Genomic DNA, 105,391 nt, shown 5'->3' on the forward strand with positions numbered 1-105,391 from the left:
TGTGACAACGCAGACACTCCCGGTCCTGCGCTAAGGAGTTCTACCCGGGTTTATTTTGAACGAGGGCAGCTGGAGCGAACGGCTTTGAGTAAAACGGGCGTGGATCAGAAAGAACAGCGGATAATTCGGCAGAGAGCTGGCAAATTATTCAGATCGCCTTAACATTCTCCCGGCGCTGCAAACCCATCCGCAGAGCACGAGGTTTATGTGACCCACACCCACAGCACACTCACTACACCAATCCCAAACCTCACACGAGTGTGTGCAGTTCTTGTGGGATTCCAGATTCCAGCATCTGTAGTCTCTTGTGTTTGCACTCCACCAGCTCAGTGAAAGGCAGGCAGTAAAGAGAACATTGTTGAGAACAATCAACTTTTAGAAACAAACCAATAAAAAATATAGTTCTGATGGAAGGTGAATAACTCTTGTCTCTCTCTCCATAGATACTGCCTGATTTGCTGAGTGTTTCCTGTTTTTATTCTCAGATTTCGGGCATCTGTACGTTTTATGCCTCCATTTTATTGTTTTTGTAACAAGCGGAAGCTGACTGCGATGAAGCAACTAACGCAGATGAAAGTAAATGCCCCCGCATCTCCTCCCCGATTTTTCCCACAGTCTCGGAAAGCAGCAGTGGTGAAAGGGTTAAAATAAAAGATCGGCTCCAAAGCCGCCTCCTCTCCTGAGCACTGCCTCTTGCTGCTATTTGTGAATGCATCGGAGGAGAGAGGGAGAGGGCGGAGTAATCCCTTTTGTAGATTTCACTCAGTGAGACGGTTCCGTATCTGGTTAATTTCAACCTACCTCTGGTCAATTTCACCCACGCTGCATCTCTCAGGCGATGGCAAGCTGCAGGAATGGCTAAAACCTATCAGTTCTATGTGGTCTTTTTGCTCCTGAACATCAGGACCGGAGCGGGTGAGTACTACGGGAGTTCACCTGCTGTTAGAAGCAGGGCCGGTCGGTTTTTTTTACATGTTTAAGCGACTAAAATGTTTATTTACATCACTACCCTCGCAACATGGCGCCCAGAGTTGGATACAATGTTGTCACAAGACTGATTGTTTCACTGGCAATATCTCGTGATCCAAACCTAAATAAGAACAAAAAACAGTTTGTAGCTGAGATTTCAATGTATTCATTCCAAGCCTGCGACTCGTGCATTGGTTGACGGCTTTCAACGCTCTTATTTAGATATTTTAAAATAATTTCGCTTTTTTGTGTGTATTTCATTGCCCTCGTTTTGGCCTTCAGATCGTTTTCTGTTGTATGTATCGATTATTGGTGACATTGGGCATTGAGTTTATTGATCCGACTCTATTTCTACTCACCACCCCCTTCTCTCTCTCCTCCGCTCCCTTTCACATGTTTAACAAAAAGCGACAGGTACTTGAACGAGTGGCTTTGGCCGCCTAGTTCGGTCCCGATCGCAGTGAGCGTCTCATCAACCCTTGATCGCTCACCATTTCTGCGTAAAATCTGCCCACAGCACTTTCCCAGATGATCGGAAAACAGGTTGCTGATGTTTAAGATATAGTTTCTGGATTTAACGAGTTAAGGAGATGCCCGATGGACTTGACTCGGAAGAGAGGGGACGAGACTATTACACCACTGTCTTTACTGGAAACCTCGCTTCAGTGCATGCGTCTCTCTCTCGCCCTCTCTCCGCCACCCCTCACTCTCCCCCCGCCCCTGATCTTGAATTTGTAGTGAGTGTCCTGGTCTGACCCCGGACACTTGTACTTGGAGGAGTGAATTTGTAGTGATTTTGAATTTAAACTCCCTCCTCTTGTCTATCTCGCTTCCTGATTATAAGCGAGTGACGTTGGCCCCTGTTCATAAACAAAAGAACGGCAGCCAGACCTCCAGGATTATCTTGTTTCAGGGTGGGATGGCGTTGTGCAGGATCTGATGGTCTCGCAGCCAGGAACCCAGGGCTTGTGGGTTTTTTGTTGTCGTTTATTAATAAAGATAAAGCGGTCTCGGCCTGGACGTGGAATGAAAAGGTCAGTTGGACGGTCCCGGCTGAAACAGTAACCCAACGGAGACCAGGGTGGGGAGCTGTACGTCACGCAGGCCCACTGCGGGGGAAGCAGCTCCGGTTTTTTACCATTGGTTGTAGCGGGAGCACCCGTTTAATATTGTCAGGTTGGGGAGGGGAGAAGGTAGGTTGATGAGAGGAGGTGTGTTTTGTCCATTGCCTTGGGCTTGTGGTTGGAAGTGGAAGGAGAGGAAACCGCTCCTCCACAGTGTTCAGGAATTGTAACTTTCCACGGGGAACCTCACCGCCCAGTTCTCGAAGGTGAACAGAATCCCTTTCTCTGACGTGCAGTTTCCGTGTATGGGTGGGTGCTGGTCTTTGTCTGATGCCTTTACCTCCTGCCGCTTGCACCGATCGTTGTAAGTCGAGTCTCCTCTGTGTTTGCCTTCTTTGCGTGGAGTCAATTGATAATGGAAGACTTGCAATAAAATCGAGCCTTGTATCTCACTGAATCACAAGTCCATCACAAACCTGAAGAACGCCGGCTGTGAATAAAAGGGGCCCGAGTACTTGCATTTATATAGCACCTCTATCATCCCCAGCACTTCACAGGAGAGCAGTCGTGCACCGCTTGATGATGAGCTATATGGGGGTCGCTATATTAGGACAAATGACCAAAAGCAGACGCGGAAAAGGAGGCACTCGGGTGAGGTAGTGTAAGTGGAGAAACGGTTAACCGTTCAGGTCAATGATGAAAGGGGTCGCGAGCAGAAACGTCGACTGCCCATTTCCCTCTACAGATGCTGCCCGACTCGCTGAGTTCCCTCCAGCGTCTTGTGTGTTGCTCCAGATTCCAGCATCTGCAGTCTCCTGTGTCTCCAATGTTTCAGGTCAATGCCTTTGTGTCATGCAAGAGCAGGGAAGCCATGTTACAACTTTACAAACCATTGGTCAGACCACAGCTGGAGCACTGTGTACAGTTCTGGTCACCACACTACAGGAAGGGTGTGACTGCACTGGAGAGGGTGCAGAGGGGATTTCCCACGGTGTTGCCTGGGACGGAGTGTTTCGGTTATGGGGAGAGACCGGGTAGGCTGGGTCTGTTCTCCCTGGAGCGGACAAGACTGAAGGGGGAACCTGACAGAGGTGTGCAAAATCGGTGGGGGGGGGGCATAGGTCAGTTAGAGAGTGAGAAACTTCTCCCTATGGCTAAGACCAGAGCAGGAGTAAGAGATTTAGAGGGGACTTCAGAAACAATTTTTTGCCCCCAGAGGGTGGTTGGAATCTGGAACACACTGCCTGCGGTAGAGGTCGGTACTCTTTAAGAAGTACTTGATGAGTACAGGGGGTCCCCTGGTTATGATGACCTGACTTATGGAAATCTGACTTTATGCAAATTCTATGCATTTTCAGCCAGTAATATAATAAAATGTTCCACAGTGGTCATTAATAATGGTATGCAGTATATATTCCATTAGTCTAATTATGGGTAGGTGTTAGGGTGATTATTCAATGAAATGAAAGGTTGATAGCAAGTGTATGTAGAGCGATATGATACAGAAAAACAGATGCTCCTCACTTCCGGAGAATGGCTTTATGGACAGTTCTCAGGAACGGAACCCTTGTGTACCCAGGGACTGCCTGCACTTAATACACCAAGGCATAGAAGGCTATGGGCTGAGTGCGGAAAAACGGGATTAGTATCGATAGGAACACGGCGCTCTGTGACTCTGATCTTCATTATTGCCAAACGTGTGTTGGAAAAAGTTGGTGTTCAGAACCACCTTGATGCTGAAGGTTAGGAAAAGGGTCCTGAAGCTTGGAGACCAGGCAGCTACCTGCACAGCCACCAGAGAACTGAGGGTGGTTACAGAAATAGAGGCGGACATAGTACCTGATGGGTGTGGGGTGCAGCTGAGAGCTTTATCCTGTAAGAGCGCCAGTCACCCCTGTGCGATTCTTCCTTGTGGAGTTCCTGCCGGATATCTGTTCGCGATCCTCCTCCTCCTCCGAACTTTGTGTTCTGTCCCCTGCTTTCTTTTTCGCTTGGGCGCTGCTTGCTTTCTTCCACCATCCCCACCAACCCCAACCCCCTACCCATCCCCAAACACTCCACATTAACTGCAGACTGTTTCTCTGAAGGCAGTGCCACCACTGTGTAGAATCTGTCAGTGGAGGAGAAAGCAGCTCAGGCCACCAGAGCAATGAAGAGTGCTGCACGACCCAGTTCGTCAGCTCTTTGTCACACTCCAATTTTCTATCCAGTTCCCTTTGGAGTGTGAGAATATGAATCCCCTCCAGCACCCTTTTCAGTCAAGCAGTCTATTTTACATTAATCTTTGTGTGTGTGGTGTGTGTGGTTTTTACTATTAGTACAGTCTCCTCCTCTTCCCCTCCGATCATTATATAACAGGAAAAGTCTTGCTTTCAATTGTACACTCCACTATTATTACACGTGAATTCATCCCCTCAACTTTTCTACTATTGTCGCCGCTGCCTGGACCAACCAGTGCGTCTTCCCTAGTGTAATCTTTCCTGATGCTATTCTGAGAAACAGCCCAAGGTTGGAAGGATGCAATCTGCTAATGTTCTGTCAGATGTTCTTGAGCAGCTTAAACAGACGCAGTGTAAACATTTGATCTGCCTACCATTATCCTTTCCTGAAATCCTAGTGTCACCCAAGTGACAAGATTGCTTGTTGCAAGTGTCAAGATAACCAAGCCCTGCAATTAATTACACCAGGAGACTCTCTCTGTATACTCTGTGCTCATCTAAAATTTCCCTCCACTGTGTAATGGGAGGCTTTAGCTCCTTTTCTTTTAAACCAGTTGGCACCTTCTCAAAAGAGGGGAACTGGCAAGCAAGCCGGTGAATTTAATTGCTGGCACGTAACAATGTTGCTTTAGAAATCAACAAAAGTTGCCTGCTCTTCATTAATTAGTACCTTCCCTGTTAAGGCATTTGTTTTTTTCTGTTTGTACAGAGTTGGGAAAAATTAATACATCCTATCCCTTCATCAGTAGTACCTAGCTATTCCTGGTTCACTGACCTGTAACAAGGTCTTGCCAGTGGTTTGCATCTTGTCCTGAATTTGATTTGAAATGCTTCTGGTCACCAAAATATTGCCATAAATTGAGGTTTCCAAACTCCTGATGCTTGGAAGCAAAAGAGCTTTGTTTACTATTGAGGTCCAGGGGTTTTAACCTTTCTTGAAGCTGAAGGCAGTGCCACCACTGTGTAGAATCTGTCAGTGGAGGAGAAAGCAGCTCAGGCCACCAGAGCAATGAAGAGTGCTGCACGACCCAGTTCGTCCAGCTCTTTGTCACACTCCAATCCCTTTGCCCCTCCAATTTTCTATCCAGTTCCCTTTTGAGACCTGAAGCTGGAGAAGAGAAAGGTTCCCCATTGTTTTTGAGACTGTGTGGGGTGTAATTTATCTTGCAACTTTTCAAAATCTTCCAAAGCAAGATGCAGCCAATCTGTACACAGCAAGCTCCCACAAACAGTGATGTGATAATGATCAGATCATGCGTGGTTCAGTAGCATTGGCTGAGGGTTAAAACATTGACCGAGACACTTCCCTGCTGTCCTTTGGGATGGTGTCAATGGATTATTATATCCGCCTATCCGAGAGGGTGCAGGCAGCCCCAGTGTAATGTCTCCTCTGGAAGACGGGACCTCTGATGCTCCCTTATCCTTGCATTGCAGTGCCAACTTAGTCTCTGCATTACGGTTGGAGCACATGACTTGGAGACCACTTGGGTCTAGCAACTGAGCAGAGAAATTAGGCGATATTGGGTGGGAGGAGTCAATGAGGGGATGGGTGAGTGAGTGCACCTTGGGTGTAGCACAAAGCGTCAATGTTTTAAAAGTGACTCCCAAGTAGAGCAGCATTTGTGAATCCATTTGGACGTTGTATTTGCAAAAGCTCTGAATTTAATCTGATGGAATTGCTACCGTTCAGTTTAAAGTAATCCTGTGCATTGGGTATAAAATCGCTGAGGACGTTGGAGTCACTTGCCCGCAAGAATGCAGCCTTCCAGCTGCTGCAGGGCGGTTGAACTGCTGATGGTGAGATGGGTCAGCAATCCGATACTAGGATTCCATACAGCACACGATGCCTTGTGGTTGGAACCGGTGCTCACTTAAGTAATAGAACCGTCCTTGGTTATTTAATTGCATCCAAAATGAAGACTTTGGAAATGTGACAATTCTGTCGGAATGACTCCCTTAACCCCAGCACTGGCTAGTGTTTACACTTCAACTGACGTCACCAAAAACAAATCATTACTTTTTGAAAGAAAATAGAGCTATTTCTCGTTTGGCTAGCCCTCTGGGACATCCTGAGCTTGGACTGTGTTGTAGAAATGCAAGGCTTTACCTTGCAGCAGGATAAAGAGTGACAAAGCACAAAATGCCCACCTGTGTCCCTCCTGTTGTGTATGCCCATGCAGGGGGGTAATTATCAGCAGGAACCCTGATAGCTTCCTTGCCCTGTTGGGGGGCACTGATGCCATCTACTCGCACCCTGCGGGTATGATAACTTGCTTGCCACCATCCTACCTTCCCTATGGGAGTGGGGAGCGGTACCTGGGTCCTGCTCGTTGGTGCCTTAGTTGGGTGAGGGTTGGCCAATATGGGCATTGCATTCCTCCATGGAAGCACCAAGGCAGTCCATTCCCACTCTGAAAGCTCACTGCTTTTGTTTGGTAGGGACAGAGTAGTTTTTTTCATTGTATTCTTTTTGCTTGTGATCATCACCTTTCCTTCCCTAACTGCCTCTAAGAAAGTGGTGGCGATTCACTGCCTCGAGCCACTGCAGTCCTTCTGGCACAACCCTGTGGCCTACCAGGAAGCAGTGCTCCCTGCCCTTCTCTATACTTCTGAGACCTGGGCCACCTACAGTAGGCATCAAAGATACCACTAATCTGTACAGCTACCTCACTAGATTCCATGCCCCACCTTCGTCTCCCGTCAGATCCCGCCATCTGCAGCCCTCTGTCACCTCCACCTCTCACCTCCCAGCCTCTGTCACTGTCTCCACTCCCCCCTCCTCCGTCTGCCCATCCCCCCTCCTCACCTGGATCCACCCATCACCTCCCAGCTCTTAGAGTTGTAGAGCAATACAGCAGGGATACAGGCGCTTTGGCCCAACCAGTCCATGCCACCATGGTGCCCACACAACTGGTCCCAATTTCCTGCATTCGGGCCCATATCCGTCTAAGCCCCGCCCCTCCATGTACCGACCCAAGTGTTGTTTAAAATGTTTCATGTACCTGCCTCAACCACTTCCTCTGGCACCTCGTTCCATATACTCACCACACTCTGTGTGAAGAAGTTGCCCCACCCCTTCCCCTCGCCGCTTTATACTGACTGTCTCCCCTCTGTCTTTCAGTCCAGATGAGGGTCTTGACCTGAAATGCCAACTGTCCATTTTCCTCCACAGATGATGCCTGACCTGCTGAGTTCTTCCAGTGTTTTGCTTTAGCTATATCGGGCTGCCCATTTGTTCACATACCAGAGACCAGACTCCCGAAACAGACCCTCTATTTTGAGTTCTTGTCGTGGAAAGAGAAAGGCAGAGGAGAAGATTTGGGGATGCGCTTGAAGCCTCCTCGAAGAATTGCAACATCCCCACTGACCTCTGGCCCATGACAGATCAAAGTGGAGAAGGAGTGTTTCTGGATGGGACTTGACCCTCTAAGCAGTGCATCTCTGCATAACTTGCAGAACGAGTGGACTGTCTTGCAAATTACCTACTCACTTGCCCATCCCATTAGGCCCCTCCTGACTCGTCTAGGTCCCACGCCGGACACTTCAGTCACCTCAATTAGAGTTGAAGATGGTCATCTGTGATCCTGAGAATCTGCTTAAGAGTAACATTGGCTATTTAGCCCACCTCTTCCCTGTCTGATTTATGCTGAACACAAGCCTACATCTCACCCTGTCATTGTGTCTTGCTCATGGTTTAAGGGGAAGCAAGATATTACCCTCAATAACTCCTTGTGGTCAGGGGAGTTTAATAAAAATTCTCCCAAATTCTTCATTAAAAATTCCATTCTGATATTTATGAGGCCTGGTCTTGGATTACTCCCACAGATGGAGCTTCTCTACGCTGTGGGACGTTCATTATCATGAAAACTCCTATTGGGCTGCCCCCTCAGTTTTTAAGAGCAAAGATCCCCAGTCTGTTCGGCTGTTCTGATTAGATATCACGCTTGGTTCTGCTGTCATCCTTGTAACTCTTCCCTTGTAATGTTTTTGCATGCATTGTGGACATTGGGCTGGACACAGTCTTGAGGTACTTGTAGAGTGATTGTGACTGACTGCTGACTGCCCTTGCACCCCCCCCTCCCCTCTTTCTTCCCCCCCCCCCCCCCCCCCCCCCCATAGTCCACCTCATGTGCTTCCCTGTCGGGTACTGGCCTAGAAGTAGAACTAGTCACTGAGCTGTCCGCAACTAATGAAGGACTGGGTCCTCTGTGGTCAGGGCTGAGAATGTGTTGGTATCTCTAAAGTATAGAGCAAGTGAGGTGGATTGACAGGAAAGTTGTCTCATGCTTTGCCTCATCTGCCCTCTGAGTTTGGAGATGAATTTGTAATCTTGTTTAGAGGCTTCAGGTTTCTTTCTACTCCTCCCTCCCCATTGATGGACTAGATTTGACTTGTAGATGAGCAATATTCTCACTGCTGACACAACCTAATAAACCATTAGGCTAACCTAACATCACTGGGGAATTGATGGTTCTCCAGGTCTGTTTTGTTTGGGCCGGCAGCAACGACTGTGTCAGCAACCTGTGTTTTCCTGGGCCCAGTGATGAGCTGTTGTTTTCTGGGCTTTCTGTACCTGCACTCCACAAAGTGGTTCCATTGCAGGTAACGTCACGCCACTGTTCTAATGCTCCCTTGGCCTGACTCTCTCCTTGCACTCCGTATAAGCTGAGCACGTCCAAAATATTGTACTGCTTTTCACCAATGCACCCAGCCACGATTGTTCATGCCAACCTACACTTGTTCTAGTGTAACAACCTGGATTCTAACTCTGTTCAAGTCTCTCCTTGCCCTTGCCTCTCCCTCTGTCTGTAAATGTCTGCCCTCTCGAGTCTGGTATTGTTGCAAATCTGGCAGAATCCCTGACGGTGAGTGGGTCACTCGAACTTGCTCCACCGTTCAATAAGGTCACGGCTGATCCCATTGTAACCTCCGCTCCGAATTTCTGTCCAGCCCCAGTAACGTTTCACTTCATCGTTTATCGAGAATCGATCTACCTCGGCCTTAAAAGAAAATGTTAAAAATATCGCCGCTCTTCCCCTGCTGCTGATCACACCGCACCTCCACCCACCTCTGGTCTCGTATCCCATCCTCAACCCCTCTCCCTCTCTTGTTTCCCTCCTCTCCTCTTCTGATCTCGCTCCTGACCACCACCCCCCCACCCCCCCCCCCCCAGCTCCAATCCCTGTCATGTCTTCACCAATGTCCCCCTCTCTGATGTCGAGTGGTCAGTCCTCAGCAGAGGCCTCACCTTTGTACCCCTGCGGCCACACCTCAATGAGCTCCGAGCCCGTCACGATGTCGAAGACTTCCTCTGTCACCTCCGCCCCTGTGTCTATTTCTTTGGCAAGGAGTCCTCGCCCCCATCTCCAACACACCTCTTCCTCGTGGGCACTCCTTTCTAGCCTTCTCCTCTCTCTTAACCTTTTCATTTCTAATTGTCGACCCGACATCAACTGTCTTGAACTCTCCACTCCCCTCGCCTTCTCCATCCTCACCCCCTCCGAACACTCAGCTCTCCGCTCACTCTACACCAATCCCAACCTCGTCACCCTGATTCTGCCTGACCCCCTGAGTTCCTCCAGCACCTCGTTTTTTTTAGCTCTAGATTCCAGCATCTTGTTTCTCCAAACCCACCCTGTCAAGACTCATTTGTTTCAATCAAGTCCCCTCTCACTTTTCTAAACTCCCAACAGGTACAAGCCCAGCCTTTCTTCATAAGACAACCCCCTCATTCCAGGTATCATTCTGGTAAACCTTCACTAAGCTGCTTCCAACACACTTACAACCTTCCTTAAAAGAGGAGACCATGACCATACGCTGTACTCCAGGAGTGGTCTCGCTGATGTCTTTTCATAACCTCCCGACTCGTGGACTCGATTTCCCCTTGCGATGTAAGAAACGGGAGCAGGAGTTGGCCAATTTTCCCCTGAAGCCTCCTCCACCATTCAATAACAACACAGATGATCCAAACTTGGACTCAATACCACATTCCTGCTCTGTCCCCATGTCCCTCGACTTCTTTGCAGTTTAAATATTTGAATGTATTCAAGGGAGAGATTAACGACGACTCCACCTCCGCACTCTCTGAGGAAGAGAATTCCAGAGATTCGCCACCCTCTGAGAGAAGGAATTCCTCCTCCCCTCCATCGCAAATGGATGTCCTCTTATTCTGAAACTCTGCCCCCTAGTTCTAGATAGCCCCATTGGGGGGGAACATGAGCTCCCACCCTGTCAATCCTCCTCAGAACCTTGCATGTTTCAATAAGATTGCTTCTTATTCTTCCAAACTCCAATGCAAGTACAGGCACACCCTCTCTTCGTACATCAACCCCTCCATCCCAGGAACTGAACCTTCCCTGCACGGCCTCCAATGCAAGTACACCTGTCCCTAACTATGGAGAGCAGAACTGTACACCGCACTCCAGATACGGTCTCACCAGCTCCCCGTAACATTGCATCAAAACATCCCTACCTCTATACTCCACGTCCTTTGCAGTAACGGCTAACGTTCCATTAGCCTTGCTCTACCTGCATGCAAAGTTTGTGTTTCATGTACCAGGACCCCCAGATCCCTTTGTACCACAACATTTTGTAGTCTCATTTGGTTTTAAATAATTTGCTTTTTTTCTTGTTCTTCCTTCCAAACTAGATAACCTCCCACGTTATCTTCCCACATTTTACCCCCATCTGCCAACTACTTTCTGACTTGCTTAACCTACTTCTATCCCTTTGCAGGCTCCTTGTGTCCTCCTCACAACTTGCTAAGGCACCTCTGCGTCATCAGCAAAGTTAGCTACATTAGAATTGGCCCCTTCATCCGCGTCATTAATACAGACTGTAAATAGTTGAGGCCTGGGGCAGGTCGGCTATGATTGTGTTAAGTGGCAGGGCAGGTTTGAGGGGCTGAATGGCCTGCTGTTTTCTTGTGTTCTTCCGTTCCCCACGTTGCATGCTTTTGTGTTTTCTACAGGATCTTTCTTAACTGTGTGTTAAGATGACGGACACACTGACTGTGTTAGGATGATGGACTGTGAAATGAAAAGGTGGCTGGGCAGCATCTGTGGAGAGCAGTAACGATTTGGATCGATGCCCCTTCATCAGAATTGGGAAACGTTGGAGAGAAATGGGTTTTGAGATGCTGGGTAGGAGGTGAAGAGAACGCAAAGAACAGTGATAGGGCAGGAGAGGTGAGACTGTCTCACAGCAAGGATAATGGCGCAAAGAAAAGAGATAAAAGATGAGTCGAGAGGAGATGTAAATGTCCGTAGAAATTGTCGGAACTCCCAGAAGGCTGAAATGTGCCTTGTTGAAACATGAGGAGCTGTTCCTTGAGCTTTTTGCTTGGCTCATCATCGCTCTTTTTGGCTGAAATGCTTGCTGCAGGAGCTGCCTGGCTGGGGTTATTTCTCTGATATTTTGTTTAATGCACTGTGGAGAGTTCAGCAATCCCACTCCCTTCGTACTTGACACCCTGCACCCCATCACCTCCCCACCAATATCCCCCAGGAATATGAACAAATGGAGCCCACAACGTAGTCACGGTTTTGCTTTGAGCACAGTGTAGGTGCTTTATAACTTTTCTGGACAAATATATTTGCCGTATTGCATGGCTGTACAAAATGGTGTAATATTGGATGTGCAATTTTACCCCCACCCTCTCGTTTGAAGTGCATTGTGCCTGGAAGGGATAAGTGGGGGTGAGGGAAAGACTTAATGTTTGGCTGCTGGTTGATGAAGTGCTTATTTGTTCTGTCTATGCGAATTCTCCAGACTGGTGTTGGAAGTTCTCACTTGGATTAGTGTGTGGTGGGTGTGGTCTGGCAACTGATTGCAAATGAAGTGCTGATTGTTCTCTGCGTGACCTCTGCAGACTGGTGCTTGTCACTGTGGCTTTGTCGGAGTCTGGGATGCATAAACAGAATTAAATAAGAGCTGGGGCGACCGAAAATCTCTCCGTGCCAAAAAAACAATCCTGTTTCAGATGGGTCTATGTAGGCATCAATCCCAAGAGTCTCTTGCACGTTTTATGGGATAAAAGGTTCTCGCCTAATCTAGGATCAGTGTAGAATGAGGGAAAGAGGGCTTGCATCAGCAATAAACACTTTGTGTGGGGTGCAATCTAAGCAGGAAGCTTGTCAATGATGGTCTGTTCTTCAAGTGTGTTCGCTCAAACCCAGTAAATGGTGATTTTTAAAAAAATGTTCACCCTTGTTTTGGTATTGGTTTATTATTGTCACTTGTACCGAGGTACAGTGAAAAACTTGTCTTGCATACCGATCGTACAGGTCAATTCATTACACAGTGCAGTTACATTGAGTTAGTACAGAGTGCATTGAAGTAGTACAGGTAAAAACAATAACAGTACAGAGTAAAGTGTCACAGCTACAGAGAAAGTGCAGTGCAATAAGGTGCAAGGTCACAACAAGGTAGATCGTGAAATCATAGTCCATCTCATCGTATAAGGGAACCGTTCAATAGTCTTATCACAGTGGGGTAGAAGCTGTCCTTAAGTCTGGTGGTACGTGCCCTCAGGCTCCTGTATCTTCTACCGGATGGAAGAGGAGAGAAGAGAGAATGACTCGGGTGGGTGGGGACTTTGATTATGCTGGCTGCTTCACCCAGGCAGGGAGAGGTAAAGACCGAGTCCAAGGAGGGGAGGCTGGTGTCCGTGATGTGCTGGGCTGTGTCCACAACTCTCTGTAGTTTCTTGTGGTTCTGGACAGAGCAGTTGGCGTACCAAGCCGTGATGCATCCAGATAGGATGCCTTCTATGGTGCATCGGTAAAAGTTGGTGAGAGTCAAAGGGGACAAACCGAATTCCTTTAGCCTCCTGAGGAAGTAGAGGCACTGGTGAGCTTCCTTGTCTGTGGCATCTCTGTGATTTGACCAGGACAGGCTGTTGGTGATATTCACACCCAGGAACTTGAAGCTCTCAACCCTCTCGACCTCAGTACCATTGATGTAGACAGGTGCATGTACACCGCCCCCTTTCCTAGTCAATGACCAAGTCTCTTCAGGTGATTGACAGCTGTCCCACCACCCCAGAAACTCTTCCAGTTCCTACCCCCAGATTTCTCTGCTCCTTCAGTTCTGGCTGTGTCCTAGATTGGCCTTCAGCCGCTACAACCAGAAACTCTCTGGAAACCTTTCCAGCTTTCTCGATGTCTTTCCTCCTTTTAATATCATTGTACCCTTCTTGCATTGGGCCACCGTTTTAATACCTCCTCATGTTACAGTACAAATTTCTGTCTGATCGTGTTCCTATGAAGTGCCATGGGAAATATTCAGTCCGCTGAAGGAGGAAGTTGTTTCGGCATTGACAGGTAGCTCGGTTGATTCACCTGGTGGGGACGTTGCCTGTATAGAAAGGAAGATCTTAAAATTGGTCTGGGGTGGTATCAGTGTGATACTGGTGGTTAGTGATGTGTTGGATTAGCTGGAGTCCCTACTTCTGGTGGCCCACTGCTAGAAACAGAGTTATAGAGTTAAATATCAAGGAAATGGCCCATTCAGCCCATCGTATCCATCACCACCCATTCATACTAATTCCATTGCACCAACTTCATTTCATTCTCCCCACACTCCCATCAACTCCCCCCAGATCCCACCCCCCACCCACACACTGGGGACAATTTACAGCGGCCAATTAACCCACCGACCCGCGCGTCGTTGGGATGTGGGAGGAAACCGGAGCACCCCGGGGGGAAGCCCACACAGTCACAGGGAGAACATGCAAACTCCACACACACACACACACACAGCGCCGGAGGTCGGGATCGAACCCGCATCCCTGGAGCTGTGAGGCAGTAGCTCTTACCCCCTGAGCCACTGTGTCACCCTGACTTCTAAATTGAACACAAAGGGAATGGAAGGATAGGGGCAGGATTTGGATAGGCTGCGCTGCTTTGATTTCATCAAAGAACCTGCCAGCTTTCATTGTTGGCAAGAAGCTAACGTCTTTAATGGGGAAGTGGAATGAATGGATGATGAGAGGATTTTGTCTCGAGGATAAAATAGACTGCCATTTTACCAGTTATAGTTCTTCTGTGCATTTTGCAGCTTTAGGCAAATGCGGCAGCAGCTTTTGTGTACAGTGTAATCACACAAGGTAGCTCACTGGTCAATGGGTTTTGTTTGGGTCTTGTGTTGGGTGGTCAGTACACTGAATATGGTCTTGCAGTTGTTCAAATGGCACTGTGGGAAATCTTTGACATTCATCAAACTGGGGCTCTGCAATGCCTTGTCGACGGAAGGCCAGGCATGGTTCTGTGCAGTGTTGGGGCACTCAGCGCATCTGTGGGTCAGATCGTATGGGATCTGGCTCACTCACTCGCCTGATATGGAGGGACCTTCGGAGTGACTCTCCAGGCCTGTCGCCAGGCTGCGAGTGGCAATGAGACCTCGGGTAGTGGATCTGGAGGCTCTGCCCTCAGACTGTATTGACAGCTTGCTGCTCTCGAAGGCCTTTCATCAGTTGTTCAATGGTATATTGGTACCAATGGTGAGAACTGGTAAAAATAGTCTTGATTAAATTATTGGGGGAAAAGTAAGTTGCCTCCAAGCCTTAGAAATTAATTAAAAATTTTAAGATAAAGTAAAATAAGCAAGTAAATGGGGTCTGCTGCTTGGCATAAAACTGAGGGTCAGAAAATGACATACTTCAGTCATAGAGTCACAGAGCACTACAGCATAGAAACAGGCCCTTCGGCCCATCTCATCCATGCCGACCTGATCTTCTGCTAGTCCCATCTACCTGCACCCGGACCATATCCCTCCAAACCCCTCCCATCCATGCACCTATCCAAACCTCTCTTAAATGTTACAATTGAACCCACATTTACCACTTCTGCTGGCAGCTCGTTCCACACTCGCACCACCCTCTGAGTGAAGTAGTTCCCCTTATAGATTTCACCTTTCACCCTAAACCTATGACCTCTAGTTCTAGTCTCACCCAACCTGAGGGGAAAAAGCCTGCATGCATTCACCCTATCTATACCCCTCATAATTTTGTATACCTCTTTAAGATCTCCCCTCATTCTCCTGCGCTCCAGGGAATAAAGTCCTAACCTATTCAACCTTTCCATATGACTCAAGTCCTCAATTTCCGGCAACATCCTTGTAAATATTCTCTGCACTCTTTCAAGCTTATGGATATCTTTCCTGCAGGTAGGTAACAAGAACTGCACACAATACTCTAAATTTGGCCTCACCAACATCTTGTAGAACTTCAACATCCTAACTCCTGTATTCAATGCCCTGATTAAAAGGCCAAAGTGCAAAAAGCTCCCTTTACGACCCTATCTACCTGTGACGCCACTTCCAAGGAACTACTGATCTGTATTCCCAGGTTCCTCTGTTCGACCGCACACCTCAGAGCCCTACTGTTCACTGTGTAAGTCCTACCCTGGTTTGTCCTCCCAAAGTGCTTCACCTTGCACTTGTCTGCATTAAGTCCCTGTATGCTCCACTCCTGGACTCGGTGGTGAGTTCCGGGGACGTGTGGGGATCCAGCACGTTTTAATTGGGGGAGTGGAAATTGGAGCTGAGTGAGCTCGTAAGGAGCAAAGAGTCCAATCCCGCCTGAGGAGCTTCACCTTCACTTAAAAACAAAAAAAAACTTTCATTCCTTTTGTACCTCTCATATCCTGTCAGGAAGTTCAAAAGCATTTTACAGCTAATAAATGACGTGTGCAGCCAATTGACAGCAAGTACCTGATAACAATCAGATAAATTAATATCTTTAAGGTCAGTGAATGATTTAAATATTGGCCAAGACACGGGTGAGTTCTATTATCGCTGCTTTTACACCCATTTGAGAGAGCAGACAGGGCTTTAGTTTAACATTTCACTCAAAAGACAGCACTTCCAACAGTACAGTACTCCAACACTATCTGACTCCGAGGCGAGATTGCTAACCATGGAGCCACAGCTGATGCATCCAGTCAATAAGTGCACTTCTGCAACACTCCAAGGCGGTCAATATTTGCAATAATTCCACTAAATCTGTTTAAATGTGCAATCATGGATCGAAGCAAGACCTGGCTTGCTGCCTTTTATCATTTCACCAATGATCCCTCCTGTACACTTCTAAGACACGGATTACCTAGTTTATAAATGAGAGGCATAGATAGGGTAGGTTGTCTGAGCCCTTTTTCCCAGGGTGGAAATGTTCATTACTGGAGGGCAGAGGTTTGAGAGGGGGGAGTTTTTAAAGGAGATGTGCGGGGCAAGTTTATCTTTACACAGAGAGTGGCAGGTGCCTGGAATGCACTGCTGGGGAGTGGTGGAAGCAGATACGATAGAGACATTTACGAGGTATTTAGACGGGCACGGGAACAGGCAGGGAATGGAGGGATATGGACCACGTGCAGGCAGGTGGGATTAGTTTAAATTGGTGTCATGGTCGGCACAGACGTGGGCCGAAGGGCCTGTTCCTGTGCTGTAGCAGCAAACAATCTGCGGGAGGAACTCAACGGTTCGAGCAGCATCTTGTGGGAGGAAAGGAATTGTCGACGTTTTGAGCCGAAATCCTGCATTGAGCCCTGATGCAGGGTTTCGAACTGAAACGTCGAAAATTCCTTTCCTCCCACAAGATGCTGCTCGACCTGTTGAGTTCCTCCCGCAGATTGTTTGCTGCTCCAGATTCCAGTGTCTGCCGTCTCTGGTGTTCCTGTGCTGTACTCTTCCATGTACAGTGGGAACAGCAAACCAGTCTCCACAGAATCCTCCAAATCCACTAGAAGGATAAGTGAACTAGTATCTGCCTCCTCTCCCAGGCCAGCGTTCTCCGGCACTGAGGCTACGCTTGCGTTTGGTCAGATCTACTGTGCAGGCACGTCATTTGCATGTTGAACACCAGCAGACACAACTCTGTCTCAACGAGGGGTTACCAGGGGGACAGGGAACGATTCAAGGATCTTCTCAATCCTCTTCGGGAAGAGTGTAACACCCAAGGGGGAATCCCTGACCCTTTGATCTGCTCAAATTGGAGGGAGAGCATTTGGGGTGGCATTGAATACCTTGTACTTGTGCGCTCTGAGTCCTGTGGAAGGAGTGCCCCACCTCACAAACTACCCACCAACCCCATCACACACACCCCCTGCTCTGTCTGTGGCAGTCTGTGGTTCCCACATTGGTCTCATCAGTCACTTGAAGGCAAGCCATCCTTCATTCCAAGGAGCACGTCCCCTTTGACATTCACCAACGTTTACCTGTGCACCATAGAAAGCATCCTATCCAGATGCATCGCGGCTTGGTACGGCAACTGCTCTGCCCGGGACCACAAGAAACTGCAGAGAGTTGTGGACACAGCCAAGAACATCGCGGACACCAGTCTCCCCTCCACAGACTCTGTCTACACTTCCCGCTGCCTCGGTAAAGCAGCCAACATAATCAAAGACCCCTCCCACCCCAGTCATTCTCTCTTCTCCCTTCTCTTGTCGGGCAGAAGATACAAAAGCCTGAAAGCACGTATCACCAGGCTCAAGGACAGCTTCTATCCCGCTGTTGTATGACTATTGAACGGTTCCCTAGTACGATAAGGTGGCCTCTTGACCTCAAAATCTACATCGCTGTGGCCCTTGCACCTTATTGTCTACCTGCACTGCACTTTCTCTGTAACTGCAACACTTTACTCTGCATTCTGTTATTGTTTTACCTTGTACTACCTCAGTGCACTGTGTAATGAATTGATCTGTATGAATGGTATGCAAGACAAGTTTTTCACTGTACCTCGGTACATGTGACAATAATAAACCAATTCCAATTCCCCTTATTTAAGGAAGGATGTAAGTGCATTGAAAGCAGTTCAGAGAAGGTTTACCAGACAGATGCCTGGAACGGGTGGGTCGTTTTATGAGGAACTGTTGGAGGGGCTCGGCTTGTATCTGCGGGAGTCTAGAAGAGCGAAAGAAGATTTGACTGAACCGTATAAGACCCTTGTACTACCTCAATGTACTGATGTAATGGAATGATCTGTCTGGATGGCAGGCAAAGCAAAGTTTTTCACTGTACCTCAGGACATGTGACAATACTAAACCTATTTACCAGAGAAGCAGACTACCACTGTGCTGTGCGCTGCTTTTCACTTTTACACGGACCACTTCCTCTTAATTGTTTGGCACCTCTGACTCTCTCTGTTCATGCCTCCTTGCCCAAAGGTGCTTAGAGTACGGTTACGTGGGCACTACTGGCCATCTGGTGCATCCAAATTGGCCGTGTGTCTGACCAGATGGTTGAGCCTTGTCACGTGCTGCTCAGGGATCCTGTCCTACTCTTGCTTCACACGCACAGATCTTTTTCCAGTAATGAAAGTGGCGATGAGAGCTGATGTTTCCGATACCCAGACCCTGCAATCATCAAGGTCTCGGGTGTTTAAATCTCCACCCGGTGTAGTGTGAACTTGCACCCATTCTATCCTTCACCAGAGGCACTTCTTCATATATGGAGTGTTTGAGTTTAACCGTTAATGTCATCGTGCCCCATAGGATATTAGGTGTAAGGGACTATTCTGGTTCCTGTGATCAGTTCCAATTTTGGAAGCAGTTCTGAAGAATGTGAAGCAGCCTCGGTACAGGTGAGTGATGGCTCTACTCCAACCTCTCTTGGATTGGCCGAGTGCTTCCAGGAATAAAGGTTTAACCCCATGAATCCCCCTGGAAGGTGTCCAATCAGGGATGGTAACTCTCAGGAATCTGGCTGGATAGAGTATCGGGAGGAGACTCTGATCCCTCCCTGCGTTCGAACTTGTACCGTTCCTTGCACCACCAATCATGCTCTGTTTTTGCCAGCTACACTGGCTCCCAGTGAAGTTCTGACTTCTTTTTTTGTCTTTTAAACTCGCCTTGAATTTTCAAAAATTGTTACGTGTTCTCGTTCTTCCCCATCTACGTAACTTGTTATGGCCTTCCAAATTCTCGGCCTTCAATTCTGAACCTCAGGCCATCCTTGAATTTGATCACACCACTGCTGGCAGCCATGCCTTCAGCTGCTATGGCCTCAAATTTTGGATTCGTACCCCCCCCCCCCCGCCATTCCCCTCCCAAAAATAAACTCTTCTGCATGCCTCCTTAAAACAGCTTTTAGTCATCTGTCCTAATTTCCTGATTTGACTTGGTGTCAAATATTCTATAACACTCCTATGAAGCACCTTGGGGCAATTTTCTACATTTAAGGGGCACTGTATAAAACATTGTCATTACTTTGTAGAATAGCATGAACCTACTGGGCCTTTGTTATAAATGCCAAAAAGAAATTTACAGTCCAACAGCAGAGTGTCACTTAAAGCATAGGAGGAGAAATCCATTAATGTTAAAAAAAACAGCTTTTGATTCCAAACTTAACTGTGAACCTTGCTAACTGCCTGGAGCCAATGTGCTAGTGGAATTTCCAAACTCTGCTTTGGAGGAGTCTAATCCTTTTAAAACCCAGACTAGGTTAATGCGCAAAGGAAAGAAGTGTTTATTGTTGTGTAATCCTCTTGATATTCCTGACTAGCCTAATTTTTTTTTAAAAAAGTAGTCATATCCAGGAATTGGTGTCTGGGAGTAGACCAGCTGCTATAGCAACCAATGCTGCTGATGTGTCAGCTGCTAAAAGTGTGGGAGATGCCAGAGTTTTCAATTGGATGTTTACATATTGCATGCACTTGGGTAGTGTGATGTATGTATTGTGTTCACTATTTCCTGTTCTGCTCCAAGTGATGCCAACTCTTGCCCAGTCGTTACATTGCCAGGCTAGATATTTGTGTTTCGTGCCTTGGCAGCTGCAAAACTGCCAAAGGGGCTCCAGCTGCACCTATTAGTTGACCCCAGTCTTAACTCTTAACTTAAACCTCTTAACCTGCATCAGAGAAATATCTGATTCTTCTAGTCATTATGTGGGTGGGATCTTTCTGTGTATAAATTGGGTGTCTCGTTACCTGCATCACAGCAGTGGGACATCCTGAGGTTGTGAACTGTGTTATTTAAATGCAAATCTGTCTCTTTTTTTACCCTCTGAAAGGAAATCTTGGTGAATCTTTACTCCATGCTGGTGCCTTTTGTTAAACTGAATACACTTGAGCGACTTGTAGAGAGGAGGTCACTGCTGCTGGCTGTTTAATTGGGCAGAAATTTTAATTTGTAAAGTGCAGTGTTTTTCTTAAGCACTCAGATGCTGTGGCTGTATTCGAAGAGGAAGGGGTTACTTTCCCCAACACTTCCATCTTTTGTAGCCGCTTTGCAGAGGTGATTTACGACTTACCTGACATGAACACCTACAGCACTCAACACTGGAATTTTTACCAAGCGTGACTTCAAAGTCTTCAACAGCTCCTATCTTGCTGGCACGCGCACTCTACAGCAGTCTGGCACTCCCTTCGCCTCTTCAAAAAGTTCTCACCCACTTGTTTGAATTAATCTTCTACTTCTAGTATTGAGTGATCGGCCTCTGCCTAGATCGCAAGTTGTAGAATGCCACCAGTTTACAGTGGAAACACAAGAGACGGCAGATGCAGGAATCTGAAGCAACGAACAATCTGCTGGAGGAACTGAGCGGGTCAAGCAGCATCTGTGGAGGGGGAAGGAATTGTCGACGTTCCGTCTGCAAACACTCCAGATGCAGGGTTTTGACCTGAAACGTCGACAATTCCTTTCCTCCCACAGATGCTGCTCGACCTGCTGAGTTCCTCCTGCAGATTGTGTGTTGCTCCAGTTTACAGTGCCTGACCTGTTTTTTTTATATTTCCTGAAATAATACTTTTGGATATTGCACACTCTATCTGCACAGCCACTGGTTGAAGTGACCTTGAGATAAATTCCAGTTTCCTTGCATATCTGGTGTTCTTGGAATTTGGATTAGGTTTGGAGAGTAGACGTGGATTTTGTTCACCTGTTCTTGCATTCTGGAATTGGCTTTAGCAGAAATGGACGTAGGGGGAGGAAAGAGAGGGCAAAGGTGTCGAGACCAAACACTAGAGCTTGATTGAAGCCAGTGAGAGGGCACACCAGCTGTGCTGTCCTTTGACTAGAAATGTTTAACATTTATCGGTGTTTATCAGTGGGGCAGTGGTTGTGATGAGTGGGGGAGGGGAGGGGAGGGAGGAAGCAAGCAGATGGGAGATCTAAAGCATCTCCTCATTTGCTGTCTTGACAGCTTTTCAGTTTGGAGCTGACTGTTGATCCAACCGGTTTGTGAACTGGTGAATCCAAGCTGTTGTTCCCCCCCCCCCCCCCCCCCCCCCATATTTCCGACACTTAACCCAACTGACTGAGCGAGTAACGGAAAGATGCTTGCGCTTCTACAGCGCCTTTTACGACCAATGTCTCAGATCGCTTCACAGTCATCATCATATGGTGCTCAGGTTCAAAGTAATAAAGCACAAACACCAGTGTAATATTGACCAGATAATGGGATTTTTATCTTAGTGATGTTGATCGAAGGATCTGTGCTTTCAGAAGGGAAAACAACCGGATTTAACACAACTAATTGCTGTTTGATGAATAGTTTGGAGAATATTGGTGGAGAGGTCTCAATGTGAAGGGCAGCACTGATTTAACAGTAAATCTGGAGTGAGATTGAGAGGATAGAATGCTACTGTTCTTGTGTATTGGGTTCGGGGATTAGACTTCCTTTGTCTAATCTGACCCGGGTGTATTGACACACCTGCCTTTAGTGACCACTCAGTTACCCCAGGGACATTTGGGTGTCCACCACGTGGTAAAGGCCAGGGAAGGGTGGGCCATGTGGCTGGGGTGGTGGTGGTGGTTGTTGGGCATCGAGAGAGGTCAAGGTCGAGTTCAAGTTTATTGTCAAGTTCAAGACAAGGTGGCTGCTTCTTATGATTGCCTTGCAGCCAGCAGCCCCTCCAATCATATTTATTCACCTTACAACTTGTGATGGGATTTGAGCTTGTTGAATCACATGAGGAATGGCCTTGTTCCCCTGAGGTGATAGTCATTGTTGAAGGTTTCGACTACAATTAGTATTGGTTTATTATTGTCACTTGTACCAAGTACAGTGAAAAACTTGTCTTGCATACCGATCGTACAGGTCAATTCATTACACAGTGCAGTTACATTGAGTTAGTACAGAGTGCATTGATGTAGTACAGGTAAGAACAGTAACAGTACAGAGTAAATTGTCACAGCTACAGAGAAAGTGCAGTGCAATAAGGTGCAAGGTCACAACAAGGTAGATCGTGAAGTCAGAGCCAATCTCATCGTATAAGGGAACCATTCAATAGTCTTATCACAGTGGGGTAGAAGCTGTCCTTGAGTCTGGTGGTACGTGCCCTCAGGCTCCTGTATCTTCTACCCGACGGAAGAGGAGAAAAGAGAGAATGTCCCGGGTGGGTGGGGTCTTTGATTATGCTGGCTGCTACACCAAGACAACGCGAGGTAAAGACAGAGTCTGAGGAGGGGAGGCTGGTGTCTGTGATGTGCTGGGCTGTGTCCACAACTCTCTGCAGCTTCCTTGTCCATGGCGTCTACGTGATTTCACCAGGACGGGCTGCCGGTGACGTTCACTCCCAGGAACTTGAAGCTCTCAACCCTCTCGACCTCAGCATCATTGATGTAGACAGGTGCGTGTACACCGCCCCCTTTCCTGAAGTCAATGACCAGCTCTTTAGTTTTGTTGACATTGAGGGAAAGGTTGTTGTCGTGACACCATTGCACTAAGCTCTCTATCTCCTTCCTGTACTCCGACTCATCGCTGTTTGAGATACAGCCGACAAGGCAGGCACTTCACATCCAATCTTGAGCTTTGCCTCCGCTTGATACTCCTGTAGCAAATATCACTGGGAAGACGAATTCCTAATTTCTCCTTAGTTCTTGAACGTGATGAAATGTGCCTCATTCCAGCATATGATTGAAAGTCTATGACCCTCCTGCTTCAATATTCCTTCTCATGGAAAACACAGGAGATGCAACATTCCCTCTTTTTTACCTTTTTCCCTTCCCAATGTCCGATAATCCAAGCAATCTCTCCAAGCAAAGCAGCGATTTACTTGCGCTGCTGCTAATTTGGTGTACTGCACCTGGGTCTCACTCCATGGCCTCTGCATTGTGGAACCTGAGTTGTAGATAGGGTGACTGCCTTTGCCGAACAACTCTGTTCTCTTGCAACACACAAAAATTGCTGGAGGAACTCAGCGGGTCAGGCAGCATCCATGGAGGGAAATGGACAGTCGATGTTTCAGGTCGAGACCCTTCACCTGGATCGGTGTCTCTTTCCCCTTGTACTGGGGCAGAGGAGTCAGACTTCCTTTATCTAATTTGACATTACTCCCCTAACTCTGGCTTCACGAACACCCCCTCCATTTACTGGCCTTCAGCTGCCTCAGCCCCCTGGGATCTAACCTTTGGAGTTCTCCCTGCAAACATTCTGCTACCCCAACCCCACCCCCCCCCCTTTACAATCTATTTATTAGGCCAAGGATTTTGGTCAATTGTCTCTAAGTGCCTCCTGAAGTGGTTCAAGTGTCATTTACTCTCGATGTTCCTGTGAAACACTCTGGGCTGTTTCCTCCCCCTGTTAAATGCAATAAATCAAATCGAGTTGTTAGTGAGATCTTGCTTTGAATTGCACTCGCAGTAGGCAAATCCTTGACCTTTGACCCAAAGTGATGTTGACAGGGCAAGTAAAGGTACAAGTGCAGTTAATTGGGTTTAAAGGTCATTAGTTTGGCAAGCTACTTGCAGACCTCTTTTTATTTATGGGTGGTGCGGCTGCCTTTTTAGTGGGGGTCTGGCAATGTCGTGGCCCCGATCTTGTAACTACTTGTCTGTCGTTTAGCTGCAGAGATGGGTGCTTTTCAATCGCCTGGCCTCCTGCCATTCCAATTAAAGCCCAGTAGTTCTGGGCTTTGCTCTTCCTTGGCTAACACCAAAGTACTTTGTACAGGGTGTACCGTGTGTGATGAGCATTCCTGCAGAGTGAATCTCAGATTTCACTACTCTGGGGCAGGAGAGTCTCTGTGTTTTGGGGTTGTTGTGAGGGTTTCAGGTTAAGTGCAGCAGAGGGTGTGTGGGAGTCTTTCTACATTGGTCTGTCCTGTGAACCGGTCTGCTTTAATTATTTTTTTTGTTAATTGTAGCTTCATAGTGGGTGTGGGGCAAAAAAAAATACTTTGAATGATTTGATCTATGAAGGAAGATGAGGCTGGTATAATTAGACTGCCCTTCCAAGTCTTGGTGCTTTGGAGAAAACTTAATTGCCATTGGGGTCATTGAGTGCAAGCATGTTGGGAGATCCCACACTTGGCCTCTTGATGCTGAGCACTGTTCATCTCTCTATGTGGGGAGAGAGTGTTTTTGCACCTTTGCCATTATCCCCAGTTTCTGAAACTGATGATAAGAGCTTCAAGGTGGTGCTAATTGGAGTAGGATGAGGAGACTGGATTCTAAGGGGGGGAAAAAAGAAGGTAGATAGACATGTCTCTATTGAAGCCAAGACCAGACCAGGAGCCATTTGATAAATCTGGTAGAAAACCAAGGAGAATCCACTTTACCCAGAGAGTGAGAACGTGAGATTCTTGTCCACAGGGAGCGGTTGAGACTATCAGACAAATTGAAGCGCAGGCTGAAAAAGGAAATGAAAGAGAAAGGTGGGTTGTGCTGATGGGGTGAGATGTAGGAGGCATGAATTGGTGGAGCCAAACAACCTATTTCTGGGATGTCTGGCTCCGGGATACATCGGCTAGGATGCCTGCTTCTCGCCACTTAGCAATCCAGAGGCTGGCAATGCATGCCTGGCTTGTTGTCATCTCCGCAGGATTGCTCTGGAGTCTTGAGGAAATGGAATATGAATCTCCAGAATAAACATTGCCAGCAAAACCTGGGAGAAAGTACATCGGGGTATATATATTTCAAAACTGCCTTTATTTTAAAAAAAAGTTATTGACCATAAGGATTGGGGTAGGAGTAGGCAAAGTGGTGTGACTAACTGGTCAAGACTTTCCAATTGTGTTTGAAAGATTGTATGGCAAGGATGGATATATTCAACAACTAATGGCTGGAGGTGGAAGGAGCCTTGGGGAGTATGAATTTGTGGCACAAAAGCACCCCTTAGTGGACAACCTATTAAGAAGAGAAGGACTTGAACTTGCTGGTAATGGCCTCTTTTTTTTAATTATACAAACGTTCATTTGCTAAAAGCACTACAAAAGGACATCCGGTGCCAAAATTACTACATAATTCAGAAAGTAGAAGAAAAACCATGCAAACTACAGAACTACAGCAATAGTGCCAACTAACAACCGCTAAACGCACCCGCAAAACCTCAGACGAGAATCGCATTCGTACCGTCCACGACACACGCGATCCCCTGAGGGGGCCCACCGATCGCGGAACTCAACCAGGGTGCCCGCGGATACCGCGTGCTCCCTCTCCAAGGACACCTGCGTGCGGACGTGAGCCCGGAAGGCGGGCGGGCAATGGCCCCTGTGATCACACCGCACCATTGCAAATGTGGAGTGCAAAGTGGAGGATTGATGCCCCCTGCAGCCCTTAAACCCTCACCCTGAAAGAGATGTGGGGTAAATCTGAGAGGGGTGTATTGTTTTCCTCCCTCCCCCCTCCCCCCCCCAGTGAAACTGATTCCAAGGAGTTCTACCCCCTCTTTTTGCAGCAGGATATCAGCTGTTTCTGTCTGACTAGGCAGAGCCAACACTGTTGTTATGGCAACTGCTTAGTAGGCTGTTCTCAGCTGTTGCCATAATTGTGCTTTTTAGCCCAGCCCTTTTCAGTGAGAACGCAGCAATGCTTCAACAGCCCTTTGCAAACCCATGCTTGCTCTGAAATGGAACTTTTCAGAAGGGCATTTATTTTGTTTTTTTAATTTCTGGTCAAAACTGAATAAAGGAAGACTTTGTCTGCTCGTTGAGTGGGTGGTTTTCATTTTGTGCTGTGTTGTCTGCAGGTGATCCCACAATAGCTTCTCGGCCGAGGGTGCAGTTTTATGCCACTCGGTGCAGCCTCTGCAGTGTGGCCCCGCAGCGGCGATGGGAGCTGGCCAGGGCTGAGGGCTGCACAGGAGGTCCCACTTGGTCTCTCGCACTTGTTCTGGCCTCGTATTGCGCTAGATTTGGTGCATGCATTCCCAACCATAGCAGTACCAAGCAATGCCCATTCCCAAAAAGAGGAGTTGAAGCCATCTAGCTTTGATCAATCAGTGGCATTACCATTGCTGAGACCCCCACCCTCAACATCCCAGGGGTCATATAAGCACCGTGGCTACAAGAACAGGTCAGAGGCTGGGGATCCTTTCCACCATCTACAAAGTACAAGTCAGGAGTGTGATGGGACACTCCAGCAACTCGAGCAGCACGACACCATTCAGGACAAAGCAGCCACTCGATCGGCACCCCATCCACCCCCCCCACCAAACACTCCCTCCCTCCACCACCGGCACACAGTGGCTGCAGTGTGTACAACCTACAAAATGCACTGCAGTTACTCACCCAGGCTACTCCGACAGCACCTCCCAAACCTGTGACCCCTGCCACCAAGAAGGACACGGGCAGCAGGTGCAGGGGAACACCACCGCCGGCAGGTTCCCCTCCCGGTCACACACCGTCCTGACTTGGAAACACATCTTCGTTCCTTCATCGTCACTGAGTCTAAACCCTGGAACTCCCTCCCCAACAGCACCGTGGGAGCACCTTCACCAGAAGGACCGCAGTGGTTCAAGATGGCTGCTCACCCCCACCTTCTCAAGGACAATGGGATTTACATGGGAAAATATATATTTAAAAAAAACTCACTCCTGTGGGATGGGAGTGAGTTCCATAGTCTCCCTGCTCTGTGTGCAGAGAAGTTTCCCTGAATTCCCCATTGGATTTCTCACTGACAGTCCTGTATAGACACCCTCTGGTTCTGCTCGTCCCCACCAGTGGAAACTATCCACTTGCTTTAAAGACTCCTGTTAGGTCACCCACCCCCTTGCCCCTTTTTGGGATGGTTAGTCAACGCTGGCCTTGCCAATGATGCCCAAATGAATTTAATAAGAGAGCCAAAATCAGTTCATGGTGAGTACTTTGAGTGGGTGTGGTCAACTGTTGAGCCAGCGCAAGGTCTTGAGTAGAACTTGGATGATGTGCAATGAAACTTCAAAGGAAAAACACTTGCATTCCTGTTCTTATGTTTTTTTGGCCTGTTGCAATGTTCTCGTTTTCTGGGTGTGCCTCCTGCCACTCCAGGTCACCTGCAAGCTTCCTGTTCACTTCCTGGCCCAGGGTTCCCCTACCTTATCGATGCCCCTCATGATTTTATAAACCTCCATAAGGTCACCACTCAGCCTCCTTTGGTATTGGTTTATTATTGTCACTTGTACTGAGGTACAGTGAAAAACTTGTCTTGCATACCGATCGTACAGGTCAATTCATTACACAGTGCAGTTACATTGGGTTAGTGCAGAGTGCATTGAGGTAGTACAGGCAAAAACAATAACAGTACAGAGTAAAGTGTCAGGGAACACTGTCCCAGTTTAATAACTCAAGCCTTCCAGTCCTGGTAACATCCCTGGTATCTGAACAGGCACTTGAATCACCAAGGCAGAGAAGGCTACGGATCTGGTAAATGGGATTAGTGGAGATGGGTACCTGAGGGTCAGCATGGATGTGGTGGGCCGAATAGCCTGTTTCTGTGCTGTATTGCTCTATAATTGGAGGCAGGTACATTGGTCAAATTCAAGAGATTGCTAGATAAGCATATGGAGGAATTTAAAATAGAGGGATATGTGGGGGGAAGGGGTTAGATGGTCTTAGGTGAGGTTTAAAGGTCGGCACAACATTGTGGGTCGAAGGGCCTGTATTGTGCTGTACTTTCTATGACTCTATAATTCCTTCTGTGGCCATGACCAGTTGATTAGCCGAGGCTTACTTCTGCACAGTGTGAGAGCTCGCCGGTGCTTGCAGCTCTTGGTGTAGGTGGGTTTGGGCCACAGAGTGTGGAAGCAGCTCATGAATTCAAGGCCAGAACTGTTGCCTCCAAGTGCAGGGCCTCACAGAGGGGTGGGGTTGGTGAGAGCTGGAAGTGAAATGGAGTCTGGAAAGAGAAAAGGTTAATGCTTCAGATGGAAGCCCCTCTTTAAGATGAGATTTCTTTATTAGTCACATGTACATCGAAACACACAGTGAAATGCATCTTTTGCATAGTGTTCTGGGGGCAGCCCGCAAGTGTCGCCACGCTTCCGGCACCAACATAGCACGCCCACAACTTCCTAACCCGTACGTCTTTGGAATGTGGGAGGAAACTCACGCAGACACACAGGTAGAACGTACAGACTCCTTACAGACAACGGCCGGAATTGAACCCGGGTCGCTGGCGCTGTAATAGCATCACGCTAACTGCTACACTACCGTGTTTAGACCACTCTGATGCTATCTCCAACTGCTCGGCCATCCTTCTCCCTCGCGCTGTGCGTTCCCAGTGTTGGGGCCTACACCCTAACTTGAACCAAGTCCTGCTCACTCCTCACTCCTGTGCCCCCTGACCAATGATCCTGGGCCACCTATTCCACGGGTAGAGAATTCCCCTATCCAAATTCTTTTGTGATATCATCACTTCCAACCTCTGGAGCCTCCCTCAGGGCAGAGGGTGTCCTGAAATTTGTGTTCCACCCACGGCACCCTTCGCTGTCTTCAGTATGTGTCTGGGCCCAGATCTCTGGATTTCCCTCACGAAGGTCTCCACTCTGCTTAAAGGCAGCTCTTTGACCGAGCATTTAATCAATACCCTCAGCATTAACTTCTCTGATTTTGTTTCTCTGTAATGCCTTGGGACATGCTAGTTGGTCTTGAATTTTGATCTGTTACCTTGCGCTAATGCAGAGAGTACTTTTCAACACAGCAAGCATTAAATAAAGCCATTGCAATCCAGATGTTCACAAGTCTCATTTTGTTCCAGATTTAATAAATTGTGCAAAAGCTGGCTGTTCTAATCTGTTCTTAACCAGAATTCCGTCCCCATATTACTTCTGCTTTTGCACAAGTGTGTGACTCTGGGACACCCTCCCTTTCTCGTGTGTGTGTGTGTGTGTGACACTGTGAACAGAAGCCCCAGTATAGCCTATTGTATTCTGGTGTGGCTGGGGAATGTGCTCCGATCAAGGAGAGGCAGTTAATGTCTCGAGTAAAGAGAGACAAACTGGAGGGAGGAACTTGCAAGAGGTCAAATTTAATTTCAAAACATTTGTCAGTGTGGGATCTTGAGTGTGTAAATGATTGAGATCAGTGAGGTTGCATTAGAGAGGGAGAAGGTGGGTGTGGTGGGGTCCTCGGTGTGAAACAGGAACTCGGCATGAAACATTGGTCCCAGAAACAAACGTGGTAGAAGCAGGCTCGTTGAACAGTTCTGATCTTAGAGTCGTACAGCACGGAAGCAGGCCCTTTGGCCAACTGGTCCACGCTGACCAAGAGTCCTATCTAAGCTGGTCCCATATCCCTCTAAACCTTTCCTATCCATGTACCTGTCCAAGTGTCTCTTAAATGTTGTTACTGTACCTGCCTCAACCACTTCCTCTGGCAGCTCGTTCCATATACTGACTACCCTCTGGGTGAAAAAGTTGCCCCTCAGGTTCCTATTAAATCTCTCCCCTCTCACCTTAAACCTCTGCCCTCTAGTTCTTGACTCCCCAACCCTGGGGAAAAGACTGCGTGCATTCACCCGATCGATGCCCCTCATGATTTTGTACACCTCTGTAAGGTCACCCCTCAGTCTCCTATGCTCCAGTCTCATTCTCTGCCCAGGGAAGCAGTAGAGGTGACCTCATTAAATATATTTAAGACACAGATAGATTTTTGCATTGTAGGGCAATTAAGGGTTATGGGGAAAAGGCAGGTCAGTGGATCTGAGTCCACGGCCAGATCAGCCATGATCTTATTGAATGGTGGAGCAGGCTCGACGGGCCAGATGGCCTCCTCCTGCTCCTATTTCTTTTGTTCCAATTGAATAAAGCCCCAACCTGCTCAACCTCTCTCCAAAACTCAGTCCCTCGAGTCCCGGCAACATCCTCGTAAATCTCCCTCTGCACTCTTTCCAACTGTGTGTCATCTTTTCCTGTAGCAAGGTGACCAAAACTGAACACGATATTCCAAATGCGGCCTTACCAACGTCCTGTACAACTGCAACGTAACTCAGTGCCCTGACTGATAAAGTCCGACATGACAATAGGCTTCTTCACCACCCTGTCTACCTGCGTCGCCACTTTCAGGGAACCATGTACCTGTACTCCTAGGCCCCTCTGTTCTATGACACTCCGCAGGGCCCTACCGTTCACTGTGAAAGCCCTACCCTGATTTGGGGGAAAGGACCATGCTCAATCTTCCACCCTGCCCCCAAATATCCACCTACTCATCTGAAGTCTATTGTGTCTCAACTTTGTTATGTAGTCACTGGCTGGGCCCAAGGTACGAGAAAGCAAATTCTAATGGAGCTAAATATCAGCGAAGCGTTTTGACTGCTAGGAGAGGTTTAGGGTTACCATACCAGGCACACTTACACTAGCTGACTGTTGCAGTCCCCTCCTGATAATGGGCCGGATTGACTTCAGCGGACCCGAGGTTCGGAACTGGTTGGTTAGGTGAGAGGGAAATGCAGCAGACATTTGATGCCAGAGAGCATTTAGCACCAGTGAACAAAGATCTATTTCTACTCCCTTGATGTTCTTTGTGAGTGACTGGGGAGTTAGCGATCACTGCAGTGTATTAGTGCTGAAGATAAATTACACCCTTTAATGTAGAGCAGTGTGCTAATGAGTGGTTGTGAAGATGTCCGTTTACATAGTGCCTTTAGCCTTGAAGCATGTCACGTGCATTTAATTAACTCTCGAGTTGCAAAACTTTGAGGCAGGATTTTGCAAAGAGAAGGGGGATGGAGGAGTGGTTAATTGGTGATGGAAGGAACCATGTTGCCATGGCGTTGGACAACATGTGGAGCCTTAAGCTGCACCCTGCCCCCTCCCCAGTCCTCCTGTAGGAAGCGTGTGGAGGGGCAGCTGTCCTACGGTATCACCCAGGAGCATGGCTTGGGTTACATTGCAGAGAGAAGTTCAAAGGCACAAACCTTTTGGAATGAGCATGTCCCTCGTGAATGATGGCTGACACCGTTTGCAGATTGTTCACCATCCCTTTGCATAGGTCTGTTTTATTTGGTCCCTTGGAGCAACTACCATGGAGTGTCAGTGTGGCATTCTTCACACAATGTGGGACCTCTAATTATAAATCTCTTAACTGTAAGCTGTATCCTACCACGTGCTGCACTCCTAAATACATAAATAGTGTATCGCTTATGGATTTTTGTGAATGTTTGGTCAGGCAATGGAATATTTTCAAAAGCGTTGCTGTTTGTACTGAGTACTTAGCCAATCGGCTGTGCAATGTGAGAAGCACTACTCTGATATTGCAATGTATTGTGACCTCAAATGCTGAAAGATTATGTTCACTTATTTTCCCTTCCACTGCCAACTCTGCCTTTTTTTTTAAAAGGCATCTGATACCCTGGTGCACTGGACTAGTACCAAGATCATTCTCTCACCACTGGTATAATCAGTGTACGTGAGAGCCAACAAGCCCCTGGGTGACGATCACGTCAGTACAAGTTGCGTAACTGCCCCGATCAATTCATGCAGAGTCTGTGTGAAATGAGAAAAGCTGAATTCTTTGCTGATTTGCAAGTAGTTTTAAGCTCTGAATCTGTCCCACCGAGACTGTGTCTGACCTAATTTCTGCCAAAGGACATGGAGCTTTGAGTGAGATGTCATCCAATCCGGCTGGCTGGCCTTGGTGAAAGAGAAACTGGTGCAAACCTGCTCCAAGCACAAGGCCTGCAACTCGCAGGTTAATGGGATCTTTGAGACTCCACCAACTAGGCCCCCAGTGTTTTTGCTCTTGCGTCAAATTTCCATGGGTGATGGCAGACTCGCAGACCTTGGTGAATGGATAGAAGCTGGGTTAGCATGCTTTCTTCCAAGTCAGAAGGTCGTGAGTTCAAGTTCAAGTCCCACTCCAGAGACTAGCAGGTTACCTCTGTCTGTGCTCCCAGTGCAGGGCTGAGGGAGTTGAAGGTTGTGTGTTACAGATGAGCTGTTTTGAGGTTCTGTTTGGCTCCTTGGGTGATGTACGTGATCCCGTAGCACTTCAGAGAAGAGTAGGGAGTTAACCCTGGCCCATTATTTATCCAACAGCCATCACTTTAATAGATCTTCTGGTCATTTTGTCCACTTGTCAGAGCATGTTTTTCACAAAATGGCAAATGTCAAAAAGAATTAAATGATGAACAAATACATTGGCACATCCTGAGTTTGTGAAAAGTGCTCTGTATACGGCTTCCTTTACCAGGAGCTGCCGAATGGTCGCTGGAGCCCAAAGTCCAATGTAAAAGGAAGTATGCAGTGACCTTGTAGATTTGAAATGATTTTTAAAGTCAGCTTTTATTTTTCCTCGCTCGTTCTGCATGAGAGAGAGAGTGCATGCGCCCCTCCTCTCGCATGCACACAACTCACTCTTGCTTGCTTACTGATTTCCTTCCACAGGATGCTGGCAACTGTCCAAAGCCTCTCCCAATTCTTGTTTTCTTGGGTGAGTGTCAGTACACTTGTCAAGTTGATCGGGAATGGGTGTGGGGTGTTGTTACCGTCAGAGTTCGAGTGTAATGTAGGGTGTGTGTGTGTGACTCCGGACTCTTCTGTTGTTTGGGTCGAGGGATTAAATTTAATTGTTCCCATTATCACCACCTTTACTTATCAGAGTCCAACACTGATAACCTTTGTGGTCCTGCTCTCCAGCTGCTGTCTCCAACCCTCCAACCTTCACACGCCTCTCCCCCACGCCCCCCCCCCCCTCCCCCACACCTCGCTCTATCTGCCTCTCATTTATTTCCTCCTTGTCTACCTCCAGCTCACGATATGCTGGAGGAACTCAGCAGGTCGGGCAGCGTCTATGGAGGGAAATAAACAGTCGACGTTTCAGGCCGAGACCCTTCGTCAGGACTGGGAAGGAAGAGGGCAGAAGCCAGAATAAAAGGGTCGGTGGGGGGAGGGGCGGGGAAGGTAGGTGGGTGGGGGAGGGCAGATGAAAGGGAGTGATGTGAGAAGCTGAGAGGTGATAGGTAGAAGAGGCTGAGGGCTAAAGGAGGACGAGTCCAGTGGGAGAGGGCAGTGGGCCATGGAATAAAGGGAAGGAGGTGGGGAATAGACGGGCCGGTCACGAGGGCGGGGGGGAAGGGAAAGAGAAGGGGGGAGCGGGCTGCAGGAATGAGGGAAAACGAAAAGGGGAGGGGAAGGGGCAGAGGGGAGGCGTTACCAGAAGTTAGAGAACCCCCCCGCCCCCCCCCACTTTTGCCTTCCCTTATTCCTGCCACCCCCTCACCCCTTCTCTTTGTCCTCCCCCACCCTCGTGACCGGCCCGTCTATTCCCCACCTCCTTCCCTTTATTCCATGGTCCACTGTCCTCTCCCACTGGACTCCCTCCTTCAGCCCTTTGCCTCTTCCACCCATCTCCTCCCAGTTTCTCCCATCACTCCCTTTCACCCCCACCTCCCCCACCCACCTACCTTCCCCCTCTCACCTGCACTCACCTATCATCTGCCTGCGTGTTCTCCTCCCCCTCCCCCCACCTTCTTATTCTGGCTTCTGCCCTCTTCCTTTCCAGTCCCGATGAAGGGTCTCGACCTGAAATGTCGACTGTTTATTTCCCTCCGTGGGCGCTGCCCGACCTGCTGAGCTCCTCCATTTTGTGCGTGTGTTGCTCCAGATTCCGGCATCTGCAGAATCTCTTGTACCTCCATCTATCATTCACCTGCCACCGTCTCCCAACTTCACCCCTCCCTCCCCTACCTAGCGCAAACTGCCTGTCACCTTGCACCCCCCCCCAACCCCAGTCCACCGGTCACCTTGGGCTCCTGTCTCACCACTCCCCCTCTCTTTTATACCGGCTGTCTTCCCCCCTCCGCTCTCAGTGCCAGGATCTCGACCCGAAACGTCGACAGTTCCTTTCCTCCCACCGACATTGCTCGACCCGCTGAGTTCCTCCAGCAGTGTTTGTTTGGACTAAATTTTTGGTTGGCCTCAGAGCCGTACTGTTGAGCAGAAGAGATTCCTGACTGGTGTGATTGGTGTGCCCAGGGGATATATGACCAGGGTGCCCTGGATTTGCTGTGCAAAGTTTGGTCCATTTTGGACATGTCATTGTGCACCGTTAGGAGTTACCCAGTGAGCAAGGAGACACCATCTCTGAAGTCATTGCAACAATGTCTGCCTCATTCAAGCTTCCTGTTCCCTGAAGCTGATTTCCATTGATGGGTTTTGCATGAGATTTGTACTCTTGAGTTGGAGTCCCCTGGGGTCAGAATGGGGCTGATCTACATCATGATTATTCTTTGTCTGCCTCACTACACTAACCATTAGCGCCCTTGCCTTATAACTGTCTGTCACTCTTGGGTATGGAGTGTTCAATTTCCTTTCCAGCATCCCAAGGTTTTTCTGGCGAGGGGCGGTGAGTGCCGATGGATGCCAGATTCCCACCACTTGTTGCGTAAGGGATTCCCGGCATTGGTCCTGACCTAGGGGGAGAGCTCGGCTTTGGTTGGGAGGTTGTACCTCTCGTGATTGCCGACTCCCGATCCTTTCACTGACGAAACGTGACTTTGGTAATCCCAGATTGTTTCGGAGCTTGCATTGTTCCGCCTGTTGTCTCTGTGATCAGGGAGCAAAGGACAATTTTATTGTTAATACGTAAAGGAATGTGAGAGTACTCTAATACCTGTTTATAAAACTCTTCTCCTTGGGACACAATTTCCTCCTCTGCCGCACTTATTTACTGATTGCAGAAGAGAAAGAAGTGAGGCCTTCAGTCTGCTCAGCCATTTGCTGTTCCCTTGTCCACCTCCCACTCTCTGGCCTCCACTGTATGGTGTACAGGCACAACATGTGACTTGTTGACTCCAGCTAGCAAAAAATCTCACTTGAATTAGCTGTTGATTCATGGACGTTTTGTAGACTGTTGTGAATCCGGAACAGTGCCAGTTTCAGAAGAGAGAGCTTGCATTTCCGTTGCATCTTTTTGCGGTCCGAACACAGAACAGCACAGGAACAGGCCCTTCGGCCCACCATGTCTACGACAAACACAACGCCAAATTAAACCAAATCTCTTCTGCCTGCACATGATCCATATCCCTCCATTCCCTATCTAAAAGCCTCTGAAACACCACCACCCCTGGCAGCCCATTCCAGGCACCCACCACTCTCTGGATTTTTAAAAAAAATTTGCCCCGCACATCTCCTTCCCCTCTGACCTTAAATGCATGCCCTCTAGTGTTTGACATTTCTCCTCTGGGAGAAAGATACTGGCTGTCTATCTATGCCTCTCATGATCATATAAACTTCTATCAGGTCTCCCCTCAGCCTCTGCCGCTCCAGAGAAAAGGCAGAATACGAGGTTAGTGGCAGGACTCTCAGCACATGGAGGAACAGAGGGATCTTGGGGTCCACGTCCGTAGATCCCTCAAGGTTGCCGTGCAGCTTGAGAGGGTTGTTAAGAAGGCGTATGGTGCGTTGGCCTTCATTAGCCAGGGTACTGAGTTCAAGAGCCGCGAGGTGATGTTGCAGCTCTATAGAACTCTGGTTAGGCCACACTTGGAGTATTGTGTTCAGTTCTGGTCGCCTCATTATAGGAAGGATGTGGAAGCTTTAGACAGGGTGCAGAGGAGATTTACCAGGATGCTGCCTGGATTGGAGACCATGTCTTATGAGGATAGGTTGAGTGAGCTAGGGCTTTTCTCTTTGGAGAGATGGAGGATGAGAGGTGACTTGATAGAGGTGTACAAGATGATAAGATGCATAGATCGAGTGGACAGTCAGAGACTTTTTCCCAGGGCGACAATGGCTAACACGAGGGGACATAATTTTAAGGTGATTGGAGGAAGATATAGGGGGGATGTCAGGGGTAAGTTTTGTCTTACACAGAGTAGTGGGTGCGTGGAACGCACTGCCAGCAGAGGCTGTGGGGGCAGATACATTAGGGACATTTAAGAGACTCTTAGATAGACACATGAATGATAGAGAAATGGGGGGCTGTGTGGGAGGGAAGGGCTAGATAGATCTTAGAGCAGGATAAAATGTCGGCACAACATCGTGGGCTGAAGGGGCTGTACTGTGCTGTAGTGTTCTATGTTCTAAAACAACCCTAGTTTGTCCAACCTCTTCATCCATCTTGTTGAATGGATGTTGGAATCTGGAATGTGGTGCAGCCTCTCCCACTCTTGGAGTCATACAGCACAGAAACAGGCCCTTCGGCCCAACTTGTCCAAACTGACCAAGATTTCCATCTAAGCCAGTCCCATTTGCCCACGTTTGGCCCATATCCCTGTAAACCGTTCCTATCCATGTACCTGTCCAAGTACTCTTTAAATGTTGTTAATGTACCTGCCTCAACCATTTCCTTTGGCAGCTCGTTCCATATACTGACCACCCTCTGGGTGAAAAACTTGCCCCTCAGGTCCCTTTTGAATCTTTCCCCTCTCACCTTAAGCCTATGCCCTCTAGTTTTTGGTTCCCTTTTCCTAGGAAAAAGACTGTGTGTGTGTGTGTGTGTGTGTGTGTGTGTGTTCATCCTATCTCTCCCCTTCATGATTTTATACACCTCTATAAGGTCACCCCTCAATCTCCAATGCTCCAAGGAATAAAGTCCTAGCCTGCCCAACCTCTCCCTATAACTCAGGCCTTTGAGTCCTGGCAACATCCTTGTAAATCTTGGCACTCTTTCCAACTTCATGCCATCTTTCCTATAACATGGTGACCGAACCTGTACACAATCCTCTAAGCACGGCCTCACCAATGCCTTGTACAACTGCAATGTAACTCCTCTATTCAGTGCCCTGACTGAAGTCCAGCATGCCAAACACCACCTTCACCACCATGTCTACTTGTGACGCCACTTTCAGGGAACCATGTACTTACACTCCTAGGTCCCTCTGTTCTACAACATTCCCCAGGGCCCTACTGTTCACTGTGAAAGCCCTACCCAGGTTTGGCTTTGTAAAATGCAACACCATGTACTTGTCTGAATTGAAAGCCATTTGCCATTCCTCGACCCACTTACCCAGCTGATCAAGATCCCCCTGTAATTTTTGATAACCTTCTTCGTTATCTACGATATCTCCTATATTTATTTTGCCCCTGTTTGGCTTCAAGAACCAACCGGAGTTGGGCAGAGGTGGGGGCTGAGAGTGGAAGGGGCAGCTGGGGAATGTATCAGCTCGGACGTCTGTTGTTCAACACCGTGTCGAGCGCAAAAGCTGTACTGCTCCAGGGAAAACTGGTCTGACGAGCTGTCAGCCTTTTTTCTGTCGTGTCCAGCTTCGGATGCAGCAAGTCTCAACCAAGCAGCCTTCAACCTGATGTGTGTTGCAGAAACCCCCGTGCTAATGTCAACAGCCCGGGTGTGTAATCAGTTTGCTTTTATTTTAAGCCAAGAAGGAGCTTGCATTGCCAAATAGCAGCCACTATCCTTCCACACAAAAAAAAAGTTGCAGGGAGCGTCAGCAGTGAGGACTCCCAAGGAGCCAATGCGATGATTCATTAGTTGATTATTTTTGTCACAATTCAGGGGAGAGTGGTGTAGGATCTCTTTAACTCTCTCTCCTCAGGAGGGCCTCTGATCTCCTCCAACAGTCAGTGAGTTTGTAGCCGTTCCAGACCTCGACTCTTTATCCTTTGCTGAGGACATAAGAAGTAGAAGCTGGCGTCATTCGACAGTACCACCACCCTAAGGTGCTGGCTTGCATTCAGTGAGCACCAGCAGGGAAGGGTGCACAGTTACCCAAGGGGCGGGGAAGGGAGTGGAAGGCAGAAGAAGTGGGGGGGGGGGGGTGCAAAAGACAAGAATGTATGAGTTGGCCTGGATGGGCCCCTCTTTGAGGGGCTTCAGGTTCTCAGAGTCATCCAGCACAGGAACAGGCCCTTCAGCCCACTGAGTCTGTGTTGACCATCAAGTACAAGTTTGCACCAATCCTACGCTAATCCCATTTTATTCTTCACATGTTGCCAACAACTCTTTATTCCACACACCCCCCCCCCCACCCCCACCAAGATCCACACGCAATTTACAGCGGCTAATGAACCCACCAAACCTCATGTCGTTGGGATGTGGGAGGAAACCGGAGCACCCAGAGGAAACCCATACAGTCACAGGGAGAACGTGCAAACTCCACACAGACAGCGCTGGAGGTTGGGATCAAACCAGGTTCTCTGGAGCTGGGAGGCAGCGGCTCTACCCACTGCGTTGCCGTAAATTCAATCTCATTTGTGGTTGTTGCAGTTCCAAATCTCCCAGCGCTTGTGATCGGAGAGACTGCGTCAAGGGGTGATGCAGCCTTGAATGGTGTTTGGGACGGGATGGAACGGAATTTCTTCCTTGGACTGCGGCAGCCTCTCATGTGTCAGCCTTGTGCTTCAGCGCTAAAGCGGATTCTGCCTCCCGCGTTGCAATCGCGCAATCTCAGCGTATGCATGCTGCGGCGTGGGAGGGGCAAGCGTGGGGCTCTGCACCGTCTGGGTGAATGCAAACGGCCGGACTGCGCATCTCTCTCTGGGGAGTTGCAGCTGCAGCCATGTTTCCAAGGTCATTGCAGAGAGTTCCAACAACTGGTGATGGTGTTGGGGCAGCCCCAGAGAGTATTTGCCCTTGGAGACACAAGAGACTGCAGATGCTGGAATCTGGAGCAACACACAAAGGCCAGAATTTTGGGTCCTGACGAAGGGCCTCGACCTGAAACATCGACTGTTCATTTCCCTCCATAGAGGCTGCCTGACCCACTGAGTCCCTCCAGCTTTTTGTGTGTCACTCGAGTACTTGCCCTTGCTCCCCGTCAGCTGTACCTGTTCATCTTAACAGTGTTGTCATTGGCTAAAAGTTCCCGTGTGTCAGGGCTCGGGGACTTCACTTTGGTGTAAGGATGCCTAGTTGTATTTTCCACCTTTTAAAATGGCGTTTGGTCCAAAACGGTGTCTCTGGCCTTTGTGTGATGTGGTTGGGGTTGGAGTCCATTTGGCAAAGATAGGGTAGGCAGCCAGAGTCAGTTTTCCATGGTAAGGGTATCTAAAACCAGAGGGCACAGGTTTAAGTTGAGAGGGAAGAGGTTTAAAGGAGATCTTGAGGGGTAAATTGTTCACACACACAGTAGTTGGTGTCTGGAATGAGCTGCCAGAGGGGTTGGTGGAGGCAGGAACAGGAACAACATTTAAGAGGCACCAGGACAGGTACTTGAATGAGCAGGGCACAGAGGGAGATGGAATTAATGCAGGCAGGTGGGATCAGTATAGATAGGCATGATGGTCAGCATAGACATGGTGGGCCGAAGGGCCTGTTTCTATGCTGTACAACTCTATGACTCTGTGATTTACTCAGGACAAGTCTAAAAGCTTCTTTTCTCTTCTTTTAAGCGTTGAAGTGCTTTTGTAAGAATTGTGAGAAGGAAAACCAAACTTGTGAGACAGATGGGGCATGCCTGGCTTCCCGCTCCAGAATTGGGGGTGTTGAGCATGAGATCAGACTGTGTGTGTCCCAACAAGACTTGGTCGCACCTATCTACTGCCGGAGCGACAAAGAGTATGTGACTACCATCTGCTGTTTCAAGGACTTCTGCAACAACCGGGAGATACCTCCTCCAGAAGGTGGGTACCAGGGTGGCTACTGCTAATTTCTTCCCAGTCCGCCCCGCCCTCGCCCTCTTTCGCCCCTCCCTGCCACCCCCCCCACTCCTCCCCTCCCCAGGTTTGACTTGCAGTGAGCTCTGGCTTGCACCAGGGTCCCTGGACTGGCAGCTTCCTCTTCCCTGCACTAATGTAGCTGCGTCAGCCACACAGAGGGCTGAATGTGTGGTGGTGGGGTGATAGAGAGGGGATGTGGGTGTTATCAGTTGTCACGGCAGTCTGCCAGCTTGGCTTTCAAGTGCCCACTGGGAAGGTCCTGGTTGGCTGGACCTGTGTAGTTCCCAAGACACCAGGGCTAATCGGATACTTCCTTCGGCCCAACTTACGAGGTGACAGGTTTAACACGCTGGCGGTGCGCCGTCTTGCTTCTTGTCCCAGGCAAACTTGATCTTTGCGTGAAAATAGCCAACTCGAGTGAGTGGGAGCCTCGGGCACCTGTTTGCTGGAACCTTGCTGTGCGCTAAATGGCTGCTGAGCTTTGCACAACTACAGCAAATGCGCTACAAAGCAATGCGTTGAGCATGAAACACTCTGGGAATCCCTGGAGATGCAAGGCGCTAAATAAAGGCACTCTCCCTTCTTTTCTTTGCCCTTTCCTGAGCTGTATTTTAAAAGTAACTATTTGCATTGGTGTAGAAGGGACAGAACTTTTTCCCCCTCCCAAAGCAAACAGGCTATAACAGCAATAATTAATCTCCAGACGTGGCGCAAAGTATGATGCTTGTTCTCTCTCCAAGATCCTTAAAAGCAGGCAAGTTGAATGGATTTTTCTCGGGGCATTGACAAGGTTGGGGGTTCAGTTGGACATTTTTGGAGGGTTGCTATTATGGAGCTGGGGTGGACATGACCTGCTTTAAGATTCTCTCATTATTGTTAATTTTCTGGTTTGATGTCAACATGTTGTGCCATTTCTGATATGGACCTATCCGGCAATGAGTCATCTCTCAGACCATTGGGACCATCCCGTTGGAGATTCCGAATTCGGTCAGATATTTCTCTGGCTGCTTTTGTGCTGCCCAGAGCACGTAAACAGCAAGCCACCTGCATCGAGGGAACGCTTAAAACTGTGCCGCTGCGATGTTTTGCAATCGCAGCCCCCACACATCATTCTCCAGTGTGTCAAGCTCGTCCACTTTAAGCCGGAGGGTGCTGTGTGCACGCCTTTCTGTCTCCTCTGTTGAGCCACTCCCTGTGAATGAGGCACTTCTGTAGCTCAGCAAGGAGCACCTGCAGGCATCTGCTGCAGCTCCTGAACACTTCTCGTCTGCCAAAGTCCACCTCATCTCCCCACCCTCTGCTGCTGCCTTTAATTGGTGAATCTTGATATGCAGCAAGGCTAGTTGACTGTAATTTCTTCATGGCCAAGCCCTGATATCTTTTCAATGGAGAGCAGTCTGATTTTTTTTTTCTTTCCAAACTCATTCTTCCAGTTGTGTGAGCATACTTAGAACATACAACAGAACAGTACAGCACAGGAACAGACCCCTCAGCCCCCCATGTCTGTGCCAAACATGATGCCAAACTAAACTAAATCTCTTCTGCCTGCCTGTGATCCGTATCCCTCCATTCCCTGCACATTCACGTGCCTACCTAAAAGCCTCTCAAACCCCTCTATCAGATCTGCTTCCACCACCACCTCTGGCAGTTTGTTCCAGGCACCCTATCACTCTGTGTGCAAAGAAAAATAATCCCCCCCCTTTAAATGCACGTCCTCTCGTATTTGAGATTTCCGTCCTGGGGTAAAAGATTCTGACTCTCTACCCTATCTATGCCACTCAATTTTATAAGCTACCAGGTCTCCCCTCAGCCTCCGACCCTCCAGAGAAAACAACCCAAGTTTGTCCAAGCTCTCCTTATAGCTCACACCCTCTAATCCAGGCAACATCCTGGTAAACTTCCTGTGTTATTATGTAGTTGTAATAAAGAACTACAGTTCCCAGTAGGCAATGCAAGGGGTCACATGGGAGAACAGGAAGTGGCTGTAAAAAGAGAGGGAAAGCGAGCCAGGCTGGTGTTGGTTAATAAAAATGTTCAGATGTTAAACCCACGCAAAGTTTGTCTCTTGATGAAGAACAAACAAAACAGCTCCTCTGCACCCTCTCCAAAGCCTCCACCTCCTTCCCATAATGGGGCTGACCAGAACAGCGCACAATGCTGCAGGTGTGGCCTAACCAAAGTTTTATACAGCTGCAACGTGACTTTGTTACTCTTATACTCAGTGCCCTAACCAATGAAGGCAAGCATGCCGTACGCCGCCTTGAACATCCTATCCACTTGTGTGGCCACTTTCAGGGAGAAAAGTTGGCAAGTTAACTTTTGGTATTGCTATTGGCTGAATGAGATGTGGGTTGGAGCACGGGGCAACAGATAAACTGCCATACCTTTCCAAGCCCTTCTTATTCCAGTGGGCACAGAAACCTGCTTTTACCTGGAGCCTCCCAGTCCGCTGCTGATAGCGGGACCTCTTCACGTCTATGGAGATCTTGGGGGGTGTTAGCAGGAGCAGCTTTTCAATGCAAATGAAGGAGAGGTGACACGGTGAGAGTTTGGCTTTGCGTGTTGAACCTTGAAATAATGGAATTGGGTTACTTTTTGGTTTCCGACTTGCCTTGGCCAAGGTTGGGGAGGGAGATGGCCAATTACAAAACAAAAAGTTTTTTTTTGAAATATGGAAACATTGTATTGAGCTGATGGGTTTCCTGTCTTTCTCCGCCAGGTCTGAAAGGTGATGCTTTTGACGGCTGGGGCCCAGTGGAGCTGGCCGCTGTGATCGCTGGCCCAGTCTTCCTCCTGTGTGTGGTGCTGATGGTGACCGTGTTCCTGTGTCACTACCACCACCAGCGAGCCTACCACGACCGCAACCAGCTGGACATGGAGGAGCCGTCCTGTGACCACATGTACATCTCCGAGGGGAAGTCCTTGAAGGACCTCATGTTTGATATGACTACCTCTGGATCCGGATCTGGTAGGGGTCCTGAGGGGGCTGTGGAGGAGGAGGGGGCTGTGCAGAGTGGGCCCAGAGGAAGGCCGGACATGCCAGCGAGGGTGAGGGGCTGTCTTGGGCTTTCTATAGCCCTGCTACAGGCTGCTTTTCTAGAGTGGTAAATAAATAGTTCACCTACCCAGCTATCGATTTCTCTCGAGAGACTGCAGACGTTGGATTCTGGAGCAAAAAAAAACGATCTGCAAGAGGAAAATGGGTCGAGCAGCATCTGTGGGGGGGGGGTTGGGGGGTGGGGGAAGAATCGTTGATGTTTTGGGTCAAAGCCTTTCATCAGGACTTCTTTCCCCTCCCACAGGTGCTGCTCGACCCACTGAGGTCCTCCTGCGGATTGTGTGTTGCTCTCAATTTCTCTGTGGGTGGGGCTTCTTGTGGCCTCACCCACTTAGTTCAACACTGTGGGAGAGGCACTATTTGGGAAAAAGATCAATGGGTGTATATTTTATAAAAAGCATACCGGCTAGAATTGGGAGTAGGCCGCATGGCCCTTCATCCTGCTCCACCATTCAACAAGACAGTGGCTGATCCAACTGTAGACTCAACTTCACTTCCCCATCTACCCCTGCCGACCTTTCACTTCCCCTCTTACTCATGAAGAACCTACCTACCTCTGCCTTAAAGTTATTCGAAGACTCTGCTTCTACTGACCTTTGAGGAAGAGGGATCCAAAGACACTCAGTGCTTGGAGAAAAAAAATCACTTTTGTCTCTGTATTAAGTGGATGACTTTTTTTAAACTAGTTACCCCTGGATCTAGCTCTTCCCACAAGAGGAAACATTCTTCCCACACCCACCCTGCCCAGACCCCTCAGGATCTTGTGTTTCAATCAAGACCCTTCTCTCTCTTGTGAACTCTTGATACACAAGATCAGATATATTTATTAGTCACATGTACATCGAAACACACAGTGAAATGCATCTTTTGCGTAGAGTGTTCTGGGGGGCAGCCCGCAAGTGTCGCCATGCTTCCGGCGCCAAAATTGCATGCCCACAACTTCCTAACCTGTACGTCTTTGGAATGTGGGAGGAAACCGGAGCACCCGGAGGACCATAGAACATAGAAAACTACAGCACATTACAGGCCCTTCGGCCCACGATGTTGTGCCGACATTTTATCCTGCTCTAAGACCTATCTAACCCTTCCCTCCCACATAGCCCTCCATTTTTCTATCATTCGTGTGTCTGTCTCAGTCTCTAAAATGTCCCTAATGTATCTACCCCAACAACCTCTGCAGGCATTGCGTTCCACGCACCCATCAGTCTCTGTGTAATAAATAAATAAATAGATCAACTTACCCCTGACATCCCCCTTATACCTTCCTCCAATCACCTTATAATATGCCCCCTTGTGTTAGCCATTGTCGCCCTGGGAAAAAGTCTCTGACTGTCCACTCGATCTATGCCTCTTATCATCTTGCACACCTCTATCAAGTCACCTCTCATCCTCCTCCTCTCCAAAGAGAAAAGCCCCAGCTCCCTCAACCTATCCCAGGAAACCCACACAGATGCGGGGAGAACGTACGAGCTCCTTACAGACAGCAGCTGGAATTGAACCTGGGTCGCTGGCACTGTAGAGCATTACGCTAACCGCTACTGCCTGTCCAAACTTTCCCCATGACAACCTGCCCTTCAGGGGTCAAGTCGAGTTAACCTTCTTGGAACTGCTTCCGGCAAGTATTTTACATTGTACATTTAATGGTGATTTAAAATTAAACATCCAGATTGTCTTTTGTTCGTCTACCGATCCCACCCCCAATGTTCCCACCCCCAATTGTTCCTATCAATCGATTTTCCCCCCCACCTGCCACAGAGCCCCCTTTAACAATGAACGTTCCTGCTTTGGAATGGGCTCAGATAGCTTGGGACCTAGAAAGGACAGGCTGTTGGTGCTGACACTATCCATGAGACTGTGTGCAACCTCCCCTACCACCCCTTTTGCTGCCCTCCCTCTTTAGGGTGGCACAGCTAAACTTGTGATCAGCTGCTCCAAGCAAGTTCCCCTTTTTCATTTTTTTGAGTAAAAATGCTCCTGTCCAGCCCAGTTGGAGGCCTATCCTCGGCTGGGAGGTGTGGGTCACACTCTTCCCTCGGAGTTGGTGGATCCAGATCCCGCCCCCACCCCCCCCACCAGAACTACCGAAGGAGGGATGTCCTGTCAGAGGTAATGCCTTTCAAGTAAGGCCCATCGTGGTGGGTGATGCCATGCACGGACTGACATTCTCTCTGGTGTTCTGGCCAACATTAATCCCTCAGTATCACCACAAAGATGATCTGGTCATTATTCTCTTCCTATTGTGGGATCTTGCTGTGTGAAAATTGGCTGCTAGGTTTCCTATGTTACAACAGTGACCATACCCCAAACACTTTGTTGACTGTAAAGGGATTTTGATGTTTGAAACACCCCCTTTTTTTTAAGAGAAGGGGATGTGAAAGGCACTATTGAAATGCTTGTTGAGACCTTGCCCAGTGCTCAGTAAAAAGGCAGCCCACGCTACATTGCCTGATTTTGTGTTGCTGCCCAGGGCGAGTGTCTGCTTCCCCATTTCTGGGGTTGTAGTAGATGGGTGACCTTCCCCAAGACCAATTCCTCCCTCAAACTGTTTCCCAGGGTTCGAGGCATCTCCTGTCGCTCTATGATCGGATCCATCCCAGTTATGAAAGATGCCTCTGTACACCCTGCCTCTAGCGTGTGGCTCCCATTGGCACCAATTCTTGAACTCTTTTCCCCCTTTAACTCCCACAATGTTCCCAGCTTCCCTGGCTCTGCTGATATTTGCTGTTGGCCGTGCAGTAGCCCTCGTCCAATCTTTTGCATGCATAATTGGATGGTGAAAGGCGGTTGGTTATTTGACCATGGGGTGATGTCACCGTTGTCAAAGTCAAAATCAAAGTCAAGTTTATTGCACAGGTACATGTGTGCACGGGTGCAACGAAAAACTTACTTGCGGCAGCATCACAGGCACAGAGCATCAGATAAGCAGCATTCACAAAGAAAACATAAATTATACACAATTTTTTTACAAGAAAGAACACAAAAAAACAAAGTCCATTTTAGTGCAAAGTGATCAAAGTGGTTGTAGTGTTGCTCAACTGTAGTGATTAGGGTTGTGCCGGTTGGTTCAAGAACCGAATGGTTGAAGGGAAGTAGCTGTTCCTGAACCTGGTGGTGTGGGACTTCTGTACCTCCTGCCCGATGGTAGCTGTGAGAAGATGGCACGGCCCGGATGGTGGGGATCTTTGATGATGGACGTTGCCGCCTTGAGGCAGCGCCTCCTGTAGATGCTGTCAGTGGTGGGGAGGGCTGTGCCTGTGATGTATTGGGCAGATTCCACTAATCTCTGGTGAGTCGCTGTGTGTGGGTGCTTGTCTCTGTATGCGCAATGACCCGTAAGCGCATTTTGACTAATTGTTGGCGGCGTCTCCTGTTCGTTCTCCCTGCAGGCTTGCCTTTGTTTGTGCAGCGTACCATTGCGAGGACCATAGTCCTTCAGGAAATAATTGGCAAAGGACGCTTTGGGGAAGTGTGGCGTGGGAAATGGAGAGGCGGCGATGTGGCCGTCAAAATATTCTCCTCCCGAGAAGAACGCTCCTGGTTCAGGGAAGCTGAGATCTACCAGACGGTCATGTTGCGTCACGAGAACATTTTGGGTTTCATCGCAGCAGACAATAAAGGTATGGCAGCTTATTCTCCCATTAACTTTGTGTTGGCCAATGGTTTAGTCTGAGTGGTGTGTGTGTGTGTGTGTGCTGAGTCTGTGCTGCCACGACCCTTGGTTCAGATCCTTGTGTAAGGTGGGGTTGTGGGCAAGGTGGATTGAACGGTGCAGAAAGAAGGCCATGAATTTCACTGGTTTTTGGGATGTTAGTTCAGTGAAACAGTCCATTTGTTCAATGGATTCCACTGATTTTGCAATGTCTGGCAGTATTGTCCAGCGCAACTTGATTCCAAGTTATGTAGCTGTTAGGACAGGTGAGCCGGAGATTGGTTTGAAGAGTCTTAGCGGGGAGGAAGGGAGAGGGACGGGGGAAGGGAGAGGGACGGGGGAAGGAGCCGATTTAGAGCCCACAATCCAGAGTCTGGGATTCAGGCTTGGCCAACAATAGTGGAGCAATCGGAAACTGTAGAGTCGTGCCTGTCTTTGTGTCGTCAGCAAGTTTAGCAACCGTACCTTTGGTGCCTTCATCCAGGTCATTGATATAAACTGTAAAAAGTTGAGGCCCCAGCACTGATCCCTGTGGCGCACCACTCGTTACATTGCCAGTGAGGCAACTAACTTCACCTCTGTGCCAGTGCCTTGCTTTTTATTTCTTGTTGTTGTCCTCCTTTCAATTTAACCTTCTCCATCCCACAGATAATGGCACGTGGACGCAGTTATGGCTTGTGTCGGACTATCATGAGCATGGCTCTCTCTTTGATTACCTGAACAAGTATACGGTCACTGTCGAAGGGCTCATCAAGCTGGCTCTCTCAGCGGTCAGTGGGTTGGCACATTTGCACATGGAAATCGTGGGCACCCAGGGTAAGGATTCGACCTGGTTTTAGTGTTGATTTGACCTCTGTGAATCAGCTCTGGATGTTTACGTACTTTAATCTGATATTGTTTTATTAGTGGCAGAGCTGTTGACTCGACGGCCAAATGAAACCTTGGAATGGGTGTGACCCTGTGAATGCGCCATTAAACTAAGGGTGCGGCAAAAATATCCCAACCTGCTTTGTAGGGGAATATTCAGACCAATATTGGAATCCTATAGAAACAAAATTCTAATGGGACTGGACAGATTAAATGCAGGAAGGATGTTTCCGATGGTGGGTGGGGGGGGGAGTTCAGGACCAGGGGTCACAGTGTAAGGATAAGGGGCAAGTCCGTTAGGACTGAGATGAGGAGAAATTTCTTCTCCCAGGGAACTCTCCACCACAGAAGGCAGTTGAAGACAAACCATTAAATATAGTCAGGAAGGAGTTAGATGTTGTTCTTGGGGCTGGAGGGACCAAGGGATACAGGGAGAAAGGTGGAACAGGGGACTGGATGTGGAGACAGAAGAGGCGCCAGATGCTGGAATCTAGATCAAAGAAACAAACTGCTAGAGGGACTCAGTGGGTCAAACGGCATCCGCGGAGGCAGAGGGATGGTCGATGTTTCGGGTTGAGACCCTGCCTCAGGACTGAGAGGGGAGATGGCCAGTACAGAGAGATGAGAGGGAGGGGCTGGCAGGTGATAAGTGGATCCGGGTGAGGAGGGAGCTGATGGGCAGATGGGACTGGGATGGGAGGGGTGGAGATGGGAGACAGTGGGTGGTCGGTAGAGACAGATGAGGAGGAGGTGGGGGGGGGGGAAACGGAAAGGAGGCAAATGGATCCAGGTGGGGGGGAGGGGAGGTGGAGGTAGAGACAGGCTGGAAGGTGATAAGTGGAAACACAAGAGGCTGTAGATGTTGGAATGTAATAAGTAAGGAAGGTAAGGAGTGGAACCAGATAAAGGGAGGGGTGAGGGGGAAAATGGAGCTAGTGGGGGAGGGGATAAAACTGAGTAAGGGGGCTGGGAGTGTTTGGGGGAAAATGTGGAGGGAGGAGGGGTGAGAGGACCTGGGGGAACCAGAAGGAGAGAGAGAGGATGTGGGTTACCTGGAATTGGGAAGTTCAATGTTCATGCCATTGGGCTGTAGACTACCCAGGCGGAGTACGAGGTGTTGTTCTGGTTGGTGAGGCAGTGGGGAAGGCTGAGGACTGGCAGGCCAGTGTGGGAAGGGGAGATGAAATGGCGTGTAACCAGGAGATCAGGACGCAGGTGTTCCACAAAGCGGTTGCCCAGTCTACACTTGGTCTCACCAACGTAGGGGAGACCAAGTTGAGAGCACCAAATGGAGGAGGTGCATGTGAATGTGAATCTTTGCTTCACCTGGAAGGGTTCTCTCACCTACCCACCCCCCTGCCCAGTTTTGTTCCCCTCCTCCACCTAATTCCTGCCTCACTCCTCCCCCTCCCCTCTTTATACTGGTCATCCCCCCCCCCAACACTTTTTTCAGTCCTGATGCAGGGTCTCGACCCGAAATGTCTGCCTCTACAGATGCTGCTCGACCCACCGAGGTCCTCCAGCAGTTTGTTTTTTGCGACTGAATTTGGACGATCAGCTGTGACCATATTGAATGGTGGAGCAGGCGCGATGGCTGAATCACCCCCTCCTCCTCCTAATCCCTATGTTGATAGCTGTTACCGTAAGGGCAGCACAGTGGCGCAGTGGGTAGAGCCGCTGCCTCCCAGCTCCAGAGACCCGGGTTCGATCCCGACCTCCGGCGTTGTCTGTGTGGAGTTCGCACGTTCTCCCTGTGACCGCGTGGGTTTCCCCCCGGGGTGCTCCGGTTTCCTCCCACATCCTAAAGACGAAGCCCGCTGTAAATTGCCCCTCGTGTGGGTGAGGGGTAGAATCTGGGGGGAGTTGATGGGAATGTGGGGAGAATAAAATGGGATCAGTGTAAATGGGTGGTTGATGGTCGGCACGGACTCGGCGGGCCGAAGGGCCTGTTTCCGTGCTGAGTGACTCTCTGTGACTCGAGCAAAAGTACGTTGGAGGAGGTGACCAAGAGGTCGCTCCTAGAGGTGGGATCTAAGCAAAGGGGTTGGGATGGTAGGGAGGGAATTCCAGATCGGAGCCCAGGCAGCCGTGGGTATGAATGAGCTTTCAGCAGCAAATGGTCAGGAACAATGAGATGGAGTCTCGAGCGAGGGAACTGTGTTCGGAGTGGGGGCCAGAGGGGATTGGAGATGGTGTAAGCAGGGTGGGTAGGTGTCATCAGTCACCCTCCGGTTGCTGTGGAATAGCTTGAAACCGGATCCAGTCATATGTTTATCCCACCAGCCAGAGGAAGAGGAAGATGCAGTGGTCACTGTGTCGAAGGCTTCAGACTAGCCCAAACAAAAAGAGTAGAGAGTTTTATCATTGTCACCCCTGTGGGATGACATCAGTGACTTGGATACAAGAAGTTTCGGTGATTTTTTTTCTTGTAGAGTTGGCAGGGGGGCAGACAGGGGTGTGGGGAATTGGTGGAAACCTGAAGCAAAGAATTTGGGGCGGGCGGTGGGGGTGGTAAAAGTCATAAATTTGTCAAGATAGGGAGGCAGGAGATCAGTGCCCATTGCAAGGACAGAGTGGCCAAGGGATTGTTGTTAAGGGAGTAATCCCAGCTGTTTTCTCACAGGAACTTGCTCACGGCCTCAACGTAGCACAGCTTTCCCCAAAACATCTGACGCAACGTCGAGTGCAAAAAACAGAGGATGTTGTACAAGTGGAGTTGGCAGCTTTTCACGTCAGCTGTCAGCTTGCACTAGTCACTCGCTCCTTCCCTCTGATTCTGGGGCCATTTCTGAAGCAAAGCTCAGCTGATGGTACTGAGGGCTCCCTGTACAATTGCTGGTCCCAGATGAGGCATCAAACAGAGGCCCTGTCTGTATCCTTGGGTGGTGGAGTCAATATTTATCCCTCAACCGGTATTAGTAGTCATACAGCATGGAAACAAGGCCCTTCGGCGCACCACGTCTATGCTGTCCATCAATCACCCATTTGCACTGATCCCATTTTATTCTCCCCACATTCCCATCAACTCCCCCCAGATTCTACCCCTCATCAATTAATCCACAGACCTGCACGTCTTTGGGATGTGGGAGGAAACCAGAGCACCCGGGGGAAACTCATGCGGTCACAGGGAGAACGTGCAAACTCCACACAGACAGCGCCGGAGATCGGGATCGAACCCGGGTCTCTGGAGCTGTGAGATAGCAGGTCTACCAACTGCGCCACTCTGCAATGGAACAGATATCTGGTTGTTATCTCTGTTCTGTCTGTCGTGCACACATTAGCTCTCGTGTTTTTCTTCTCTCAACTAGACTCCACATTGAAGGTAGCTCCTTGGTTGTAAAACACTTTGGGACAGAGGCTGTGAAAGGTGACTTCTAGCATAGTGTTTCTCTGGGTGGTATGATGCCAAAGCAAACTGCCTGGAGTTAAACCCACTCACTGAATTGAATAAATGACCCCACTGATCATGGATAGAGTCAGGAGCAGGTTCCTAAACCATCACTACCAGCAGCTTAGTACAAGCAGGGTCAGCGTCATGTCAACAGTTGAGCATGTCCTGGTTGGACGGCCCCTGAGTCCTGCCCCATCATTCTGCCTCGCATCCACTTTGATGCCTGATCCCCATGTCCCTTGGTGTCCAAAAATCTAATCCATCCGAGCTGTGTATGTAATCCATGACTGAGCGTGCACAGCCCTTTTGAAGTGGCAACTTTTGTGTAAAGAACTTTCCCCTGATCTTTGTTCTAAACGGCCAGCACCTTATCCTGACGTGGTGCTCCCGGTTCTAGAGTTCCCTGCTGGAAAAACGGGCGTTAACCCTGTCAATCCCTGGTACGTATCCTAGAGATCACCTCTCATTCTTCTAAATGGGACTTCAGGCCAAACTTACATGGTCTCTCTTCGTAAGACAGCCACTCATCCCAGACTTGCATCAATTCCAAGGCAAGTATGATCCTTATCTAGGAATGAATTCCAGAGCTGTGCACGGTGCTCCAAAAGTGGTCTCGGAGCCCTGTACGATCTGAGCGAGTTTGCCTCGCTCTGGTGATCCACAACCCTTGGCTGCGGCCAATGTATCTTCCTGCTCTACACCACTTCTCTTTCAAAGGCATCGCTATTGTCCATCACTGGGGGCCAAAGTTGTGAGCTCTGGAATTCCATTCCTAGATCCCCCCTCTCTGTCTTCCTAAAATATTTTTAAAACCTTCCTATTTGACTCGAACCTAACATCACCTGCTGGCTCCTGACTTCATCATGATGCTGTGTAAAAATTTTATTGAATAATACTACCTTGAAGCACTTTGGGACCTTTTTACTCAGTTGAAAGGTGCCATAGAAATACTAATTCTTTGGTTGCTATAGTACCAGTGGCAGTGTTTCTAGATTCAAAATTTGAGAGGTAAGCAGTGACTATGGCAACAGTCTTGCAACCAGCTTTTGCAACAGGGTAAAAGTCCTTTTTAGCATGCTCCATAGTCTACAGGCAGGTGGGACTTCACAACATTACTACAGCACAACTGTTTTAGCAAGCTGTGGTATAATGCACCTCCACAGCCAAGTTGTGCTAAGGGCAGTGTCCTTCCTTCCATCAGGAGGTCAGAAGTGGGGATGTTCACTGATGATGCACCGTGTTCAGTTCCATTCACAGCTCCTCAGCAGATGAAGCAGCCCATGGTCTGCACGTAGCAAGACCTGGACAACATTCAGGCATGGGCTGATATGTGGCAAGTAACGTTGCCTGGCAATTTTGTGGCACACATGACCATCTCCAACCAAGAGTCAAATCACCTGCCCTTGACTTTCAATGACCTTGTCATTGCCGGGTCACACCATCAAGGTAATCAGAGAGCATGGAAACAGGCCCTTCAGCCCCCTGAGTCCATGCTGGCCCTCAACTACCCATCTACACTCACCGACATTCCTCCATGTAGGAGAATTTCCTGGGACCTTTCACAGGGGTGTTATCAGACAAAATTGGACACAGCCACGTTACGGCAAATACTTTGTCCTTGGCAGCAGAAAGCATGGTTGCCAGTGGTGGAATGGTGTGAATCGAGGATGTGCACAGGGCCAGACTTTGAGGAAGGCAGAAAGCTCAGGCTTGTAGGCTGCAGGACAGAGAAGGGAAAGTGAGATCCCATGGACCATGCTCCAGAGGATGAGAATTTTATACAGGGCAGAGGTGGATTGTGAGGTTGGACTCGGATTCCAGAGGTGAATAGGGACTGGTGAGAGTCGGGATACCAGGACTGATCATTGGGTTTGTGGAGGATGCAAGGTTTCTGCATGTGCAGCGTGAGGACATCTGTAGTAGATGGCTGTCACGTGACAGTAACAACACTGACCCCTCTGGTCGGAGGACAGCATTGCTCCTCGGATCAACATGGTGGGCCGAAGGGCCTATATTGTGTTTTATTATTCTATGGATCGGAAGTGACACCACTGTCAATCAAGGTGTGGCTCCACCCCACCCATCAGGTGTGGGCATAGGGATTGGCCTAGGAGAGCACCTTTGTTCCTGAACCTGTCTGACCATTGTCCTTGGCAGGCACCTTTGTCCTTGACCTCCAAACCATTGGCCTGTCTAAATCACCTGGCCAGGCTCCACCCAGCCTCCCAGCACTATAAAGAGTGTTGCAATCCCTTGGCCCGCCCTCTTTCGACTGCCCCAGGAGTAGTGAGACAACGCTGCAGAGACCACTGGTAAGAGTGTGCATCACCACGTGGTTTAGGAGCGTCTTAGTCAGATTCCAGGGAGTGTTGGGGCCAATGCTTGTTTGGGTCAAGGTGTTCAGGCATTGAAGTGTTTATCCCTTGATAAGCTGTACCTGGTTTGTTGTGTTTGTGTGTGTGTGTGTGTATCTCATCCTCGTTACAATCCCCCCTCACGTTCGCGGTCTCCTGCGTGCGTGTGTGTGAGTGTGCATCTGTTCCCATTCATTCTGTCCCCGCATTTGCCTTTGTGATTAAACTACTTTTAAAATCCAAAGCCTGTGTCCAGACCCCTCCATCTTTAAGATTCCAAAAGAACCTTTTCACACAACAACATCTGTGTGGGGCATACAGATTCACAGGCCAGTCAGCCCAACTGTTCCATGCTGGCATCTCAGCTCCATCCCAACCACCTCCGACATTACTTCATATTCACCTCATCACCATATCCTTTTTATTACTTTCTTCCTCAGCTGTTTGTGCAAGTTCCCTCAAACTCTTCTCTTGATTATGTAACTCGAGGTAGACTCTCACATACTTGGCACCTTTCAGAACTTTCAAGTTCTCTCTGCTTCACAGCCAATGAAATTCCTTTTGAAGTATAGTAACATTGGGAGCACGGCTGCCATTTTACACCCAGTAAGCTCACACAAACAGCAATGCCATGATAAGTAGATGATCTGTTTAGATTGAGGGTGAATAGTCCAGAACCAATGCAGGGCACGTCCAGGGATGGGGAGCAGTGGCGGGGAAGACTCCTACTCGTTTTTTTCTCCCTCTTTCTTCCTCAGTTGCTAAGTCCGAGGATTTTAGTTTTTGCACGCACGGCCATTTCAGAACTCGCTTTGTCTTTGCAGGCAAACCTGGGATTGCCCATCGTGACCTGAAGTCCAAGAATATCCTGGTGAAGAAGAACGGCATGTGTGCGATAGCTGACCTAGGCCTGGCTGTCAGGCACGACTCGCTGACTGACACCATTGACATCGCCCCCAATCAGAGAGTGGGCACAAAACGGTACCTGGCGTTTTCACTTCCTGCTCCCCATTCACCACACAAAATTTCAGTACTTCGATTTAAGTCGGCATGGAAAAAAAAACTTTACCGATGTTGTAAACTCAAAGCAGGTTGCTATGGGAACATGCACGCATGCCAAACCCACAGGCCAAACACCAGTGGTGGCTGGCAGGGCAAGTCATGCTATGTGGTTTGTGTGCGAACTTGATGTGCAATGTAGCCCACGTTATGGTCGCTCGGGTAACGGAAGTCCGTCCTCAGAATTCACAAATCACTACCAAAACATTTGATATACAGAAGAAAAATCCGCTCTTATGGAATTTAGGTGAGAAAAATAACTAAGTAAACACAAACTGCCAAGGAACCAACAACTGTCAAGGGTTTGTGTTAAGGAAAATCGCAATACAGACGGTTTCCATAGAATGCAACTCCTCTGTAACGCAGGGGTGTACTACTTGTTAGTGTTGTCAAATGCCAGTGGTGTTGCACACACTGTCCTCTGGGATTACTTTATGTGGGAAGGGGTTGGTGGGGTCCTTGTCACTCAACTTCCAATGCCTGACATCTGCGCATAGTCAGGGGATTGCTAAAGAGAAGTCCCATCCCGTAACGGTTGTGGATCCCCAAGGTGAGGTTTGCCTCGGTGGGCCCACGCCTATGAAACTCCAGCCCAGGGTAAAGGCAGGGCAGTTACTAACGTACTTGTCTGCAAGGGCCCCTGAGTGAATTTAACCTCGTCAGCTGATTCCATCCTGCCTTTTGGGTGCGGGAGTTTGTTCTGGTTGAAGTTCTTTAGAATAAGCGGAGTCTTTTTCCACCTTTCCGCGGAAATGGAAAGTGGAGGATCAGGTCCAATCGAGACCTGAAAATAATGAAAGACAATGTGGAGACAATGATACTTTATTACAAAGGAAAGGTTCCATTTGGCCAACTTGGATCCATGCCCAGCTGCCAACAGCATAGTCATTCAGCACAGAAACAGGCCCTTCGAACCAATTGGTCCAATCCCATCAGTCCCATTTCCTCTCCTTTCCCTACAGCCTACTCTCTCTCTCACAGGCCCACCAACCCCTCTTTTTTTGATTCTTTTTTTTTGCCATTTGACCAATGCACTCGGGCCACATTTAACCCCTCACCCACACACTGGGGGCAATTTACAGCGGCGAGTTAACACACACACACACACACACACACACACACACACACACACACACACACACACACACGTTTTGGGATGTGGGAGGAAACCAGAGCACCCCCGGGGGGGATCCCACTCAGTCACACGGAGAATGTGCAAACTCCACACCGACTGCACCCAAGGTCGGGATCGAACCTGGGTCTCTGGAGCTGTGAGCCAGCAGCACCACCATTGCAGCCCAGAGAGAGGTTGAGGCAGCCAGATGCATTGGGGGGAAGCTGGATATCAGCTAAAGGAACAAAGATATATTGATTGGGTGGGAGGAGCCTTGCATCTGACGTAAACGCCCAGCGCTGACCAGTTGAGTTGTTTGTTCCTACACTATGAATCTGACGCAGCGTTAACATGAGTTGCTCTGTGAGCTTTCAGTTACTGATTCCTCAGTGTAATGCATTCGTACTTGATTTGGCCTTGCCCCTGCCCATTATCACAGGAGATCAAGATCAACAATGGTCAGCTGGGGAGAGCTGAGCAGTGTCTGCTCTCCAATAGACTATTGAAGTGGCCATTCCCAATGCTCTCAAGGGACCCATCCTTGCCCAAAATAGGGCGGCACTCCCTCGGTATGGCACGAGGTGATTCGAACCAGTGACCTTCCGATTTAAGGCAGTCCGGCAGCAGCTCCTACCGTTGCCGCTTGTTTCTTGCGGTCTTGCTCTGCCCAGGACCGCAAGAAACTGCAGAGAGCTGTGGACACAACCCAGCGCATCACGGACACCAGCCTCCCCTCCTTAGACTCTGTCTATACCTCTCGCTGTCTTGGTGAAGCAGCCAGCATAATCAAAGACCCCACCCACCCGGGTCATTCTCTCTTCTCCCCCTCTCCCATCAGGCAGAAGATACAGGAGCCTGAGAGCATGTACCAGCAGGCTCAAGGACAGCTTCTACCCCAGTGATAAGACTATTCAACGGTTCCCTTATACGATGAGATGGACTCTGACCTCACGATCTACCTTGTTGTGACCTTGCACCTTATTGCACTGCACTTTCTCTGTAGCTGTGACACTTTACTCTGTACTCTTATTGTTTTTACCTGTACTACATCAATGCAGTCTGTACTAGCTCAATGTAACTGCACTGTGTAATGAATTGACCTGTACGATCTGTATGCAAGACAAGTTTTTCACTGTACCTCGGTACAAGTGACAATAATAAACCATTACTAATGCAGGTTGCATTCCCTGCCCTTTGAGCGCCGTTATACCCTCTGAAGATTGAGGCAGCCTGCTTTGCTCCTTTTAAGTGCACTGTCTCATCGTCATTATTTTGTGGTTCTACCGTTTCATTATCCACTTGCCTGTGTTTCCTCTGAAGGTACATGGCTCCAGAAGTACTGGATGAGACGATCAACATGCAACACTTCGATTCCTTCAAATGTGCTGACATTTATGCCCTGGGGCTGGTGTACTGGGAGATCGCTCGGAGGTGCTCTGCTGGAGGTACTTTACTGGAAGCTGCCGCGCCCCAGTCCCAGACCCCTCCTCGTCTTTTGATTTGGGGAATTTTAGGCCCACTTGACACCCCGTTGACACTGCAAGTTTGGTGAAAACGGTGCGCTGCACCAGCGTCCGACTTGTGCAGCAGAAATCTGTTGTCAGAGCCCACATTCGGCCCCTTGAACCTGTTCTGCCATTCAGTCAGATTGCATATGATCTCTTATCTAGACTCTCGTCTACCTCCCTTGGTTTTATACACTTCAACCCCTAGTCCAACAAAAATTTCTCAAAGCATTGGGAAAGAGATGTCTATTTTCCAGGAAGCCTGGTTCTGGGCAAGTGTTGAGTTGACTCTGATTTTGGATTTGGCTGCATCTGCCCTGAATTACCTGTTTTTACTTGGTCTGTGGCTGCCCTGTTTCACCATGTTTACTCCTTGTGTCATTCCAATCCAGGATGTATCTGGCAATGGGGAGGACAGGGATGGTGCCGTTGACCTTGAAGTTGCCTAGGTTATACTATAACATTTGTACTGGCATTAATGTTGGCAACCTTCGGGATTGTCCTGGACCCTCGAGGAATCGAAGATGAACCTTGAGCAGTCTCCAGGGGAGAAATGGTCTTTCACTTCACCCTGTTGTAGGAGAGATGTCATTAAGCTGCAAGGAGGGCAAAGAGGATTTACGAGAATGTTGCCAGGACTTGAGGGACTGAGTTATAGGGAGAAGCTTGGCAGGCTGGGACTGAGGGGTGACCTTATCAAGGTGTATAAAATCATTGTGTGCACTCACCCTGCCTTTTTCCCAAAGAAAGGGAACCGAAAACTAGAGGGCACAGGTTTAAGGTGAGAGGGGAAAGGTTTAAAAGGGGACCTGAGGGGCAACTTCTTCACGCAGAGGGTGGTGGGTATATGGAACGAGCTGCCAGAGGAAGTGGCCGAGGCAGGTACAAAAATGACATTTAAGAGACATTTGGATAAGTACATGGATAGGAAAAGTTTAGAGGGATACGGGCCAAACGCAGGCAAGTGGGACTAGCTTCAGTGGACACCTTGGTCGGCATGGACCAGTTGGGCTGAAGGGCCTGTTTCCGTGCTGTATGACTCTGACTCTATTTACTTTGAACATTTTACTCCTTATAAAAATAATCGAGATGGGGGAAGGAAGTGAGGCTGCCTCGCTCAGGTAGGGGTGAATCCCTTTGTTTCTGTTCTCCCTTGGGAGGATTGTACTTTGAGAAGCTCCCTTTTGCGTTTTGTCTTTAATTCATCCTTACAACCCTTTGGCAATGGAGAGCTGTTCCAAGCTTTGGGTCTTCTCGGACAGTTTTGGTTAGAATCTAGAAATTACAGCTTTTGCCTTTATCTAGTTAACTTTTTAAATCTAGGAGCCCATGAGGATTACCAGCTGCCGTACTTTGACCTTGTGCCCTCTGACCCCTCCATTGAGGAAATGAGGAAGGTTGTTTGCGAACAGAATCGGAGGCCAAATGTCCCTAATATTTGGAACAGCAGTGAGGTAAGCATGCCGGGAGGGGTATCCAGGAGAGATTCCACTCTCCCGAGAAGTCCTTGGTATCCTAAAGAACTTAGTTCCTGGAAAGGAGCATGTAGCTATTGACGTCAGAACGTAGCCTAGGGGCCATTTTGGCAGCCAAGGCATCCCACAACAGTGAGCTCTGTTGTTCCATTCCTGAGAATGGCCCTTAAAGAATAATGTAACAATGGAATTAAAAACGTGCAAGTTCTGTGACTCTTATGTGTGGGGGAGTTGGATAGTTGGGTTGCTCCACTAGGAGCTACCAATGGGCCAAATGGCCATCACCTGTACTGGAACTTTGACACAGCTCCATTGGAGGTGCTTTCTCTCAGGTGAGGCATTCAGTGCAGACTCTGTTTGCTCTCTTTCTCATCTTCCCTCCCCCCCTCCCCCCACCCCCCCCCCACCTCCCCTCACCCACAGCTATGGTTTTCCTGCAACCAATCTTATTAAATTCCTTAGTATTGAGGTAAAGCCATGGTTTGTGCGCAAATTCTCCTGTGTGGTCTAGGCGTTGATCTGGAAGTGGATGAGCTGAAGTGGGATGTAGATTGTTTACCCTCAAGGCCCAGAAGAGGGGGCAATGAGGTGCGTTGGGGTCCCCGTTGAAGAGCGCAATTGGTGGGGGTGGGCCCGCACTAGTATTTGCATACAATGACGTCTCCTTCCTTTATCTACCTGTCTCTGAAACCAGGCGTTACGAGTCATGACCAGGATCATGCGGGAATGCTGGTACGCCAACGGAGCAGCCAGGCTGACTGCTCTCCGCATCAAGAAAGCGTTGTCGCAGCTAAGCATACAGGAAGATGTGAAAATGTAAGGACGGGATGTGGGAAGCGGGGAAGCACGGCACTGGAATTGAACCAACACCATTCTCCACCTGGCAAAATGGCTGCAGAGCAATGTCTACCTCACAACTTTAGAGCCAATCTGCTGAAGTGTTGACTGGAAATGTATCCTGTTTTATTAAAGGGGAGGGGGGGGGCGAGAACGAGGTGCAAACTAACACTACACTAAGTATTAGAAACTTGTTGTATATCAAATTTAGTACGAAATTGGTGGTATTCAAAATGCGGGACAAGTGTTCCCCAGTGAAGGGGCAATTGTAGAACTACTCGTGACTAAAAATTGGCATCTGCATGTTTGATTTTGAGTGAATCATGAAACTATTTGGCTTGTTTTGAAATTGCAATGTGCCCTTTAAACAGTGGGTGCCCCTGAGTTCTGTTTTTAAATTTTATTTTAGTAATTTTTTAAAATGTATTTTAAGGTTCATGTAAGAAATGGAGAAGGTCACTTCCTCATTTTTTTAAAAAATTGTGTACATAAAAATAAATGGAGTTGCCAGGTAGGAGAGACGGGAGGAGCAGTTTATTGAAACAGAACCTCTTGTCTTAACTGGCTTTCAGGTCACTGTATAAAGCAGGTTGACTTTGTACCAAGAACAATCTTTAATCTTCGGTGCAGCAAGGACGACTGACCTGGCGGTTTCAATGATACATGGAGCCAGTGCATCCGTGTGTTTTTTGTTGTCGGATTTACTGGGATTGGCTGTGTAAGTGTGCCCAGGCTGAAGATAAGAGTCTGATGCCGTTGTGTAAACAGGGTTCCTGGGGTGGGGAGGGAACGAGCCCTACTGTGAAGTGAAATTAATCTTTCGACTTGCTGCTTTGGAAAACTTTTACAAAGTTGCAGGGGGTATGAACATTTGATCAGCTGCCTTCACATTAAAATCTGTACACTATCGTCAATGTGGTGTAAGGAAACACCTGGCACCATTAAATGTAGATTGTGAGCCATCCCAAGGTGTGACTGGCCAAAGCATGCCAATCACATTGGTTACGAAGAGGATTGGTTTGAAGTCATGGGTGGCGCAGCGGGTACTGCCACTGCGTCACAGCACCAGCGACCCGGGTTCGATCCTGATCTCCGCTACAGTCTGTGTGGAGTTTGCACGTCCTCCCTGTGACTGTGTGGGTTTCCTTTCGCATCTGAAAGATGTGCGGGTTGGTGGGTTAATTGGCTGCTGTAAATTTGCCCCCATTTTGTGGGTGAGGGGTAGAATCTGATGGGAATGTGAGGGGAAATAAAATAGCATTAGTTTTAACGGGTGGTTGTTGGTCAGCACGGACTCAGTGGGCCGAAGGGCCTGTTTCCCTGCTGTATGACTCTCCTACTTGAGGTATGACTCCTAAAATTGCAATTAAGCTAATACCTTAGTCAGGGCATCATACAGCATGGAAATAGGCCCTTCGGCCAACCATCAAGCACCCATTTACTTTTAATTTATTGGTACCAAAATGCTTCATAGATGAATCACAGCTCCTGGGCAGATTTTAGAGGCTGAGCTATTTGAGGGGAAACTTGGGACATTCGTCCTTTTCCATGAGTTTCCTGCATTGAGCAGGGAACACTGTTGAATGTGTTTGCACTGAGCTGCTGGTGATCCAGTCAGTCTACGAGGTTGGGTCGGAAATCCAGGGTGGCTGTTGGTGTGAAGGTTCTTGTACTGAGGAAGCCAATGTGGAGTTGCTGGTGGGTCGGCGCCAGACCCGCAGTGATGCCTTCTGCCACCAGAGGCCGCTTCCTGCAGTCCTTGCACTGCAGAGTGGGGAGGGTCACCGCTGGTCCCTAGTGGCAGAATGCTGGTGTTGCAGAACGTCCCAGAGTCTCCACAGTGCAAATGGTCCATTGGTGCTGCGTTACAGGACATGTCGGGGCACCTCTTGGAAATGGGGAGAAATAAAGTTTTTTGTTTTCCCCCCCTCTTGCCCCCATTGAGCTATGGAAGGTGGAGGAATGAAGATTTTGAATGTTTACCAACCATATTTAGATAATGCCCCTCTGCTTGACAGGGCCCTGGTTCTATAGTGATCCTTCTTGCATTCCTTTGGCTCTCTAAAGCTGGCAACATTGGCACCTGGTGAAAGTGTGTGTTAGGTCTCCAGACCTGTACCCAGGGAGGCAGATCCTTCTTCTCTAGGCCTTGCTTCTGTGGTTGAGTTTGTCCAAAAATGAAGTTTAGACCTTTTCTTGGTTTCTCTTCCCCCTTCAGAGTTGCAATCCAGCATTTTTATTGTGTAACTGACCCAGCGTTTTTATATATATATATATATATATATATATATATATATATATATATATATATATATATATATATATATATATATATATAATTTTTTTGATGGTTTTAACTGGTTGCTCTTAATATGCAAGATCTGGAGGTGGGAGTGAGATTGTGGGGAGATGTGACGTGGCAATTTCGCAACCTCCAGCAGGTGTGGAGGAGGAGGAGGAGGAGGAGGAAGTGGCTAGCTAAGGTTTTTTTTTCTGCTTGCGTCTCTGAGCTTTTTATTGTCGTTTTGTTTCTGCACCCTTTTGGGCTCGCTCCAAATGTGACATATAAAGTGCTGTCAGTTTAGGGCAATTTGCCAGCAACTCCCACGGGAGGCAGGCAGTTGTAGCATTTGCTCCTGGCACCAGAGGGTGCTGTTTGATGGACTTGGGACAGAGTTTTCTCCACCTCAAATGCCCCCCAAACTTAATTCTGCCATTTGGGACAAACCAATCTTACCCTTGTTTATTCTCCTCCCCATTACCTTTGCCTCCTGCCTCCTACCCCATGGTAACCTTACCAGTAGCTGCCCCTGCCCCTCCTCAACACCTTGTTCAACTGCCAGCACTTTGCTCCACAAGGCAAAGGGACTGAGGCAAGGTAACGTCACCCTCACAAGAGGACAATGCATCTTCATCATTTATTCTCTTTTGCTGGGAACGTATTTTTGACAGAGACTGACTCGAACCTTAAACATTTTGATCTGTAACTCGCTTCCTGACTGGGCCACAAACTAGATTTTTGTTTTATTTTTTTAACAAAAAAAATGCCAGTCACTTGGGTTTGAAGATGTTGACCATCTTGCATACATTACAGAATTAAAGCTGTAGTCAGTCTAACCATATTTGCAGTCTTTTAGTTTTGGGTAAGAAGGTTTAATTTCTGACCAGAACAGCCTTTGTGTAAGTTTGGGCTTTCTCTTTAAACTGTGAGGATTTTGTGTCCATGTTAAGCCCTTCCTGCACCTCTTTCACAAGGGTTTGATAAGAGGAGAAGATCTCCAGTTAAATATGATTACCTGGTGAACAGTGATGGGTGTTAATGTTTTATGGCGGGGCTTGTTTCACCACTCTCCTCCCCCCCCCGTCCACTGTAGCCAACCGTACAGTGGTGAAGTGCAAGCATCCTCTTTTGGTTTCCAGGCAAACACAACATTTTTGCCACCTCGATTGCTTTCAAGCTCTCTTGCAGATGGTACAATGACTCCCTGCTGAACCTGGCCTGGCACTGAATGCCCACTTGGTATGGAATGGGATGCCAAAATAGTTTGGCATGTACTGCGAGTGGGAATCTCTTTTATTGTACTGGAACTACTGATTTTCCTGGCCCATCCCCAATCCCTTTTTTTAAAAAAAAATTACCTCACGGTATGCAAATAGAAATTGTTACAATTGTAAATACTTCTGTTTTGATGTGAAACTTGATATTCTAGAGCCTGTATTTTGACTTTGGCTTGCTAGGTATGTTTGTAACTACTGCTGTTGTATAAACAAATGGCTTCATCTCTGGATATTTTTTTGTATGGGGCCTCTGTGCTGTTGTGGCTGGTGACGGTATTTGTAAATCTGTTTCTACACGCTGCTAATACAATTTCAAATGCTGCAGTCTCAAACAAGGATCCACTGTGCAAACAACTAGCTGATTTCTTGCTGGGCAGGTTCATTGGTGTCGGGCCATTCAGTCCGGTGTTCCTTGATTTCTGTTGAAATGGTTAGGGCCGTCTTCAAGTACTAATACACTCCCCGGGGGCACTGTCCCACCCTCCCCGGGGGCTCGGTCCTGCCCTCCCTCGCACTCCCAGGGATCAATCCATCTTTCTCCATGCACTCCTGAAGGGTTAGTGTGACACACCAGCTCACTCCTGCTCCAGGCCATTCAGCCCATCGAGCTGTCTCTGGATTCAATAAGATTCTGGTTGATCCACAACCTCGAGTCCACACTCCTGCCTCGCACCCCCCCCTTCTACCCCTCTCTCGCGAGGAGCCCCCATCTCTCCTGTGCACTCTGCCCCCCTCTTGCTCATGCGCCCACCCCCTCCCTCCATCCCCCCGCCCCCCTCACGTCCTCCGAGTCCCTTAATATCCAAAAACTCTCCTGGCCACGGACGGCTCTCTGGGGTAGAGATTTCTTTCGACTTGTTCCCCTCTGACACTTTACCTCGACACCTGAGCCCCCCCCCCCCCCCCCCCACCCCGGTGCAAGACTCGATCCCAGGGATTGCTCTCTCAGCCTCTCCCCTGTTGGCCAATTTTTCCCGTTGCCCCTGTGAGATGGAGGCTTGACCTTTTATTGACTACTACAATGGCTGAGCTGCAGTGCATGCTGGGCAGAGAAACCACCCTGGAAGGGTTCAAGTCCGCAAAACAATCTGGGCAAAACACTCGAGCTCCAGTGTGTTTGATGTGCCCCTTACATATTTACTGGCTTGTATGGACTTGTGTCTGATGTTTACATGGCCTCCTCTTGATTGAATTTTTGAAGTGCTATTTATCGGTGAATCCTGGTACCTTGCCCAAGCTTTTGTACTTGCAGGGTCGGTGGGGGACATATCCCATCAAGACTGGAACTGTTGCCTCCACCTAATGTGCATCAGTGAAAGACAGCCCAGGTCTCCTCTTCCAGACACTGTACTCCCCAACCCTCCCTCCCGCCCTGCACCTGGGTCTGCCCGTGTGTAACACTCTCTCGTCTCAACCGTGGCTGAGATCTGTGTACTGGGGCAGCCAGCTCCATTCTACCTGAGTGACAAACTAAAGCAGAGGGAGGGGCACTTGGAATTTGTATGGAATCTTTCATTACCTCTGCTTGTCCCAGGACGCAGAAATAGCTGTGAACTGGGATCACTGTTGCGATGCCGGGAGAACATCAGTGCTTTGCTCTTTGTGGCACTTGCCATATACAATAAGGCTCAGAGTCAATGAATTTTCTGTACTGAAGTTTTGTGGTGGGTGAAAATTGGCCAGGACACCAGAAAGAACTGCCCTGCTTTGAAATAGCCCAATGTGATAAAAGTTCAATGTCCACTTGAAAGGGTAGATGAGGCCTGAGTTTAATCTGCTCTTTGTACTGCCTGGTTTAGGGGCCCAAGCCTGTGGTGTGGGGCCTGTGCAGGATTCAAGCAGTCACTGAAGTTAAACTCACTCGATTCTACTTCCAGGTACCCCTGTTTGACACACAACAGTGGTAAGCAAGATGCCAATCTTGGTCTTTCCTTTCCTAGTTGCTGGTAATCTGGTTTGATAGCAACAACGTGGTCGTCAATGTACCCAACTCAACAAGGTTTTGGCCCATCCCACTGTGTCTTAGAACTAACTGGAGTGTATTTTGACTGATGTATTACATTCTTCACAGTTTATGATCAGACTTGCAAAGTGTGTACATATTGGGAGAAATAAAGATGAAATTTTTCGTTTGTTTTTTGTTGTTGTTGTTGTTGAGCCAGTTATTGTAAAATCTAAAAAATCTCTCGATCCTGGCCGCAAATTGACGCAGTCACTGAGTCTTAACTGACCTCTTTTACTACTCTGTCCTGAATGCCTGACCTCTTATCCTGAATACCTGACTCCCTGGTTTGAAATGCCTCCATCCAGGGAAAACATCATCCCTGCATTGACCCTGTCAGGATATTGTAGAAGATTGAGAGGGAGCCTCATTGAAACACACTCTCAGCAGACTGGGCCTATGCTCCCTAATGTTTACTTACACAACAACCTGCCTTTGCAAGTACCGGTATGGTATTGACTTGTACCCATCTCTACCACCTCCACCACCCTCTGTATGAAAAAAGTTGCCCCTCGGGTCCATTTTAAATCTTTCCCCTCTAACCTTAAATTTCTGCCCTCCAGTTTTAGACTCCCCTACCCTGGGGGGAAAAAAGGTGAATGGTCACAGTCTATCTATGCCCCTCATAATTTTATAAACCTCTCTAAGGTCACCTTCTACATTCCAGGGATAAAAAGTCCGAGCCTATCAAGCCCACCAGAAACAATAGCATCCTAAATCTTTTTTACACCCTCCCCAGTTTAATGACATCCTTCCTCTAGCAGGGTGACCAGAGCTGTGCACAATACTCCCAAGTGTGGCCTTACCAACTTCTTGCACAGCTGTAACATGATGTCCCAACTCCTGTTCTTGATATTCTGTCCGATGAAGGCAAGCGTGCCAAACACCACCTTTACCACCCTGTGTCACCACTTTCAGGGAACTATATACCTGTACCCCTAGGTCTCTCTGTTCTACAGCACTCCCCACAGCCCTACCAGTTACTGTGTATGTCCTGCCCTGGTTTGTCTTACCAATATGTAGCACCTTGCATTTTATCTGAATTAAACACCATCTGCTGTTCCTTGGCCCACTTTCCCAGTTCACCTAGATCCTGTTGTAACCTTAGACAACCTTCATTTCCCACTATTACCGCCAATTGTGGTGTCATCTGCAAACTTATTAATCCAAATCGTGAATATAAATGACAAAGCCTCTTGTAATAAAGTCCAGTGTACAGTTTGCCTTCCTGACTGCTTGCTGAGCCTGTACATTAAGTGGTTTGTGTGCAGGGCCATTCAGGTCCCTCAACACCCAGCAACTTTCAGACTGTCACCATTTTTTAAAATAATCTTCTCCTTTCTATTTTTGTCTCGATCAAATTGGATGACCACCTAACCTGTTGCTTTCTTCCTGAGTCCCCTCTGCACCCTCCGCCCAGCCCAAGCTGCCACCCAGCTGGGTATCATCAGCAAACTAAAGTCAGGCTTTGCTGAAGGCCTTTAATCCCAGCCCCAGGACATTACACCAGGGCAGTGTCCTGGGCCCAACCACCTTCAGCTGCTTCATCAATGACCTTCCCTCCATTGTACGGTCAGAAGTGGGGACGTTCACTGACGATTGTGCAATCATGTCCAGTTTTATTTACAACCCTACAGATACTGCATTGTTTCTTGGCTGCAGACGGTGAGATCTGATGGCATTCGGACAAGGGCTCACAGGTGTGTGTCATGGACACTGGGCAATGATCTCCAGTAAGGGTCGAAGTGATATCACGGTAACTGAGTCTCCCACTGAGGTAGGGATTGAATGGCAGTCACACAAATGCAGTGGCTACACGGGCAGGTCAGTGACTCACCTCCCGACACCCCAAGGCCTTTCCATCGCCTCCAAGCACAAGTCAGCAGTGTGAAAGAACAGTCTCCATTTGCAGCTCCAACAGCACACAAGAATTTCACACCATCTACTCAGTCGGCGCCCCATCCACCTCCAAAATGCATGGTTACCCAGGCTACTCCGCCAGCACCTCCCAAATCTGCGACGCCTCTCACAAAGGGCAGCGGGTACAGGGGAATGCCACCACCTGCAGGCTCCCCTCCAAGTCACACACCAGCCTGACTTGGAAACATATCGCCGTTCCTTCACCGTCACTGGGTCTGATTCCTGGAACTTCCTCCCCAACAGCACTGCGGGAGCACCTTCACCAGGAGGACGGCAGCGGTTACAGAACGCGGTTCACCCCCACTTTCTCGGGGGCAATTAGGGATGGGCAGTAAATGCTGGGATTGACAGTGAGACCCATATCAAATATATGAAGAAAAATCTTCCAGCATCACATACTCATGGTTGAAAGAAGTCGCAGCACACACTGTACATTCTGTAAGCTTAATGGAGCTCCCAACTTACCCCTGTGCTGTAGGACTGGAGGAAATGTGAACTGGTCGAAAGAGGCGACTTCTTGGACCAAGAGCTTTCTTCTGCAATGTTTTTGCAATAGAAGGGAACTCAAACTAAATTCCTCTTCTGTTACACAGATCAATAAGGAATGGTAAGCAACTCCTATGGCAACCTGGTTGGTAGTTTTATTACCTCGGGTTTGAGACAGTGGCCTGAGTGATTTTATGGCTGAGCTCTATCTGTAGGTATTAATCAATAAGCCTTTGCATGCCATCAAAATCTCTCCAGAGCAGCCAGCAATTCCTTGTAAACTCCTCAGTCAGAATTGTTCATTTCACAGTGACTCAAGCTGAACGGACAAAGAAAAGCTGTCAAACTTCAGCCATAGGTTCCTGTTTCCTCGTACACGTAAAGTAAAATTGTGCATTTTAACCTGAAGCACCGTGGTCTTAGTTTCATTCATTGCTGGTTTGAAATTTGTAAAATAAATAGCAACAAGTGTTGGTGCCAAATCTGTGAAGGTTCCCCCACCCTATCCATGGGATGTGTTTGGAGAAATGTTGTACATTAACATCACCCATGAGATACTAGCTCTCCTGTCCTCCCTCTACACTGAGCATTACCTCTCCTTCAGTGATTTTAACCTCCCAATCAGCTTGTTCTCGCTTTTGTTAAATCTGTCCCAAGTGGTTTAGCTTCCCTTGTATCCTTAAATCCCTTCCTCTTTCCAGCTCAACTTCTCCGGACGGAAATACTCTCTCACTGCACCACCCAAAATGCCTTTAGTTGTTCCTCCCTATCCCCAGCACTGGGGTCTGTGGCCCACCGTTCACTGAGATACTTCTGCACTTGTTTCAACACCACCACCCACCCCCATCCACTCGGCCACCCATCAACTTTGGTACCCTTGTCCCTGGCAAAACTTTTACTCTCTTCCATCCGATTCATTCCTCTCCATGTGAACCTTCCCTCCCTAAATATCATAGAACATAGAACACTACAGCACAGTACAGGCCCTTCGGCCCATGATGTTGTGCTGACGTTTTATCCTGCTCTAAGATCTACCCAACCCTTCCCCCCCCACATCGGCCCCCATTTTTCTATCATTCATGTGTCTATCTAAGAGTCTCTTAAATGTCCCTAATGTATCTGCCCCCCCACAACCTCTGCCGGCAGTGCGTTCCACGCACCCACCACTCTCTGTGTAAAAAAACTTACCCCTGACATCCCCCTTATACCTTCCTCCAATCACCTTCAAATTATGCCCCCTCGTGTTAGCCATTGTCGCCCTGGGAAAAAGTCTCTGACTGTCCACTCGATCTATGCCTCTTATCATCTTGTACACCTCTATCAAGTCCCCTCTCATCCTCCTCCTCTCCAAAGAGAAAAGCCCCAGCTCACGCAACCTATCCTCATAAGACATGCTCTCCAATCCAGGCAACATCCTGGTAAATCTCCTCTGCACCCTCTCTAAAGTTTCCACATCCTTCCTATAATGAAGCGACCAGAACTGAACACAATACTTCCAAGTGTGGTCTAACCAGAGTTCTTTTGAGCTGCAACATCACCTCGCGGCTCTTGAACTCAATACCCCGACTAATGAAGGCCAACACTCTATACGCCTTCTTAACAACCCTATCAACCTGCGGGGAAACCTTGAGGGATCTATGGATGTAGACCCCAAGATCCCTCTGTTCCTCCACACTGCTAAGTGTCCTGCCTTTAACCTTGTATTTTGCCTTCAAATTCGACCTCCCGCAGTGTATCACTTCACACTTTTCCGGGTTGAACTCCATCTGCCGCTTCTCAGCCCAGCTCTGCATCCTATCAATATCCTGTTGTAACCTACAGCAACCTTCTACACTATCCACAACACCACCAACCTTTGTGTCATTATGGGACATAGAAAAACATATCTGCCACATAACTGCTTGAACCATTTGCCAGATACATTTCTTAAGCATTTGAGAATAAGAACATTTCCATCTGGATAGGATGCTTTCCATGGTGCATCTGTAAAAGTTGGCGAGGATCATCAAGAATATGCCCCATTTCCTTAGACTTCTGAGGAACTAGAGGCTCTGGTGAGCTTTCTTGGCCACAGGGTCTACATGGCTGGACCAGGACAGGCTATCACCAGGTGATAGTTACACTTATTATCACCAATAGCCTGTCCTGCTTCAACCACGTAGACGCCACGGCTAAGAAAGCTCGCCAGCGCCTCTACCTCTCCAGGAGGCTAAAGAAATTCGGCATGTTCCCTTTGACCCTCTCTGATTTTTATTGATGCACCGTAGAAAGCATCCTATCCTGATGAATCACGGCTTGGTATGGCAACTGCTCTGCCCAGGACCGTGAGAAACCGCAGAGAGTTGTGGACACAGCTCAGCACATCACGGAAACCAGGCTCCCCTCCATTGATTCTGTCTACATTTCTCGCTGCCTCTGTAAAGCAGCCAGCATAATCGAAGACCCCACACATTCTCTCTTCTTCCCCCTTTGATTGGGCAGAAGATATAAAAGCCCGAGGGCACGTACCACCAGACTCAAGGACAGCTTCTATCCCGCCGTTATAAGACTATTGAATGGTCCCCTAGTATGATAAGGTTGACTCTTAACCTCACAATCTACTTCGTTACGGCCTTGCACCTTATTGTCTGTCTGCATTGCACTTTCTCTGTAACTGTAACACTTTATTCTGCATTCTGTTATTGCTTTTCCCTTGTACTGCCTCAATATACTGATGCAATGAAATGATCTGTATGGGTGGCAGGCAAAACAATTTTTCACTGTACCTCGGTACATGTGACAATAATAAACCAATTTACCTGGGAACTTGAAGCTGTCAACCATCTCCACCTCAGCACCATTGAGACAGACAGGGACGTGTACTCCACCCCACTTCCTGAAGTCAAGGACACCAGCTCTCCCTCCCTTCAACCTGCTTTTCCCCTTCCACTGTCTCTTTGTTGCCAGACCCCTTGTCAGCTTTTTGGTCTTGGACGAGTTGCAAGTTCGCCAGCTAAACACTGGGGAGACCAAGGCAATCATCTTCATCCTGACCACTAACTTGGCACCAGCTCAACATCCCTCCCAGTCTAGTCCTTGAGGCTAATCCAGAGTGTTGAGTAGCTCCACATCCTAGTCAACCCCAAGCTGAAATTCTCACCCATGACTTGGTCACCTCCATACAAGATTACTTTGATAATCTCCTTCAAAAGCAAAATAATGCAGATCCTGGACATCCTCAACAGGTTGGACAGCATCTATGGAGAGAGAAACAACGTTAACATATCAGGTGATGGTCTTTCATCCACTGGAGATCAGGAGTTCTGATGAAAGGTCATTGACCTGAAATGTTAACCTTATTTCTCTATCCACTGATGCTGCCTGACCTGCTGAGGATTTCACCCTTAATTCTCCATCCAACCCCCAACTCTGTCCATCAGTCTGTGACCTCCTGCACTGGTACAACAAGGCCCAATGACAGCCTGACGAACAGCACCTCATCTTCTGTCTGGGCACGTTGCAACCTTCCAGACTCAATATCGAATTTCCAACTTTAGGTAACTCACCCTTTCTTTCTCTGTGTCAGAACCGAACAGTTCTGCCTGTTATCATTCTGGCTTTTCCTTTCTTTAATTATAGTCTGACCTGCTAGTCTTGTCCCACAGTCTCTCCATTTGCAACACATCACACACACGCAAAGAAGCTTAACGTGCTCTTAACTTCCCCATTCACTGCCGCATTGGGTCATCCAGTCTCAGCCTATCAGAGATATTGTTGGTATTGGTTTATTATTGTCACATGTACTAAGATATGGTGAAAATCTTTTGTTTGCGTGCCATCCAGACAGATCATTCCGTACATAAGTACATCGAGGTAGTAAAAAGGGAAACAGAATGCAGAATATAGTGTTACAGTTACAGAGAAAGTGCAGTGCAGGCAGACAGATAAGGTGCAAGGACCACAACAAGGTAGATTGGGAGACCAAGAGTTCATCTTCATTGTATGAGAGGTCCATTCAAGAGCCTGATAACAGTGCGATAGAAGCTGTCCTTGATCCTGGTGGTTCGTGTTCTAAAGCCTTTGTATCTTCTGCCCAATGGGAGGGGGGAGAAGAGAGAATGACCCGGGGTGGGAGGGGTCTTTGATTATGTTGGCTGCTTCACCTTTTATCCACCCACTCCCCCTCTCCCACATTCTCTGCATCCTAAAACTAACTTGCTTTCTCTCTTTCGCAGATCTGTTGAAAAGTCCTAGAAGTGAAACGTTACCTCTGTTTCTCTCCTCACGGATGCTGCCTGACCTGCTGAGGGTTTCCAGTGTCTTCTGTTTCAGTTTCATATTTCCAGCATCTGCAGATTTTTGATTTTCATTCCCAATACTCCCCTGGCCAACCTCCCAGTAGAGCCAAGCCCTCCATCCCTGTGATCACTTCACTTTTCCCCATCCAGCTGCTGCCAAAACCATCATCCTTTTCATTTCTACACTCCAATGGCTTCCTGGCTGTTAATGAAAGGGGGATGAGCAAAGAGGACTTTCTACTTTATCCACCTACTGCACAGAAATCTGGCATAGAGGTACATGGTTCTAGGATTTCATAGAACATAGAACAGTACAGCACAGGAACAGGCCCTTCGGCCCGCAATGTTGTACCAAACTATTGAGCTAATGACATCTAACTAAACTAATCCCTTCTCCCTGCACACGGTCCATATCCCTCCATTCTCTGCACATTCATGTGTCTGCCTCATGGTTGCTTCGTGTTGCCTTTTCTCTATTGGGAGGCAGTGGACTTGCAGAAAGGTGTCTCACTTGGTCAGGTCTGCCTGGAAATATCCACTGTCTCCATGTGAATGGGACAGATCCTTCTTTGGGAAACAAATTTACAGACAACTGTTTTGTGCCTTAGCACTACTCAGTGCGTGAGGAAAGAACAGGAGAACAGCAGGGATGGATGGGAACTGCACAGGTAACATGTCTGAATGACGAACAATGTCGCTTCTTCCTGCCCACACAGAACTCACTCATCGATAAGTTGGGGCAGTTTATTTGGTTCTCAACCCAGTTCAGCTGGATTAAATGTTCCCAACACACCCACTGCTGTCTTTATTCAGAAACAAAGGGTACATACATAAAGAGTTGTAAGACACATGGGGCTGCAAGCAATGTCTTCAAGTCTCAACAGGCCCTCGGTGGAGAACTGCTTACATTGGGTTTAGCACAGAAAACGTGCCTTGTTTCTCAACTGATTACATGTGCGTGTAGTTCTGCTTCTGTTTTCTGGGACTGAAGCTCTTCAAGACGACAGGGTATGCAGTGGGAAAGAAGACATTCTTCCCATTTTATCTCGTCTGCAAGCTACCAGTTCACCTCCTGTCGACAACATTCCGAGTGATTGACTTACCGGAGCCTCGACCAAGCGTATTCACGACCCTTGTGTTCTGCTGTCAGGTCAACAATACAGGAAAGAAAGACCTACATTTGGATAGCTTCCTTCACAACCCCAGATGCCTTACAGCCAGTGAAATACTTTTGATGTCCAGTCAGTGTTGGAATACAGGACACAAAAGTGAATCAAACTTGATTAAGCAACCGAACCTGATGGTTTGTATTCAAAAGTCAGAAAGTCATAGAGTCATACAGCACGGAAACAGGCCCTTCGGCCTAAATGGTCCATGCCGACCAAGATGCCTAACTAAGCTCAGCCCATTTGCCCACGTTTGGCCTGTATCTATTTAAACCTTTCCAATCCATGTAACTGTCCCAGTGTCTTTTAAATGTCACAATTGTACCCGCCTCTACCACTTCCTCTGGCAGCTCGTTCTATGTACCCACCACACTCTGTGGAAAAAGTTGCCCCTCAGATCCCATTTAAAATTTTCCCACTCGCTTTAAGCCTTTGCTCTCTAGTTTTGGACTCCCCTACCCTGGGGAAAAGACGTTGGCTATTCACCCTGTCTATGCCCCTCATGACTTTATAAACCTCTATAAGGTCACCCCTCAGCCTCCTTCGCTCCAGGGAAAAGAGTCCCAGCCTGTCCAGCCTCTCATTACGACTCAGGCCCTCCAGTCCAAGTAACATCCTTGTAAATCTTCTTTGCACTCTTTCCAGCTTAACGAAGTCTTTCCAATAACAGGGAGACCAAAACTGTACACAATGCTCCAAGTGCGGCCTCACCAACGTCATGTACAGCTGCAACACAATGTCCCAACTCCTGTACTCATTATTCTGACCGATGAAGGCCAGCGTGCCAAACGCCTCCTTCACCACCCTGTCTACCTCTGTCACCACTTTCAGGGAACCATGTACCTGTGCACCTCGGTCCCTCTGTTCTACAACACTCCCCAGGGCCCTGCCGTTCACTGTGTGCGTCCTGCCCTGGTTTAACTTCCCAAAATGCATCACTTCACACTTGTCCGAGTTAAACTCCATCTGCCGTTCCTTGGCCCACTTCCCCAGCTGATCCCGATCCTGTTGTAACCTTGGACAACCTTCCTCACTGTCCACCACACCACCAGTTTTGGTGTCATCCACAAACTTACTAACCGTGCCACCTACATCCTCATCCGAACCGTTAATATAGATGACAAACAACAGAGGACTCAGCACCGATCCCTGCCGCACACCACTGGTCACAGGCCTCCGGTCTGAAAAACACCCCTCCACTCCCACCCTCTGCCTCCCACCACCAAGCCAGTTTTCAATGCCAGAGTTCTGAAAGGGGTAGCTACCAGACAAAGTATCGATCTTCCAAAATTTCCTGGATTATGGAAAGGTCCCCATGGATTGGAAGGTAGCAAGTGTAGAAATATTATACAAGAAAGCAGGGAGAGAGAAGTTAAGGAACTATAGACCAGTTAGTCTAACCAATACCATTATCAAGTAACTGGGGACTTAAGATGATTGGACAAAGTCAATATAGTTTTATGAAATGCAAAATTGTGTTTGACAAACCTCTCAGAGATTTTCAAGATCGTAACAGCTGAGGGTAAATTATGAGCATAATTGAGAATGGGTGAACAGTCAGAAATCAGAATAAACAGGCCTCTTTCAGACGGGCAAGATGTGACCAGTGAGATGTCACAGGACCCAATGGTTCAACTGCTTCCCTCTCCCTGGTGTGAGTGCCCTCAACTCCGCCCCAGAGCAGCCCCTCCGCTCACTCCTGACCAGCAAGAAGGCCATCACCAAACCTGAACATAATGAGGCCTCAGGAGAAGACTGTTTTCCCGCTCAGTTCCTAAAACTCAGTGGTGAAGACCATCGGTCACAAATCCACAGACTCATCGCCCACATCTGGGAAGAGGAGGATTTACCAGGGCACCTCAGAGATGCCGTGATTGCAACCATCTTCAAGAGAAGAGACAGGTCCAACGGTGGTTACTACAGGTGGGTCTCCCTGCTGTCTGTCACAGGGAAAGTCACCTCCAGCTCCTCCTCAACCACCACCATCTCCCCCCACCCCCCCCCCCCCCCCCCCCCCAGAGGCTGAAGATCTGCTCCCTGAATTCTAGTGTGGGTTCCATCTATCCATCTATCCAAAGGCACAGTAGACATGATCTTCCCCATGTGACAGCTCCAAGGGAAAGGCAGAGATCAGCGCCGGTGTATTGTGGAAGGCCATGGCTGTCACGTGACAGCACTGCCCAGTACCTGGTCGAAAGACACACCACTGTCAATCAAGGCTTGGCTCCACCCCACCCATCAGTGCACATCTGACCATTGGCCCCTTTAAGCACCTTTGTACCTGGCCTCGGGCCATTGGTCTCCAGTGATCGATTAGTCCTTGCTGGTACCGGGCCATTGGCCTTTTTGAACTACCTGGGCTGGACCCCCCCAGCCCTCCAGCCCTCCGGCACTATAAAGAATGCCACATATGTCGGGTTCGCTCTCCTTGTTTGCTCCGAGGAACCGTGGAACGACGCTGGAGAGACCGCTGGTAAGGTGTGCACTCCGACAGGGTTAGAAGCGTTCTAAGCTACTATTCCTGGTGGAGCCATGCCTGCACTGAGTCAAGGGGTGGCGGGTATCGTGTTGCTTTTCCTTGATTATTTGTACTCAGTTCGTTGTGTGTGCGTGCGTGTATTTCACCCTTGTTGCAATTTTCCCACGCTCGTTATCACCGGTGCGAGTGTGCGTGCGCGTCACCCCCGTTACTTTTTCCGCGTATTTGTCTTTGTAAATAAATCATTTAACTCTAAGACTGTGTTCAGAGCCCTCATCCTTCGAGAGCTCAAATCTGTTTCACAACAGCCGGGTACTGTACATGACCTTTTCAAACTCACCAAAGGCTTTGACTTCATTAGTTGGGAGGGAATGTGGAGGACTCCCCTTGAATTCAGCTGCCCGCAGAAATGTGGCTTCGTTTTAGAGATTTGACACCAAGCCATCGTCAATGCTTTCACTGAAGTACGCAGGAGGATGGGCCTTGCACTCAATGTCTACACAACCAAGGTCCTTCACCAACCTGTCCTCGCTGCCCCTCACTGCCCTCCCACGGGAAAGGTTCACGGTGAGAGCCAGGAAAGTGAGGATCGCCTCCCATATCTCCGGAAAGGCAGACATTAAAGATGAAATTCAGCACCATCTTCAGTGTACCAGACAGCCTTTGGTGGATTGAAGAGCAAGATCTCAGACCTGGTGCAAAGCTCCTGGTCTACCAGGCAGCAGTGATTCCTGCCCTCCTGTACACTTCTGAGACCTGGCTCCTACAACAGGGATCTCAAGGCACTGGGAAAATATTACAATCGGTGTCTCTGCAAAATACTCCAAATTCACTGGAAGGACAAGCAACATCAGTGTCCTGCCTCAGGCCAGCCTGCTCAACACTTGAGGCCCAGGTTGCTTTTAGTCTACAATGGGCAACTTGTCGTTCACATGCCTGACACCAGACTCCCGAAACACGCACTCTATCCCGAGTTCTGTCACAGGACGAGATCACCAGGGAGACAGAGGAAAAGATTCATGGATGTGCTCAAAGCCTCCTTGAAGAAATGTACCTGTCCCCACCGACTCCTGGGAGTCTTGGGCCCACAGCCACTCAAAGTGGAGAAGGACCGTTTGGGATGGGATTGGGAACCTCGAGTCTGTGCATCGGGAGCACACGCAGACCCTGTGTAAGTGGTGGAAGGAGTGCCCCACCTCACAAACTACCCACCCCACCCTTCCGTCCGTCTGTGGAAGTGTCTGTTGGTCCCACATTGGTCTCACTAGTCACCTCAGGATCCACAGAACCTGAGGAGAAGCAAGTCCTCCTGGACCCCGGGGGACTGCCTGAGAAATAGTGAGGCTGCTGTGAATGGTGATGTGGGTGGCCAATGGTGTTTGTAATGCAGAAAATCCTGACCCATTTTCAGCTGGAGATGGTCCAAATGAGCATTAGAATGACATCACTCCACGCATGTCCTGTGTGCCAAACGTCTCACGTGTGCTGGAGGTGACTGTGTCCAGAAGTGCCGGGTCAAATATTGGGCACTGTGTGACTTACACAGAATGACAGGGTTTTCGCAATGTATACATAAAAACATTGACAGGCAATTACATAGTGCTGAAAAACACAGCACAATGGGAGCCAGATTCCTCAGTAGGTGCACTCCCTGGTGAATTAGTTCATCCCTCAGCTCCAGACAAGCTGCTCTTCAGAGAGCCACTCTGGTGGGGAAGGATCTGCAGACAGGAGCTGATTTTCTTGGGGTATCTTGCTGTGGGCAAACTATCTCCTCACTTCCCCCCACCTACCTACCCCTCCCCATAACTATAGAGTCTGTTGCTGTTTACTGAGGCAAGTAACTGGAATAAAATGACCAACAGGATTTCATTTATCAATTACAAAGTTTAAAAGACATTTGGACAGGTACATGCATAGGAAAGGTTTCGAGGGACACGGGCCAAACATGGGGAAATGGGGCTAGCTCAACTGGGTTGGCACGGAAAAGTTGGGCCGAAGGGCCTGCTTCCGTGATGACTCTATAAGGCTGTAACTCCCAGTGAATGGCAGTGTCTGCTACAATGACGTATCAAACCTAATACCACATTCACTTCTTGGGTATTACACTAATACATACCACAAGGGCTGAGGTTACACTTCAGGTATGTAACCACGTCATGCAACAGGAGGATTGAAATTCAGTGCCTCTTTAAAACCTTGTTCTGGAGCACTTTCTGTTAAAGAAAACTGGCGAGCTTAAGGGCTTAAATTGGACATTTGATGGACATATGGAGCATTCCAAAGTCTAAATTGACTGAATCAACCTCAGTAGCTGAAAGGAGCGATTCAATTACCTGAACGCAATGCTGACTTGGAGAAGTGATCTCTGTCTTCTCCTCACCGCTTGCTGAGTAAAGGTGAGGCCATTGTACGTTCGAATTGGACGCTAGCTGTGAAAGGAACAGCTCAGTCCATTGCAGCAGTGGACCAAAGTGGGAGGGAAGTCAAATGGTGGCTACCTTGGCTGGTATTTGAACTGTCTCACTGATGGGTCAGCTAAGGCAGCACAGTGGCGCAGCAGGTAGAGCCGCTGCCTCATAGCTCCAGAGACCCGGGTTTGATCCTGACCTGGGGCGCTGTCTGTGTGGAGTTCGCGCGTTCTCCCTGTGACCGTGTGGGTTTCCCCCGGGTGCTCCAGTTTCCTCCCACATCCCAATGACGTGCGGGGTCAGTGGGTTAATTGGCTGCTGTAAATTACCCCCAGTGTGTGTGGGTGAGGGGTAGAATTTCGAGTCATACAGCATGGAACCAGGCCCTTCAGCCCAACTCGTCCGTGTCTTCCTAAGATAGTCCCATTTGCCCACATTTGACCCATTTTCCTCTCAACCTTTCCTATCGATGAATGTGTCCAAGAGTCTTGTAAATGTCGCAATTGTACCCGCCTCTACCACTTCCTCTGGTAGCTCATTCCATGTACCCACCACCCTCTGGGTGAAAAACTTGCCCCTCAGGTCCCCTTTAAATCTTTCCCCTCTCACCTTCAACCTGTGCTCTCTAGTTTTAGACTCCCCTACCCTGGGGAAAAGTCTGTGACCATCCACCTTACCTATGCTCCTCATGATGTTATAAACCTCTGTAAGGTCACCCCTCAGCCTCCGACGCTCCAGGGAAAACAGTCTCAGCCTGTCCAGTCTTTCCATATAACTCAAACCCTCCAGTCCCAGCAATTTGGGGGAGGGTTGATAGTAACGTGGGGAGAATAAAATGGGTTAGGGTAGGTCTGGTGTAAAAATGGGTTCCTGATGGTCAGTGCGGATTCGGTGGGCTGAAGGGCCTGTTTCAGTGCTGTATGACTGATAAGCCTCAGGCCCACGTTTAAACCCTGGTCTGTGCAACACTCAGTGCAGTACAGTTACAGGTGGAACCATTGGGAAGGATGATGTGCCATGGAGATAAATGGAGACAGAGTTCATTTTGAGGCATTCAGCAAGCTCTATTGCAGGGGGAGATAGATGGGCATTCGGGAGCAGTCTGTCTACCTGCCTTCTGGTGCTGGTAAAGGTTAACCATCATAATCTCCAGAAAGCACTCGGAGTTTTAGAACAAGGGTGTGGACTTCTTTGAAGACTGCAAGAACAGAAAGGTGTGCTTATATCACACATGTGATAAGATAAGATATCTTTATTAGTCACATGTACATCGAAGCACACAGTGAAATGCATCTTTTGCGTAGAGTGTTCTGGGGGCAGCCCGCAAGTGTCGCCACACTTCCGGCGCCAACATAGCATGCCCACAGCTTCCTGACCCGTACGTCTTTGGAATGTGGGAGGAAACCGGAGCACCCGGAGGAAACCCACGCAGTCACGGGGAGAACGTACAAACTCCTTACAGACAGTGGCTGGAATTGAACCCAGGTCACTGGCACTGTAAAGCGTTACTCTAACCGCTACATGACCGTGCTGACGATATTGTGTTACCTACTTGTATGACCCATTTACAAATCCATATACAAATCCACAGGAGAGACACTGTCACTTGTAAATAAGAAATGAAGTCAGCAGTTGGCCACAGAGTCCCACGAGCCTACTCCACCATTCAATAAGGTTACGCTGGGCAACACTGCCTCTGGGACTCACGCTCATGGATATAGAGGACAGTGTCAGTTCCCCTAAACACACTGCTCCCTACCACTCCTTCCTTTCTCTTCACTTCCTCCATTTGAATGGCTGCCTGTACCATGGTGGTGTGGTCAGTTTGCTCATCTTCCTGCCCCTGGTCTCATCCACATGGGCTGCAAGAGCCTCGTGATGTTGGACTGGTGTATGTGTTGAGGATCCAGTAATGTTATCAGCTGGATCCGTACCTGTCTCATTCATTGTCACACTCATCTATTCATAACCACTGTCCACATAGAGGCTACTGCTTATCCTACAGGATGTGACTGTTGAGATTCTGTGACCGCAAAAGAGGCGCCAAGGGTCTCGGCCCGAAACGTCGACTGTTTATTTCCCTCCATGGACGCTGCCTGACCTGCTGAGTTCCTCCAGCGCTTTGTGTGTATTGTGCCAAGATGGTGTGTTCCCTTCCAGGTGCCAGGGTCAAGGACGTCTCGGAGCAGCTGCAGAACATTCTCAAGGGGGAGAGGGAGCAGCCAGAGGTCGTGGTGCACGTTGGCGTAAATGACATCGGTAGAAAGAGGGATGAGGTCCGGTCCTGCGCAGTGAACATAGGGAGGTAGGAGGGAACTTAAAAAGCAGGACTTCAAAGGCAGTAATCTCTGGATTACTCCCAGTACCACGTGTTATTGAGGGGAGAAATAGAAAGATACCTCAGATGAATGGGTGGCTGAGGAACTGGTGCAGGGGGCAGGGATTCTTGGATCATTGGGATCTCTTCTGGGATAGAGGTGACCTGTACAAGAGGGACGGGTTGTACCTGAACTGGAGGGAAACCAATATTCTGGCTGAGAGATTTGCTTGTGCTACTCGGGAGGGTTTAAACTACAGTGGCAGGGGGGTGGGACCCTGAGTAGTAGAGAGGCCAATGAGAAGTCAGGAGATAATACTGTAGCCAATGAGAGCAAAGTTAGTCATTGGGATGGACAGGAGCACAGTAAAGGGAGAGGAAAGACCATTGGTTAAACTGCATTTATTTCAATGCAAGAGATTTAACAGGTCAGGCAGATGAACTCAGGGTGTGGATTGGCTCTGGGGACTGGGATATCACAGCCATAACAGAAACACGGCTGGGAGAAGGGCAGGACTGGCAGCTCAATGTTCCAGGACACAGATGCTACAGGCATGACAGAGGTACAGGTAAGAGAGGCGGGAAATTTGCCTTCTTGGTAAAAGACGACATAGCGAAGGATCTGGTCATTCGAGAGGATATTCTTGGGGGATCACCCAGTGAGGCCGTATGGGTAGAACTTAGAGACAAGAAGGGGATGGTTACTGATGGGATTGTATTATAGGCCCCACAATTGTCAGTGGGAAATGGAGGAGCAGATATGTAGAGAGATTGCAGCTAGTTGTAAACATAATAGGGCAGTATTAGTGGGAGAATTTAACTTCCCTAATATTGACTGGGCCAACCACAGTGTAAAAGGCTTGGACGGGATGGAATTTGTGAAGTGTGTCCAAGAAAGCTTCCTTTATCCATATATAGAGGGTGCAACACTGGATCTCCTCCTGGGGAATGAGGTAGGGCAAGTGGTGGGAGTGTCTGTCGGTGAGCACTTTGGGTCCAGTTACCATAATTCTATTAGTTTTAAAGTAGTTCTGGAGAAGGATACGACTGGTTCACAGCTTACTGTCCTGAACTGGGACGGAACAAAGTTTGCAGCCATTCAGTAGGATCTTGCAGAGGTTAATTGGGTGAGATTGTTTGCAGGGAAAGGAGTGTCCGCCAAGTGGGAGGCCTCTAAACGTGGGATGTCAGGAGTTCCAGGCCTGCATGTTCCTGTCAGGGTGAAGGGCAAGGCTGGCAGGTTTCGGGAACCCTGTTTGACAAGAGATATTTAGGCTCTGGTTAAGAAAAAGAGGGAGGCAGACACTGTGCATAAGCAATTGGGAACTGGTGAATCCCTTGATGACTACAAGACGTACAGGGGTGCACCTTAACAGTGAAGTTAAGAGGGTAAAAAGGGGATATGAGAAGGATCTGGCAGGCGAGGTGAGACAAGTCCCAGGAGATTCTGTGGGTACATTAAGAGGAAAAAGGTGGTTAGGGAGAGAATGGGTCCCCTTAAAGATCAGCATGGCCATCTGTGTGTGGAACCAGAGGAAGTGCGAGAAATATTTAATGAACATTTCTCTTCAGTTTCTACTGTGGAGAAAACGATGGAAGCTCAGGAAATGGGGGAAATGAGTAGTGATGTCTGGAACCACATACGAATTAGCAGGGAGGAGGTACTGGAGGCCTTAAAGTGCATTAAGGTGGATAAATCCCCAGGGCCTGACCTGGTGCATTCTCAGACCTTTGGGGAGCTGGAGAAGAAACTGCAGAGGCCCTTGCAGAGATTTTTGCTTCATCACTGGCCACAGGTGAGGTTCTGGAGGACTGGAGAGTGGCTGATGTGGTGCCATTGTTTAAAAAGGGGAGCAAAAACAAGCCAGGAAACTACAGGCCGATGAGTCTGACATCACTGGTGGTAAATTGCTGGAGGGGATTCTGAGGGACAGGATCTACCAACATTTGGAGAGACAGGGTCTGATTCGGAACAGTCAGCACGGCTTTGTGCGTGGGAGGTCATGTCTGACATATCTCTTGGAGTTCTTCAAGAAGGTGCCCAAGAGGTTAGATGAGGGTAGGGCAGTGGATGTTGTCTATCCGGACTTTAGCAAGGCGTTTGACAAGGTCCCTCATGGCAGGCTAGTCTGGAAGGTTAGATTGCATGGGACCCACGGGGAGATGGCGGATTGGATTCATAATTGGCTCAGTGGTGGGAAGCAGAGGGTGATGGTCGAGGGTTGTTTCTCAGACTGGAGGCCTGTGTCTAGTGGTGTACCATGGGGGTCAGTGCTGGGACCTTTGTTGTTTGTTATCTATATAAATGATTTGGATGTGAATGTACAAGGCATGGTTAGTAACTTCGCAGATGTTATAGATAGTGTAAAGAGTTATGAAAAATTACAGGGGGATCTTGATCAGCTGGGTACGTGGGCTGAGGATTGGCAAATGTCTTTCAATTCAGATAAATGTGATTTATTGCATTTTAGGAGATCAGACCAGGGTAGAGCTTGTACAGTGAATGGTGGGGCCCTGGAGAGTGTTGTGGAACAGAGGAACCGAGGAGTGCAAGTGAATAGTTTACTGAAAGCAGCCTCACAGGTAGACAGGGTGGTGAAGAAGGCATTTGGCACATTGGCCTTCATCAGTCAGGACATTGAGTGTAGGAGTTGGGAAATTATGTTGCAGTCATACAAGGTGTTGGTAAAAGTGCACTTGGAGTATTGTCCACAATTTTGGTCGCCCTGTTACAGGAAAGATGTTATTAAACTAGAAAGAGCACAGAAAAGATTTCCCAGGATGGTGCCGGGACTTGGGGGCCTGAGTTACAAGGAGAGGTTGCACAGACTAGGACTTTATTCCCTGGGAACGTAGGAGATTGAGGGGTGAACTGATAGAGGTGTATAAGATCATGAGGGGCATAGACAGGGTGAAAGCACACAGCCTTTTTCCCAGGGAGGGGGTGCTAAAAACAAGAGGGCATAGGTTTAAGATCAGAGGGGAGAGATTTAAAAGGGACATCAGGGGCAGCTTCTTCACGCAAAGGGTGGTGCGTATTTGGAATGAGCTGCCAGAAATAGTGGTTGAGGCGGGCACATCATCAACGTTTAAAAGCCATCTAGATAAGTACATGGGGAGGAGAGGTTTAGAGGGCTCTGGGCCAAATGAGGGTAGCTGGGACTAGCTCACTGGGCAACACAGTCGGCATGGACAAGTTGGGCCGAAAGGCCTGTTTCCATGCTGTATGACTCTGTGACTCTCTAAAACAAGTAAGTTTGCTTTCATTTATTTCAAGAGCCCTAGCATGTGGATATGCCGAGGTACTGGGATCTTCCTGAACTAGCTGCTTCTGTACCATGACAGGCACTGTTTAGCAACAGAACCTTTGCAGGTCTTGACAGGTACCTGACGCAAACTACACAGACATTCCTGAATTCCTTTGTCAAAGTTGAAGATTTTATGAACCTTTAATAAAAGATGTCCACCAGGGGGAAGCACTTTCACAAGTTTACCGAAGTTATCCTACTTCCCCACACACCGGCCTTAAAATCTCCTTCACATTTTTCATTACAGACACGTATCCAGGACTGTTGGCCAGGCTCACAGTTTTATGCTGGTGGTACCCAGCTCTAACTCTCACAAAATCATAGGAAAGTAGTAGGCCGTTCGGCCCCTCAAACCTACCCCACCATTCAATATGAATATCTCACCTTCTGTGCCAGCTCCCCAGAGCCCTCAATTCCCTGATCTTTCAAAAATGTATCTACCTCCACTTTAAATACATCCAATGATCTAGTCTCCACAATCCTTGAGGGCAGAGAGTTCCAGAGATTCTTACACACAGTTTTAAATGAGACCACCCCCATTGTATTGGTAATTGGTTTAATTACTGTCACATGTATGGAGATACAGTGAACAGCTTTGTCTGTGTGCCATTCCATACATAAGTACATCGAGGTAGTAAAAGGGGAAACAGAATGCAGAATATAGTGTTACAGAAAACGTGCGGTGCAGGTAGACAGAGGGCCACGATGAGCCCTTGGGAGATCAAGAGTTCATCTTTCAGTGTACGAGAGGTCCGTTCAAGAGTCTGATAACAGTGGGACGGAAGCTGTCCTTGAGCCTGGTGGTACGTGCTCTCAAGCCTTTGTATAACCATGTTCCCTCGTTCGAGACTCTCCCACTAGTGGAAACATCTACCTTCTTATACCACCTTAGGATTTTATGTGTTTCAATGGTTCTAAACTCCAAGAATACAGATCCAACTTCTGAAGCCATTCAGCCATCTGGAGATGTGCCTGCCTCAGTAATGTTACTTGACTCCAGCCTTGCCTCTGCTCTGTTGCTGCAGAAACCCTCATTCTTGATTTGACCTTTCTGGATTTGACTTTTCCAATGCCATCCAGGCCAGCCTCCCATCTATCATTCACCAGCCTCCAGCAACTTGAGCACATCCAGGAATGCCCACATCCTAACCCACACCAAGTGCTTGCTGACCTACATTTATCCATGTGGACTCCCAGTCTGGCAAAGCCATTGTTTCCAAATCCCTCTGTGGCCTCACCTTGCCCTATCTCCATAGCCTCCTCTAACCCTATAACCTGTGATCTCCGTGCTCCTCTAATTCAGGTTTCTTCATCATCCCTGATTTTAATTGCTCTGTCATTGGTAGCCATGCCTTCAGCTACCTAGGCCAAACTCTTTGGAATTCCCTCTCGAAATCTCTGTCTTTCGACATCACCCACTCTTTAAAATCATCCTCTTTGACCAAATTGTGCGTCGTTTGTCCTCAACATCTGTCGGTTCTGTAGATGCATCTGTAGATGCTTCAGAGATAGAATCATAGAGTCATAGAGCACTACAGCACAGAAACAGGCCCTTCGGTCCATCCAGTTCAAGCCGACGTGATCTTCTGCCTAGTCCCACCTATTTGCACCTGGACCATATCCCTCCAAACCCCTCCCATCCGTGGACCTATCCAAACCTCTCTTAAATGTTACAATTGAACCCGCATCCACCACTTCCGCTGACAGCTTGTTGGGCAGGCACAGTAGTGTAGCGGTTAGCGTAACGCTTTAAACCCGGGTTCAATTCCGGCCGCTGTCTGTAAGGAGTATGTATGTTCTCCCCATGTCTGCATGGGTTTCCTCCGGGTGCTCCGGTTTCCTCCCACATTCCAAAGACGTACGGGTTAGGAAGTTGTGGGCATGCTATGTTGGTCCCGGAAGCGTGGCGACACCTACGGGCTGCCCCCAGAACACTCAACTTACATGTGACTAATAAAGAAATCTTATCTTATCCACACTCGCACCACCCTCTGAGTGAAGAAATTCCCCCTCAGATTGCCCTTAAACATTTCACCTTTCACCCTAAACCTATGACCTCTAATTTTAGTCTCACCCAACTAAAGGGGAAAAAGCCTGCATGCATTCACCCTATCTATACCCCTCATAGTTTTGTATACCTCTATAAGATCTCCCCTCATTCTCCTGGGCTCCAGGGAATAAAGTCCTAACCTATTCAACATCTCTCTATAACTCAGGTCCTCGAGTTCCAGCAACAGCTGTGTAAATTTTCTCTGCACTCTTTCAAGCTTATTGATATCTTTCCTGCAGGTAGGTGACCAGAACTGCACACAATACTCTAAATTCGGCCTCGCCGACGTCTTGTACAACTTCAGCATAACATCCCAACTACTGTCCTCAATGCAACAGCACAGATACAGCACAGAAACAGGCCCTTCAGCCCACCGACTATACACCACCATTTGCACCAATCCTACACTAATCCCATTTTATTCTCCCCACATTCCCATCAGCTCCCCCCAGATTCTACCCCTCACCCACACACTGGGGACAATTTACAGCAGCAAATTAGCCCACCAACCCACACACATCTTTGGGACGTGGGAGAAAACCCGCATAGTCACAGAGAGGACTTGAAAACTCCACCCAGACAGAAACCAAGCTCAAGATCGAACCCGGGTCTCTGGAACTGTGAGGCAGTGGCTCTCCCCGCCGTGCCACTGTGACATACCTCAGTTTTTCTGGTGGTCTCTGAGGAGCATTCCTCTTCCTCCTGGCCCCGACAAGGTAAGTAAAATGTTTGAACAAAAGTGTACCTTTCTGGCCCAGTCCTACTCTGGTCCCCTGTGGCTGGAAATTCACCACTGCTTCCAGCTCAATTAAAATTGCACTGGGACTTCATGACAACATCAAGATGTAGTCACAAGGGCAACTGTCCATGATGGTCCTTGATGCTCAGGGTGGGGAATGACCTGCCTACTTTCTCCCAGGTAAGTCGGGTTAAAATCGACTTTGAGTCTCTCTAGTGCATCTTCAACACAGTGGATCTTTGTGCACCCACCTGTTTGAGAATATTTCCCTTGTGTTATGCCGCCCAGAGCTTGAGATGGTATACGAGACGTGATCTGACCAGAGCAGCTTTCAGTTTGACTGTGACGTCCTCTGACTGGAACCCTACCGTATGGCTCTGTACTTTCTGCCTTTTGTCTGCACCACAGTGGTTGGACTTGTTGAGCATCAAAGTCTCCCAGGACCCTTTTCTTCTCTGACTTCTTCCAATTTCCACAACTTGCATTCTGAATGGTTACTTGCTTGCCTCTGTTAAACGACCAGCCAAAGCAATGTTGCAGTTTAAAAAGCCAATTAAAAAAAAACAACTAAGCATTGTGTTTCACTTCTAGAGCAATAGAACACCTAACGTATAGACCGTTGGTCATATCACACATGGAGTATTGAAAGGAGTTCAGGTTACCACATTAAGACAAAGATACAGAGGGTGTGAATCGAATTCTTGAGGACAATACTGTTACTGAGAAGATATATCTTTTGGAGTAGACTGAACAGAAATGAGCTCTTTGCTTCCAAAGAGGGAAAGCTGATGGACGCCTTCAAAGTTATAAAAAAACAAAATGATGCTGGAGGAACTCAGCAGGCCCGGCAGCATCCGTGGAGAAAAGCAGGCGGGTCAACGTTTCGGGTCAGGGCCCTTCTTCAGCTGGGAAAAGGGGAAGCTCAATATATAGGAGGGGAAAGCAGAGCAGTGATAGGTGGACAAAAGAGGGGAGGCGGGGTGGGCACAGGGCGGTGATAGGTAGATGCAGGTAAGAGATAGTGATGGGCAGGTGCGGGGGAGGAGGGGAGAGCAGACCCACCGGGGTATGGGTCTGTAGAGGCGGGTGGCATGGGGGGAGGGGAGGAGGGGAAAAGGAGAGAGAGAAAACACAGGTGAGGAGAAAAAAGAGAGAAAAGGGAAAGGGAAGAAAAGAAGATACAAGGTGGGGGTGGGGGGCGGGGATTACTTAACGTGGGAGAGTTCAACGTTCGTGCCGTTAGGCTGCGAGGTTCCAAGACGGACAATGAGGTGCTGTTCCTCCAGCTTGAGCTTGAATTTCTCCCGGCAGTGGAGGAGGCTGAGGACTGACATATCCGTGATGGAGTGGGAGGGGGAGTTGAAGTGACCGGCAACGGGAAGATGCAGATCGCGGTCCTACAAAGCGGTCACCTCATCCGCGTTTGGTCTCACCAATGTAGAGGAGGCCACACTTGGAGCACCGAATGCAGTAGATGATACTAGGGGAGGTGCAGGTAAATTTCTACCTCATCTGAAAGGACTGTTTGGGTCCCTGAATGGAGGTGATGTGGGGGCAGGCGTTGCACCTTTGGTGGGGGCTGTGGAAAGTTCCTGGGGTGGGATTGGGATGGGTGGGGGGGGGAGGGGTGAACTAGGGAGTTGTGGAGAGATCGGTCCCTGCGAAAGGCAGAAAGGGGAAGATATGCTTGGTGGTGGGGTCCCGTTGGGGGTGGTGGAGATGGCTGGTAGGATGAAATGTGAGGACAAGGGGGACCCCACCCCTGTTGGATCTGGGAGGGGTGGGGGTGACAGCAGAGGTGCGGGAAATGGCAGAGATGCGGGTGCGAGCTCTCTCGACCACAGTAGGAGGTAAGCCACGGTTAGTAAAGAAGATTAGTTCAGGTTAGTAAAGAAGTTGGACATCTTTGTTGTCCTGGAGTGGAAGGCCTCATTATGGGAGCAGATGCAGCGGAGGTGGAGAAATTGAGAGAAAGGGATTGTGTCCTTGCAAGGGACAGGGTGGGACGAGCTGTAATCGAGGTAGCCCTGGGCGTCAGTGCGTTTGTAGGTTCAAAGTTCTGTCAGGTTCTGCTGAGGATGGACCTAGAGAAGATGTTTCACACATGGCAGAAGGTCAGAATTAGGGCTATTCGTATAGAAGGGTCACAAATGAAACGAGCGGAGGACTTGAGGGAACATCTTTCTCCAAAGAGCAGAGAGTATGTGCAACTCGCTCCCACAGGGATCGGTTGAAATGAGGACCATTGCTGGATCTAAGGGGAAGTTGGATTCACACACGAGGGAGAAGGAAGGATATGTAAATCATTCCAGATGTTTATTCCAGTAAAAGTCCTAATATTTTGTGTTCCCATGAGTTTGATCCTTGTCTCCCAAGTGTCTGTGTTTTTGTGCCTTTATTGAAACCCCGCCTCGGAATCCAAGGTCCTCCGATAATCTGGCATCTGATGTTTGGAGAACCTGATGGTTTGGCACATGGCTCGCTCTTTGGTCTGGAATGTGAGCTGCGGGGGTTGTGTCCAGGGCCAGGGTCCGGACTGTGGGCTGGAGCTGATGTCCAGCGTGCGGGCCAGGTCTCAGAATGAGCAACTGCCCTGTGGACGGCAGAGGTGAGGAGGAGATCCTCGAATCATTGGGGTTTTGCACGTGATTCACTGAGCGCACTCTACGCTGAGACAGAGGGTCATAGGTCACAGGGAACAGGCAAGGAGGTGGAGCTAAGGCTACGATCATGTCCTTGTTGAGTGGCAGAGCGGCTGTGAGGGGTTGGATCACCTCCGCTCCAGTTCCTGGTTCTTATGTTTACACTGTCAATGCATCGTCCTTCACCTCCACCCTACTGGCTGACTTCACACTGTTCAGAAGAGAATTCCTTACTGCACCTTCTATCCCGATAATCCTTTCCCATCACAACCGTAGAGCCCCTCCCACCTCCTGCAGGTAATTCCCTCCAGTGCCGATCCAGCTCCCTTTTGAAGGCCCTGGTTGACACTGTCCCCACCCCCTACAGGCAGTGAGTCCCAGACCATCGCTGCTCTCTGGGTTAAGGGGTTTCCCTCACACCCCCCTTGTATCTTCAGCACAAGGTGCTAACTCAGTGCCCCCTGGTCCTTGACCCCTCCACCAATGGGAACAGCTCCCCCCATAAACCCGGCTAAACCCCTCATGACCCTGCCCACCTCCACAGTCTCCCCTCAACCTCCTTTGCTCCAGGGGGAACAAGCCCAACTTCTCCAGTCTAACCCTGCGGCTGGAACCCCTCATAAGATATAGTTGCAGAATTAGGCCATTCGGCCCATCGAGTCTGCTCCACCATTCGATCATGGCTGATTTATTTTTCCCTCTCAACCCCATTCTCCTGCCTTCTCCCCGTAACCTTTGACGCCCTTACTAACCAAGAACCTATCAACCTCCGCTTTAAATACACCCAATGACTTGGCCTCCACAGCCGTCTGTGGCAATGAATTCCACGGATTCACCGCCATCTGGTTAAAGAAATTCCTCCTCATCTCTGTTCTAAAGGGATGTCCTTTTATTTTGAGGCTGTGCCCTCTGGTCCTAGACTCTCCCACTGATGGAAACATCCTCTCCACGTCCAGTCTATCCAGGCCTTTCAATATTCGATAGGTTCCAACGAGGTTCCCCCCCATCCTTCTAAACTCCAGCAAGTACAGGCCCAGAGCCATCAAACACTCCTCATACGTTAACCCTTTCATCCCCAGCACATCCTTCCTTAGATACAGGGCCCAAAACCGCTCACAATACTTCAAATGTGGTCTGACCAACACCTTACAAAGCAAGCATAACATCCTTGCTTTTATATTCTAATCCTCTCAAAATGTTAACATTGCATTTGCCTTCCTTACTACCGACTCAACCTGCAAGTTAACCTTCAGGAATCCTGCACTGGGACTCCCAAGTCGCTTTGCACCTCTGATTTCTGAATTCACTCCCTGTTTAGAAAATAGTCCACATCTTTATTCCTTCTACCAAAGTGCATGACCGTACACTTCCCCTGCGCTGTGTTCCATCTGCCACTTCTTTGCCCATTCTCCCAACCTGTCCAAGTCCTTCTGCAGACTCCCTGCTTCCTCAACACTACCTGCCCCTCCACCTACCTTGGTATCATCCGCAAACTTGGCCACAAAGCCCTCAAATCCAGATCATTAACATAAAACGTGAAAAGTAATGGACCCAACACCGACCCCTGTGGAACACCACTAGTCACCGATAGGCACCCAGAAAAGGCCCCCTTTATTCCCACTCTTTGCCTTCTGCCAGTCAGCCAATCTTTTATCCATGCTGGTACCTTTCCTGTAACACCATGGGCTCCTATCTTGTTTAGCAGCCTCATGTGTGGCACCTTGTCAAAGGCCTTCTGAAAATCCAAGTAAACAACATCCACCGACTCTCTTTTCTTTATCCTGCCTGTTACTTCCTCATCCCCAGAACCGTTCCAGTAAATCTTTTCCGCCCCTCTCTGGGACCTTCACATCCTTCCCAAAGTGTGGTGACCAGAAATGGCCGCACTCCTCCAGCTGTGCCCGAGCCAGTGTTTGTCCAGGTTCCACATTACCTCCCTGTGTTTGTTCTCTGTGCCTCTCTCTCTCTGAATCCCAGCATCCTTTGTGTGCTTTACCAGAGGAGGAGAGAGTCGGAAAGATTCAGGAAGGGAATTCCACAGCTTCGGGGGCTCACTGGTGGTGGAGCAATTAAAACTAGGGCATGGTGAACTGGGTGTGGGATCTTTCCCTGCACCTGAGCAGCTTCAACCCCAGGCTGTTTTCATGGGCTGGGTGTCTTGTTGATACAGATGAGTATGAAAACCACGGATACAGTGCGTCATTGAGTATTTTCAGCTGAATCCTGACTGTGACAGCAGACAAATGGTAAAGTGACTGCCAGATACCTCCATGCACTCTCCTTGGAGGACATGCCAGCTCCACACAGACGGCACCCGAGGTCAGGATCGAACCCGGGGATCTGGAGCTGTGAGGCAGCAGCTCCACCCGCTGCGCCACTGTGAAGGTTGTGGGTTCAAACTCAACTTCAGCCACTTAAATCCAGGTTGACACACCAGTGTGATACTGAGGGAGTGCCATATGATTGGGGAGTGCAGGTGTTAAACTGTGGGGCCTGTGTGTTGTGTCAGGTGGATGGAAGGATCCCATGGCACAGTGACAAAAAGGGGCCCCCAAAATCTATCCCTCAGCCAAAACTGTTGAAGCCTTTTATGCAGTCCTGATCACATTGCATTTTGTGGTATGTGAGTGCACACAGCACTCTGTGCATTGCAATAGTCATTTACATTGCAATGTATAGCAAGAGTGGTCTGTAAAATATCTGACTCAACTAACGTTGATTGCAAGTGCTGCTTTGGCTTCACTTCTACAATACTCCAAGATAAACCATGATTCAGAGGCAGAGTAAATATCCATCACTCCCACTGCTAGGGGTCACACACCAGCTGGAGCCTCCATCTCAGCTCAAGAGCTGTCTTACATTGATTACAGATGTATCATATTTTAATGCAAATATCTTGTTCTGATGTGTGGTCAGCAGTAAGAGAAACAAGCCTGACTTACATCCTTGCACTTACCTGTACAGCACACATAAGCACACAGACACACACACACCAACACACCACACAGACATACAGAAAAACATACACACACAGACACTCACAAACACACACACAGAGTTGCAGGACATTAGATGTCTGCTATCCAGGTTGAAATCTCCCCCCCAGCCCACCCTTCCCCTGATGTCTGTGCTTAATGTCAGGTACACGTTTACCTTGTGACTCAAGGAATCTTACAGCACAGGAGGCCATTTGGCCCATTATGCTCCTACCAGCTCTTTCAGAAGAAGAAGTATGTGTAAATTCTCTATTGTAGCCTGGTGTTAACGATAAGTTACTGTTGACCACAGAAACATACCCAACAATCGTTAACCATTCGTGATTCAGCCTGTACCTCAGCCAAAAGGCACATGATCAGGGGAATAGTTTACAGGGGGTTACCGTAGGATTGGCTAAACACCTGCTTGATGGTCAGGGCAGAATCTCTGTAGCCCTACCACCAAATCAATGGGAAATCTCTGTAGACAATAACAGATCACTGGGAAATCTCTGTTGTCCCTACCAGATCACTGGGAAATCTCCGTGGACCCCATCAGATCAATGGGAAATCTCTGTAGACTTCCCACTAGATCAATGGGAAATCTCTGTAGATGCCCCTCCAGATCAATGTGAAATCTCCGTAGACCCCAACAGATCACTAGCAAATCTCTGCTGACTTCATAGCAGATCCATAGGAAATCTGTGTGTACCACATCAAATCAATTGGTAATCTCTGTAGACCTCACCAGATCAGTCGGAAATCTCTGTCGACTTCCCACAAGATCAATGGGAAAGAGAAACAAAGGAGTGCAGATGCTGGAATCTCGATGAAAAACACGATGATGCTGGAGGAACTCAGCAGGCCGGGCAGCATCCGTGGAGAAAAGCAGGCTGTCAACGTTTCGGGTCAGGACCCTTCTTCAGGACTGAAGATAGGAAAAGAGGAAGCCTAATATATGTGGGGGGGGGGGAAGCAGAGCAGTGATAGGTGGACAAGAGAGGGGAGGTGGGGTGGGCACAGGGTGGTGATAGGTAGATGCAGGTCAGAGACAGTGATGGGCAGGTGTGGGGGAGGAGGGGAGAGCAGATCCACCGGGGGATGGGTCAGAGGTGAGGAGAGAGAGGGGAAAAGGAAAGTGGAGAAGAGAAGAAGCACGGTGGGGGGGTGTGGGGGGGGGATTGTGGGGAAGGGGGGGTGGGGAAGGGGGGTGGGGATTACCTAAAGTGGAATAACTCAATATTCATGCTGCTATGCTGCAAGTTTCCAAGATGGGAAATCTCTGTAGTCCCCACCATATCACTGGGAAATCTCTGTTGACCCCACCAGATCACTGGGAAATCTCTGTCGACCCCACCAGATCACTGGGAAATCTCTGTAGACTTCCCACCAGATCACTGGGAAATCTCTGTAGTCCCCACCAGATCACTGGGAAATCTCTGTCGACCCCACCAGATCACTGGGAAATCTCTGTAGTCCCTACCAGATCACTGGGAAATCTCTGTAGACTTCCCACCAGATCACTGGGAAATCTCTGTAGTCCCCACCAGATCACTGGGAAATCTCTGTAGACTTCCCACCAGATCACTGGGAAATCTCTGTAGTCCCCACCAGATCACTGGGAAATCTCTGTAGTCCCCACCAGATCACTGGGAAATCTCTGTAGACTTCCCACCAGATCACTGGGAAATCTCTGTAGTCCCCACCAGATCACTGGGAAATCTCTGTAGACTTCCCACCAGATCACTGGGAAATCTCTGTAGTCCCCACCAGATCACTGGGAAATCTCTGTCGACCCCACCAGATCACTGGGAAATCTCTGTAGACTTCCCACCATATCAATGGGAAATCTCTGTAGTCCCCACCAGATCACTGGGAAATCTCTGTCGACCCCACCAGATCACTGGGAAATCTCTGTAGACCCCACCAGATCACTGGGAAATCTCTGTAGACTTCCCACCATATCACTGGGAAATCTCTGTAGACTTCCCACCAGATCACTGGGAAATCTCTGTAGTCCTCACCATATCACTGGGAAATCTCTGTAGACTTCCCACCAGATCACTGGGAAATTTCTGTAGACTTCCCACCAGATCACTGGGAAATCTCTGTAGACTTCCCACCAGATCACTGGGAAATCTTTGTTGACCCCACCTGAACTTTTTTAGACTCTTTCCAGTTTAACCACATCTTTCCTATAACAGGGTGAGCAAAACTGTACACAGTGCTCCAAGTGCGGCCTCACCAACGACTTGTACAACTGCAACATGATGTCCCAACTCCTGTAGTCAGTACCCTGACTGATGAAGGCCAGTGTGCTAAATGCTTCTTTCACCACCCTGTCTACCTGTGACGCCACTTTCAATGAACTATGCACTTGTACTCCGAGGTCCCTCTGTTCCATTACACCCCCTAGTGCACTACCATTCACAGTACAAGTCCTACGCTGGTTTGACTTTACAAAACGCATCACCTCACACTTATCTGTGTTGAAATCCATTCGCCACTCCTCGGCCCACTTCCCTAACTGATCATGATCCCCCTGTAATCTACGGTAACCTTCTTCACTATCAACACCTCCTAATTTTGTGTCATCCACAAACTTACTGACCAAGCCTTGTGCATTCGTGTCCGAATCATTTATATAAATAACAAATAAAAAGCGTCCCAACACCTACCCCAGAAGCACACCACTGGCCAACAGCCTCCATTCTGAGAAACAACCCTTAACCACCACCCTCTGCTTCCAACCTCTGAGCCAATTTTGGATCCAACTAACTAGCTCTCCCTGGATTCAATGGGGCCTAACCTTCCAGACCAGCCGACCATGTGGGACCTTGTCGAAGGCCTTGCTAAAGTACAAATAGACAACATCCACTGCCCTACCTTCATCTACCCTTTTGGTTACCTCTTCAAAGAACTCTAAAAGATTCGTCAAGCACGACTTTCCACGCACAAAGCCATGCTGACTCTTCTAATCAGACTCTGTCTATCCAAATGCTGGTAGACCCTGTCCCTCAGAATTCCCTCCAGTAACTTCCCCACCACTGATGTCAGGCTGACCGGCCTGTAGTTCCCCCACTTGTCCTTGCTACCCTTCTTAAACAGCGGAACAACACTAGCCACCTTCCAGTCTTCGGGAACTTCACCAGTGGCTAACACTGAAGCACAATCTCTGCAAGGGTCCCTGCAATTTCTTCTCCAGCCTCCCACAAGGTCTGAGGATGCACTTGGTCAGGCCCTGGGGATTTATCCACCTTAATGCACTGTAAGGCCACAAATACCGCCTCCCTGGTAATATGGATGTTCTCCAAAATAGAGAACGTTCGTAGTATTTCTCAATAGACCTCACTAACTCAATGGGAAATCTCTGTAGACCACACCAGATCAATGGGAAATCTCCATAGACTCCCCTCCAGAGCAATGGGAAATTGCTGTAGACTTCCCACCAGATCAATGGGAGATCACTGCAGACCCCACCAGATCATTAGTAGATCTACCAGATCACTGGGAAATCTCTGTAGACTTCCCATCAGGTCAACAGGAAATTTCTGTAGACCCCGTCAGATCAATGGGAAATCGCTGTAGACTTCCAACCGGATTAGCGGGAAATCTCTGTGGACCCCACCAGATCAATGCTAAATTTCTGCAGCCCTCACACCAGATCAATGGTAAATCTCTGTGGACCTCATCTGATTAATGGAAAATCTCTGTAGACCCTACCAGATCAATGGGAGATCTCTTTAGACCCCATCTGATCAATGGGAAATCTCTGCAGACTTCCCACCAGATGAATGGGAATTCTCTGTAGACTTCGCCAGATCACTGGGAAATCTATGTGGACTTTCCCACAGATCGATGGGAAATCTCTGTAGACTTCCCAGCAGACGAACAGGAAGTCTCTGCAGACTTCCCAGCAGATCAATGGGATATCTTTGTAGACCCCAGGAGATCACTGAGAAATTGCTGTAGACTTCCCGACAGATCAATGGGAAATCTCTGTAGACCCCACCAGATCAATGGGAAATCTCTGTAAACTTCCCACCAGGTCAATGGGAAATCTCTGTGAACTTCCCAACCGATCAACAGGAAGTCTCTGCAGACCCCACCAGAACACTGGGAAATCTCCGTAGACCCAACCAAATCACTGGGAAATCTCCGTAAACTTCCCAGCAGGTCAATGGGGAATCTCTGTAGATTTCCCCTCAGATCAATTGGAAACCTCTGTAATCTTCCACCAGATCAATGGGAAGCCTCTGTAGACTTCCCAAAAGATCACTGGGAAAAAGCTGTAGACCCCATTAGATCAACAGGAAATCTTTGTAGGCTTCCTTACAGATCAATGGGAAATTTCTGTAGACTTCCCAAAAGATCGCTGGGAAATCTCTGTAGACCCTACCAGATCACTGGGAAATCTCTGTAGACTCCACCAGATTACCAGGAAATCTCTGTAGAGCCCAGGGTGGGAAGAGGTGTTGTCAAGGTAACTGTGGGAATCAGTGGGTTTGTAGAAGACGTCAGTAGATAATTTCTCTCTGAAGCTGGAGACAGAGAGATCCAGAAAGGGAAGAGAGGTGTCGGAGACGGACCAAGTGAATCTGAGGGCAGGGTGGAAGTTGGAGGCGAAGTTGATGAAATTGCTGAGCTCAGCACGGGTGCAGGAAGCAGCACCAATGCAGTCGTCAGTGTAGTGGAGAAAGAGTTGGGGGGCATTACCGGTGTGGGCTTGGAACATAGACTGTTGCACGTGGCCGACGAAGAGGCAGGCATAGCTGGGGCCCACGTGAGTGCCCATGGCTACACCTTTGGTCTGGAGAAAGTGGGAGGAGCCGAAAGGGAAGTTGTTGTGGGTGAGTCCTAGTTCTGCCAGACGGTGGAGGGTGGTGGTGGAGAGGAACTGGTTGGGTCTGTTGTCGAGAAAGAAGCGGAGAGTCCTGTGGCCTTCCTGATGGGGGATGGAAGTGTATAGGGACTGGGATCACTGGGAAATCTCTGTAGACTTCCCACCAGATCACTGGGAAATCTCTGTAGACTTCCCACCAGATCACTGGGAAATCTCTGTAGACTTCCCACCAGATCACTGGGAAATCTCTGTAGACTTCCCACCAGATCACTGGGAAATCTCTGTAGTCCTTTCCCTAGAATTGAAGCAAGACTCTATATTCTAAGTCAATGGGAATATAATGTACTGTCCCATCAGGTGAATGCGGATGGGGCGGTGATTCCTTCTGCAGGTTATTGGGCACAGCTGGTGTTCCCTGTGACTGGGCCCATCACTGACGTTGGGTGCAAGCGTAATTTCCCAGAGTTCGGTGGGACCACAGATACTTCTGGAACCTTCCCATGAGGTGATGATAGCTCCGACATTCAGCCTCACACCCAGCTGATTGACAGCCCTCCTCCTCCACCATTAACCCCTTCTTAGCCCCTCAGTGTGAGAGAGACCCAGCTGATTGAGGTGGGAACTGGAATGGGAGAGGGCTGGCCGTTCTCCCTGGCTGGGAATTTCCCCGAGGATTTCCTTTCTCTGGAGCTTCCTGTGTTTAATGCTCTGAGAGAACTGGCGCTGAGATAAAGCTGTCAGTTCACACAGTGGGCCCGTCGGACTGCCCTTCCACACTCCACCCCCAGAAGCTGCCTTTGAACTTGCCAAGCTGCTCTTTCCATCGTGGGTCTCCCAGGGCCCACTGAGATGCCTCAACTATCACTGGCACAAGCCTGCATCCAAAAGAGCTCCCAAAACACCAACCACATTATTTACTTCAATGTGTTTTGGACGCCAGTAATGAGGTTGAGGTTAGAAGGTAAGTCACATCCTTGGGTAGAAGCTTGACCCTAAGGCTGGAGCTCTCGAGCTGGTTGTCTTCAAGTGCGCCCTCTGTTACAGGACAGTGGGTCAACCTGGAAAACCCAGTCAACCTGTCAACTCACAACTTGCTTTCAAGGCTCATCATTAAAGTAATTAAAGCCCCTCTGTAACTTGTCAAGAGGAAACGTTCCCAGCTCTCTAATCAGGTCCTTCCCAGCTTCCGAATACATCCTTGTCATGGTTCTGTGTTGGGTCTTGTCAAAGATGCCAGCAGCTCATTCCCGACAACTTTGAACTCATTTACCCTGCTAATTAGAAAGGGAAGGGGTGCAAAAAAGCAAAAGGATTTCAATATTAAATGAAGATGCGTACAATGAATGAGTCAGTGTACGATGAACTGTGTAGGTCGTTAGCCCTTGAATGGTTCTCGTTTAATTTACAGGTCATTGGAACCAGATGCTGTTACCACCACTTCCTCTCTACTTCAAACACAATAAGCCACACAGAGCGGCTAAATATAACCCGGCTTCAGCAAGTGGCCCTGTTAATTTAAAGCTGATTTCTCTCCAAAATCTAAATCAGAAACAGCCAGGCTGCTTTTGTTTTCCTTTGGCAGCGTCGACTTTCATGAGAGAGAGAGAGAGAGGGAGAGAGTCTATTTCTTTGTCCCGTTTTGCCCCCCTCTCTCCTCTCTCCACAGGTAGTCGTCTTGGCCTGCACTCAATGGTAAGATGAAGAAGCCATCCTTTGCACCACCAACCCTTGTGCCCACACCCAGCATCCCATCTGCAGACACTGGTCTACTGGACATTGACCCTGCACAGTACAATACACTCTTGGACGTGCCGACTGGTGATGTCTGCAGGTATTTTGTGTGCAGTAGGACAGACTGGGCCAAGTGAAGGCTATTCAGTCCCTCAGGCCTGTTCTATCGCACCATGGCTGACTTGTATCTCAACTCCATTTCCTGCCTTTGCTCCGTCTACCTTGACCTGAGAAAAATTCTCCATTCTTGACCTTGAACACTCCAATTGTCCCCCAGTATCCACAGTGGAGTTTCCACTGAACCTAGTAAAGGGAATTGTACATTGATGTTCCAACATGTCAGCCATTTGATACCAGTACTATCCCACTAATGTCACCTGACCACAGTAACAGGGCAGATGGGGGTTCTGTTTAAACTAACCAAAGGCAGCCACAGTGTGGCATTCCTTCACTGGAAACCCAGTGACCTTCTGACTGCAGTTGGTGGTGTGGTGAGTCAGGGGAAAGTGACCATGAGGGCTGCAGAGGCACAGATACAGGTGGGTGGGCAAGGAGGTGGCAGGTGTGGTGTGGAGAAATGTGAAGTCATTCACTTTGGTAGGACGATTCGGATGGCGGGACTTGGGCCAGAGGATTCCAAAGGTTCACCACCCTGTGCGTGAGGAAATATCTCCTCATCTCAGTCCTCAACGGGCGACTCCTTCCTCCGAGACTGTGACCCCTGGTCCAAGATTCCTCAGCCAGGGGAAGCATCCTCCCCCCATCAAGCCTGTCGAACCCTGTAAGTTTTGATGAGATTTCCTCTCATTCTTCTGAATTCAAGAGACTACAATCCCAGTCTACTCAACGTCTCCTCACGTGGCAAACCTACCATCCTGGAACCAGTCAGGTGAACCTTCACTGGACTCCCCCCGCGGCAAGTACATCCTTTCTTTATGTAAGGAGACCAGAACTGTCCACAGTGCTCCAAGTGTGGTCTCACCAAACCCCTCTACAATTGGAACAAGGTTTCCCTTACTCCTGTACCCAACCCTCTTGTAATGAAGGCCAACATACCATGTCCTTCATAACAGCTTGTGACACCTGACTTGTGTGCAAGCACACCCTTTGAATGTCAACATTACCCGTTCAACAAACACTCCGCTTTTCTTCTGTGCACCAAAGTGGACGAACTCACATTTTTCCACATTATGTTCCATTTACCGCTGTCTCGCCCACCCCACTCAGCTTGTCCTTATCACCCTGAAGCCCTGAAGCCACTCCCCACTCACACTGCCACCTCATTTAGTATCATCAGCAAACTCAGAAATGGGACACTTGGTGCCCTCAGCCAAGTTGTTGACACACATTTACTGTCACTGAGCTGTTTTTAGAAATGGTTGGCGCGGTGGCACTGCAGATATTGGAGCAATCTCATTGTTCCAGTGACCCAGGTTCAATCCTGACCTCCAGTGCTGTCTGTGTGGAGTTTGCACGTTCTCCCTGTGACTGCGTGGGTTGCCCCCAGGTGCTCTGGTTTCATCCCACATCCCAAAGATGTGCAGGTCAGTGGGTTAATTGGCCGGTGTATGTTGCCCCCAGTGTGTGGGTGAGGGGTAGAATCTGGGGGGAGGATTAACACAGGACTAAGATTCAAGATTCAAGATTCAAGATTTGCTTTATTGTCATTTCTCTGAGTATTTACATAGACAAAAAAACGAAATACTGTTTCTCACCAGCTCCTATCAGTGCAACAAAAAGAACAGTGATAAATATTGAAAATAGTCTATAAAAACATCTCTAAAACAAAACTAAAAACATATCAACACCACATATTCACATCTGTTAAAGTGCATTGATGTATTATTCAGCTCGAGATGAAGTTCAACGTATCAGGTAACTAACTATCAAACTGTTTCTGTATTGATGTGAGTATGTATGTGTGTGCGGAGGGAGAGCTTGTCAGTGGAAGGGGAAGGGGACACAGTCCATTTATGATCCTGACTGCTTGTGGGAAAAAGCTGTTCAGCATCCTACCAGATCTAGAGCAGATGCTCCTATATCTCTTCCCCAACGGCAGGAGGGAAAACAGGTCGTGAGAAGGGTGATGGAAGTCCTTAATGATGGCCGTAGCTCTGCGAACGCAGCGTTGCTGACAGATCTCCATCAAAAAGGGGAGAGGGGCACCAATGATCCTGCCAGCTGTCTTCACCATCCTATTGAGCTGCTGTTGTTCGTAAGCCTAAGTGGGAAGTGGGAGTGGGATTTCTCTGACAGCATAGACTCAGTGGGCTGAATGGCCTCCTTCTCTGTCCCAAGCAAATGTGAAAAAATACCTGAGTGTTCTTGTACATAAAGTTAACAAATAGGTACAACAAGCAATTAGGAAGGTAAATGACGTGTTAACTTCTGTTACAACAGGGTTGGAGTATAAAAGTGAAGAAGTCTTATTCTATATATAAGAGTAATATATAAGTCTATACATAGACTACGCCTGGAGCACTGTGCACGGTATTGGTCTCACCTCATGAATGACATTGGAGGGAGTACACTGGTCTGATCCCTGTGAAGGGGAGGTTGTCCTACCAGGAGAGCTTGAGCAAGTTGGGTTTTGGTTCCCCAGAATTTAGAGCGAGGTCATTAAATGTGTGGAGAAATTGCTCCGACCTTTTTCACCCTCACTGATTTTTGCCTCCCTTCTCGTGTTTAAACTCTCTGTCACTTCATTCCTCCTGCTCTCCAGCCAATCACAGACTTTCACCCATGTCTGTTCCTCACTGTTCCCCCTTTCACTGCAACTTTAAACTTATCACTCTCTAACCTCCCCAGTTCTGATGAAATGTTAACTCCACAGATACCGCCTGACCTGCTGAGTGTCTCCAGCATCTCAGGTTTCCAGCATCTGCAACTGTTTGCTTTTTCAGGCAGTGGGAGGAGATTTCTCGCAGTGAGAACAAGTTACAGTCTCAGAATGTGAATGGCCATTTAGATTGAGAGGAAGAGAAGTTCCTTCACTCAAAAGAATTTAAATCTTGGGAATTCCCTCCCCCTGGGGTCCATGGATGCTCAGTCACTGAGCCGGTGTGAGGCTGAGATGGATAGTTTCTTGGACACAAAGGAAATGTGGATCAGGTGGGAAGGTGGATGAGTTAGAAGATTGGGCAATGATGCGAATGAGCGCTGGGTTCTTAACCATACCTTCTCCTGGTTCCGATATTCCCAAGGTGACACATTTGAGTTGAGCTGCCACATCTCATTCTCCCAACCGCAATGAGGACTGACAGACAATTCCCACAAAAACTGTATGCCAGCAAGGTCGGGTACAGCGATCACTGGTCGGGATGTTCATGATTGGTCATTCCGGGTCCGTTGGTCCCTGAAGCACTGAACCTGTACTGCTGAGGGTGGCAGGGTGATGTTACCCCCCACAACGTACTGTGTTACCTTCCTCCACTCACTGCATTCTGCTGGAGAAATAACCTGCTCTAGTTGAGAGACTCTGTTTGCCATAGGTTTGGTCATGAACTTGGGGGCTCTGTAAGTGAAAAATAGGTCTGTCTCCCAACTCCTTGGCTCACACAATATTCCATATTTCCTTATGACATCGAAGGAAGCCATTTCAGCCCAGGCCAGCACACAGAGCAATCCCATTCCCCATTTATTTTTTCCCTGTAACCCATTCTCCCCACATTCCCATCAACTCCCTCCCCACCCCAGATTCTACCCCTCACCCACACACACGAGCTAAGTTACAGAAACTGGTTATAGAGGGTACCGGTTTAAAACAGAGATGAGGAGAAATTTCTTTAGCCAGAGGGTAGTGAATTTATGGAATTCTTTGCCACGTACAGCAGTGGAGGCCCGATCATTGGAGGTGTTTAAGGAGGAGATAGATAGGTCTCTCATTAGTCAAGGTATCAGGGATGTGGGGATAAGGCCGGAAATTGGAAGGAAAGGAATAGTTTTTTAAGCTCATGGAGCAGACTCGATGGGCCGAATGGCCTACTTCTGCTCCCTTGTCTTGCGATCTTGTGATCTTGTGAAACCGGAGCACCCGGGGGGGAAACCCACACGGTCACAGGGAGAACGTGCAAACTCCACACAGACAGCGCCAGAGGTCGGGATCGAACCAGGGTCACTGGAGCTGTGAGGTAACGGCTCTACCCGCTGCGCCACTGTGTGTAGTAGTATTTGGCTGGCAGTACAGTTGCATGGGTCTTGGACGACCACGCTTAAAGGAGCACTTTCATCAATAACAGATGTTTGACATTTTTAAATAAAACATTTTTATTTTCTACAGGACTACACAGCATGGTCATGTACTTAAACAGAACTTACTCAATGGTTAGATCGTCCGACCCACAGACCAACAGGACAGAACAGCTCGACACCATCCAGGACCAAACAGCCTACTTAATTGGGCCCCCATCCACCCCCTAAACACTCCTTCCCTCCGCCACCGGCGCACAGTGACTGCGGTGTGCACCATCTACACAACACACTACAGTTACCCAACCAGGCTACTGCGACAACACCTCCCAAACCCGTGACCCCTGCCAGCAAGAAGGACAAGGGCAGCAGGTGGAGGGAACACCACCACCTGCAGGTTCCCCTCCCAGTCACACACCATCCTGACTTGGAAACATGTTGCTGTTCCTTCATCGTCACTGGGTGTAAACCCTGGAGCTCCCTCCTCGACAGCACCGTGGGAGCACCTTCACCAGAAGGACTGCAGTGGTTCAAGTAGGCGGCTCACCCCCACCTTCTCACGGGGCAGTTAGGGATGGGCAATAAATGCTAGTCTGCAGGATGACTAAGTAAAGGCTATTGATACTTGCCCTCTCCTTGAGGCAGAACATCTCCGGATTGGTAGAGTCTCTCAGCGTTCACTACACCTCCTGCCTGCCGTGCCTCAGGACCCTCACTGCACTGCTGGGAGCAGAACTGCTGCCCAGGCATTGGCAGACGGCCTCCTGTTACAGTGTTCCGGGCTCTGCTGAGATTTCCAACACTATTACAGCGCCAGTGACCCGGGTTCAATTCCGACCGCTGTCTGTAAGGAGCTTGTACGTTCTCCCCGTGTCTGTGTGGGTTTCCTCCGGGTGCTCCGGTTTCCTCCCACATTCCAAAGACGTACGGGTTAGGAAGTTGTGGGCGTGCTATGTTGGCGCCGGAAGCGTGGCGACACTTGCGGGCTGCCCCCGGAACACTCTACGCAAAAGATGTATTTTACTGTGTGTTTTGATGTACATGTGACTAATAAAGAAATCTTATCTTATCTTACCTGGATTGCTCAGACTGAGCGGGACGGGACGGGACAGGACCTCTGCCCTAGTCTGGGACTCGGTCAGGAGGGAGAGAAGCGAGGGGGAGTTTCAGATGTTATGGCCGCAAACTATCCATGAGTCAGGGGCAGACATCCAATCGGTCAATCTGGTGGTGAGAGGGATATTCGGCATCTTGGTGTTATTGCCCTCCCTTTATGCACCAGACTTTGGCTTCACACGAGCAATGGCTCTGAATTTCTCCGGGCTCCAGTCTGTGGGTGGAAGTGCACCACAGATCAGCCCATGCCAGGAGTACCAAGGCTGCAGCTTTGAGCAGGCACAAAGGGCAGGTTTTCCCAGTGAAACCCTGAGGGAGTGTCTGGTGGATGGGCAAGCAGCCCAAGCTCCCCTCCCCTGAAGGGCCCGCACAAGCATCACCCCACGGCTCTCCTCCACCAATCTCCCACCCTCTCACTTGGACATGAGCCTCTCCCACCTCTCTGACCCCTGGAAGCTCATGGCCAGTGTATCATGACTTTTAAAGTGGGCCCAGTGTTCTTCACTAGTTTTGGCACCACCAGGATCTGGCGAAAGGCTTGGAAAACAGAGAAGCAAATGAGAAACCATTCACCTTTTGCAATAATCAGGGTAACCGCACTCTAAGTCTTGTCTGTTGGAATCACTCCCATTCATGCTGCTGTTTTGTGGGCCTCACTATCTTGTCTCCTTCCAAACAGAATTCCCACATCTCATCCAATGCTAAATCTGTATCCCAGATGCTCAGCTTTCTCTTTTGTGCCAAACATTTCTTTTCCCCTGAACATTTGCAAGTTCCCTACAAAGTCTCTCTAAGAATACAGCCCCCATATCTGGAGAGACTCTTCTAGCACCTTTCCCCTCAGTTTATTGGCCACTTTGAGCTCAGTTGCAAACACTCTCACTAAGTGGGAAGAAGGCAGAGTATTTCAAGGAAAATACCTCGCCTACAGTCCCAGTACAGCACTGAGGGAGTGCTGCACTGTCAGAAGAGCCACCTTTCATATGGGCCGTGAAGTTAAGGACCTGAGTGAAGGATCACAGGAGGTGTCCTAGTGAACATTTATCCTTCAGCCAATGTCACTAGAGCAGATTACATGCTCCTTATCAGAGTGTGGTTTGCAAGATCCTGTGCATGCAAATTGTGTTTCCTACATTGCAAAGTGCACTGCAGTTTACAAATAGTTCCTCAGCTGGAGAGTTCTGTGGGCAGCTCTGAGTTTGGGAGGGCTGCTACAGTCGTTTCTTGTTGCTTGAGTTTATACAAGGAATAACCAGTTGGTTGTGGGCTGTGTTCCACCGATCCCAGCCTTTGCCTGTTGCTACCTTCCTGGTCACTCTTTATTGATGCTACTCTGGTTGGGGCTGCCCTGTGTTTCCCTCGTTTGTTCCTCCTGAGGGTTAAATACATCCTCTTATTGAAGATCAAAAAGCTGCAGATGCTGGAAATCTGAAACAAAAACAGACAATGCTGGGAACACTCAGCAGGTCAGGCAGCATCTGTGGAGAGAGAATCACAGTCCAGGTTAAAGACCCTTCGTCAGAACTGGGAAAGAGAGAAAGCAAAGATAGTTTTAAGCTGCGGATAAGGTGGGGGGGGGGTGGATGGGTCAGACAAAAGGAATATCTCTGAGAGGGTGAGACCAAGGTTGTTGTGGGGATAAGCTGTCCAGAGCTCAGTGAGGACAGTTAGAGAACACAAATGAAGAAATGTAAAAGCCATGAAATGCAGAGCTGTAGGAAATGCCCAACGGGTCAGTCTGTGCTAGTGGAGAGAGAACAACTGAGCCAATATCACAGATAGATGACGGACACCAGAACTGGCCGATTCTGATGCAGACAGAGAAGGTGAGTTACCTGACGTTGGGGAATTGATATTGAGTCCAGAGGCTGCAACGTGCCCAGATGGAAGGTGAAGTGCTGTTCCTCAAGCTTGTGTTGGGCCGCATTGTGACAGTG

At 48.7% G+C, this 105,391-nt stretch overlaps 1 protein-coding gene across 2 annotated transcripts; it reads left to right on the forward strand.

Moving 5' to 3' along the window:
- The first annotated feature begins 743 nt into the window (after window positions 1-743).
- LOC127567052 (activin receptor type-1B-like) lies at window positions 744-64,936 on the forward strand. 2 transcript variants are annotated; one of them, XM_052009717.1, is made up of 9 exons: window positions 744-915; window positions 39,671-39,901; window positions 42,657-42,905; window positions 46,382-46,612; window positions 47,293-47,460; window positions 54,081-54,237; window positions 56,750-56,874; window positions 58,258-58,388; window positions 59,104-64,936. In XM_052009717.1, exons 1-9 carry the CDS (start codon window positions 855-857, stop codon window positions 59,227-59,229), a joined length of 1,479 nt encoding a protein of 492 aa, XP_051865677.1. In that variant the 5' UTR covers window positions 744-854; the 3' UTR covers window positions 59,230-64,936. The 2 variants fall into 2 exon arrangements, with proteins under 2 accessions (XP_051865677.1, XP_051865678.1); XM_052009718.1 differs by lacking the exon at window positions 39,671-39,901.
- The last annotated feature ends 40,455 nt before the right edge of the window (window positions 64,937-105,391 follow it).

This window comes from Pristis pectinata, chromosome X (genome assembly GCF_009764475.1).
Source record: "Pristis pectinata isolate sPriPec2 chromosome X, sPriPec2.1.pri, whole genome shotgun sequence".
NCBI classification, from domain to species: domain Eukaryota; kingdom Metazoa; phylum Chordata; class Chondrichthyes; order Rhinopristiformes; family Pristidae; genus Pristis; species Pristis pectinata.

Coding starts and splice junctions, on each gene's coding strand:
- LOC127567052 (XM_052009717.1), top strand. CDS start 855: ATGGCTAAAACCTATCAGTTCTATGTGGTCTTTTTGCTCCTGAACATC. Junction 47,461..54,080: donor GGAAATCGTGGGCACCCAGG/GTAAGGATTCGA, acceptor TTGTCTTTGCAG/GCAAACCTGGGATTGCCCAT. Junction 58,389..59,103: donor ATATTTGGAACAGCAGTGAG/GTAAGCATGCCG, acceptor CTCTGAAACCAG/GCGTTACGAGTCATGACCAG.